The sequence below is a fragment of the Paroedura picta genome, chromosome 10, assembly GCF_049243985.1.
Source record: "Paroedura picta isolate Pp20150507F chromosome 10, Ppicta_v3.0, whole genome shotgun sequence".
Taxonomy (NCBI): domain Eukaryota; kingdom Metazoa; phylum Chordata; class Lepidosauria; order Squamata; family Gekkonidae; genus Paroedura; species Paroedura picta.
Window position 1 is genome coordinate 47,896,086 of NC_135378.1, and position 144,179 is coordinate 48,040,264.

The 144,179-nt window shown below is 42.2% G+C and overlaps 4 protein-coding genes across 7 annotated transcripts; 1 reads left to right on the plus strand and 3 right to left on the minus strand.

The window, feature by feature from the left end:
* Positions 1–3,251: 3,251 nt before the first annotated feature.
* FNIP2 (folliculin interacting protein 2) lies at positions 3,252–60,342 on the minus strand. 4 transcript variants are annotated; one of them, XM_077300000.1, is made up of 18 exons: positions 59,904–60,342; positions 34,382–34,508; positions 31,139–31,261; positions 28,439–28,539; positions 28,270–28,341; positions 27,571–27,671; positions 27,344–27,433; positions 24,539–24,610; positions 23,717–23,837; positions 22,422–22,623; positions 21,814–21,902; positions 14,904–15,050; positions 14,636–14,805; positions 11,602–12,811; positions 10,124–10,280; positions 8,493–8,693; positions 7,703–7,818; positions 3,252–6,076 (listed from the first exon to the last, which is right to left on the minus strand). In XM_077300000.1, exons 1-18 carry the CDS (start codon positions 60,002–60,004, stop codon positions 5,998–6,000), a joined length of 3,279 nt encoding a protein of 1,092 aa, XP_077156115.1. In that variant the 5' UTR covers positions 60,005–60,342; the 3' UTR covers positions 3,252–5,997. The 4 variants fall into 4 exon arrangements, with proteins under 4 accessions (XP_077156115.1, XP_077156112.1, XP_077156116.1 ...); XM_077299997.1 differs by lacking the exon at positions 59,904–60,342 and adding an exon at positions 38,839–39,498; XM_077300001.1 differs by lacking the exon at positions 27,344–27,433 and having other exon boundaries at positions 59,904–60,341.
* A 3,996-nt stretch (positions 60,343–64,338) lies between these two features.
* Positions 64,339–72,495, plus strand: PPID (peptidylprolyl isomerase D). Its single transcript, XM_077300004.1, has 10 exons — positions 64,339–64,521; positions 66,529–66,669; positions 68,173–68,279; positions 68,748–68,936; positions 69,216–69,338; positions 70,609–70,715; positions 71,037–71,175; positions 71,313–71,399; positions 71,496–71,538; positions 72,106–72,495. Exons 1-10 carry the CDS (start codon positions 64,437–64,439, stop codon positions 72,192–72,194), a joined length of 1,110 nt encoding a protein of 369 aa, XP_077156119.1. The 5' UTR covers positions 64,339–64,436; the 3' UTR covers positions 72,195–72,495.
* Positions 72,496–72,503: 8 nt separating this feature from the next.
* Positions 72,504–95,521, minus strand: ETFDH (electron transfer flavoprotein dehydrogenase). The gene is made up of 13 exons (XM_077300003.1): positions 95,289–95,521; positions 91,203–91,349; positions 89,937–90,166; positions 86,128–86,209; positions 84,457–84,575; positions 83,078–83,155; positions 80,336–80,482; positions 79,060–79,200; positions 77,436–77,579; positions 76,473–76,641; positions 75,156–75,338; positions 73,343–73,564; positions 72,504–73,142 (listed from the first exon to the last, which is right to left on the minus strand). The coding sequence occupies exons 1-13, from the start codon at positions 95,320–95,322 to the stop codon at positions 72,979–72,981; spliced, it is 1,860 nt and encodes a 619-aa protein (XP_077156118.1). The 5' UTR covers positions 95,323–95,521; the 3' UTR covers positions 72,504–72,978.
* Positions 95,522–98,294: 2,773 nt separating this feature from the next.
* Positions 98,295–136,749, minus strand: RXFP1 (relaxin family peptide receptor 1). The gene is given in 19 exon segments (XM_077300002.1): positions 98,295–99,514; positions 99,881–99,968; positions 99,970–100,100; positions 102,526–102,936; positions 104,292–104,521; positions 104,734–104,805; positions 105,846–105,917; positions 107,857–107,928; positions 108,038–108,109; positions 108,358–108,429; positions 108,769–108,843; positions 112,396–112,467; positions 122,330–122,401; positions 123,241–123,312; positions 124,221–124,292; positions 125,819–125,924; positions 127,223–127,321; positions 132,657–132,812; positions 136,422–136,749. Coding segments are annotated over 19 exon segments (2,301 nt in total). The 5' UTR covers positions 136,471–136,749; the 3' UTR covers positions 98,295–99,206.
* Between the last annotated feature and the right edge of the window lie 7,430 nt (positions 136,750–144,179).

Consider the following 144,179-nt stretch of genomic DNA (forward strand, 5'->3'; position numbering starts at 1 on the left):
TCTACCCCATTTAAAGTCAGGATTAATTCCATCTATTGAGAACCAGCCTGGTATACCAGGCTCTAATCTGGAGAAGTGGGGTTGGTTCCCCTCTCCTCCACATGAAGCTAGCTGCATGACTGAGCCAGTTACAGTTCTCTTTCAGCTCTCTCAGTCCACCCATCTCACAGAATGCCTGTTGGGAGAGGAAGGGTAGGGAATTGTAAACTGCTTTGAGACTCTTTTGGGTCAGCTCTTCTTCTGTTCAGCTTTAGCTTGTTCTCCCTTAGCCCACCTGACCACAGCATTCTGACACTTCTCCCTGGCAGCAGCAGCAGCAGCAGCACCAAGTGGCTTATCTAGAGTAATACATATGGATGCCATCATCTTATTGGTGACAGCCCACTTAAAAAGTCATATTATGGGGCTTTACAGAGTTATTGAACAACATGGGAGATAATGTCACCTTGAAGCACTCCTCCCCCAAAAGTCAATTCCCAGCATCTTCAATTGCAAACTTCTTTGACACCTTGAACTGATTTATAATAGCAAGCTGTCATGGACTGTAGCCCTGTTCATCAGACAAAATGAAACCTATCATGCACAATAAGTTTGTAATAGTTCTAGCAAAACTATTTTGTTTGATTCTTCTGCTTTACGGTGGCCCCCAGGCCATTTTTAAAATTTTGTCATTCATTTATACCCCATCTTTTATTTATTTATTTATTTATTTAGATTTATATATCGCCCTCCCCGAAGGCTCAGTCAGTTTCTCTCCAACAGGGACCCAAACTGCCTTGCATCATTCTCCTCTCCTCCATTTTATTCTCACAACAACCCTGTAAGGCAGGCTGAGAGTATGTGACTGGCCTAAGTGGGGGATTCAAACCTGGGTCTTCCAGATATGAATCCAACACTTTTAACCATTGCACAGCATTAATTCTCTATATGGCAATTTGTTGATGAGGTTCTCTTAAGCACATAAATAACTTCTATTGTGGCCAGATTTGCTTGGAGAGCTATCAAAACAAGGAAGAGCTGGGTGGATTTGGAGCAATTTAGGTAGAGATAGTCTCAATTTCTTGAGATAATGCTTGTGAGTTTTAAAATTAAATGATTCCTATAGCTGGAATGTTTTTAAATTTTATAATATTTTAGTTATCAATGATTGTTTTATGTACCTTGTTAAGGCCAGATGTTTTTATGTATTTTGTAATTTGACTACTGGTCTAGTTCTGTAATAATAAAGACTTGACTTGATGAGGTCCTCTTGACCCTCCCAGTATCACCTGTTCTGAGGTCACAGGGGCTGCTGATGGAAGAGAAAAGTCACATTAGTGTGCATTGCATTTAACTGAACATTGCTGCCCCTTTAGAGGTCTTCAGTTCAATGGCCACTTGGTCCCCAGGCACAGTATTTATCCTAAGTGATCTAGTAAAGATTGCATTAAAATGCAATCACAAAGCCAAACAAGAATTGATAAAATTGCTGTGGTGAGCATATACATCAAATTATGCAGCACATGATCACATAGGTATCCAAATATGAATAACATAAAGCCACCACAATTTATTTAGGCCATAATAGGAGCTTTGGATACATTCTGCCTTCAGGACCAGAACTGCTTGTGAATGTTGTTAAAGAATGAATACTTGCTGCTCTCACAAATAGTTTTCAGCAAATAAAAACAAGCATGACAGATAAGAGCCTAAACTGTATTCTGTCTTCCAGAAATGTTTCGGTTTTCCACAGACACAGAGTGCATTTCTGTGTGTGGGAAAATTCAGATATGCAATCCCTCCAGCTGCAGCTAAGAAGTACTGTACAGTTTAGGAAGGACTATACCAAATGTAGCTTGGCTCAGTCTCTGTTGGTCAGGGTAACACTCAGCACCAAATTGCCAAGAAATATTTTGGCTTCTGAATCTTCAGGAGATACCATGCATACGTAGGTGTACAATAACCCAGTCTCGATATTACAAAGGGGTGAATCAATACAGCTAGGTCAGCAGAGAACTGCATGTGAAGTTCCTTTTGCAGAACAGATCTTCCTGACACCCTGTCTTTTGCAGCCTCCTACATCAACTGGAAAGTTGTCCCTAAGGATTGGGGACCTTTGGTACAATGTGGGATGCCTTTGGAAGGAGAAAAATCTACAGAAACGGGACACATATTTTGCTTACTAGAAATTAAGCCCACTGTAGAATAAATACAGCAGGTGCTAGCGGATGGGGAGGCAGACTGAAGGAAAGGAGGAAGAGGAAAGGAGGTATGGGAGGGAGAAAAAAGGGCAAGGTGTGGTTGAAGGGATGAGTAGAAGGGAGAAAGAAAGGAAGAAAAGGAGAAAGACAGGAAGCAAGTGAGAGGGAGAGACAGGGAGACGGGAAGGAGATGGAGAAATAGAGGAAGTCAGGAAGAAAGAAGGAAGAAAGGAAGGCAGGCAGAGAGGTAGGTGAAAGGGCAGGGGACAGGGTGTGTCTGAAGGGTGGGGGGAATCAGGAGGGGGGCGAATCAGGAGGGGGAGGTGGCGAGGGAAGAGGGGGTAGAGAGGATTGGGTACATGGGTGTGTGGGGTGGGGGAAGGGGTAGGGGAGTGCAATGGGTGGCTGGCTGTGTGCATGTGTGTGTCTGTAGGGGCAGGGAAGCGGCAGCAGGGCGATCATGGGGGGGGGCAGCCAGAGGGGTTTGGCTAGTGAGTGTGTGTGTGTGTGTCTGTCTGTGGGGGCGGGGAAGCAGTGTCGGGGTGATGAGCTCGGGTGGGAAAGGAGCAGGGACACCGTGGCTGTGACGCGGCATCCCTGCTCCTTTCGTGAGGGTGAGGGGAAGCCATGGGGAGTACTCACCATTGGGGAAGGCTGCTTCTCCTTGTGTGCGGTGAGTCCCCAGCCGGGCAAGGCGAGGCTGGGCCAAGCAGCCAATGGGGAGCTGCGCGAATGGAGTGACACTCAGAGGGCTCAATCAGGAGCCCAATCAGGGCCCTCCGAGTTTTTATCCCAGACAGAGCCCGCCCTTTCTCCTCCCCCTTAGGGCTTACTCTTTTATTTATTCTGCTCCGCAGGAGCGGTTAAAGATGGAGGGGCTGCTTTGAGTTCAATTGATAGCATATGCAGAACTTCACATAATTTCATATCAGATCTATAATGTGAAACTACTTGAAACTAACTTGAAACTAACTTGGATGTCAAAATATTGAGAAATTTCTTCACTGTCAACTTTACCGTTCTATCAGCTAGAACCTCTGATGATAGTATTCTGATAGATGGAGAACCCCATTCAGTGATGAATCTGTAAAATTTATTGCACCAATGCCACAAAAGAAATTGACACAAATGATAGTAAGAGGTTTCCATGGGCACTCATTCAAACACACACTACTCACCATTCCTCTCTGAAAACATGCTGCAGTATAATACATACATCTTCCCTGGTCTAGTTCACATGTTAATACTTCTACTGATCCAGGTAATATGGTCCACTGACACAGCTTGTGAAACATATTACACTATAAAATACAGCTTCTGTCAAAAGGAGTGGACACCTCATTTCACAACACTAGCTATCGGTTGGGAAACTGAAAGATTTGGTGGAAAAGGGGGGCCTTCTAGAATGTTCAATATTTCTTATCCATCTTTATCAATGCTAGTCCGCAAGCTATTATCTTTTGAGTGCATTAAAAATCATACAGTATAAAAGTTCATTTACTTAATCAGCCACCAGTATCCTTTTTCCCCCTTTCTGCCTGTTTATGAGTATTAAAATAATTTTGGAAAGACCACACTCATGTTTTAAGCTGCAAACCATGGTCCATGGAAATCTGTCTCCACTTAAAAATAGTGTTAAAATACCAAGGAAACAAACAATAAAAGTCTTTGGAATCATGAACATTTAAGACAACTTTCATCTCATTGTCAATTCAGATGTTTCTTGTGTACATTCAACACCATTTTAAACAATTCAATAATATCAAAACCTAAACTAAAGATAGCCATGGCAGTCACTGGTACAGCTTTTGCTCTGTCAATGCTACACAATGATGCAGAAAATTCAGCACTCGCACAAACATGAAGTAGCCCCCTACTGGCAGGTTATCCTGTCAACTGAGGTAGTATTTTTGGTGGGAAGGAAAAGGTTTTATTTTTAATATAGGATAAAAGCCACTTGGTGATCCAATTCTAATTTAGGGTGATCTCTCAGTATGTTTAGAACAATCTGTATTATTAATTTATTCTGAGGTAAAGAAATATTTATGGGAAAGACATGCCCTCACAAAATGTGTACAAGGTAATTAAAGACTGCAAAGATATGTCATCCCTTTGCCTCAATATGAGAAAACGGGCATTTTAAAGCCAGCACAAACCCTTCCTGCAAAATTGGAGCTTTTTTTAGTTTAGAACAATAAGGTCCGAGTGAAATTGATTTCTGAAGGTAATTTATGACAAGAAGAATTGCAAGGCATGGAGGGGAAACAATGCTGCGATGGATCTGTAACAGTGATGCCTGAATTTGGGTCTGCATGATTTATTGTCACAAAAATAAGACGAGAATGAAAGAGGAAAAAGACAGAAAACTGTGACAAGCCTCAAACAACAACAAAAAAGGGTTCCATTAGCAAAATGGTATTGAGAAAACGTGGCATCAAACTGCGGACACCACCTCATAGTGGTTGCAGTATATGTCTTTTCTATTTCTATGTAACAGTTTCATTCTCAGACGAAGATTGTACTGGGACAATTGCACAACTTGAGCACAGTGCTGAATGGGGGCTTTTCCACACAAGGCTTTGCTCTTCCTTATTCTAGTAATTTGCATCCTTGATGTTAAAAGGCTAGCATAATGGAATCTCCTGAAAATAAAAAAAAAGCTATGCTTGATGCAGTTGCACAACAGTCCAGAAAATGAGGTGCATATGATTAATTTCTAATTTAATTCTGAAAGAGAAATTTCTGATTAAGACATATAAGACTGAAGGCACTGATAGGCTATAGTGCAAAACATTCTGTGGGGTCACTTTGAATATTTTGTCATAATCAGCTGTTGCTGCCATGTCCCTATGGCCACACTCAATGCCCTTGCTGGGGTTTTGTCTGCACATTCCATTTATTCACTTAGCAAGCCATTCCTGCTTCAAGTGCAGCTAAAGACTGCTCACCTTTCACAGGGCAATGAAGCAGTTATACTACAAAATAAATCTGCCAGGATTTATGCCAAACTTTGTCATATCAGTTCTTCTGTCTCAAACTCATTTTTCAGTTGCTTATACAAGATAAAAATTGGACACTCGACCTACGTTTTAACAACATCGGGAAACTGTAATTCAAGATGTTGCATTTGCATCAAAGAAGTTGGCCACAGAAATTTGCTCGGCTCCATAAGTATCCCCCTACTTTCAAAAGGCAATTTTTATCCAAAAGTGATTGAGGATTGTGTACATCCAGAATGTTGTTTTCCCAGCAATACCACCCAATGCAGCTTCTATCCACCTCTTTTTGTCTGTTTTATGAACTAGTCAACTGCATCAGTTACTCCAAATGCTGAATCTCTTGTCCCAAGGAAGGCCAGTAGTATAACACAAAAACACATGCATGCTTACATGCTCCAAATCATCATGTTCCATCCAAACAGCACAGGAATGCTTAGGCATACAATTGCTTACAGCTTCCCATTTGGAAAAAAATTCAAAAGAACAAGACACTGACAAGTGCAATAATGGAAAACCATACTTGGATAGTTCTGTTGATAGTTCGGTTTCAGTAGTGTTTAATCCTTTTGTCCATTAAAATACAAAGATGCATTCTTGATTAGCTTACTCCACAAAGAATATAAAAACCCTGAATGTCTTTTACATTATGTAAACTGAAATCCCACTGATAAGCATCCAGGCAAAATGCAGACATGGATAAGCGACAGAATGCAGTGCCGCCCTCCATTTGCCACCTCTTCATGCTTGGCATCTGTTCCATGCCCCAAATCCTTTTATTTTGTTGGGGGGGTGGAATACTTTTCCTTCAAGATAACAGCTTAGAGAAGTATTTGAGCAACATATGGAGAATGGGTACTTGCTATAGCTGCCAGCAGAGGCAAGTCGTTGGATTCTATCCTAGAAAGAAAAATTACAAAGAGAATTTTCAATATGCACATAACGGTGCAGCGTTGAAAGTATCAACCTGGGAGGGTTTCCACTAAAGCAAGGTACAGAACGTCTGTGATGAAATACAACTAGCCAAGAGGGCACAGAAACAGTATTGCTATGAGGACGTGTGAAGCCATCTATGACTTAATTACTCCTTGACAATTCTACTTCCTTTTCTTGCGTGCATGCATGATTAAACAGAAGGAAATGCATGGACCTGCTGTATGTTTCCACCACATTTTCCATGATCTCTTCCTGTTTAGAATGACCAGAATCAAGCCAAATAACTTAAAATACCATTGACTATTCAGCCTCAATTCTGTTGGGTTGTTTCCTACCCCTCACTTCATAACCAAGCCATCTTGCCAAATTCTGAAAGGTCTAGTCAATGTTTAACAATTGTTTGCAAAAAGAATTATGTGAGTCTTAGTTGGAGACTATGTGCAAGAAAACAGGATTAAGTCTGGTCAGATGAATAGGCAGGAACAGTCTACTTCACAACTTAATTTAAACCTTGAAATTCATGTACATGCGTAATTTCAGGCATGGTAAGAAAAAGTAGCCTGCTTCAAGAAAAGAACACTGCTCCACTTGCTTTACCACCAGCGCCCCTGACTTCCTGCCGCCCACTGGGGGTCACTGCCAGCAGCAGCTGTGCAGTGCCACACTGAGGGGGAGCCCAAGCCATGGCAGCCGCTGGAGAGCATCAAAGGTAAGCTGGCGGCAGAGGGCAGGGCAGCCCTCGAGGCAGCAGCCAGGGAGGAGGACGAGGAAGAGCCGCGGTCCGGGACTGACTGATCCACTGACCGATCCCGGTCCCCGGACCGGGGTTGGGGACCGCTGGATTAGACCATCTCATGAGAATATGCATAGATTCAACAATGAGGAAAAACACATAATAGTGACCTCGATATTCAGGACCAGGAATCTACAAGATGGACAGGAAACAACCATAAAACAGAAGAGTGCTGTAAGACACTATTTCTACAGAGAACATTTCAGACCCAGACACGGTGACAGATGGATGATCCACCACTTCGCTAATCTAGGCTCAAAAAATCTCAGCACAGACTTCCTGTACTGAGGACTGAGCTATTTTTGAATGTGTAGCGATGCTTTGAAAGAAACAGAAGTTACAATATATCCAATGGCAAACTGATAAAAGTTTCTACCTAAAATTATAAAAATCTTATACCTTGTGAAGTGTTGTGAAGGGCCAGTCAACCTATTATGGGACAGTCTAGCTGTCGGAGGCTAGGCCAAACAACTGGTCTTACCTGGGAAATGGCCAGGAACTAGCCATGAGAGGAACCTAGCTGGACCAGTGTCAAGAGAAACAGTGAGTATGCTGCCAGAGCTAATGAGGAGCTACAGGCAGGACAGCTGGGGGCATCAGGCAGTGCTGGAAGTTGGTACAATTGAGCTCTGGCCCCACACAGCTCCAGCTCTGATGTGGTGAAGGGAAAGGAAGGAAGGAATTATAGGGGAGGACTGGCAGACCTTTCTGTTGCTTAAAATGGTCTGAATTTCTGAGTGTTTGACAGAGTGCAAAATGTTCAAACTTTAAAAGTAGTTCCAACAACAATAACTCACCCCAACACCACTCCAAGCTCTTTCACATGAACTCGTGTGTGACCTCGCAAATATTTTGACAGCATTGTGCTTTTGAGGTACATTTCCTGTAGCCGATCCTCAAGATGCATTATGCACTACAGAGGAAAAACATCACAATGGTTCATATCCAGTAGACCACAACACATAAAAGATATGCCAATGAGGCTGGGTTCGGGAGCAGGGCCCTTTCAGTACTTTGCGCCCTACTCTCCATACACATAGGCAGCCTCGACATTTACTTCCTTTTGGATGCACAACAGGATGTTATTATTTGCCAGGGCTTCTAAAAACGAGCTTTTGGTTTGTCACAATTTAACTGGTTTGTCACAATTCCCAGACAGGGAATAAAGCCTGTCTGGCCGAAGGGAAAGACTACAGGCAAAAAAAAAAGGGGGGGGAGTGGTGCTCTGTATTCTTGTTGCTTCGGGGGCTAGTAGGAGGGCTTCTGGAGGTCTGGCCCTGCTGGTGGTCCTAATGGCACGTGGTTTTTGGTCACTGTGAGATACAGAGTGCTGGACTGGATGAACCATTGGCCTGATCCTACACAGCTTCTCTTATGTTCTTAACTCTCCATACAGTTGCCACATAAGACACACTTATGAAGATCAGTTCTGTCACCTGAACAGGAGTAGTATCTGGTACATTGATCTGTTGCTCCCAGGATAGAAAGTGAGTGAAGAGGTACACACAGTTTAAAACTTGTCACCCTTCACATTTCCCCTGCTAGTTAATAACAACTGCATGCACTTATTTATAAAAGAGAACTTACAAAGTCGGCAGGAAGGTTAAGTTTGTAAAGCTGTAAAATGGATTGCAACAAAGAGGACACTTGGCTGGAGACTAGGACATCCTTGCCTAATTTCATATTGTCCATCATTTTTCTCTGGCTTGTGGCCACCTGCACAGTCCATTTATCCGTATCAGCAATAATGCAAACAGCTTCTGAGATGGGCTCATCTAGTACTGGATGCTGTAACAAAACACACACCAAAAGGAGCTGAAGCGGGACATCTTCAAACCACTTTTGTGCTAAGTGTTATTTGTTAAGTCTATAAATGAAATGTAGAATAGAGACATTTTGCATATAAACACTATAAATCAAATACTTTACTTAAACCCAATGATTATTAAGTATGTACCTTCTACCTGATAAAGCTTATGATCAGTAGGATGTTCCCTTCACACAGAGTATGCAGAAGGTACGCTGACAGGGCCAGTTTCAGCGACATTTATCAAGACAGCTTACTTCTGTTAACAAATATTGAATTATGTATAGTGAATTGCCCTTTATGCACCTATCCAGCTTTAGAAGTTGTGCTACAAAAACTTCCATTCCTTACAATGCAAGGACTTGGCAAATACGTGGGACTATCAAAATAAATGCCCTGAATAGGCCAGGCTAGCCCAAACTTGTCAGATCTCAGAAGCTAAGCAAGGTCAGCCCTGGTCAGCATTTGGATATGGGACTGCCAAGGCAGTCCAGGGTTGCTGTGCAGAGGCAGGCTATGGCAAACCACCTCTATACCTCTCTTGCCTTGAAAACCCTACAATGACATCATATGTTTGCTGAGACTCAATGGCAAAAAAAAAATCAACATAAATAGTGTGCATGCATGCAACAAATGCACATTCAGGGCATTTGCACATTTTGGCAAATACAGATTTCTGATTCAGGGCAAACAAGCGGTTCTGCGGTACACAGCCATGGCAAGACCTACATGGAAATGCATCATATGAAGGACAGAAGGTTCCACTTTGCAGTTTGACCATCAAGTGTTTAAACATGAGGTTGTTTTTGAGATTAAGCAGACAACTTGGGCTGCCTCCACACAGTCCAGTTTCCTCTGTTCTCATTAGAGGATGGGAACAGACAGAGGAAAATGGGAGAAGCCACCTGGCAGTGGGAGAAACATAGCAAAATGAGCCTCTCATTAGAATATGCCTTTCCTTTGGATAAAAGGTGCAAACTAAGGCAACTATAATGTGCAAGAAATGAAGCTTCCAGAACAATTATGGTTTCCTCATCATGCAGAGAGGAAAAAAGAGTCTCAAAGCGCTTTACCTTCCTTTCCCCATAACAGGTACCCTGTTAGTGAGGTGGAGCTGAGAGTCTGGAAGAGAACAGCTCTAACAGAACTGTGACTAGCCCAAGGTCACCCAGATGGCTGCGTGTGAAGGAGGAGTGGGGAATCATAATCCACTTCTCTGGATTAGAGGACACTGCTCTTGACCACTACAACCAAGATGGCTCTCAACAAAAGCAATTTCAAGCAACATTAAAAGAGAACAACTTTGTTGCTAGTTGTGGCCAACAGATAATAATTCTCCACAACGCCTCCTTTTCTGGCCAATCCTGCATGTCGCAAGAGGCTTCTTGCTGAAAAAGGTGCGCAGACTTACATTTACTGAATGACACAAATCAGCTGGCAAACGAAGCTTGAGCTGCTCATCGTTGCTTATTCCATGTAATACAAGATCAGGCATATACGAAGCACAATAGCCCCCCAGCAGCGACCGTCCAAAATGTCTCACACTTTGATTGCTGATTGTGTTGGATCTGAAAGACAAGAACTGGTTGCTCCCAGCATACAAAAAACTGACTCTCTTTTCAGGCCTCTTGGTCAACAGGTTGTAAAACTTCAATCAATATAAATGCAAATTACGAATTTTAAATGTTGGAATTTTAATTTGAATCTATTATAAAACACAACTGATGTAAGCTGCCCTCAGCCCTTGGGGAAAGGGGGTGGTATAAATTTAACAAACAAATACATAATAAATAAGTTCAGTTAATTTTGGCATGAGTTTATCATCATCTGGCAGAAATACGTTGTTACCCACCCTCCTTGCCAGTCAAGATTATGGCCAAAACCCTAAGATGCTCATGAAAAATGTACCCTTGTTCTGAACATGCAGGTTACTTACAAGGCCTTTGCTTTCAGATTATTATAAGGACCAACATGTTTAATTGCAACTTCTGCCTATTTTGAACACACCTGAATTTATCAGATAGAGACTCTGTCAAAGCTACCTGGGAGGAGATTGTTTTTACGGGGTTCCCTCCACCACTGAGGAATATTTGGCTGCTGTCAACTCTTGACTTAGGGCATCATCTAAAATTAATATTTAGCATTAATGTAACTGTCCCTTTCTTTTTAGCCTTTTAAGAGATCTGTGTGTGCTCTCTAGTGAGAAATTTAGTCAGCTACTGGTCTTTGTATTTTTGATTGGCACATCCATTTTTCTTCTCTTCCCAGCTTACCAATGAAATAACCTGATTCCAGCTCTCCTAATTATCAGCCAGGGGAAGAGTTCTGGAGACATTAGAAGCTTGCATACAGTCTGCATTATTTTGATCACAATAAAAATTATTACATGGCTTTTGTTTTACATTTGCTCTAGACATTTCAAATGTCCACAATACATCTTCCCAACCAAAAGCTGGGGAAAGTTATTAAGATTGTCTTAAGTGTGTTTTCTCTCACCATCTGGTAGTCAGGATGCCAGGGTGGTTGTCAAAGTCCAAAACTAGGTAAACTTAAATGAGGGTATTTAGGAATTAATCATAAATCCCAATTCCCAGTCTGCTCTAAACCAGCTTTCCCAAAATATGCAAAGATTACCATAGAACAGGGGTAGTCAACCTGTGGTCCTCCAGATGTCTATGGACTACAATTCCCATGAGCAAACGCTGGCAGGGGCTCATGGGAATTGTAGTCCATGGACATCTGGAGGACCACAGGTTGACTACCCCTGTCATAGAATGAAAACAACTGGCTGAATTTGGTCTAACATGACCATTCTATTTACTGTCATACTCCAAAACAATGCTGATTTTTTGGGGGAATGACTTCTTAGGCTGGTACAAAGCATTTTACCTTGGCAAAACAAGTTCCACTTCTGAGAGCTCCTCAGGCCTATTGGTGATCAAGCTCTGAGGCTGTACATCTGGACTAAATGCACTGCCTTCGTCATCACTCTCTCCCAAGGCACTGTCCGAGCTCTCGTTTCTAGGAATGTTCTCTTCCGTTTTGAAAGGGTGTTTCCTTCCAGCATCCCCACAGAGGACGTCTTCGATAACCACTTGGTCAGAAACAGGCCCATCAGTAGAACCCTCTGCATCACAGTCAAGAGAACCACTTGCTAGGCTTGCACAGCGTGTACTTTTAGCTTCCTCCTGTTTCCCTGGACGTAGGGTTCTGATTCTGCTGTCGGGAGAGAGAGACAGCTGACCCAACACCCGAGATGCAGCTGGCACCGGTGCTTTACTCACTTTCTGCCTGCAGCGTGGCTTATAAGAGAAGTCAGTTTTTTCTCGTTGAGCGTGGGGTATCATACGCAATGTATTTGACGCCAGGCATGGAGATTTGCTTTTATTCCTGAGTTTCCCCAAAGACTCACTCATCTCCTTTCTTTGGATTTCTCCATCAGACTCTGGGGAGGTGGAGCTTCCAATCTGGAAGGTAACTTTTTCCGACTGAGGCCACCTCTGGTCAGCCTTCACAGGAAACCGTGTAGAAAACGACTTGCTAAGCTGTTGCCCCCTGTCTTTACAGTGGTGGCCATCATTTGCTTCTATGGTTACATTCTCCAATTTGGCTCGCTCTCCAAATACAGCTTCTGAACTGGCCGTCATTTTAACCTGGATGACCTCTTCCATGATTTCTTTAGGAGAGCCTTTGGACAAATGAGAAGACACCTCCGAACTCTGCTCCACATTCGCCCCTTCGTGCTTTTCGTTCAAGCCCACAGCTTCAGAGCAGTTCTCGTGTCTCACAGAGGAATGACTTGTCGTCTTCTGAGGCAGAAGGGGAGGCACAAGAGCAGGTTCCTTTCTTACAGTGACTACCACATAATCAGAGTCCTCAACGTCTCCCTTTTCCAATGCCGTTGTAAACTTACATCCATTCACAGCTTGTTCTTCTTCACTGATGTTCCTGTTCAAAATGAGTTGGTCATCTTGCAGCTCAGAGCATCGTAAGAAGTAGGTGAGAACGTAGAGTATGCGCTGAACCAAATCCTTACGTTTCCCAACCACTACAGTCCGTGTCATCCTGACAGGAGACCCTATAGCACCATACAAGTCACCTATATGAAGTACAAGAAAAGATGAGGAGACTCACACAACTGTATGGGTTATTAAGTCAAGTGGACAGAGATTATGTAAGGAAGGTTGGAATTCAGCTCCTGTCCCTGATGCTCTAGTTGTCAGGATTCATCACTTTCACCAACACGACTAGTGGGGAAGGGGCATGGCTCAGTGGTAGAGCACACATGGTTCTTATTTAAATCATGGCCTTTCCAAATACAGGATCTTAGACAAGAGGAAAGTCCTTACTATACAGTGCTGCTGCCAGCCAGAGTAGACAGTACTGAGCACTATATGCCAATATTATGGCTTGATTTAAGGCAGGTTCTTTGACACTAAATTCAACATTTGTCTTCTGTCAAAAAAGAAAGACTCCTGTATAAATAAAAGTTACTAAATTTGTTATTACAACCTTGCTTAAATGACAGAACACCCAGGGCATGACTTAGTCAAAATTAAGTCCTTTGAAGTCCCATTCAGTCCTTTGAAGTCCCACTGATTTTAAGAGAAATTAATGAGCTTGCTCAATTCTGCCACTGAAATCATTGGGACCTTGAAACGTACCATTTTGGCTACCACAGTGTCCCACAGCTATTCATGCAATCGACTTCCTTTAAATTCCAGGGTTTTTTTGGTCTTGGCTTAGCTGAATGCACACCCCTAGACTACCTCCCTGAAATCACTCTCACAGCTCCTAAATGTTCAAGGCCTTTTCTTTTAAAGGGAAGTTAAGTTCTGCACTGAGATGCTGATTTTATCTACCAAGCATAGCATATTTTTAAATGCATTATCTGGCTACAGGGCAGTCAACAGAGTTTGTGCTACTCACAACTGACAGATCCAACCCAGAGTTGTTCAGATACTGAACAAATTCTATCGCTCGCACCCATGGCTGTGCAAAGGAATAAAAGGTGATTACGTAGTTTGCAACCATACAGGTACCACTAGAGGGCACCATATGCTTCACAGAGTTATCACTAGATGGATAACAGGATAATACTACAAAATTTGAGGCCAATGGCACCTTTAAGAACAACAAAGATTTATTTAAGGCGTGAGGTTTCGGGTGCAGGCACACTTCCTCAGACATAATAAACACAGCAGTAGTGGGCACCTGGTTACAAGATGCTTCTGAGGAAGTAAAGAATGACTCACAAAAGCTCATGCTGGGAAAAAAAATGCTTGTCTTTAATATATCAATGAACTTCTGTTTTATTTTGCAAGTTCCAGGCCTCTGAGCTTTGAAGTGCTCTTCTTCAAGCTAGTATCTGGATAGTCATGATTAAATTTGAATAGATATTTGTGCAAGCTGGCGGGTGTACTTCTATGTAGCTCCTGAATTGGTTGGGATGTGGTATATTATTGTGCATTATAGGATTTTATATAGGTTTACCTTTCTGTACACTATTGTAAGACTCAGGTTTTGGAAAGTATTATAAAGACATCTACCCTACCCTATGAGTTGGATCCAGTGATGCACAAGTGGAAACATAAATGGACTTAGCACAGTTCTGCTTGCACAAGATGTAGTGCAATGCCTAGCACAGGGGCCACTACGTATCAGTGCTCAGAAACAGGTTGCACCTGATTTTCAGAAAGCAGCAATGCAAGCGCAGCCACTATTGGCTTCCCTTGGCAGTCCATGGTTTTTTGCTTTCCTTTCAGCTGCGTGATAGCTGGAGCACAAGTGGAAATTCTGCCCTGGGTCCAACCCAATATATTTAAACCTCTTTTATATGTACATGCACAAACACATTTTATGGATTAAAGCAATCGGAAGTTATCCAGATTTATTTTTCTTGGCCTAGAAATCTTTTACTGACCGAGTTGGGCCCAAAGTGGATTGTAAGGATGCGATTTCCCCAGCATGTTCACAGACTGAGAAGCACGTTTCTCAGAGAAAGCCTTGATGGGGGGATGGTCAACCGGCATCACGGTAGGGACCCAGGCCAGGTGATACGTCAGCACCGCGGTTAACAAAGCAGCTAAGAACCTATGGAGAAGAGAGTCACAAAGGAAGGAATGCTGTAGCAAATCTGCCATTTCCATGCAAAAGCAGCAGAATGAGGCGGGAGGAAAGAGAAGACTTACTGGTTTTTGCTGGTCTGTTCTATCAGAACAGTGAATTCCTTGAGGAAGTGCTGGCATAACTGGCTCTTTTCTGAAGCACCAGACATCATACTAAGCCATACAGGCTCTGTGATCCTTGGAATGGAATACAAGTTCCAGACTGTCACTCTGCCAAAAGAGGAACAAATCTGTCAACTCAGAAGTACCTATTATTCAAAATACAAGATTGCTTTGACCAGCTCTGCACCGAGCAAAAATCCCTCATCTCTCAAAGTATCAGCCATGTTGGATCCACAAATCACAGCATGAGATGACATGTGAGACAAGCAAGATGGACACTTCCATAAACAGGGAGGAGCATCACTGCAGCCCTCTGCAATTGTTACGTCGGATTGCACCTATGGGCCAAAATGCCACATGCACATCTTCCCGGATAAAACAGTTATTTTTCTCTGCGAAAGGTAACCAATTTATTCCTGCAGCAATTAAAAATTGTAATGCCAAAGTGATGTCCCAGCTCCTGTTTGGATGCCCCTTATGGGTTCCTGCTTTTAATAAATCTGTTGAGGGTGTTCAATCTGCTTTCTATAGGCAAATTGCACAGGTTCCCAATTGTGTCTCCTATTATGCCATCTGCACAGAATTTGGCCAAATTAAGGTAGAGACAAGGGCCTGGATTGCTACTTTTAAATTTTGGGTCAGACTATTTTAGAGTAGAAACTGGCAGCCTTTTAACTTGTCTAAATTTAACCTGTTAAATTTTGATAGTTCCAGACTACTGAACAAAAATTAGTCTCCATTGGCATCTATCTGAACTCCCTACTACCTCTGGAAGAAAAATGTATCTTCCGGATCAAAAAAGGGAGGAAGGATGACCCAGGAAACTACAGACCAGTGAGTCTGACCTCTGTTGTGGGGAAGATAATGGAGCAGATATTAAAGGGAGCGATCTGCAAACATCTGGAGGACAATTTGGTGATCCAAGGAAGTCAGCATGGATTTGTCTCCAACAGGTCCTGCCAGACCAACCTAGTTTCCTTTTTTGACCAAGTAACAGGTTTGCTGAATCGTGGAAATTCGGTTGATGTCATTTACTTGGATTATAGTAAAGCTTTTGACAAGGTTCCCCATGATGTTCTGATGGATAAATTGAAGGACTGCAATCTGGATTTTCAGATAGTTAGGTGGATAGGGAATTGGTTAGAGAACCGCACTCAAAGAGTTTTTGTCAATGGTGTTTCATCAGACTGGAGGGAGGTGAGTAGCGGGGTACCTCAGGGCTCGGTGCACGGCCAGGTACTTTTTAACATATTTATTAATGATCTAGATGAGGGGGTGGAGGGACTATTCATCAAGTTTGCAAATGACACCAAATTGGGAGGACTGGCAAATACTCTGGAAGATAGAGAGAGAGTTCAACGAGATCTGAACACAATGGAAAAATGGGCAAATGAGAACAAGATGCAATTTAATAAAGATAAGTGTAAAGTTCTGCATCTGGGTCAGAAAAATGAAAAGCATGCCTACTGGATGGGGGATATGCTTCTAGGTAGCACTGTGTGTGAACGAGACCTTGGGGTACTTGTGGATTGTAAACTAAACATGAGCAGGCAGTGTGATGCAGCGGTAAAAAAGGCAAATGCCATTTTGGGCTGTATCAACAGAGGCATCACATCAAAATCACAAGATGTCATAGTCCCATTGTATACGGCACTGGTCAGACCACACCTGGAGTACTGTGTGCAGTTCTGGAGGCCTCACTTCAAGAAGGACGTAGATAAAATTTAAAGGGTACAGAAGAGAGCGACGAGGATGATCTGGGGCCAAGGGACCAAGCCCTATGAAGATAGGTTGAGGGACTTGGGAATGTTCAGCCTGGAGAAAAGGAGGTTGAGAGGGGACATGATAGCCCTCTTTAAGTATTTGAAAGGTTGTCACTTGGAGGAGGGCAGGATGCTGTTTCTGCTGGCTGCAGAGGAGAGGACACGCAGTAATGGGTTTAAACTACAAGTACAACGATATAGGCTAGATATAAGGAAAAAGTTTTTCACAGTCAGAGTAGTTCAGCAGTGGAATAGGCTGCCTAAGGAGGTGGTGAGCTCCCCCTCACTGGAAGTCTTCAAGCAAAGGTTGGATACACACTTTTCTTGGATGCTTTAGGATGCTTAGGGCTAATCCTGCATTGAGCAGGGGGTTGGACTAGATGGCCTGTATGGCCCCTTCCAACTCTATGATTCTATGATTATTAAACAGAGAATATTAGACCATGAGCATCAGGAACTCATGCCTACCCATCCTCGTGTCTGCTCTCCAGCATTCTTTGGCATCACTATGCAGAGAAATCGTATGCCTACATATCTACATCTTCTTGATGTCCCACCCCTGAGAAGAGCTTTTCTCCTTGCATGAATGAATGCTTTCCCCTCAAAGGTCTTAGAGGGAAGGTTTAACCGTATTCCATACCATGTGAGACTCTGCCTATGTGGTTCTAGCTGTCCTGGCTCTACCTCACACATTTTGTTAGATGATATGAGCAATGTCGAGATGACAGTTTTGTTGCTTTGCTGGAAATCAAGCCTTTTGTAAGTAAGTCTATGACCTTGTAATTCCTGCTCTCTGACAAAGACCCAGAGGTAACCATTATAGTTGCCAGAGTCTTAATTAAGATGCTTTTATAATATGCTGCTTATTTTGTATTTTATTTTTATAGTTTATCTAATCATTTTAAGATCTGTTCGTTATGTAACCCCATGGCCTATTTTATTATTTCGTTGAAATTTTAAGCCCTATTTCTGTATGTTTTATACATATTTTATGCCAATAAAAGGTTACTGACTGAGACATGTACTCCCTCTTGATGTGCAGCAGCAGTTTCTTCTAAATGAGCCAACATGTACATGCTCAGCCTCTGCCCTTCCAAAGGAGAGTCACCAGGGCCCATTTCATTGGCCTTCTTGCAATTCTTTCTTTTCAAAAGGGCGAGATAGAAGTATCCCGGCACTCTGCTAAATTGCACAGCAGAAGCCTCGTCTGATAGAGGGTGACCTTCTGCCAGAGGAAGCTTCTATTCACAACAGACTGGAATGACAGGATACAACCTAATTAACCCACCAGCAATAGCTATTATGAGCACTTCTCTCACACACCTTTCCGTCAACTTGCTTCTTCAAGCAGGTTACATTAATACAAACTGCCAGCCAGGAGAAATTTCTTAAATATATGTAACACACAAACACACATATAGATGCCACCCCCCCCATTCATGATACTGCTATGTAAGAATATCAGAAAGTAAAAAAGCCTGCAGGAGTAGTTCATAGGAAAAAAAATTAAGCTAAGGTGCAAAGTGGAAAGAGAACCACACAACAATCTCAAGCACCATCTCCTGGCAACAGGCCTTGAGGAGACCCAGGGAGCACCAACTGCTTGGTCCTCCCTGCCTGCCTCCACAGTTCCACCCAAGACCTCATGGGCCAGGCTTCACCATATGTGTGAGGTCCAAAAGGGCCAGGGGAAAACCTGTATATAGAAAATGTAAACAACTTATCATCAGAGCTCAAAACATTTAAAAACCATAAATGAATAACTTATCTACTGGGGCACACATAAAGCATCTCAGTGTGCACACCACTAATACCAACAAGTTCAGACCAAACACATTTGAATCACACTGATCTTCCTCAGAGGTCAGCAGACAGATACACACAGTTGTACATGAAAAAAATTTCAGTTTTCAACAGGGGGGGGGGATAAATGCTTCCTCAATTTTAATTGGAAAATTGTGCTGTGTGTTTCTTTGTGAAAAGGTCCAAAGTGACCTCCCAACAGCTCGATTTTCCAATATCCAGGGGAGGAATCAGTAATATTTCCTGGCTGGGAATTCTGCCTGGCGTATAACAACCAATACGAATATATTGCAGGACCAGAACCAATCATAGTAGATTAAGGAAGTATACCCCACCCCCTGTTGAAAAAAAAATTATGTACAACTGTGTTTATATATTTGCCAAATAGATATGATATTCTTTTATAGTTTTTAAGCATTTTGAGCTCTAATAATAAATTATTTATATTTTTAATTTCCATAGTTCTCACCTGTTTTCCAGGTTGGTTTTTTTTGTTTCCCTTTATGCTATTTATTTTCATTATATGTGTGCCCGACTGCCTGCCCCTCCCCACCCCCACCGGTTCCTCACTGGCCCAGCCGCTGCTGGCAACTCCTCAAAGAGGCTGATTGGTGCTGTACATGAGTTATGCACTGCCAGCCATGCCAGCACCCTCATTGTCAGGGTGGCCGTAGCAGTTGTTGGCAGCCTGAAAGTTGGGCCAGGGTCACAGACTCATGCTGCGGCCTGGTTAAGCCCAGGAGAAGCCCCAGCCCCCGCTCTGCCCCTACACCCCTTCTCTCAAAGAGAAACGAAGCTCACGACAATTATCCACACACAGAGGATGGTTTTATAGAAGTTTCACCTGTTTAAACTCATTTGTTATACATTTTAAATTCCAATCTGCTAGAAGAAGACTCCCTATGGGTAGAAAGTGTGCTGAACATTTTTATTTTGCCCAGAGGAAAAACCCACTAAAAAAAAACTAATAGGGGGTCATTTCTACACACCAACTGAAGGAAACAAGCCATGAGAGCTTTAAGCAGCATGTTTAGGTTGTGTTTTCCATTTGGACTCACATGCTTGTTATGTAATCTCTACCCACCCTTTCCATCTTGGCTACGGCCCCAGTCAGGTGCTTTAATAATGAACTGAAATACGGCCAGCTGATCAAGCACCTGCCAAAGCATGAAATCCCTTCCCAAATAACCAATTATTTTTCAAAAGCTAGCAGTTTCACTTACATCATTACGGCAGATGCTTTACAGTCACTGCAAAGGTATCGTACATTTTGATATTACTAAATTAGTTAAGATAACTTGGTATGCTTTCATCATGGCCGATGCCGATGTTGGGATTCATTTCAGTGGGAAGCAAACCAATGTTCGCTTCTCCAAAACAGAATGAGGAAACCCCAAGCTTTCAGGAAATAAGTATTCAGAAGAAGCTGCAGAATGAACAAGGCCAAGAAGAGTCCTTGGTGCTGAGGGAAACCAATTGATAGCCATACTTAGCATTTGTACAACTATTTTGAGAGGTCAAAGCACTCTGCGGTCACCTTGAAGTAATCTTGGAGGAAGTGCTTTCTCAGTCCTACCTCTTCACTACTATGCTAAACAACCACTCTATGGTGAGGGAGAATATTTACATTTTTACATTTAAATCCAAATGCAAAAAAAGAATAAAAGAAGCCCCCATCAGCCCCCCAAGCCACCTCCCCCACAAAACAACAACAAGCAGTTCTGTTTTATCCCCTCATAAAATTCTGACCACTTTGCCCAAGTTAAGTCTAGTCTCAGGAATGTAGCTCCTCTTTTAGAAACCTGGGTGTATACTGCTGCAGATAACACAACTATTAGTGTTATCAGCTCTTCTGATAAAGCCATTCTGAAGAAAGATAGTGTAATTATGAAATCACGGATGAGGGCTAGATGGGGGTGAAGGAAGGATTAGCAACACTCTGCTCCCTGCTCCTTATGCATCAGCTCTGTCCTCCCAAAACAGAAGGAAGGAGAGTCACCAGGGCCCATTTCACTGGCCTTCTTTCAATTCTTTCTTCTCTAAAGGGTGAGATGGAAGCATCCCGGCACTCTGCTAAATTGCATGGCAGAAGCCTCGTCTGACACAGGGAGACTTCTCTTACTGGGGAATGGCTTCTTCTGCCACAGGAAGCTTCTATTCACAACAGACTGGAATGACAGGACACAGCCTAATTAACCCACCGGCAACAGCCTATTATGAGCACTTCTCTCACACACCTTTCCGTCATCTTGCTTCTTCAAGAAGGTCACATTAATACAAACTGCCAGCCAGGAGAAATTTCTTAAATATATTTAACACACGCATACACATAGGTGCCGCCTGTCCCCCCAATTCATGAAATCCCCATGTAAGAATCACAGAAAGTAAAAAAACCTACAGGAGTCGTTCATAGCAAACAAAATACTAGACTAAGGTACAAAATGGAAAGAGTACCACACAACAATCTCAAGCATTATCTCCTGATTTATCAGTGTAGGTGTGCTTACAGGTTTTTTTGGTCATTTTTATTTTCTGCATAGAATTAAGTGCAAATAAACTCTGCCCCCTCCCCCCAATAGCTAGTGTTCAGTCACACGCTGCCCAGCACCAAGGGAATGCCTTCTTCAAGCCACTCTGGAGGAACAAGCCACTGAGCTGCTGGCTTTGGTGAACACCCTTCATTAGCAGAGGTCTCAAGGGGCTCACCAACCTTTTCAAAAATTCTGCTTACTTTAAAACGTTTGCTTCTTTAAAAAAGAGTAATCATCCAGATTTAAGATTTGAAAATAAATAAAATAGAAATGCGTCCCTTTGCTTGATTCCAAGGAAGGGATTTAAGGTCAGGGGCCACTTTCCTCCCTCGGAGGCCAGTCTCAGACTCTCTGGTGCCTGTGGAGTAGTGAGGCTGCTGGACGGGGGCTCTGAGACTCAGACCCAGATATCCATCCTGACACAAAGCTTGCTGGATAACCGTCCTGTGGTATGTCATGCTCTCTCCCAAATGGAAGCACATTCCAGAAGCTTTGAGAAACAGGTCTGACCAGCAGAGTCTTGGCCCTCTTCCATCACCACTACTGTAAAAATGAGGGACCTCTACCTTGCTATTTGCATTCTCATCCTTTACCCAGAAGCTCTACAACAGCAGAGGTGCAATTGTGCAGATTTGGGGGGGGGGGGGAGAGAATCTACCCTCCAAGAAAAAGTAAGCAATATCTTGAAAGCAAGTCCAGACATATACAGATTTTGCTATGTGTTTGTGTGCGCGTGCGTGTGTCCCTGCACTCTTCCATGCAACAGGACCATACCTGAATTCACTCAGGGCGTCCATGACACGGCTGATGTAAACTTGAACTCTTTGGCTGGTTTCTGCTATTTTTCTACAGGAGATCATAGCCTTGGAAAGAAAGTAAACAAAAGTGGGTTAAAAACAATGAAAATGATCTGCTGAAGAACTTTTAAAATGTCAGTATTAGTAACAGAGACCAAAAGACTCCTTCTCTCCCCCACCCCTTACTCTAAGTACTTGGCAAAACTATTATTCTAAAGAGATGTTTCATGAAAACAATATAAAATAGGTCATGTTGGTGGTGCTGTGTATGTGTGGGAAAGCTGATGACACAGGAGAGGGTTGGTCCATAAACCTTTTTCCTCAGTCCCTGAACACATTTGCTCTCCCACCAAGCTCCAAGAAGACTCCTTTCTGAAGGCCGCACTACATGAAGGAGGTCTACCCTGTACTTTCACATCACATTCGGAGCCAGTGTGATACCTAGGAAAAAACTGTGCAACTTAATACAGGAGACACACAGTCACATTTCCATTTGGCTATGGAGCCCATGGTTGAGGTATCCTCCTTGACCTGTTACTCTCCCTGCTTCATAGAAGATAGCAACCAGAGCAATTTGCTCCTTACCATTTCAATTGCATTCTTCAGCTTGCTCATATGCGATTCAAATAAAGGAAAGTGAGAAAAGAAGAAATCCTGGAAATCCCTCTGTGCCACTTCCTTTTCTGGCAGAGAGATAATGATGCTGAGAGCAATCTTTTTCCTTCGAACCATTGCAGGGTTGAGACCGCAGCTTTCATCTGCCATGTTGAATGTCTCTTCAGTTGACCTGCAAGGTGTGGAGTAGAGGGACAGAAGAGAAGCACAGTAAGTTATTTGTGTAGGTTTTTATTTCTTAAATAATAATACCTCTGGTATTCAGAGCTCAGCAAGAGATTTAAACTAGATAATTTTTAAAAACCCTCAAATTTGATGTAATTTTGCCCTTCTCTAGTTGGTGCATTTAAAATCCATTATCTCATAACCATTACGGTATTTAGAATGACAAAACCTTTTCCTGAGCCAGTGGGACCCTCGGCCTCACAAGAACTAGTATTTTGACTGAAGTATACCTTTAAATAATTCACCTGCCTCAAGACAGGCTTTCAGTTCAGATGTGCTCCAGCAAGATGGCCTGGTTTGGTTTTCTCTCATTTTTATGATGCTCCAACCTGCCCCACTGAATTTATATTAACATATGCACTGGCATGTGATGAATTACAGGGTTATGGTCACAAGGCTTAGCATTAGACATGCCAGCATGGGAGCAGGAGAGATGAAGGGTATGATGCGAATGAGCCGAGAGCTTGAACTAATGCAACTTGTTCAAAGTGAATGTTACCCAACTGACTGCTTGATAATTCACCCTAATTAGGCTTTTAGCACAGATACCTTTGTAGGTGCCTTTTCCCATAGACATGCCACCACTCAGTGATAGGCATCTGCTGTGAATGCAGAAGGCAGTACAAGGCAGTTTCATGTGTGGTCATGCGATCCCCCACTTTATATAAAGATGACAAAATGCTTCTTGCCAGTCCCTAAGAAAATCATGTTTCCTTAGAAATAGCACATTCGAGTGGAAAAGTTTTCACTGAGAATCTCTTTCTATAGAAACTCAACAGGCCTGCACTATTACAACTCCGTCGTTAAAAGCTTGGTTTGACCGACCATCTTTTGGTGCTTTTTGATTTCATCTAATCCCTGCAACAGTAGCTTTGTTGTCTTCTAGTGTGGTTTAGCAATGATTTTTAATCTTTTCATTCCTTCATTTCAACCCTCTTGTAGGGGTTTCTGTTAGACAGGAGAGCATCGTAACCTTAAAATGTAAATTAATAAGATTCTGTGCCATTATGTTCTAGGAAGAATATTCCTTTGAAACCTACCACCTCGGAATAATGCCATTTTCCAAACTTGTTGTTTGACTTCGAAGCCAGCGGCGCTGGTAGCTGCTGGAGGAGGAACCTGGGGATGGCAGCGGAGTCATCAGGAGGCTGCTCAAAGATGCTGTCAAGAAAGTAAAAACATTACAACATTTCCTAGGGCCGTTAAGTTATGGAACACATTCCTCAGGCCTCAAGAGACTGAATATTACCATTGTTAAAGACACCCAAGGTTTCAATTTTAATGGAATTACAATATATATATATATATATATAATGTCTCCTGTATCCAAAGATTATACTTGATAAGAGTTTATCCAATTTAGTTGTCTAGCAGGGAAAGAAGGTGAACACCATCTTTGCCACAGGCATTATGCTTCTAGCTATATTTTGACCTGTCCTTCCTCTCAGAGGCACCAGGAGGCATGCATGGTTATCTCTTCTCTCCAGAATTTCCTTTGCAGTCACTTTGTGAGGTTGGTTGGCTGGGGAGGGGTTGACTACACCGCTGGCTGTTCCAGGATTAGTTTAAGGATTTGCGGGGCCCATAGCACCAGAGCCAGTTTAGAGATCTGCAAGGCCATAGCAGAGTACAATTGTGGTGGGAACAATCAAACTGGGGACAGAGCGCCCCCCCCCCCAGTGGAAAGGAATGTCAATCCAAGTGTCCTTAAAAAGGGAAAATGGGGAAGGAGAGATGCTATAGCCCTGATCCACGGGCAAAAGGCACCATGTGGGGCCCATATCACATGCTCCATGGATAAACCAGCCCTGGACTCTCTCCAGTATGACAGAAAGAAGGGAAAGGAACCAATGAATAGATACCTGATCGAGCAATGCCACTGTCTCTGTCTTCATTCTGACCCCTGCTGGGCATATCAACAGGGGTACTATGTGCTGAATCAGAGAGAGAAAGAGATAATCATTGAGGTGTGGCAAGTATCCTTGTTATCATCCGCATTCTAAATCAAGAGTCATACCAGCTGCATAGATTCAGTAGTGCTACTTTGTAAAGTTCTGGAGTAATGGGCCAAGAATTATTTTAAGAGCAAACTAAAGTCAATACAGTGAAAAGAAAGGTAGAAGAAGAGTTGGTTCTTATATGCCACTTTTCTCTACCTGAAGGAGGCTCAAAGCGGCTTACAGTCGCCTTCCCTTTCCACACACATATGCCACGGAGAACTCAGAACAACACAGAGAGTTTAATACTCCAAATAATTCTTAGCTAATTTTGCAAATGGCATGGGGAAGGGAGAGAAGCTGTGCTCCCTTCTCCAGTTCTGTTTATGCGCAATTGGCTGTTGCTGGTTTCAGAGCTACCTCTCTTCATTTTTGGTGTGCTATGAGGGTGGGGAAAGAAAGGGCTCAAGAGCACCCATCAAAGAATAAATAGCTCAATGAATGCAGCCATCATTGCACTCGGGAGCTCTCAGACTAGTACAGGAGACGCCTCCACTCCAGCTGCTTGCTCTGCATTATGAAATCTGTACATATCTATATGGTTAAGTAGAGACCAAAGAGTCAAGGTTTTTCCTCTTCACATTCTAAGGGCCTTTTCGCACGGGGATCTTTGTTGCAAATTGTTTGCGGAATGAAAAATCGCCATTTAAAATAGTGGAATTCGTCGTTATGCATACCTGCCTTTGTAGTGGAATCAGTTGCGTTTTTTAGCGTTTCCCACAGGCTTCCGGTCTCGGCAGAAATCGCTAGAAAGGAAGCGCTATTGCCAAGCTCGTCCCGCCCCTGGCCGTCAAGCAGCCAATGGGCAGCCGTTAGCATGCTCCCAAACAGCCCCTTTCCCTTTAAGAAAGGTTTAAAAAAAAAATACGACCCATAGCAACGAATCTAGGTAGATTCGTTGCTATGGAGAGACCCATCCAGCTGCCTAATGTTAGTTGTCGTTTGATTGTATGATTGTTTGCACGCTGCCTCGAGTGATAAACCCCCCCCCCTCTCACGGGCCCGATTTTCGGCTGAATTTATGTGTAAAAAATAAAGGGACTTTATTTCAGCAAACGGGCTTTTATGTGGTTTGTGCTTAGTGACTAAAGGTGAAGGACTGAAGCCAGGGAAGCCTCTAAACAGAAAGAGGCTCGCTGGTGCGTTTATCCCCGCTCGCTCGGAGAAAAAAAAATGGCGATCGCTTCGCCGGAAGTTTGGAGGAGAGAGCCAGGGGGAGGGACTTTGAAGAACCAGCAACAATGGTAACGCACAGGTCTTTAGCGCTACTGTTGCAGATTGGTTGCAGGAGTGTATCGCTATCCGGAGGGTGAATCCACTTTTCTGGATTCCCCTGAAAGCGCTACAACGAAGCGCTTTTTGCGGGTCGGTTTCAGGATTGTTGCAGATTGTCTACGACGTCGTGGGTTATGGCAAATTAGTAGCGTTTCCAATTAGCAACCATTGTGCTATTTTGAAGCCGTGCGAAATGGCCCTAATTTTCCACAAAGTTGTTCTTCAAGAGAGGAAAGCCAGTTTTTCCACTACTGGCCCCCTTTCCATCAGATCAAATGACCACAGTCTTTCAATGCATTGATTCTTGGAACTTTTTCCATACTTAAATCCAAAGCAAAGAGCACAGGATACACCTGTGTGTGTGTGTGTGTGCATACACACATGAACACTCAAGTTCTCTTTTTGGACAAGGCATTATTACATGGCAGAAGTGCAGGTCATGTCACACATTGGGTATTAAACACAAACTTTTCAGTATGTTAATTAGCAAGTTAAAGAGCCTAATTCTAGGCTCTGCATTTCAGAGAAGACTGTCTTTTTGCAGAGTGTGAGCAAGAAGACAATATATCTATTTTACAAGCATACAGTGGCAGGCTCAGTGTAGGTCAAGGCTACTTGACTGTACTTCGGATCCTAGAAGTATCCCCTTTATCAATCCATGTCTTTCAGCTGAGAGATCCTCTGTCAAAACTCCATTAAAATTTGTTAAGAGTCATTTACGCTTACATAATAGACCAATACCCCCAAACCACAGCGTTCCCTTCCTTTTCAGCTGGATTTATTACCGGCTACGCAGAGCAGCAATAATTTCATAAGATAAAATTGAGGTTACAAGAAGCCAACACTAAACCCAAAAGTTCACTTGATTTAAAAACATGCAACATTCGTGACTCGTGTGAAATTAACATGCATTCCCTTGATCAGATGGTAGTTTCCCCACCCCCAAGGATCGGCTCTAAAATGAGCATATCTTATAACATTTGAAACCAACTTGAGAACTAAGGGTTACCTAGAATGGAAGAGAAACCCCAGCACACCAGAATTATTTACATGTGGAGAAAGGAACATAAATTGTCACTGCACACCAGCAAAAGGAGCCTCCCAAAACTGGAAAGCGTCACCTCTCTGTGAATGAACACGAAGCGGTACAGCTAACAGGCTTACATGACTTAAACTGGTGCACGGAAGGAAGATGTAGGTGACACGACAGAGTGAATGCAGCCTGTTTTGAGTAGTCTCATAAGTTGCCCCCAAAAAACAACAATGCAAGAACCACCGCCATTGTAGCCCCTTCCATTTGTGGAGAGCAATTACTGATCACATGCCAAAAGATTTCAAAGAAAGCCAAATCCCGTAGTTGACACACTACACTATGCTCAGTAGTTCTGCACAAACCTGAAAAGAAAGAAGCACTCCGGATGAGCCGGAGGGGCCCCCCTTCAGACATACCGTGCAGCAGTTTGTTGCTACACAGCTGTAACACACCTAAAGATACAACATGGAAAGTATTTAAAAACAGATCAAATGGCAACGCAAGGAAAACAAACACAAACTAAAGATACAGGATCCAGTGGGGAAAGGGGGGGGGGGGAAGAGACTGTATAAAAGTTACATGGGTTTACCTAGATTATTTCCATTACGACAAAGGCCCAAGCCATTTGGATTAGAGTTCAGCCTGGTTACATTAGGATCTTGGTTGATATATTCAAAGCTGCCTTGCAAGCTGGAAAAGGAACGTCCAGGAAAGAGAGTCAGGAGGCAATCTGCATTTGTCACTAGCAGTTTGTAGAGGACAGAAGCCACATTTCACGTTTATAGAGGACATAAGCCAATTTTGGTTTTAGGATTTGAAACAGCTCTGTGCGTATTGGAATTCACTGGCTTTTTAGGTGTACTGATAACCACATGCACAGAATTTTCCTGCTGCTAATATATTTCACATTCGGAGAGTCTAAACACATGTTTATTTCTGACCTAAGTTGTTTACTGATGAATTCCATCGGAATGGCATATTTGAACGCATAACAGAGGTGCAGCCATCATGTGACAAAGGGAGAGCAGCCAATGTTGATATTGTTTTGAATGACCGGTCAAAGTTTAGAAACCCTGGTTTGTCGGCAAGAAAAAACATAATATGTCAAAGCTCAGAAATACATCAAAGCAGGTTCCTTTCACAGCAGAAAGTCTTCAGCCTTAAGCTCTGCATGTGAGAAGGGAGGGAGCTGAAGCCTGAAGTTTATTCCTAATGTTTGAATACGGTAACAAGAAACACCTTCCCCCCTTCATAGTCACACCAAAACAAGAAAGGAAATAGGTCTTACCTAGTTGTACTTCCACAAAAACTGCCCACTCTGGCAGAGAAGACTTTACTCATCATAAGCTGTGGTGGAGAACTGTCAAGATAAACAATTATACTGGTGGTTTAGTAGGGCCAGCAGAAACTTTACACTTTGATAGGATAAAAAATAGGAATTGTGACTCTGAGCTCACCGTATGTAGTGGATTTTCAGTGTGGAACCTTTGTAACTCATCGCCACCGAACCAAACATCATCTCTCCCAACATGTTGACATCAGAAGCTGGCCGAGTATACTGTATGGCAGGAAAGAAAATACTTAGTGTAAAAGAGTTGAATTTCAAAAAATGTGCCAGGTTCTCTTTGTAAATCAACTGAACTTGGTTTACAGATCTGCAGTAACATAAATGCCTTACAAGTAAAGGGAAAATTATTATCTCTATATGTAGTCTCATTAAACCACTACTCTGTTCGGTAGAGGCTGCTTAAATATCAAAACTAATAAATAAACAGAAAGTAATTTCCAAGGTTGTGATGGCAAAAAGCTTTATTCAGAACGAGTTCCTAGGTATAAAACTAGGCAAGTACAGTGAAAGTGGAGTACATGCTTGCACTAGAGCTCCTGGACAATTAGAAGCATAAGGGAAAGGCCATAGTAGCCACTTGCACTGTGATAAATGTAAGGTATTCCCCAACTGCGTTTCTGCTTGTGTAAGATTTTATGCAACCACCTCCTTGGCATTACCATACATAGGAAAGAAAGCACCAGGCATAAACAGAACTGTGCTAAGCTCATTTATGTTTCCACTTGTGTACCACTGGATCCATGCCTGGACAGCAGTCAAAGAAGAAGAAGAAGAGTTGGTTCTTATATGCCGCTTTTCCCTACCCGAAGGAGGCTCAAAGCGGCTTACATTCGCCTTCCCATTCCTCTCCCCACAACAGACACCCTGTGGGGTGGGTGAGGCTGAGAGAGCGCTGATATCACTGCTCGGTCAGAACAGTTTTATCATTGCCTTGGCGAGCCCAAGGTCACCCAGCTGGATGCATGTGGGGGAGTGCAGAATCGAACCCGGCATGCCAGATTAGAAGTCCACACTCCTAACCACTACACTAAACTGGCTCTCTCAAAGCACTCAGGAAGACCTTGGTTCCAATCTTGCTTTTTAAAGTTGGGTCAGTTCCTCCAGCCACTGCCGCCCTGCCTCCTGTCTTAAATATTAGCTTTCTAACAACCAGGCTGCCATGAAGTGAACTTGTGTGCAGGTGTTCTCACTGTTCTGTCTGACTGGATCGCATGGCAAAACATGATTTTGCTTCCCTCTCACCTTAGTATCATGATTTACATGCTGTGACAATTCCCTTCCTATATGGAATATTTCCAATGCTTTTTACCATTTTAAAATCGTTATGTTTCATAAAGCTTGGAGGGACCATGTTCAGCCTTTGCTGAAGCAGCTGCACTGGTTACCAGTTTGTTTCCGGATCAGGTTCAAGGTTCTGGTTTTAACCTTCAAGGCTATACACAGCTTGGGTCCTACATACTTGAGGAACTGCTTACTTCCTTATACCCCCCACAGAGCTCTTCGCTTTGCGGGTGAGAATCTGCTGACGATCCCAGGACACCGAGAGGCATGCCTGGCCTCAACAAGGGCCAGGGCATTTTCAGTCCTGACCCCTACCTGGTAGAATGAGCTCCCTGAAGAGTTGCGGGCCCTGTCGGAGCTCTCCGAGTTCCGCAGGGCCTGCAAAACGGAGCTCTTCCACCAGGCTTTTGTCTGAGGCCGGGTAGCAGTCCCGGGGATTAAGATCAGGTTCCCCTCTCCCCTTAGGGTCTGGGCCAGTATTAGATTGGCTTGACTAGACAAGTCCCCAGTGACAACATCCCAAACTCCATCAGCCATCTTTGGTCCACCCACTGGGCTTGTGTGAGTACAATTAAATTGTACTTTGCTATTGCTTGGGATTGAGTTTTAGAATGTTTTTAATGGGTTTAATGGAGCTTTTATTTTATTATATGGATTGTATACTAAAAATTGTAAACCGCCGCGAGCCAGTTGTGGGAGCAGCTGTCATACCAATCCAATTATAAATAAACAAACACATACTTTTTCTTGATTCTTATACATCAGTGGTCCCCAAACTTTTTATCACTGGGGACCGGTCAATGCTTGACAGTTTTACTGAGGCCCGGGGAGGGGGTAGTCTTTTGCTGAAGGACATCGCTGCCTCCTGAGCTCCTGCTCCACTTGCTTTCCAGCTGGCGCAGTGCCACACTGAGGGGGAGCCCCAGCCATGGCAGCCACTGGAGAGGACCAAAGGTGAGCCGGCGGCAGAGTGGTAGGGCAGCAGTTGGGGAGGAGGACGAGAAGGAGCCGCAGACCGGTACCGACTGATTTGCGGACCGGTGCCGGTCTCCAGACCGGGGGTTGAGGACCACTGTTATACATCACTTCTACTCTTTAATGTATGTTACTGTTGATTCTTTTACAGTTGTGGGGTAGTTGGCCTCGGAGCAGCAGCATAGAAGTTAATAAATAAAATAAAAACAAATAAAAATCCATGACTTGCATTTTTTTTCAAAATTGTTCATGCCATCATGATAAAACCCAGGATGCACTGGGGTACTTCTGTTCTTTTTAAAAAGAACCTGATAATAAGGTATTTCTAAGAAGCTGAACACCCAGAATGGTATGAGAAGAGCTTACTAAGAACTGAATACTCAGGCAGCACCAAAAGTGATGGTTTAGCTATTCACTTTCCAGCACAGTGTAACCTATAAAAGTATTTCCTGTAGGTTATTGAGACTGAGGCAGATTCTTTATGCATTGGGTGGTTTCTGATTTCATGCCATCCATGTACACATACAGGTCCTGATTGACAAGTATAAATTACCTGGTACTTTGGAAGGTCCCCCTTTGCATGCTGTCTGCTATCCACCGTAGGGCTGCAGGGAGAGAGTGTGCTCGTCCCATTGCTTGTTTGACCACATTTACCAAATGTCTTTCCAGAGGCATCCTAGAGGAGAAATAAAATGAACGATAATACGGATCTCCCTCCGATACACCTTCAAACAAATCTTGATGTCTATGCTGTATGCAAACTGCTTCCTTTAAATCATTGTGTGTGTCTGGTGTTTGCCTACCTCTTCAATGCATGCGCCCCAACTTCTCTGCATCAACTAGCAGAGCTACGTAGGAGACAAAAAAGAGCAAGCCTTTTCAGTTTCATGAAACAAATTGATAAACTAGGCCTTGGAAAGAGCTGCATGGCCCACTCCCCTTTTCAACTAGCATAGGCTGTCGGCCTCAAAGGTAAGTAAGACTCGGCATATAAAAATCATGAGTTTGAAAAGGTCTTTTTTTTTTAAGTGCGTAACAGCAATACAAATGCCACTCTGAGCCAAACATGCCTCTGTAAGCAAGCCTGATGCAGTGGATCTTTTATTTAAGGGAAGCCTGAAAACAAATCTCGGCTCTGAAAATCATTCCACTAAATGAGACAAATCTGTTTCGGAAACTAGATTAAGGGTTTGCTGTGGTGCCAAAGCTAAGTGCAAGCAGCCAAAAGGCACAGTATTCAGGATAAGAAATATAATCATAGACAGAAGAGGTGTTTATTTAGAGGCCTATATAAAATTGGCTCAATGCAGCATTTGGGAGAGCAGAAGGGAAAGGGGCGGGGGGAGGGGGGAGGACCTGTGGCCTGGCCTATCCTGCATTTCTTGCAAGGAGCTCTGGGCAGCATACATCAGAAGAATTGGTTCTTATATGCCGCTTTTCTCTACCTGAAGGAGGCTCAAAGCGGCTTACAATCGCCTTCCCTTTCCTTTCCCCACAACAGACACTGTGTGAGTTGGGTGAGGCTGAGAGAGCCCCGATATCACTGCTCAGTCAGAACAGTTTTATCAGTGCCGTGGCGAGCCCAAGGTCACCCAGCTGGCTGCATGTGGGGGAGGCGCAGAATCGAAGCTGGCATGCCAGATTAGAAGTCCAGACTCCTAACCACTACACCAAACTGGCCCTCTAGAATAACCATGCCTCGATGAGTAAGACAAGAGTAATACTTGGAGAATGAACAAGGGATTGAGAACACCCTTTCTCTACTTTTTTACTGCTGAGAAACCCCTGAAACATTCTTCAGGCATTGAGAAGTCCTAGAAATGCTGCCATTGTGCAGAATATGGTTGGGAAGCATAGCTGTGTACACACCCACCTGGGTCCCCTCCCTTTCCCACTCCCTCCAGGCCCTTCATTGGCTATTTTTGTGAGGGGAGAGGCAGATGGACATGACCGTATAAGATCATATTGCCTAATGTTTAACAAATTTAAAAAATACATAAAATGTTAATTAACTCCCACCCATTCGGGAAACCCTTCCACGGCCATCAAGAAAACCCTGACTTAGAAGGAAAGGAGAAAGCCTGACTTAGAAGGAACGGTGAAAGGAATTACAAGCCAATATAGAGTCAATTTCTTCTTTCAGAATTAAAGACCTTCGTATTTGGTGAAATAATGATAAACTACAGTGGGATTCTCTCTCTAGCCCAGGGTTTCCCAAAAGGGGGACTGTGGACCCCTGGGGTTTCACGAGAGCTCTCCGGAGGTTCTGCAGGTTCTCCAAAAAGTTTGGGTGGCCACCTGCCACGGCATGGCTCCGCAGGAGCACTGAACAGGGGCTCGCAGGCTGCCAGCTCTGGGTTGAGAAACATCTAGAGATTCAGGGGGTGGAGCCTGAGGAGGGCAAGGGTTGGGGAAAGGATGCATTTCTGTGGAATAATGCCAGAGCCACCACCCAAAGCAGCCCTTTTCTTCAATTGAACTGATCTCTGTCACCAGGAGATCATTTGTAATAGAGGGAGATCTCTAACCACCACCTGGAGGTTAGCAACCCTAGCCATATAGGCAAATTGTGGTTTTTAGAGATCTGCAGGCCTCACCTGGAGGTTGGTAATTCTAGAAATAGTTATTATATTCATACATGACAATCAAATGCAGGTGAAGATGAGGCCAGGTTAGACACATCAATTCTAACAACACAGGAGGCGAGGGGGAGACCTGCCAACATAACTTCCTGTGATATGGCAGTGGGAGTGGCCTGGTCACATCCAGTGAGACTGTCTGGGTGACATCACTTCCGGGGTATGTGACAGAGAGGCGGAGCTAGCTGGCAGTACTTTCAGGAGTTCCTCCAGTGTCAAAAAGTTGAAAAAGGTCTCTCTAGCTCTATGAAAGTGACTGGACTTTTCACATTTCACAAAATTTTAATATTCCTTTTGTGGAGATTTTGCTTGGTACTACATTAGTGTATGGACTGCTTATTTAATCCTCAATGTGACTGTCTTTAGGAGATGAGCAACACACGTTAGCAGTCATGTGCTTGACCCATAATGCTGACAAGGAGAAAGGTGTGTGTGAGAAAGCCTGTTATGAACTGTTCACGCTGGGGCAACCGATAAGAAGAACTTGAATGCATTGCATTAGCTGGACCCTATGATTGATCATGCTCATACCTACAAGGACTACATAAGCAAGCCTAGTGGGAAATTGGCTGTACTTGTACAATTTCTTGAGGCTTTTAAATAGCATGAAATTACTCCAGAGGAAAGCGCCCAGCAATGTGGGAAGTAAAACAGGAACCAAAACCTGGCCTGTGTAAAATCACACGTAGCAACTGAAGCTGAGCTTTGAGTTGAAACTGTGGTCAGCGTTACTAAAGATCCAACTAGCCAGGAAATAATGTCTTTGGAACAGGCGTGTGTTGGGCTTCTCCTTTAAGGTCTATGGTCTGCAGGATGAAAAAGGCCTGGAGAGGCAGAGGAAGATGGTATCTACTCAGGTGCAAATGAGTAGATTACGCCATCGCTGTTGCCATTACTGTAAATTATCGGTTTTTATTGTCATTTTATGGTTTTAGCGGACGGGGTTATGTAAGCCGCCTCGAGCCTTCGGGGGGAGGCGGGGTATAAATATAAATATAATAAATATAATAATAATAATAAAGAATGGAAAACCACCAGTTGACTCTTTTTTATAATTGGTAAGAACATTCTGTTCCCCCAACATAGGCAAAGATATTTCAGGAATGGTGACCTACAGCTGAAGAGAAGTTTAGTTTATTAATGTGAACATTTCATACCTGAAGAGTCGTCTCATCAATCTTGTGGACTGCTGTGGAGTCAAACAAGACCTGTCTGCCTCTCCTCTCACAGTCTTGATAGACTATCAAGCGGATTTCATTCAGGTCCAACCCTGAACAGGTCCAGCTGTGAAGTGAAAATACAATGATGGACTTGTGCAAGCTTAACTGTGCAGGCAGCAGTACATCAATCCGTGAGGCTTACAGGAATGGTCTAATTCAACAAAACCCAGAGAGGCTGAATACAGGAGTGACTTTCTGTGGTGCACTCCTAAGGGTCACTTTGGTGGCAGCTTTTCTCTTTCCCTGGTTACTCTCCTGCACACTGGCTGGTCTTGGTCCTAAAAGCAAATTTACTCAATACAAGCACGAGAGGCATTGGAATACATGACTTAGCTGTGTGCAAAAAGCAATGTGCTGAACAATAACCTTATAGTCATTCAAACATTTTTTTAAAATGCATACATATGCTTAATGCTTAACAAAATGCTAAGAAGTTGTTGATTTAGCTAAGCAAAAGGACCTGTTGTTTCTTTTTAACCCGTTCACATCATTTCAAATTGTACATGCCTATACGACTTGCACTGTTCCTTGTAATGTGAGAACACTCCCACATGCACAGTGTGAAGCCACAATTAGCCCTGGGTCCCAAAGGCTTGTCTGAGCAGTTACAAAAACCTGACCAGAGTGGCTCTCTCACATTACTGGAACCACTGCAGGTATGCCCTCACCATTCCTGTAAGTTGTACCAATGATCTTGAAGAAACATAAAATAAACAAAATACTGTTCAGTCTTCCAAAGGTAGTTTTAACAGTGTGCCACCTTGACAGCCAAGAAGGCAATTATGATGTCAAACACTCTTGGAAAGCTCAGTTTTTAAAAAATTCTGGACAGAATTGGGAATGTTGTCTTGAATGGCACCCCGGAGTTAGCACCTTGATCCGTTTGCCCAACAGCTGATTGTCAAATTCCACCTGAACAAGAAAAGAATTCTTTCCCAGTCCATCAGGCAATCACTCTGCAAACAACATGAAGCATGCACTTGTCTTCGAGTCACATGACTGTACCGCTCTCTGCTCATTGAAGTCTGTATTGACTTTAGAACACGTGCTCCACTGTGACTCCTTCACAGGGCTCTCACATGATTCTGTAACCCAAAACAATACATTTCCAACTGCCCAACAATGATATCTCGAACAAATACTCCCAAGATACATTTATAGACGTAGAACCAGATATTTCCAGTTTATACTAAGGGGTAAACAAGCTTTTGGCAGCTATACTCTGACAAAAAAAACTTGCTTTATGGGAGTAGCAGAGTTTTTTTCCATGCACACGATTCCTCTAATTAAAAATGAAACCCACTGCGGTGCTGAAGAAAAAGTGTGATTATGTTTTCCAGCCCTCAGTTTTTTGTTTGTTTGCAATGAGAGATTTTCCTCCATATCTGTTATTGCTTTGGAGGAGTCCAGGATATATAGTAACAGATATACCAGCACATGCACTCCTGAGAAGCCAAGAAATCCTATAGCAGTCAAACTCTGTGATTCATCCAATAGACCACATGATGAAAAAGAAAGCTAAGTCCTTTGAAAATGGGACAGATACCAACATTTATCTCCTTCTCATGTCAGAATACAAATCTAAACATTATTGGACTCTGCCCAGTAGCTGATCTCATAGATTTTACGTCACGTTTATCACACGGTATTTTCCAATATCAAACATCCACATGTTCAAAAGAAATTTACAGTGCACAGTTACTAGGGTTACACCAGGTCTCCCCTGGCCTTCAGCAGGGGATGGAGGGGTAGGGTTGCCAGACCCAGGCTGAGAAACATCTGGATATTTGGGGATGAAGCCTGGGGAGGGCAGGGACTTCAGTGGATTACAATGCCATAATGTGCAACCTCCAAATCATCCATTTTCTGCAAGGGAACTGATCTCTGAAAATGAACTATAAGTCTTGGCAAGTCCTAGGTCCCTCCTGGAGGCTGGCATCCCTAGCTGTTATACAAACAGGAGTACACTTCTTTCCTAAACTAAACTATGCTTCGTATTTTGAAAAAGTCTGTCTATTGCAAACAATTAACTAGAAGCACACTACAAATTGATTTTATCTGTTGAGTGTACATTTGCCTGTTATCCCCTATTTTCTCAGCTAGATAATATATTTGACTCTCATACGACAGTTTAAGGCTTTGAAAAATGAATGTTAAGTCACATTATAAAGTGTTTTGGCATTTTGTGAGTTCCACAAGGCAGCGATGTATGTTTATCATTTATTTGGTAATTTTTTTTATCCTGCTCTCCCTCTAAGGAGGTCATAGATTGTTCATTTTATCCTCACAACAATCCTGTGAGGTAGGTTAGACTGATAGTGAATGGCCCAGAATTACCCAACAAGTTTCCTAGTATGACAGAGATTTGAATCTTTGTCTCTCTAGTTCATCCGCCAGTTGTTTTTCTACACCACTGAGGGAGAGGTATTTGGCATAAGCTAACCGTCTCAAAAGAAGCTACCATGATGAATCACATTTCAACATGCTGTGCCCTTCCAGAACTACAAAGCCCCCTTTAAGCCTCATTCATTGCATTTTGTGGCTTAGCGAGGATATAAACCAGAACCTTTTGCAACCATTTGTACGTCACGACATCCATACTTCCAAACATCATTTATGCTATTGCATCACTGTTACCATTCTCATTTGACTTTCCTGATCCAGGTCTGTAGCACCCAAAGAATGACTAGTCTGATCTTTAGTTATAAAATGCTGATTGCAGAAAACATACAATTCTTTTGGGGTACTAGCTGTACTATCTTATTGTCATTATTTATTAGATTTCTGGACTGCCATTCCAAGACTGGCTCAGGATGGTGTACGTAAACAATTTACAAATACAGCAATTATACCAATAAAACATTAACATGACACAATTTAAAACCTATTAAAAATTATCAGCAACAATTAACGGCATGAGTAGTTGTCTTACTACCCAGAAGTTTGTCATTGTTAGTTGATCTTTCCCAGGTTAAGCATCTCTGTGTGGGTGTTTTGTCGGGGGGGGGGGCACAGATGTTATAGATCATTTGCCCCAACCAAAGGCTTGGTGGAACCACGCCAGCTCCGACAGGGCCCTGATCTCCTCTGGGAGCTCATTACACCAAGCAGGGCCCAGGACTGAGAACGTTCTGGCCCTGGTTGAGGCCAAACATACCTTCTTGGGGCCAGGGATCACCAACTGGCTGTAATTTGAAGAGCGGAGTGCTGAAATGAAAAACTCCAACCTCAGTGGTTTCTGGGTCAGGCAGATTCATATTCAACTTGATTTATTAAAACAGATTTTATAAAATCTCATCTAAATCAATAAAAATAATCTTGTTAACAAAAACTCACTAAATGTCTTATATACCCTCCTGAATCCACAATATAACTCTGGTCATTTGAGTCTCGTATCTAACCATAGCCAATATAAAATATTTCAGTACATTATTTTTTATTAGGAGCCACAGCCTTTAGTTCTTTCATTCTACAGGTTTCTCTTGCACCGCACAGTATTCTTTTGCATATAAATAGTGTGTCTGTTGGAAACCCTGCAAAAATAAATGATCCTTTAAAATTGCCAAAAATATAGCAACCCCCCCCCCGGGTCATCAAGGGGGAAAAAGACAGTTGTCTTAGCTATATGCAGAAGTTACAGGTTTATACAGTAGAAAAATGTAAGCCTATGGAGGGGCTGTGTTATGTTCAGGGTTATCTGATTTCTGGATAAACACAGTAAATCTGACGCCTTTCTTCACAGCAGCTACGTTGCATAGAAATAATATTTGTATTCATTTTTAAAAATGTTAAATAAGTGAACATTGCGGGTAATGCATAGAAACAAACATGGACGACAACTTCTCACAATTTGCAAGCAATAAAAATTGTCTGTGCATGTTTTAAAAGGGGAAAGAAACAAGATATTCTAAACCATTTTCCAAGTAGCCACTTTTAAAACTAGAATGCTCAAACATCCAACTCTACTTATGAAGACTATGGAACACTTTTTACATTAAGAAGGAAAAGAAGCTTACACAGCAGTAGCAACAAGACAACGGCAACTATATTCCTTATATTATTGATATTATACTGCTGGCTGATTTGACAGATTCAAGATCAACATGTGGAGAGCAGCACTGAGAGGCAAGGACTGCATCGGATGCAAGTTTATACCTGTATTTGAAACAATACATCATCCCCTTAGCCTGCTCTCACCAATAATTGAGTAACACCCAAGAAACAATACATTCAGAAGCTGAGAGTAGCGATCCTGAAATGCCATCTGTTTGGAGAAGAACAGCCTACCAAGGCTCTTTTCATAACTCTAGCATTATGTGAGGTAGAACATCAAGCCTCCCCATACACCCAAAGTATATCCTGTACGAAACGTTTTGGAAATGAATCTTTCATACCTGTTTGATTGTTCTTCAGTAGCTCGGCTTAAGCATTTGGTGCTGTTTTCTACCCCACGTCGCTTCTTAGACTTTTTCAACCTTGGCTTTGAAAAACTATTGACCAGCACTCTAGGGGAACCAGGAATTTTCCTTGTGTTCTCTGTCTGGCTTCCCGTGCTGTTTGAAGTCTTTGCTGTACCTCCACACATGTTGCGTTCTGATGTGCTCTCAGTCGGACACATTCATCGTTTCTTCAAAATATCCAGCATGCCTTTCTGAGATATCCACATACAATTTTCTCCATTATGGCTTAGCCATATTTACTAGCAATTACCACCCTTCTGACAATGAGAAATGCTAATCGAAATATTGTTAACAGTCAACTGGTTTCCTCATTTATAAAAGAAGCAGGCTGTGCCACATGTTAAAAACCAAGATTTCAGAAGTTACCTATTACTGCATTTATTATGTATCACAAAACGTTCCACAGAAAGTATGCTCTAAAAATCACAGCATCAAACCCCAGCCAGCTCGAAATGTTAAAGTTGCTCAGTGGAGACGCTATTAAAAGCTATGACTACCTTGCTTCCTGGTATGCTTATGAAGCTAGCAATTATTTGATCACAAGACCTAACCAGATGGCCTTGGATAGTGAGGTTGCTTTCCCACAGACTACTTAGTTGCAAAGTTGTTTTAAAACTGGCTGCAACACCCTCTTTATGGTATCATGTGAGCAAGTGTCATCTGACAACTCTTAGCAACCTTGTGTCCCAGCACCATCATTTCCAAGGCAAACAGGAACCTGTCAACAATGCCACAGGTTATCAGTAGGGAATGATTAACACACAATGGAAGGGAACCCCTTTAGAAATTTTGTGCACTATAATGCTTTTCCCATTGTAAGTAACCCAACAAACAGGCTCTGATAGTTGGGAACTGGCACATGGAAAGGCAAGAAACATTTTCAAGAACTCAAGAACTATATAACTGATTGAGATTGAGGGTGATTGAAACTTGAAACATCAGACAATCAGGAATTTAAATATGACAAGCTATTAAAGCGGAAAGACTTGTTGTCCTAATTAGGGTTGTTAGAGCCCCTGGTGGAGATGGGGGTCCCCAGCCATGTTTCCCCAAACCACCAATTAGCTGGCTAGTGGGTGAATATTTACCATTAGAAGGAAGAAGGCAGTGATGCCAACACAGGAAGTGACATCACACTAGTGATTTTCGGGTAATGCTTTAGTATTTGGGCAAAAACCCAATGGAAGAAGCTGTTTTTTTCCCCACTGAGTTTTGCTCAAATGCCAGAGCTTCACCTGGAAAGCTATGGCACAATGATGTCACTTCCTGTCCAGTAACAGCAACATGGGCTACAACATTCTCTTTCTCCTAGCAAGTCCCGCACATCCCCTTTCTGGCTCAGATTTTTAGCTTGACTAAAAATTAAAGAAATGTAACACAAAAAGATGCTCTTTTGCAGTCTAGTTGGGGCATGCCAAAATAACAGAATTGCACCTCAGCAAACTATATTAGCCCCACAGTACATAAACAGTCTTATGCACATACACAAAGCAATTTCACTTTGTTTTCAAATTTAATTTGTATCCATCTTTCCTTAGGAACACAGGATCCCCTCTTCCATCCCAGATTTCAATAGCACAGTCAAGTAGGTTAGGCTGAAAGTTGGTGACTGATTCAAGAGAACCCAATGGGCTGCATGAATGAAGAGAGATTTGAACCCAGGTCCCCCCAGTTAAATCCAACACTATAAACATTGCCTATTTCTTTATGGAACTCTTGCTCTGCATTCCTCCTCAAACCACAGCCAGTTCATACCCCCTATTAGCCTATTCTTGATTAAGATTTTTTGGGTCCAATGTATATCACCTTACACTTGCCAACACTGAACTTAATTTGCCTCATTATCACCCATTCATCCAGTTTGTGGAGGTCCTCCTGGTTTTCACCATTCTCAATAATTTTGTGTCATCTGCAAACTTGGCCCCACCACTAGTTCCAGATAATTTATGAATAAATTAAATTGATTGAATCAAACCAGCCCCAACTCAGAATCTTCTGGGACTCCACAGCTTACTACTGTCCATTGAATCCTATTATTTTCTTCCTGCCACTTACAGCAGGGGTAAGTCAAACGCTGGCAGGGGCTCAAGGGAATTGTAGTCCATGGACATCTGGAGGACCACAGGTTGACTACCCCTCATTTACAGTTTTTAACACCTAAGAAAACCTGTTGTCTTATCCCATTGAGTGCTAAGTTTACTTAGGAGTCTTTTCCAAAGAACTCCAACAAAGGCTGTTGAGGTAGGACTTCCCTTTGCAGCAGTCTCCAATGGTTCCCTGTAGGCCCTCTCACATCACTCAGATCCAACCCAATCATCATATGAAAACCAATCATGTGGCCAGCCCAACTCCATGGACCCCTCAGATGTCCCCCTCCCCAAATTCTGCACTCCTAGTTCACTCCTTCTCAGTAACTCTAAACAGAATAATCTTAGTGTAGACCTGGACTAGTCATCAAAAGATGCTGAAACAAAGGTAAGATCTTCCTAAATTACAAGGCACAGGAGAAACCACCCCATAAATAAAGCCCTTTTTCAAAGGCATCTGAATCATTCAATCAACAAAATAAAGAAGACCAAGACATTTAGTTTTTCCAAATTATGAGGCAATTCTAGTGTTGGCATATTTGCCCAGGTTAACACAGACCCCTTGAACAGTCAAAGCTTTGCATGACAAGGATTTAGAATCACAGATGTCCCAAAATACTTTGAGCAAACCATGTATTCGAGATATAAAGTAGTTCATAAACTCATTGGCCACACCAGGATTTTCAAGTAAGTCTGGCAACATCTAACATTAGATAGTTCCTGTCTTTGCAATTTGTGAAATGTTTTCCAGTATACCCTGAAAAACCCAAAACTAGGTAATACTGCCCTCCTATGTAGAGCTACACTCTTCAAAGATAAATGGATTTGTGGACTTAGATTTGTGGACTTAAATGGATTTGTGGACTTAGGACTTAGGTATGAAAGTTTACTCAGGCTTACATTGTAAGATATTTGTGATGAGCAGCAATTCCTTCTCTGCCAAGACAACAGCCATTTTAAATGTCTCTCAAAGGAGAAAAAGCTTATGTAGACCAAAAAATGGAGCTGTGGCAACAATAACGGCTTGCTTAATTAGTCTACCTAGTACAACTTTCTATTTGGAGGCCAACCAGATGCTTCTCTGAAAATTACTAGCAGAATCTGCAGGCAACAGCCTCCACCCATGGCTTCATGAAGCACCCAATGTTCATAAACTGAATCTAACTGAACCTGGAGATTCCACTTACCTATCACAACCAATCATCACTGATAGTTTATAAACATGACAAACTGATCCAGTATAAATCTATCTAAGCCTTCTACACATATTGCATTTACAACTCCACATTTACACATATTACATTTACAACTTCTGTAAAATGCAAACCTTTTAAATATATGAAGTAAAAAACCCCAAGTCCTTTCCTAAAACACTTGTGTAAATAAAGACTTTGTACTCTTTTGAAATCCAAAGAACTGGGCAGAAGCAATACCCGAAATATTTTACACAATAAGTTCTATGTTGTACATATATCAGATACCGCACGAACCCAGATCAATACCATGCACAATTCCACAATAAAAACCGTCAGTTATTTTAACATTATTCTATTAAACTTCGATGCTTTTAAGAAGATCTTCCTGATGCAAAGTTCACATTGAACAAACAGCAGCCAGATCAGAATGTGTTTGCATACCACCCCCCTTGAAATATGATGCAACATTAAAAGTTTCTCATGAAGTCTACTTGATACATCAAAAGTAATGAGCACATGTAAATTACACATCTAACGTTTTGTTATTTTCATGGGATTGTATTGTAAAATACAAGTAACAACAGAATGTACTGCTAAACAAAGTAAAAATTGTACCTCAGAACACACATTCTAAATACCCCCATACACACACATCCTTACAATTCGTGGCTCATGAAACTGTATGAATTCCCCAAGTAAAAGTTCAGGTAATATGGTAGTAAGTGTAATTTTCTACAAAAAAATATTTTGAATATGAATCCATATTGCCGGATGGTTAGAAAACACAGCAACACTTGTTTGGGTCTTTATTATGCTTCTGTTGCTATAAATCAAGCCACAATGTTAAGGCATTCTTACAGGTCACCTTTATAGAAAAACCAACAAATAAACAAAAAAACACCTTCCCTGAATTCTCCCAAATAGAAAAAAAATAGTGACAATCCAATTTTCACAGGTTATGTGGAAACACATACCTGCTCCGGGGCTCCCTTTCCTTACCTCTGCCCCAGCCAGACTCCCCCATCCTGGCCTGAAGGCCAGAGAGGGAGAGAGGGGCGTTCAGCCTCGGGTGGAGGCCAGACACAGGATGAGCATGAACGGGTGCAGCTGGGGATGGCAGAGGCAGCAGTAGTGGGGTTCAGTGCTGGCCATAGCCAGCCACCACCACCTCCACTGCCTGTCTTCCACCCTGTTCAGTCTTCCATTGCTGCCACCTCAGCTGGCTCCTTTCACATCTACTGGTGTGCTCCCTCTTTCCCCTGCCTGTTTGTCATGGGCAGGGGTGGGACAAACAGATGTCATGTCCGTTATCATTTCCATTACAGGAAGCACAACAGTCAATGTGTTTCCACATCAAAAATTAATCTGAGCTGTCTTTAACTCCATGCTTATGGATCATAGTAGAAGTACATTATAAACTGATTCAGATAATTCCAGGAAAAAAATGAGTTGGAAAATGGTGAGGAAGTTTCAAAGGCAGGGGTTTTACAGTGGCAAAATCATTAAACCAACTGAGTCGGTTCAAATATCAGTCAGTGCTTTGACTCCTACTGAGCAGATCCCACTCCTAATGAGTCATCACAGATTCAAGTTTTGTGGAACCAGATTAATGAGAATCTATAGCATTTTTCATTGGTAATTAGGTATAACAAAGCAGTGGATAATGGTTGTGATCCTTTACACAGTTATTTTTAGTAAACCCCAGTAATCTCAATGCAATTTACTCATGGACCCATTCTGAAGTGCAGCATCTATAGACTATCTGCCCCCATCCCTCTACTACAGATTTCCCATGCCTTTAAATGGTTGAGCAACAAACTACAACTGAAAGATATAACCTGTCCTGACAGAGAGCCACAGTGATTACAAATGCTTCACATACTGAATTTCCACTGTTCCCAAGCATGCCTTTTCGCGACCCTACAACTAGAACACAGCCAATGGATTTTATACTTAAAACCCTAAGATTTTTTTTAAGTTGCCTTAAAAAAAAGAGGTACTTTCTGATCCAATTAAAAGATTAATTAATTGGGAAATGTAAGGGACCCTCACAGCTTCTCTCCTCTTGTATCAACAACATCTAGCTTTCAATTTTCCACAGCTACATCATATTTGTCTACAATATTGATGGAATGTGGTTTCAGGGGGGGGCATAGCATCCACCAATGTTTTTTCTTGGCACTCACCTGCATCTTCCTCAAAGCAAAGAGCCAGTGCTGGCTTTCCTTCACTTCACTGGGGAACAGGTGCTTAAAAAGCAGCAAGGAGGGTATCTCTCTATGTGTGAAACATCCACTTGAAAATAACTTATTCATCTTGGTTTCCTTAGCACCTGCTGACAGTGTGAAACCTCCCAGTATTATATGATTGAACTTAGTCCCCAGCAGTAACTCTATTTACCTGCCCAGGTGAGGGAATGACCAAATTGTGGCTCAGGAATTGAGAAGGGGAAGACAAAATGGTCTCCACATACTGACATGCCAGCAATTTCTTCAGGGTCTCTATGGCAAAGCCATATGACTCTGAAAGAGGCAGCCTAGAACATCACCCAGAAACAATGACACTTCTTCCCCACTTTCCCCAGGCAATACCCCCAAAACCTTATCTATCATCTGCCGGGCAGCATTGGCCTGCAGATATTTCATGATGGGTTCCCCATAAGTTCAGTAATCATTCTGCTGGTGTGGTCACCACCCAAGCTTGCCTATCTGGAATCCTCCCTAAATTTACAACTGATTTCCAGACTGGGCTAGAATGAAGTATCAGAACATATTCTGTTTTCTGAGGAAGAAAGCTGGGTTCTGCTCACACCAATTGTGCTTTAAAGACATCTTATCACTTCTCAGATGCTGCCTCATTTCATGTGGTGCTTGTTCTAGAGCAGGGGTAGTCAAACTGTGGCCCTCCAGATGTCCATGGACTACAATTCCCAGGAGCCCCCTGCCAGCAAATGCTGGCAGGGGGCTCCTGGGAATTGTAGTCCATGGACATCTGGAGGGCCGCAGTTTGACTACCCCTGTTCTAGAGAACCATGTCATCTTACTGACTTCCAAGAACGCAGCATCAAACAGAGATGCTGCCTGGGCACATCTGACTTCCAAGCTCTTCATATGTCGATGAAATCTGGCCCTCTCTCCCACTGCTCCTCTTTCCATCCCGCCCACCGTTTGTTCCCAAGCTTCTTTGACAATATGAAATAGCCCATGTGTTGTAGCCATGAGAATGCTGGAGTAGGCCACTCTGTCACCGGGGAAACACTGGGCCCCTCACTCCTCCTTCACCCTACCTACCTATCTCAGAGATGTTATGAGGCAAACGCAGAGGAAGGAACAATCACCTATGCATCCCTGAGCTGATTGAAAAGATAAACACACGGGGAGACCATGTTTAAAACTAAAGCTTACAAAAAGTGCAGAGGTGGATTAAAGTGACATCTAGCATCTCAAGCTGCAGATTGCGCCAGCTTCATTTTTGTCCCTAATTACCAGCTGATGTCAATACTTAAAGAAGTCGTACAGCTTGGGTACGTCAATTCAGTCTTCTGGACCACACCTTAGGTTTGGCATCCTGATACATGGGCTTGCCTACCCTTTCCGGTTTGCTCTTCTTAGTTTGTGCAGTGCTCCTCCGTAAGGCTCACATTCCTGTTGTTCATGGGAAGTTATTTGGGGTCCTTCCTCCCCACCAATGCCTCTGGGTTAACAGTTGTTCCTACTATCTATTCCTTTAGCTGTACTTTTCATACACACCACTCAGGAAGCACTGGCTGGATGAAAAGTGCTGCCCCAGAGCTGTTTTGGTGACACAACCCAAAGGCTTTTTCAGTTCTGTCATCACGCGCAAACCCCAATACAATAGTACAGGAAACAGGCCTGGCCTTCCGACAATGCTGAACTCAGAGCGCATGCAGCTGCTCTTCCAGAATCAGACTTTCAGGTCACTATCACCTAACAATAGGTGAACAAAAAGATAATCGGAAAACTGGCATGTATTGACTATTATTATGGCCTTCACAAACATATCCCTGTTAAAAAAGAAATAAAACCATGATTAGGGAGTGGCAAAGAAGTAGCTTCAGAAGTTTAGCTACGAATCAGACATTTAATTCCTTTTCAATACCAGCATTTCCAAGTGTTGCCTTACTCAGGATTCTTACAGATCACTTCTCCTTTAAAAGAGGATCTAAAGCTGCTTTCAGTAAGAGTTTAAAATGCAGCATTTATAATAAAATGAAAGGGGGGAACCTAGTCAGAATGCTCTGTTAACATTGATAATATCCCTCTGTTACACGGAACTAATTGAAGTGAACACATGGCTGCTGGACTCAGGAAGGTGATTTCACAAAACAGGGGCAACTACTCTAAAAGTCTAGGGACTGCATACCTGTGATATTTGCTGTTGCCCAGAAATTGACAGAAAAACAGAACTTGAAACAGTTGAGTTTCTTAGCCTGAACGCCAGTCACCTTGCACTTCAACAACACTGTCTAGTCAACCTCACTGAATGCTGCCAAAAGACTGAGCAAGACTTATAGAGACTCATTCTCTCTAGCCATTTGCAAACAGAAATCACCTCCCAGAGCAAATAAAACTCTATGCTCCATAACTGGGCCCAAAGGCCAACTGAAAGGGACCCAAGCTGCACAAGCCATCCAGAAACCCCCACCACTGCTCTGCCATCATGTATTTAAAGGCTTTTTCTGAAAAAAATGTCAGTTGGAAACCAAGATAAAGGTGGACACAATGTGTTTCTCATGGTTTCTTCAGCAAAAAAACAGCGCGTTTAGAGGTTTACCAATTCCCCCTCAAACAAGGGGCCATTAAGAATTTTCATTAACAGAACTGTAGCTTTTCCCCTACATGATTTTAACAGCCGTGGAAGGCAGTGTTCCAAATTACATGTTTTGGTCTTTACAACTCCCAGGACTCTCAAGCTATTTCTGACAGCCTGCCATAGAGTGCATTGGAGAACTAGGGGACTGCAATGAACTGGGTGCAATAGCAATAGAGAAAGACAACTTCATCACCACTACCATCTTAGTCCCATAGTCTCCCATACACTCTATGGCAGGCAGTCAGAAATAGCCTGAGGTGTCCATCAATGTTTCCAAACTCTTTAGTCACTCCAACTCTGGAGCAATCCATGAGGTCAAGTTCCTACTCAAGGAAGGAAAATGATATCAAGAGGCAACGTTTTCTACTACCTTAAGAAGCTTTGCATTTCAAGACCCTACAAAGGCTTTTGCAAAGTTGCTGTTTAGATTCTCAGAGCCCCCTGAGCATTCTGGAATCCCCACAGGATCCATCAAACTCTATAAGTGGAAACCCTAATGGATATAATTGGCCATTTCCACAGACAGCAGGCAGCATAACAATTTGTACCTTCAACAGAAAGTATTCTGCCTGTGACATAAGTTGTATATTTAACCCCCTTAACACAATATTAATGTTTTGCACAAAGTAGGTATTTAAACATGTGCCTTCACATGTGTCAAAACCAAAGTTGATATTCTGCTGTCATGATATAAATAAATTCACAAGCACCATAAATCTGAAGAAAAAGAAAATGGCAAACACCCTTTTCCCACTTAGTTTGGTGCTGATGAAGAACTATGTACCCAACTGAGGTCACAAGACAGAATGACATTATCTGATCTCCACCCAGAGTTCAGTCACGTACACTAAATCAATCTTGATCTTCACCGCTACATTATACAGTGAGGAAATATTATGTTTGTAGACCTGACATTACACAACACCAAAGGTGAAGTAAATGGTTCACTGAGTCTTCCTGCCCACATTTCCAACTGTGGGATAGGGACTGGTTGGGCAGGAAGCCTGAATGTCTTACTGTTCACCTCCCACAATCTAAGGAACTCATGCCTTCCCTCCATCATGTATACAGGATCCAGTTATTAAGCAGCCATAGTGAATATCCACTCTCCTTTGCAACAGAGCACAGAAGAAAAAGAGTTAGAATCATAGAGTTGGAAGGGGCCATACAGGCCATCTAGTCCAACCCCCTGCTCAACGCAGGATCAGCCCAAAGCATCCTAAAGCATCCAAGAAAAGTGTGTATCCAACCTTTGCTTGAAGACTGCCAGTGAGGGGGAGCTCACCACCTTCTTAGGCAACCTATTCCACTGCTGAACTACTCTGACTGTGAAAAAATTCTTCCTAGCCTATATCGTTGTACTTGTAGTTTAAACCCATTACTGCGCGTCCTTTCCTCTGCGGCCAACAGAAACAGCATCCTGCCCTCCTCCAAGTGACAACCTTTCAAATACTTAAAGAGGGCTATCATGTCCCCTCTCAACCTCCTTTTCTCCAGGCTGAACATTCCCAAGTCCCTCAACCTATCTTCATAGGGCATGGTTCCTTGGCCCCAGATCATCTTTGTCGCTCTCCTCATTACCCTTTCAATTTTATCTACGTCCTTCTTGAAGTGAGGTCTCCAGAACTGCACACAGTACTCCAGGTGTGGTCTGACCAGTGCCGTATAAAATGGGACTATGACATCTTGTGATTTTGATGTGATGCCCCTGTTGATACAGCCCAAAATGTAATTCGCCTTTTTTACCACTGCATCACACTGCCTGCTCATGTTTAGTTTACAATCCACAAGTACCCCAAGGTCTCGTTCACACACAGTGCTACCTAGAAGCGTATCCCCCATCCAGTAGGCATGCTTTTCATTTTTCTGACCCAGATGCCGAACTTTACACTTATCTTTATTAAATTGCATCTTGTTCTCATTTTCCCATTTTCCCATTGTGTTCAGATCTCATTGAACTCTGTCTCTAGCTTCTGGAGTATTTGCCAGTCGTCCCAATTTCGTGTCATCTGCAAACTTAATGAGTAGTCCCACCACCCCCTCATCTAGAACATTAATAAATGTGTTAAAAAGTACCGGGCCGAGCCCTAAGGTACCCCGCTACTCACCTCTCTCCAGTCTGATGAAACACCATTGACAACAACTCTTTGAGTGCAGTTCTCTAACCAATTCCCTATCCACTTAACTATCTGAAAATCCAGATTGCAGTCCTTCAATTTATCCATCAGAACATCATGGGGAACCTTATCAAAAGCTTTACTAAAATCCAAGTTGGTTCTTATATGCTGCTTTTTTCTACCAGGAGGAATCTCAAATTGGCTTACAATGCCTTCCCTTTCCTTTCCCCACAACAGACACCCTGTCGTGTAGGTGAGGCTGAAAGAGCTCCTGACAGAATTGCTTGGTCAGAACAGCTCTATCAATGTTGTGGCAAGCCCAAGGTCACCAAGCTGGCTACATATGGGGGAACGGGGAATCAAACCCCGTTCGCCAGTTTAGAAATTGACACTATTAAACTGGCTCTCTTGAGCGAGAACCTCCCAGCAAAGTACCTATCATACCAGGCAACAATACGAAGTGTGTGTGTGTGTGTGAGCAATTTTGTCACTTACTGCTTTGTTAGGCAGTGGTTGGGCTTGACATTACAAGTTAGGTAATTTACCCCTGCTAGGTAATTAATTCTAATCATAAAAACATAAGCTTTATTATACAAGTTATAATGGAGAAATATTGTTTCAGAGAGTGAACTATCATAAATAGTGTTACCAAGTCCCTCTTATTAGTAGAAGAAGATATAACCACCCCATAATACGTAACTTCTGATATTAACATGCTGACATGTGTCTGCACAGGTGTACAAACTGTAGTATATAATGAAAAAGAACTGAAGAGTAGCTTGAAATCTTTGTGTAAGGAGCTAATGGGGAGGAGAAAAGGAAAATTGAGATAAGGCAACTGCCATCATCCTTTATGCCCTGCACTGTAACACTAAAAACAGTTTTGGAGCCCTGTTTATGTACCCAATTGATGATGAATACCAGGAAATCCTGCCTCAGAAAGGCCTAATTTTAACTACAGCCTGGAAATGGCTTGTCCAAATATTTTCTACAAATATAAAACCAGGTATATTGGATCTGTTAAAAATACATAAATCAACTTAAGGCATTATTTTGCTATGTCAAAGTTAAAAATGTTGGCTTTTTAGTAAGAATGGAATGCTCACTTTATAACAAATAGGATAATTAATGTTTTATCAAGACATGAGATGCTTTAATCTACTAAGGTAGCCCTGAGAATTCTTAAGAGAGCTGGGTGAAGAAGCATCAACATGTTATTCATTTGAAAATTAATTTAAAAGACCAATATAAATATAATTATTCCCTATTTTAGGAACAATTTCAAATGGCTATGTCCTTAGCCATTTTCTTTAGTGAAAGTGTTGACGGATTCTAACATTACTGCCTTTTGCAAACTAAGAGCGGTTTGTAGGCTTCCTGAGCCATCAATGCAAACCCAAGCCTCATGCAAGGTCATTGAGTAATCAGGAAGAGTTTACGCCGGAGTTTTATCTTATGCCTCTGCAATCAAACGTGCAAGTGCGCATTTTGGAGAACATGTGTGCACTTCTTTTTAAGCACTACACCCACGAAACATTTTTGAAAAAAACCCATTAAGAACAGGTAAGCAGTACAATAGGTGTCTCCAAGCTTTTAAAGTCTGTGGTTCCTTTGGAATTCTGACTCAGTGTGGTGGGCCTGGCCACAAAATGGCTGCATCATATTACCTTCAGGCACACAGTGACTCTTGCGCTATGGTGGCAGTTGCTGATAAAGCAACATTTTTAAAAAGTCAATCAAGTCTCCAATAGCCAGTCTTGCTTGGCAGAAGACCTATGCAAAGGGACTGCAGAAGACAAAACCTCAAACTACAACTTCAGTACACACACACAAATATGGACCTGAGGTTGTAGCACCATCTTACAACACAAAATTCAAAAATAGCAGCTCAAAGACTGTTCATGGGATTTTAAAATCCAATAGAAAAGACACAGGCACCATATCAGTTATTAAGGGGGGCACACGTATTTAAGTGCCGGTTTTACAATATGTAGAACTTTTGGGTGGGAACCACAGAGCTCATGTGGATTTAAAATACTAGGGTCACATTTCAGACCTATATATGCCATTCATCAGTGGCCCCCAATGTTTTTTGGGATGGGGACTGGTGGGGTAGAGGGAGGCCTGGGGACCGGGGGGGGGGAGAAGGAGACACAAACCAGCAGGTGCGCCTGCCTCCCCCCCTTGTGGCATGCGCTCACTGCACTGAGAGCGATCGCTGCAGCCCTCAAACATGCAGGCACGGCAGGTCCACGCCTGCACTTTTGCAGGTGCCTGCGCCTGCCCCCCATAGCGCAGTGCTCACTGCTTGGGGAGGCGGCCGATCGCTCCAGCACAGTGAGCGCATGCCACAGGGGGGAGGCGCGCCTATTGGCGCACCAGCACCAGCACCTCCCTCCCCCCTGCTGCGGCCCAGTACCAAGGCCTCCACGGCCCAGTACCGGGCCATGGCCCGGTAGTTGCGGAACACCGCTATTCATAAATGAAGCAGGTGTGATTAGTTTTTCAGAATTGTAACCCCATATCATCACACTTCTGATATAATTCTGTTTTTTCCTAATGATGAAACATGTGGTGTACATTCATGGCAATTTCTTCTGCAAACATACATTGGGAGATTACAGTTTGCCGACAAAGAGGGTTCAGTATACATTTAGACATGGAATGCATGAAGGAAAGCTGTTCTGTTTTAGCCTCTGTACAACTAATAAACCACAGCTACAAAATGCAAGGAAGCCGTCATAGAAAGGTGACAGATTAAGTGCTTGCAACACTGCAAATGTATTTAGGGCTCCTATAGTTCCCAGGAAAGCATTCTCCATTACCTGATGATCACTCCATTTCCATGGCTTCATAAGAGGCACATTCTCCCTATGCATAGGGAGGATTAGTAAATCCTTAAAACCCATTTACTTCCAAAGCAGCATCAACTAATAAAGAGAAAAAAATAAGTTGCAAAAGATACTTTTCATTGAGAGCTTCACAAAGCAGGGTGTTCAGTAATTGGACAATTACATAATAATTCTTCTCGCCCCATCCAATCACATGTCAGTAAACAAGCAAAATTGACATGGGGTCCAGATTTCAGTTGCTGGAGTAAAGGATGACAAGAAAGTGTTAGATGCAATAGTGAATTGGCTACATGAACTATTGGACTGTCTTTTCAACATAACCACCTGCCATATAAGTTAAAGGTTTCATTAAGAAAAGGTACCAGAAGTTCTAACTTTTCAAATGCTGCATATTTTCCATGCATTCTATGATGATTAGAACTTGTCTCAAACTGCACCTTTTCACCCATGGCAAATATTTTTTGAAAATTCAGACTGATCTGCTATATGGGACAAATACTCATAGTTCAAGAAAGTGCACATGCCCCTGCCCCACAAAATGATAACCCTGGATGCACTCATGCCACTTGATAGTTTAATATGGATCCTGTTTGGACACTGTAGTTCATTAATTCTAAATCCTACCATATGAAGGCAATATAGAAAACTTTCTCACACATAAGCAAGATTTAGCCAGGTACAAGCAGATCCTGTCCAAGACAAGTGGCACATGGAAAGAAGGTGGCAAGCAAGCCTCTTCGGGTCCTCATGGCTTCTCTGAAGAGGGCTGAAGCATAGTGAAGATATAATTTTTTCACACCAGTAAGGAGACATAAGGACACCCTCACTGTAATTTATCATCATAATGGATCAGAAGGGTCTTTATATTTAAATGAAAGCTATATTTAAATGAAAGCAAATATAAGGAACCCCAAGTTCTCTTGCTAATTTAGTCATCATGATTTGGCCATAGATAACCTCCTTCATGGAGTCACTGAAGCACTGGCTGGATGGAGTCACTGAAGCAGTCGGTGCAAACTTAAATGGACTCCGGGGAATGGTAGAGGACAGGAAGGCCTGGAGGATCATTGTCCATGGGGTTGCGATGGGTCGGACACGACTTCGCACCTAACAACAACAACAACCTCCTTCAGCTGAAAAGCCTACCAAGATTGGCCAGGCAGAGACAAAGACTCAGTACGTTTTATCCAACAAATGGACTGGGGGGTGGGGATTTCTCCACACATTCCATTTCATCATCCCTTCTGAGACCCAGATAGATTGTAGAACTAGTTTGGATGAATAGCTGTGTGGGTTGGGGAACAGCATTTAAGAAAAGAAAGTCTGAAAGACCATTTTCTTCCATCAGCTGAACCATTCTAATAGAAGAGGTAGGTGAGGTGATTTCATCACCCCTCATCACTGTAATACACCCACCCCCGCGGCTTTTTGTCAGAGGGAAAACCTCAGGCTTACACTGCAAAGTTCACCGGATCCAATGATCGTATTCAGTGATGCAGCTACTGAGTATAATTGCTGAGCAGAAGAATCCAAACCTGTATGTTCTCATTGTATGTCTAACATGCTGCTCTAAGATTTATGTGTGTGGGGTGGGGAATGGGAGAGGGTTATCCCATTTTATTGGTTCAAGAACACTGAAGTAGTGACATTCATAACCATACGTTATATGAGAACAATACCTCTCATTCAACAAACTAACGTATTTACTGCAATGCATAGCACCAAGAAAGTGCAGAGACGATAGAAGTCATGATTCAGAAATAGCAATACATTCAAGAAGGATGGGGGGGGGGTTTGTTTGGAAATTTAGTGGAATGTTCTGAAGTGAGTTTCTATGGTTACCATGAACAGCTCTCTTTGGAGGAATAAAATAATAGTATTTTTGAAATACCCTTCATTTTGAGTGAAGAATTAAAATCCCTACCAATCTTCTCATATGCCCCAAAGCATGGAAATGGCTAGAAAATGTTAATATACATCCCATGTGAGTAACAAAGATGTTGCATAATCTCATATGCTTTTTGCATGTTGAATAACCTCAAGTACTTCATGCAACCACATTTCCCACTGTTTTTTAAACCCCAGCTCTCTAAATGGAGGATCCCAAAACAGCAGTGGACATCCAGATACACGCATGCCAAGCCTAGAGGTGAGAAATGTGGAAGTAGACAAGACTAGGACAGTCAGACAATGAAGCACGTTTTTCACCTCACAATGATACAAATAAGCAACAGAAAGGAAGTTAGTCCCACGTTTCTGAGGACAGAACGCAAGGCTTTACAGGGGTCACACTTCGCATGTAATCTAAGACAAGCACCCTAATCTAAAAGGTCCAGCTTTCTGGTGTATTAGTGAACTGACACATAATAGTTTTCTTAATCCAAGAAGTTTTAGTGTGGGTGTATGTGTGGGTGTGTGTTTCTTTAAGCAACTACAAATCCCCTCTCTGTGTTAGAAGAATTTATCTTCACTATCTAATAGTATTTATATGTTACTTCATATATCATCTCAGTAATGCTAACAGCAACTCTGACAGGCAATTCATTTTATTACCATCCTCACAGTTTTAATAAAGCATGGAGTCCATTATTATCCCTACAGTGCTCCAGTAAAAAGGGTCTGTAGCAGTGGTTTACTGAGTACCGTATGAAGGACCCCAAATATTCCAAGAGGATGGAAGGTGTGCAGATTGAAGCAGAGCAATATGACAATTCTGCTCTGACTGCTTGAAAACACCCGCCCTTTTATTTCTCTGCAACGCTAAGGCCAATACTTCTAAATTCACTAGCACTGTAAGAGAGATTCCCTCAAGCCCTCAAACAGTAGGAATTGGAACAGACCCTGTTTCTCTTTGACACAATTTTTAACTGGTTTAACTCAGCCAAGTTACTCAATGATAGGGTGAATTGTACCACTTTATAAAAAGTTAACATGGAAGAACACTACCTTGATTTAAAATTCACAGTTGTATAATATTACTGATGTAACAGTACAACAAAAATTCAACAAAACAGACTACTGGTTATTTTCAATTTAACTGGCAATAGGAAGATAACAAGCACTTCATAAAATGTTGCAGTCTAAGATCTCTAAGCACTGCAGCCGCATAGGCAAAGTAATGGCTTGCTGTCTCCTGCCAACTGAATGATCTCATTCACCAAAGCTAACATACTGTTACTGGCTGCAGACCCTGCACTGTTCCAATAAAGCATCTATTCAGTTACAAATGGCTGAAAAGACACAGCTGAAGTTATTTCAAGCTGAAGTCACAACTACCGTTTTCAAAGCTGGCTAACATATTAAGAGAGAGTCCTTCTATGTCAGCAATCCTTTGCATCCATTCTTGCATCTGGCTGTGACATTTTTGCTGTTTTTCATCATCCACAACCAGGAGCAAGAGTCCTCCTAATAAGGTACCCGAGGGCAGCATTCTGTATGCAGATTCATGTTTTTAAACGAGGTTTGAGAACACCTACTCTTGGAAAAGTTAAATGGTAAATTTTAAACCGATGCACAGCATTCTGAACAGAAATACCAGAGACAATTTCATCTATGAAAGTTTTCAACATCTCCATATGGAAATATTTCAAACAAACCTAGGAGTACAAGTATGTTAACAGAATCATGCCCCCCATCCCAATATTGTGATATATTCCAACATGTTATTTTCATAATATTTTTCAATTCTTGTTCCGAAACTTGTAGTATTCGAGAGGCAAAAGCTGCTTGATACACTTAAGTGGAAATAACAGATACTTTTCTGAAGCTCGAAACCCTAACAGATTGCGGTATAATTTTTTGGGGTCCAGAGTCCACATCACCTGAGGATGCTGAGGAACTGCTCTGTGGTGTTGCAAGACTGTTTTTGTTGTAAGAGACAAATATGGCTACCCATTGGCAATACACACTCAGTGGGTAGAAGCCTGGATAAGAGAAAGCTTGCCACAGTTTCCCTATCAGGAGGTTGACTGAGGATGTAACAAAAACACCCTCCTCAGCTCAAAGGACGTGTAGGCCCATGAGCAAGAGTAAAGACTTGCCCCAGTGATACTGCATGCCTGCTTTTTAAAATGTTATATTTAAGCAAATTCAAAGAGTTATGTGGATTTTTAAAAAGTATACTTGAGCACTTCCGATGTAGGTCTCCAAGCCACCCCAGTTTCACTATTGCACTCCATACTTAATTCCATGGCAGACTAGGGGTTATGATAACCCTTCAATTATTCATCAGAGAAATACAGAGAATTTTATATCTTAATTTGTCATGCACAGCCAATTTGAATAGATTATTATAGGCATTTGTGGGTTTATTATTTCCTTCCTCCCCTGGTTTACAAATTTATAAAGCACCAATAAAGTCTCTTCAGATGTACTTTAACTTAGTAGGATTACTGTAAGGATGCTTTCAAGCAATCTTTTGCTTTCACTCCTTATCACTCCAAGTACCTCAGAAAGCAAAACAAATCTCATGCCCACAAGACAGTAGCACAATGTAACACAAGATTGCTCTTGCAGTCACGCAAACTTGTGAAGCGCAGATGTGCAAGCACACATTTCAGGTGGCAACTGAGATTCCCTCCAGGTGAATCAACAAAATCTTTCTTAGTGCCAAGATTAAGCCCTGGGCTTGACCTGTCCTGGGATGGATTTTCCTTAGTAATACAAACCACATTCAACTGAACTTAGGGCTAAGAGTTTCAATGCTGGCTTGAGTTACAGCACTTACTTTAGAAACAAAGCACTGAAACACACGGTGAGGGTTGGCAAGCTGTATGTGGGATGTTCACAGCCTGCACAAAATATGCTGAAGAATTGTTTCCCAACCTGAAGGAAAGGATCCAAAAGTGCAAGTTGCTGGCCAGCCTTACCTGAAGGACTCTACTGCCCTTTCCATTGCTCTCATTTGTGTTTTGGAAACTGACATTCTTAGCTGGTATTTCTTCTTCACTGTTTGCATACATTGACCAAGTAAAATGTGTCCTGATGGTTACTAGAGCAAGAATCATAGGGGGGATTGGAGTAATGGCAAGGGTGGAATGAGACCTACAAATGTAAAGGTTGTGTATGTCGGTATACCACTTGCTGAAGGTTCAGAGTTGGGGTAGCCGCACCCTCTGAGCAATGTTTGCTGGTTTCTTAGAAACATCTGATTGGCCCCTGTAGAAAGTGGCATGCAGAACAAGATGGGTGCCAAGGTGAGAGTTTGCTTGAGGCACCAACCCCGCCCCCCCAAAAAGCCCCCCACACACCTAAGGGCACCACACCAAGGTAACTTTACACTTGTGGATCACCATATTGAGAAGGTTGGAAACCACCATAATAGAAAGGGCAGTTTATAGATACTGCCTGCAATCTATCTGTGTGACTGATGTGGAAAAGCACAGGCTTTTAAAAACAAACTACTTGTTGCAGGGGCCTAAGGCAAAATGAAACAAAGAAGTCCTCTCCTTTTTTCTCTTGCTTTCCACAGCACATTTTGCATTTCAAAAGAAAGGAATCTGACAAAAGATCCAGACATTACCCAATTACAAGACCCACCTCCATCACAATGAATGGAATGGGAAGTCATGTGAAAGTGTGCTATCTACACATGTGATGTCACCACGCTGGCCTTGACCAGCTTCCCTGACAATGCAAGTGAACAGTTTTATGAAAATGACAAGACTTCTGAGCTATTTGATTAGCCAGCTAAAGCTCAAAGCTGATGACACTCTGACATAACACTCCATTTTGTTCAACAAAACAGCAGCTGGACCAATCACTGCAGAAGAAGCTAATCCTTGATATTGCTATGAACAGCAGAAGAGAAGAGGCACTACATCTTGAAAAGTCATTTTCTTAGGCATAGTTGGATTTTGATTAATAACTCTTAATGTTTTGTTTTTATTATGTAAGCTGACTCCAATGGGTTCTTAGGAGGAGCTGCATATTAAAAAAAATACAGTAATGAGTAATTCTCCCCAGCCTCACAAAAGCAAGAAAAAGTTGAGGTGATCACATTATATTATAGCTAAGGAATGAATTGTGAAAGTGTACAAAGAAAGTTAATTTTTGTTCATTCAAAGATATTCAAAAGAGATGCAGTGTGACTGAGAAAGTCAGCACTGGATTAGGACTTCTGCACTACTCAATTCCGGAGTCACTCTGTGAATTATAGTGTTGCCTTCAATCTATCTATTCATAAACATATAGTCACCATACAAAAGCCTTAGTAGCCAAATCCTGTTGTTTCAATAAAGACAGACAGCAGTGCATTCCTGCCATCATACTGCTTGGTGCCTGCTCTCTGACTTGTGTAGTTACTAATGCTGTTCTGTTTGTCTGCACAGAAGCCCTGACTTTAGTGCTAGGCTAGCTTTCTGTTTGTTTGTCCTTGTCCTCTGTGCTTCTTCTTGAGATGTGTTGCTTCTGTCTGGGGGACTTGCCCATGAAACCTTTAAGCCCTTGTCTCCTATTCTTGGAGTACAGTCTTGAAAGGGTGCTAAGTGTGATCCCGATGCCCAATACCATCTAGCATCACCACTTCTAGTACTGCATCCATCCCAGACCATATTCAGTCTCCATACATCTAACATCCAAGACATACCTTGCACACTGCAGTTGTACACATTCAAATGCACAGCCTAGTTTTCATGTGTCCAGAAAGTACATGGCAGACTCAGGAATATGAGTAGCACAGGAACACTTAACTCCTACTGTATTGAGATATCCAAGAATTGTTGGTGGAACTGCCGCAAACAACAATTTTCAGCAGCTCAAAACAATAATAAACATTGAAGTTTTTAATGTTTTATATAATATTGTAATAATAATATCACTTTAATTATTGCCCCATCAGTGATTGTGACCATTTTAAAGGGTGACCCCCAAGAGAAAGACCTTATTCACAAAAGTAAGCCAATAGAAACGCAAAGTGTGGTACAGCAAAATCAGCCTCATTTTTGCCTAATGCCTTGGAAAAAAAATGTGCACACCGAAAATATATTGGCACAAAATAAAAGTTAGCCTGACATGCAGGCTGTTCTATTGTCCAACCTGCCTGCAACATTTTATTATACGATGGAAAATTAGGATGAGGATGTACTGGCTGGTAAAGAGACTTTTTTTCATATATCCTGTCAAAGGTATGCATGGATCTGCTTTAAAAAGTGGCAAAACATTTTATGTTAATATTACCAGGGTGAAATGCACCTGCAGTATGCAGGAGAGCGAGGACACATTGATCCTTAATTATTTTGCCAGGAACATCAGGAATAAACTCAGTCAAGCAGCCAGTGCCCTATGACAACAGGTGTAAACTTGCTCTCCCCCACAGATCTGTCTGCACTACAATGGCCATTTATCTCAGGCAGCTCCAGGCTCCTCTTTGGGAATGTTGTCTGATAGGCTATTTCACTTTTACCACACATATAAGATGATGCTGGACCCAAATTGATCAACTGAGTTCTATGAGGGAGCAGGGATTTAAACCCAGCCCCGGGTCAAGTCTCCTCGTTGGGGAGATTGCTCATGTGTTGAGGCCACTCCAAAACACCATGAACAGCAACGAGAGATACCCTAAGCCAAGAGGTGTCCTGGAGTCTAGAAAGAGCCAGAGACGTCAGCCCCTGCCTACAGCAAAGGCTGTTACGAAACAGATGCTGAACATGTGCAACACGCCTTAACCATTTCAGGGCCAGCCCAGCCCAGCCCCACCGCGAGCGCTCCGAAGGCTGCCCGCAGGACCCTGGGCGGGATCCCCCTTCCCCTCCTCCTCCCCGTACCCCACAGAGAGAGTGATGGGCCGCGGCACAGACCCGAGCGGGCGGCTGCACCAGCCACACAGGCAAGTGTCTCTCTTCCAGAAGAGCTCTCGGCTCGGACCGGAACGCCAAAGGCACGGATGACTCAGACAGAAGGCACGCATTTCCTCACCTGATGGCCGGCGCCTCCTTGGAAGCTCTACCAGGGGGAGAGCCCGAGTTGCCGCCGCCGCCCCTTTTGTTGAACAGCTTCTGAAGCAGCGTCGGAGCCATGCTGCGGGTGGTGGTGGTGGTGGTGGTGGCGGCGGAGCCTAGCGCCCGTAGGGAGGCATGGGGGTGTAGTCCGGACACACGCCAACCCGCTCGGGCCGGAGCGGCAGAAGAGCTTGGAGCAGCATCCCCAGCAGCTGCAGCCCAGCCGCCCGAAGGGGCGAGACGGCAGCGCGAATGCCCCGCTCAGAGCCGGCGCCTCCCCGGACAGCCCAGCAAGCAGCAGCAGCAGCAATGGAGGCAACACCAGCCAGTCATATGACTGGACGAGCCCGGCGCCTTTGCCCAGCCGCAGGCACAGCGCCCCCCAGCGGCACGAGCTCCGCAACCCGGAATCCTGGGGACGGCCCGAACGCGCGGCGCCCGTTCCGTCCTTTGTCATTGGATATTCGGGGATTCCGAGCTTCCCCCAGGCACGTGGCAAGACGCCAGCAAGGCGCTTAAAGGGAGACCAGCTGGGTTTGCTGCAAGGAATAATGACCCCCCCCCCAAGAAATCCCAGTTGTCTATAAGGGATTGATGGGTATGGCTGGAACTTGATGAAAAGCTATAGGAAGGGGAAACAGGATTTTCAGGCACACTCTGTAAAAATTGAAACAAGGAATGACGATTCGCAATTCTTTATTGGGACTTCTTTATGGAGTCAATATTCATCTGCCTGGAATTTCCTGTAGTCACATCAGAACTGGGACGGTCTCCTCTTCCCACTTTCGTATCTTTTATATAGCATCTAGTTGTTGTTTTATTTCAGTCTGTTGCATTAGATTCTGCTCCTGCATCCTTGGAGATTAGTAGGACTTACACCCACCAGTGAACAGAGGCTGGAGCCCTGCAGCTAGTAGGTATATTCAAATGGAACTCTGTTCCACTGAGTTCAACAGGTCTTAGAATTGCTGCATCTTAAAGGGCCATAACCGTAAAAGGTAAGTGTTACAAGCTAAACATCCAAGCCCTCCGGTGGGAAGTCTGCCTAGGATGTTTGAACTACACCCAGTTGCAACATGGCCTGAACTTGGAAGTGAAGCAGGGTCAGTTCTTAGAAGGGAGACCAGGGAAGAGGAAAGCAATGGCAAACCACAAAGATGGAGCCATGTGGTGTTCTGGAGACATGGCAGTTAGAGATGACACTTGGCAGACTTGCATGCATCTGCCCTCAATTAGGGCTCGCATACATTTGGCCATTGTAAAAGTATGGAAGAAATGGAAACATGGAACATCAAATTCAAATGAACAATCTTTTAAGCTTTTGTTGGCCAAAGATCCTTCTCGCTCCGGATTTTTAAACAACATTCTGTCATGTTATTCCATCCCAGACAACCTGTTAAACTCTTCAGGTAATAAGAGATAATAACCAACTCAGAGACTGGGTATTTATCTCAGATGCCTTGATTGACAGATCATTAATCCTGCAATCTAAAAGTTTACCCTGGTACAAACTATTTAAAACAAATCATTTGAGATCTTCCTATTTAGTCTATCTTTCATCTCCTAGTCTCAGAGTAGCTTTTACCTCCATGCAATTTCAAACAATGCCAACAGCTGTACTGAGTGGGCGATACCATAAAACACCAAAAGATCAATGCTTCTGTATCTGTGGAGCTTTAGTTCTGGAAGATCTCCCACATTACATTCTCACTTGCCCACTGTATACAGATCCTAGGGCCAAATTTCTTGCTGGCCTACTAGATGGGCTAAATGATAAATCTGACCAGAAAAAACGTGTGTTTTTGTTAGCAGATACTAATTCATTTGTTTCTAACAAAATGTCATTTGCCCTTGCAGCAAAGAAAATAAGGGACAGTGGTGCTGCAGAGAGCAAAAACCTAGAAGAGCTATAGGATAGGTGGACATATGTAATCTGGAAATGTTTTTATGATGTTAAGTAATTATTCTCTGAGATTGCACATTCTTATTTACTTTTTTATTACTGAGTAGAAATATTTAAATCCTTTTATATTTTCCTTTTGTATTGTATGGCTACATGCAAGAAAATCTGACTTGACTTGCATGCTGAAATAAATTTTTGGTTCTGAAAGTATTTTAGTTCATGTTTGGTGCATTCCTAAGAAATGTACTCAATATTTCCTGCACAGACTCTTTTTTTTCCTGAGTGGGTATAACATTTGGGCAAGCCACTCCAGGAGGGTTTAAGTAAGAATATTTTATCCTCCAGGGACAAACATATACAGCTATGAAAGAGAAGAAATTCCTGAGAGAAAGGCCTGGTGAGAATCAGAAACACCAGGACTCACAGTGAGTTTAAACGCCTGCAAATGGAGGGAGAAGTCCTTTTATACCACCTTCAAGACAAGATGAACAGTAGTGACATTCTAGGCCAGATCGCAATAAGACTGCAACTAAGAGCTATTTTGCCTTGCCGAAGCATGTCTTCCAATATGTGAAAGGAGCAGATATGCGTGAATTAGAGAATGAGGGACTATCTGCGTTACTGAAAGTGAACAGTTAAATTGAAGGGCCCAGGATTCCAACCAAGGAGGCAGAACTCCTTCAGAAAGAACATAGTAAGAAAGTAGAACAAACCTAAGAGTCCAACGAAGTTTTGGCCTTTAAGGCCAACAAAGTTTTATTCAAGATATTAAGAAAGTAAAACTACCTGAGGTCAGTTTCAGGGGGAAAAAATAAAAGAAATAGATAGTAAAATGCTAGTGTAGAGGAAGTTACCAATGGCAGTGAAATCTTTCTTCAGCCTTATGAAATAAAACCAAACATAAGAAACCTGAATTGAAAGCAACAAATAAGACACCAATACCTTATAAAGGTAGATGGGATGAGGAGTTTTTGACTGTTTGGTGTAGTGTTAGGAGTGCGGACTTCTAATCTGGTGAGCTAGGTTTGATTCTGCACTCCCCCACATGCAGCCAGCTGGGTGACCTTGGGCTTGCAAGGGCACTGATAAAACTGTTCTAACAAAATTGTTCTGACCGGGCAGTGATATCAGGGCTCTCTCAGCCTCACCCAGCTCACAGGGTGTCTGTTGTGGGGAAAGGGAAGATGACTGTAAGCTGCTTTGAGACTCCTTCGGGGAGAGAAAAGCGGCATATAAGAACCAACTCCTTGTTAGCACACAAAAACTGAAAATGTGATAACAGGCTACAATATAATTGAGGAAATAGCCAAACACCATTGTAGTGGTTCAGTCAGTGAATCATCTGAACCTGACTTTAGGAACAGAATATTATGACTCAAAGACAGTAGAGGCCCTTATGAATATCATGGTTATGTCTCGGAATGAAAAGGGGGGTACACTGTCCTGGCTGTCCCATCCCTGCTTGGTCATCCAACCAATGAATGGCCAATCAGGAAGGCTGTCCCACCCCTGGTTACATCCCCCTCCAACTTCTTCCATATGAAAGAAGTGTCTGCCAGCCCAATAAGGAGGAGCTGGGAAGGAAGGCCTGGTGGGGGTGGGGTAAGGAAAGAGGAAGCCCCAGCCTCATCAGGTGTTGGTGGCAGTGTTGGGGGTGGAAAGGGTGAGCCAGTCCCTGCCAGTGCTCACCACCCCCACCCCAAGAAAGGCCTGCTGAGGCCACTCCAGACCTCAGTGGGCCTGCCTGGAGTGGGATGCCTAGCACCTGTTGCATTTTTTAGCTACAATGTGCTTCTGGCCTAGTTTATTATACTTTTGGATCTCACAGGGTTTCTGTTCTTTCTTTCAAACTGCTTCTTTTTCACACCTATATATCCCTTAGCTCAGTGGGGTCAGATCCCCATAGGCTTCCCTACCCATAAGTCCAAAACAGAATAAATCCAGAATACTCTCCTCGGTCATGCAGAGGACAACCCCGGTTTATGGTTTGAGCTCCTGCCAGTCCAACCCGAGCAAACAACATCACCTCCCGTACCACTGCCAGCCAACATTTTTTGCTGGCAAGTGTCCCAGTGTGAAGGCGACACGCAGCCTCCGTGCGAAAGGAGGCGTTCTGCTGAAAGCTCAAGAAACCAGGCTCTCTTCAGCCCAAACGTTGGCAACCCCCCTTCTAAGACCCCTGTTGCTAAACACGTCGCTGCTCAAATTCGTTGGGTATCTTCATGATGCTGTTTACGAATTTACTACTAATTTACTACCAATAACACTCCTTACATCTGAGGATTCCCATTTGTTTGCCTGGGGAAGTGCGCGTGCCCACGAAAGCTCACGCCTTGCACGAAACTCCGCCACAAGTGCGCCTGGGAGGGGCTCCCGGGCTCCCCCTGCAGCGCGGGCCGAGGCTGAAGGCCAAAGGGCCGGCGCCTCCTGCAAAGCGGCCCCGGCTTTCCCCGCAGGGAGATCCCCGTTCCTATTCACCCCGCCGCACGCGCGCTCCTGCGCGCGCAGCGACCTTTCGAGGCCGGGCGGAGTCCGGGAGGCGGGGCCGCAGAGCGGAAGGCCGAGCGAGGCGAGGCTGAGTGTGGGGCGCGCCGGGCGGCCGGCAGCATGTCTCCCGCGGCTGCGCTGGCCAAGCCCTCCAACGCGAGCAACCCCCGCGTCTTCCTCGACGTGGACATTGGGGCCGAGCGAGGTGGGGGCTGAGGGGGTTCCGGGCAGCAGGGCCACGGGCGCCGCGGGAGCCGAGGCGGAGCGCTGCCGCAAGAGCCCTGCGGTGCGGCACCCTGCAGGCGCCCGGCTGGCCCGAACAATGGGATGGGAGGAGAGGGGGGTCGGGACACAGCGGCCCTGCGACCGATATATTCCCCCGCGGAGCGCTCCACACGTCGTCCGTGCTCGTGTCATCCTTTTGCAGTCTACGCGATTTCCTCCCCCCCCCCTTTTGTTTTACACGCATGGAGGCGTTGTTAGGTCGTGTTTAACACGTGTCCAGCGGAATGTGCCATTGGGATTTGCCCACGCTGATCCCGGTTCCGGCCCCCCGCCAAGTGGTCAAGTGCATGCGTGTTGGCTCGTTTCCACGGCGCATCCCTGCAGGAAATGGGCACGTGCTTCCGCTTGGTCCGATAATCGGAGTTTTGACGTGGGGTGTCGTCGTTAATACACCGCTTCGGGCTGCGGCTGTTGGGATTGCGGAAAGGAATGCTTTCCCCCGTTGAAAACAAGGCCGCCTCGGTCGCGGTGCACGTTCCGAAGAAACTTTCTGCCTTGCCTTTTGCCCCCCAGATTCTTTCTGTTTGCAACTTTTTTTTAAAGGGGGGGGGTTGATTCTGCCGGTGGCGGTCTAAAGTGGTACATTGGGGGGGCGGAGGGGGGTTGATTTTGTTGGAAGTGTAAGCCACCTCTCAGGCATGAGACAGACTGAAGCCTGTTGAGATTTGTGGGCATGCTGTGAGGAGGAACTGTTAAACCTAGTCTTCCCTCAACCACCATCACACACTACTGTCATTGATACAAAGCAGTGTAAAAATATTCCTAGTGCATCACATAATTTCCTTTTGTCCTGTTAGGTCAGATTCTGAGGGTTGCATGGGTTGTTACAGGATACAAATAAAGACATTATCTCTTTGTTCCTCATTCCCTGCCCCTATTGCTGTTGGGAATAAAGTACAATGTGGTACCTAGTGTGAACATATGGAGGCCAGTTCTGTTGCCCTTTAAAACTTGCATGATTCTGAGGTACCCAATTCTGCAGGGTGTAATTACCAACAGCTTATTTTGGAGAGGTGCAAGTGACAGCCATCAATGAACAATCAGTACTTTGGTTCTGGTCTGAATGAGCTGAGAAGCATTGCTGGGGATTTGAATGGTATAACCTCAGTACATCTGCTGAAAGAAAAAAGCATTCACTTGTCCCCTGTCTTTCTCCCCAATGGCTTGCATCATTGGACTCCATTTTAGCCTCACATCATGCTGTGAGGTAGGTTAGGCTGAAAGACTGTGATTCGCCCAGAGTCACCCAGTAAGCTTCATTGGCACAAGTGAGGATTCAGACCTGGGTCTCCCAAGTATTAGTCTGACACTCTTAACCTCTGCATCACACTGGCTGTTCAGAATAAGGGATGCCTCCTCCAAAACGAGGGTATAATTTAGGGATACTATATTTTATTTATTGCAGGATAGGAATTTTCCTGCAAAATATGTACCAAGTGTAGCAGCAATTGCACCAGAACATGGAATTGTTCCCGGGAACTGTGTTGTTAAGGACTGATATGGCATTAGTGATGTGAGCTCCTATTAGATTATTCCTGCCTCTCTAGAATTGTTGGGATTTCATTGGTTCTTGCATTCATACAGGAAAGCTGCATAGGTCAAATTGGTGTAGAGGCCACACTAGAGCATAGGTTGGTAGGTGGAAATTCCATAGTGAAGCAACTCATACATTCATTCGTCTTTTCCTTGCAGTGAGGATTCAGTGAAAAAAAATTCAGTGGCATGTACCCTGCTATAGGAAGTTCCTCCAGCTCAAGGGACCTTCCTGTAGCTTAAATGGCTCTTCTGTTGGAGGAAAAGCTACTTAAGATGGAGGAAGCTTCCAAACTTTACTCACTGCAGTGCTAGAATACATGACTATGACTACCCTGAGGTCATTGAACAAATGACAAAGTACAGATATAGCTTTAAGCTTCTTTTGTTTCAGTTGGCCGAATTGTATTCGAATTGTTTGCTGACATTGTACCTAAAACTGCTGAGAACTTCCGTGCGTTATGTACTGGAGAGAAAGGTATTGGACCCACAACTGGAAAGCCTCTTCATTTTAAAGGATGCCCCTTCCATAGGAGTAAGTTCATACTGGTTTTGTTTTCTTCAGTTTGCTGATGCCTTTCATAATCAAGTCTTTTAAAGGAAGGAGAACTTTTCCACTGTAGTCCTGCAGAGGTTTTTTTCCTGAACTGCATATGAATATGAAATGCATAATTTTCTTCCTATAACCTGTTGTATAAGATTAAAAGAAGGGGATTCAGACTATCAATTTAAGACACAATCTCAGTGGGTCCTAGAGCCATGTGTCTCCCTCCCCTGCTTTTGTCAGAATACAGACAGCGTATTAAATAATTCCAGAGAAGTGCAAATCTATAGTTACATGTTATATTTCCATAGGCTATTTAAAAAGCTGCTTCTAAATTTCCTACGCATGTATACCAAGGGGAGGAGAGAAGCAGAACTGCCTTGATTTTTTATGGAGTTTACAAAGCAGTGTTTTCATAGTTTAAACAGGCTACAATATTGCTTAGTAGAAAAGCTGATGTGTTTCAATCTGCATAGATCAGGCATTCTCAACCAGGGTTTCGTGATGACCCTGGAAGTGTTTCTCAAATGGGTCGGAGTTAATTAATGTTTTATATATTTTAAAGACTTGTTATTTAACAGGTGATATGACCATATCTGGTCATATTGGCCTGCCTCCCCCTCCCAAAATGGCCCATGATGGGCTGGGAATAGGGAGGGAAAGGGCCAGGGGTGGGCATGTACAAAGCTATGCTTCCCAACTATATTCTGCATGATCACACCACTCCTGGGGTTTCTCGAAGCCTGAAGTCTGTTTCAGAGGTTTCTCAATGGTAAAAATGTTGAGAAAGGCTGGCATAACTCTCGGGAACAGAGATTTGGGACACAAGAATTACCTTTTTTTTCTTTCAAAAGTCCCCCCCCATTTTTTCAAAATTGATTGTTTCATAAAATCAATAGCAGTGAATGGATCCTGTTGTCAACATAGTAGCAAGCTGTAGCTAATGCTTTGTGAGTTAACATTCCTAAGAACATGTTTATTGATTAGTGAATGGATAGCAGAATGTAACCATAATAAAAATATAATTACAAAATCATAACATTCTGCCTCACGCAATGGAAAAGTTAATTGTCATCAGTAATCTGATATGGAATTGTCAGGTAATGCAAGTGCACCTGGAGTTTCCCAGTGTCCTCATAATTACACCCTAGTGGGCTCAGACTGTTTAGGATGATACTGTTAAATTCTGGGGAAATAGATGTATATGACCATGGTGCATCATGGACATGTTTTGGGCTGTTGACAATTTTCCTTGGAAGTTTACTGAATATGCCGAAGTAGGCATGCTATATTAGATCGCAATGTGTTCAAGAGACTAGATTTTTTTTTCCTGGAGAAAATTCCTGGTTTTTATTGAAAAATCACTGTTAAGAAATTAGCTTTAAGTGTCTTGTTTAATAAAAGATTTATAATTCCTTTTACAAAGTGTTGTGAGACACTCTGAATGCTGCCTGACTTACAGCCATCTGTTTTCTGTGTGCCTTCACTGGGTAGTCATCAAGAAATTTATGATCCAGGGTGGAGACTTCTCAAATCAAAATGGAACAGGAGGAGAATGTATATATGGCGGAAAATTTGAAGATGAAAACTTCCATTACAAGGTAATAAAATTAATAATTTGAAACTACAATTCAAGATACTAACTTTAATCATAACAAAATTGTATCTTATAAAGTAAAGCTGTGAGGGCTATGATAGCTGAAGAATGATTGTATAGATGTGGTATCTGATTGGTTTCACTATCAGCTTAACTGGGAAATGTTTCGAACCCCTCCTTCATTTTAACTTTGTTTTTATATGAAAAAAATGGCAATAAGGAACATGTTTTATAGCCTCTGGAACTGATATCTCATGATTATTTCTTTAATACAGAATGTGTTGAGTGTAAATACTTGTACTTTTAAATAATCCCATTGAGCAAAAGGAAATCTACTTATTTTAATGAGGGCAAGCCATTGTAAAGCTTAGAGTATAATGTATGTCATCGACAAATTCACTTGTTGTCTCATGTCTTAGAAAATTGTAGTTCTCATAGAACTATTCTCTCCAAATAATGTTATTTTAAACAGCATGACCAGCCAGGCTTGCTCAGCATGGCAAATGCAGGACAGAACACAAATGGTTCCCAGTTCTTCATCACAACTGTACCAACCCCTCACCTTGATGGGAAACATGTAGTCTTTGGACAGGTGATCAAAGGCATGGGTGTTGTAAAGCTTCTAGAAAATGTTGATGTAAAAGGAGAAGAACCTGTTAAGGTAAGGTAGACCCAACCAGAAAAATCTCTTTTCCCTTTCTGTCAAAGCATATAAAAGAAGAATGGCATTGTAAACTGTAGGAACCTTTACCAAGGAATAAATAAGTACAGTATGGTGCATGCAGATGTATGCTTTTTGTCGGTTGATTCATACTGGATGCAGTTCCATGGTAGCATTTGCTAAACTGAAATCCATAGGAAGAGATTAGTTAAATGTTGTAAGGAAACAGTATGTTTTAGTGAATAAAAGTGCATGTTAGGTTTTGCTTTTTTTAAACAGAGCTGCGTTATTGCAGAATGTGGAGAGCTAAAGGAAGGAGATGATTGGAGAGCTTCACCAATGGATGGTTCTGGAGATACTCATCCTGACTTTCCTGAAGATTCTGATATGGACTTCATGGAGGCAAGTATCAGAGATCTTTCCCATATGTTATCCTTTGACATCTCAAAACTGCATGCCCTGCCCCCCAGATATATATGTGTGTGTGTGTGTGTGTGTAGTATTAGTGATATGCTCACTGGTTATATTGTAAGACTTGTAAGAACTATGAACAGATGATAGATTGACCTTATTTCTGCCTTTTGACAACAGGTTCAGGGAAAACAGAGTATATTTCATACTGCTCATTACTTTTTGGAACTTATTTCAACTCACAAAGGATAGCTCTACATATGTCTCTTAACCGTGATAAGTAAATGTGGAATATCTGGGGCATGGTCATTTCCATCATTTACTACTTCCTTAGCTATCTTAACTGGTGCCTGCTGTCGACAGAATATTAGACTAGTTGAAGCTTTGCTCTGATTCAGCAAAACAACATGAATGTTGATATCCATATCTATCATTCGTCAGTAAAACTGCAATAGCTATAATAGGTTGGCCTATAACAAACTCTAGCCACTTTAAAGTGTAGGTTATATCTACAAACTTCAGATCCGCATACCCCACCTAGCAAATATTTTTTCTTGAATGAACTGATGTGAGTAGAGTGTGTTTGTGCATTGCTTCTACTGTGAAAAACCAAAACTGGGTGTATGGGGTATACATAGGGTTGCCAGATTCAGGTTGGGAAATCCCTGGTAGGGTTGTGCATGGCGGCATCTATATTGGCTGTTCCAGGCTGATGCAGTCAGCACCGTGCTGCGTGGGGGGGGGGGGGGGACACACGTGCCTGTATCTGTGCGCCGAGTTACACACCGGCGCGCATGCCTCCCCTCCCCACCCCTGGCGCTGTCAGGCTGGAAAATCTGATTCAGACGCCGCCATGCACAGTGCCTCTAAAGCATCCATTTTCTCCAGGGGACCTGAGCTCTATAGAGATGACCTGCAATTCTGATACCCTGGTCCCTCCTGGTGGTTGTCATATCTATGTACATGCACAGGCCTTGGGTCCTCCCCATGGCAGATACGAGTTACACTCCACTTTAAAAAGAATACATTCAACTGGCCATGAGAAAGAAAAAAAAGCACAGAAAAGCAATTGTATGTTCAGTTTATTAACTTGCTCATTCTGATTAAAAAGCAATGTAACTGGAGCTATGCACATAGATTGCACCCAGCAGTTTGTGTAGGATTATAGCCTATTTCTCTTATTAAACTTTCTCAGATTCTCTAATTGCAAAGTATACATTTCTGAGTGCTAATATATATATATATATATATATATTTGCAGACTGACAAGATTTTATCTGTAGCAGAAGATATAAAAAATATAGGCAACATATTCTTCAAATCCCAGAACTGGGCAGTGGCACTAAAGAAGTATAGCAAGTCTTTAAGGTAAGTGTTAATGTTTGAAATAACCCTTTTGTCTCTACTACTTTTATCTTAGCAGTTAAATTTAGGGGTTTAAGAGCTCTTTGTGAAGAATACCATTCTTTTCTAACCTGGATATCTGTGCCTGCAAAGTTGTTCTGATGAAGAGTCAAACTGCAAGAAGCATGGAAAGACTTCATGCAGTCCCTTTTTCCTGCTAGGTATATCTACTGCATAGTAGAAAACTCCTCTCTTTCTTGGCCAGGCAGTATAGTCCTCAATAGTGCAAGTTAGATCACACGTAGTAATACTGAAACACTAATTCAGCAATTTTACTTTGTACAGATATATAGAAGCTTCTCTTGCTGTAGGGAAGGAAGATTCAGCAAAGCTGAATGCTGCAGCTTTGACTTGCTATCTAAATATTGCTGCATGCAAACTGAAACTAGCAGAGTGGCAAGACGCAATTGAAAACTGTGCTAAGGTAAATGGTTCATTTTTTAAATGGGAACAAACGAGAAGCAATCAGACTTCTTGGAATTTGTTTGATAACATCATTCTTATAGTATGGATTTGTGCTTTGGCTAGTTATCCTGTTCTTCCTACCTCTTCATTGTACAGGTTCTGGACCTTGATCCTACAAACACTAAAGCACTTTACAGAAGGGCTCAGGCTTTGGAAGCTACACGAGATTATGATCAGGCATTGGTAATTAATTAATTATTGTTTTTGTGTAAACATTACAGTAAGACATGTGCAAACTTTGCCTAAGTTTGTTTTTATTTTATTTTTTTAACTTTAAAGGCTACGCTCCAGCAGGCTCAAGGCATAGCTCCTCAAGATAAAGGTAAAGTATCCATCTGACTTCTCCCTAGTAGTACAGACTAGGTAGCTTTGCTGATAAGCTAGTCCACATCCACTGGAGACCGCAGATATTTACTGGCATTTAAACCAGGATATGTATTCAGATGAGGATTTTTCGTTTGACAGAAGTGGGCTAAATTCACTGCACCCTCAGCTTCTGGATCAGCATTTCTAATGAACACTGGATCTAGGGGAAATGACAATGCATATATGTTTAAAGGAAGGAAAGCCAGCGTGGTGTAGTGGTTAAAAGCTGCATTTAATTCCCTGCTTCTCCAGATGCATCCAGCTTGGTGACCTTGGGCTAGTCAGTCTTGTTAAGAGCTATTCTCACAAAGCAGTTTTGTCAGAGCTCTCTCACAGGTAGTCTGTTGTGGGTGAGGAAAGAAAGGTGATTGTAACCTACTTTGAGATTCCATCTGGTAGTGAAAACCCAACTCTTCATCCTCTTCTTCCATTTGTTACTCTTGGAGGTGGTGTGGAAGCTGTTTACCCAGGCATAAACAAAACCAATGAAATTTAACCATGTGGTTTTTTGTTTAAATTACAGCTATCCAAATGGAAGTACAGAAGATAAAACAGAAGATAAAGAACCAGAAGGAAAAAGAGAAGGCAGCTTATGCAAAGATGTTTGCTTAAATTGAGCTTTGTGTCCCTTCTTCACAAATCCTGCCATTCAGTGTACAAACATCTAGCAGTATTAGTGACAATGATGTTGCTACTGATCACAGTATATGATTAAGCTTTTTCTCATGTTTGTTGGATTGTTTAAAATCTGAATATGAGTTCACACATCTTCAGTAACAAGGCAGTAATTGTAGTAATAGAAAAATATTTTACAGTGACCTAGTATAAGGATTCTTGGGGGGAAATTCGATAATGTAAGTTTTAGTTTCTAATGCTGTTTTGTGGTATTTAAGAAATAAAACCATTAAGCATACTGTAGAGTATAGTGAAATATTTTTTTTTATTATTAAATAAAATCATGTTACACTCACCTACCTTTAATTAACATTGCCGTTAATTAACCTTGCTGTTAATTAAATGCAGTCTGTTCTAGAAGTATTCCATTTAGATCAAGGTCATCACTGCAGTTATGACATCAATTGTCACAGAGCATTTGGAGGCATGCTTCCACATCCTTGAATATGGCCAAGTCCATTATTAGGACCAAAGTCCCAAATGACTGAATACACATTCATCTGATTTACCCAAGCTATTTCTACCCATCTGCCCCACTCCTTTTGTAATATAGTAAAGTGTACTCAAATAAGGCAAGAATTACCCGATAACGCTGATTCTGTATTTATTACAGAAGTGCAGCCTTCAATAAGATACTAGCCTCACAGAATATTCAGACCGCTGACGGCATCTCCTGTGAGGGTAGCAAAGAGTCTTCAAGAAGTTTCAGTCTTGATCAGTTCTACATTCCATTATAAGCAGGTCCTCCTCCTCCTTCAGGTACAACCCAGTTAATATTTTGGCTTGGATCTTTGATGTCACATGTCTTGCAATGGACACAGTTCTGAGCATTTATCTGTAGCCGCAGACCTTCTCCGGATTCCACAGGAACATATTCATAGACTCCTGCAAAAGCAGAAACGTGATTTCACTACAAAAATAGCAGACATTTTAGAATACAGCAAAACTGCTGTAAAAAAATCTGTGGTTTACACCAAAAGTATTTGTGCAATACTGAAGTCATTCTTTGTAGGAGCCACCTTCAGCTACCACAGGTTCATACTCCAAACTGGGGGGCAGGGAGACAGACGAAGATTCCTAGATACCTGCAGGGCAGAAGCGTTGCTCTGGGCCATCATATACAGCTAGATTTTTGCCAACAGGAACACTGTCGTCCTTCAGAGTCAAGTGTGGCGGTTGGTCATGTTCATGATTAGTACCACTAAGAGCCACTGATGATAGCAAGTCAAAACTGATTTTTCCATCTGGTTTAGGATATTCAATAGGTGTGCAGTCTTTGGCTGGCTTTAGCTGCGCTGCGTCTGCCCCTAAAAGATTTAAAAAATCTTTATGAACAAATATTATTTATTTTGCATGAGGCACTGCAATATAAAAGGAACACAAAACTCAACCCTTTTCTAAAAGGAGGTTTCTCTGGGACATCTCCATTGCAGGAACAGTCTAGCCCACACGCCACTAAGGAAGGGGGGGAGGATCTTCAAATTCTCTAAATGTAGTTCTTCATGCAATCCCCAGGGGCAAAAGACAGTCTTTTAGTAGCTATCTCGCACTTGCAGAGAAGAATTTGCCTTCTGCAAGTAGCATGTAATAACCCTTTATACAATGAATAAAAGCCTCACTTTGTCTTGCCTGTGGCTCAGTTTCTTGTGGAAATATTGATGGAATCTCCAATGGACCTTGTGACACGCCACAAGCCATTGTATGGGAATAGCGGGATATAAATCAAATAAATAAATGGTTTTGACTACACAGGAAAGACCTCAGAATTGTGAAAGCTCACAGAAAATGCTGGCTGCTACAAAAGCAGAGGGCAAGCGCAATCAATATTATGCATTAACAAAGAGGTGATAGAAAACTCAAAGGCAGTGCTATTTTGCTAGTACAGTCACCACTCCTGTTGCTTTGTCTAAAATCATACTGCAAGTCTGAAAAAAAGGTACAGAAAAGGGCTATCAAAATATATCAAAAGACTGCACTTTCCTTATGACCAAATTTTAAGCATCTGTGCCTTATGTTTTAAAAGAAAACTAAAGGTGGAATATGATAAGAGCTTTATAGAATTATCAGTTTGGAACAGACAGTGAGACAAACTTTTCTCCATTGTAATAATACACTTCAGTTCACTTAATTGGTAACAGAATGGATCCTTCCTACCCTTCTATGAATGAAATGAGTTTACAGAAAGGATATCTGACACCTTTACAATAGCATCTGTGCTCCTGAAAAACAACTGAAGGTCAGGAATTGGCAGTCAAGCAGCAGTAAAATGTCAGATACTATCTACTCTTGCACAAACCCTGACATTCTGGAAAACACGCTTTTCCATAGGAGCAACTCTTTAGAAAATGAAAGACGGGAAGAAGGCAAAGATTCATTCAGAAAATTCACTGAATGCAAAAGGGTTCATTCCAAATAGAACAGGTAACTACTTCATACAACGAAAAACTAATTGTGGAATTTACTGTAAAGCAGGGAATTTGGCAATTGGTTTGCGTGACTTTTTAAAGATTAGAACAGGCTTTCATGAAGCGCTAGGGTTTCTCGATGGCCCTGGAGGGGGTTTCCCAAATGGGTGGAGAAAATGTATGGACAATTATCAATTATTGTTAGCCAAGTTAGCTAAATGAACTTGTGGAGGTGGTATGAACACTAGATCCTAGGGAGAAGCTACAGACGAGGCTTCACGTGCTCTTGATATCCCTTCTCTAGCAGGCTGCTGGAAGCTGTAATCAGCATTGCCTAATTCAATGTTATCAGAAGGTCAGATCTTTGTTCTTCCTTATTTCCCTCCTCCAACTAAAACATTTCTGACACTGCACCAGCCAAAAGAGCAAGTATAGATGGCATCAACAAATATTAAGCTATGATGATGAGTATGTTGCTAGTTGAGAAACACACCTGGGTGTTTAAGTGTCCAAGGCTCCATTCCTCTTAGTATCCAATAAAATATGCCAGTGTAAATCATTCCTCCATACACTCCCAGGACTCCGTGACATGAAGGACGGATGTTCCTAACCGCATAGAGTTCTTTCCATACCCATGACTTTTTCAAACTGTCTTCGTATTCAGGCACATAAAGCCCTTGGGAATAAGAGGGTGTTAAATGTCAAAATAAAATCAGCAAGTTACAATCTCTCTACTCCCATGAAGATGGATAGCTAAATATTTAAGCTATATCCCATGCCAAGGCCACTCCAAAATTACTCATTTAGAAAATAAAACACTAGCAAACAATTGTTGCAAAATATCAAATCAGCAGTACATTACAGTGAGTAGTGCTTAATCCTATACCTGTATGCCAGGATTGAAAAGTCAGGATGGAATCCAAGGACTCTCTTCTGCACTTAATGGAAGAGGGCCCTTTAAAGAGTCAATAAAATTCCTGGGAAAGTTAAAATATTTCCTACTGATGCCTAAAGCCATGGAGAAGAAATACTATGACAGAGGCGCCTCTAATGTGCACCCACTAATTCAAAAGAATTAGAACTGATCTTATCTGCCAAGTTTATATGACAGCAATCATACAGATACCCTGATCTCAGACCATTTAACAATGGCCAGGCAGTCTACACCATACAATATTTGTACTATTAATTCAACTGTTCCAAGTGGGGGGTTAAAGGGGAAACTAGTGCTGCATTAGAATGGATACGGGAAAAGTTGAATGAAACCCAAAACATAAAAATATAAACAGTGCTATAAACACTTTTGTGAAGTGCTGTCTGTGTACTGAGCAAATCATAAGTTTTAAAATTATGCTTTAAGCTATTATCAATTCCTGGACCACCAGTCTCACTTTACCCAAGATAAATGCTTGCAACTAGCTATGTGAAATGGTTGATCATTTAACGTTAGACTAATTTGTCACTTCATTATATATATTTATAACTTTTCCTTTCAATAAGAATTGTTCCTTTCAATAAAAATAAGTGTATGATCCCAAAAATCCTGTGCAGAAAAACGAATTTGCAAATAAAATAATTTTCAACCTACATACAAATCTTAGGATACCCCCAAATTTGATACTAAAAACATTCTGAGCTATAGCACCACATATTCACAGAAACGAGCATTTTGAATTCTCCAACTCTCACATACTTCAAGTACATATTAGCCTGCAATGCAATAGTAGGGTTTATGGCTTTAAATGGATCAGTAACATTGTGGTTGAAACTGATAAATACCATCACCAATTTTCAGATTAAGTGATCTTACCTATTGTTTTTGATTGGAGATTTTCATTAGTTAGTTGGCTAAAAATGGCTTCAGAGGCTAGCATGCCGCTCTTCATGGCAGTGTGTGTACCTTTAATCTTAGGAACATTCATGAAACCTGGGCTGCATCCAGTAAGGACTCCACCAGGGAAGGTGAGTTTGGGTATGGACTGAAGAGACAAGTTAACTGAAGCTGAAGTTAGGCTTGTTGCAAAGACATGCTGTGTAATAACATTTATTTTATTGCATGGAGTGACATTGTCTAATGCTGACATTTCAACAAAAATACGTTTTAAGCGGATAAGTATTTGGAAATATTAAGCAGCAAATAGCAATGCTAATACATCAGCCTTCATCTGCTTTGTACATTCCAAGCCATTATGCTTATACTGGTATGCTAAGCAGAAATTGATTCTAGAGAATGGTACCAGCAACAACAGAACAATATGGTTCTATTTACCCAAGCTTTTGACTAAGGAGTTTATTTTTTCAACAATACTTCTGACCTGGGAAATGTTTCAGATCCATTTCAAGTTGCTTCATGATTGATGATCTGTTAGAATTTCTGAATGCTGGGTTTTAATTACTCTTATGATCTTTATATGTTTTATTTTGTAAGCTGTTATTTCAGAACATAGCAATTTTCTATGAAGTTATTTCTCATAAGTTCAACAAGCCATTTTTTAAAGCCAACAGATACACATTAGAGGTATTTATTCCATTGAAACCTGAATATAATTAGTGCAATACATACATATAATCCCTGCAGACTTTATCTTACAAAATCCCACTAGATATATATATTTGTGTAATTGCTGTACTCCTAAAATTACAACCAATCTATCTTTTTCTCTTTATAAAAACATGCAGTTTTGCTGCAAAATATAGGCCCAAGACAAATCTTTTAACCCTACTTCCTATATTATCTTGCAATGTGATTTTGCTCAAGAATTGTTTTTTTTACCTGGAAACCACCTTCATTAAGTGCTCGGGCACCATAAGCAATCCTATTTCCACCTTCAAGAGTTGGCTGCACAGTGGGATGATGTTTCCACCTTTGGAATTCCTTAAATGGGCTCAAGAAAGGATTTTGATAATCTAAGCCAACCTGTACAAATATAAACAAACAGCATATTACAAAAACAAAAACCCTTTCAACTCCAGAACAAGACAGTATAAAGAAAACTCATCTTCAGATTAACTTCTTTAAAAGTCTAGTATGTTATGACCGTCTTGAGCAGCAGCTGCCCATGAACTCAGCCCTGGTGGTTCACATATCAGGTTTTCTTCTCATATGCCCCAAAATGTCATGCATACGCTGCTACTGATTCTGGATCCAAGTGAGACTTCATGAACCTTTAACACACTTTTCCTTTATTTTTAGAGTAGATCAGCCTATCCACTGATTTGCCACTCAGGAGCAACCTGGAAGTGTCCAGTATTCTGTGGAAATAAAGAGCTTAATGCAGCACCAGCAGTTCATAGGTATGCCAGCTATAGCATCAGGATGGGACGAATCAAAGACTCCACAAGATTGATGTCACTCTATTGAGAAAAATGGATTAAAGGATCTAGTTACCATTAACTGAAGCTATAAAGCATCTCGACATTATGGCCTTAATTATCCAATAAAATATTTCTTTTAACTCCCTGCAGCTATCTTGAGGACTGCAGCCAACATTTTGGCCAAGAATTCCAGTGCACATAACCCATTCCTCACTGTGCTAACCATAAATATAAATCTCTCCCCTACCCCCTTTTTCATCTATCTGCTCTTGTACATCTCTCCCTACACTCATTCTGTCTTCCCCTCTCTGCCGCATGTACCTTCCGCAACAAGTCTTCACTGCCACAACCACAATAAAATCACATAAAAGGGTCTGATCATAGCCACCAAGTGCAGAAGAGAAAATGAATGTTACCGAAGATGGTTTTTTTTTCTGGGAAATGTATAGGATCACAGTTGTGAATTAAGAGGTTTCCAGCATAAGAACAACCAGAAGGGCTATCCCTATAGTAACAGAAAGGGAAGGGGAGCTGCAAATCTCATCCACGCTTTGGAAGAAGGCACATTTTTGGCTGGAAATCCAACAGAGCATCTCCCCTAACAATACTAATTCAGAATATTTTAAGCAGCTCTTTGATAAATGCACACATCATTGTAATGGATTAAATGATGACAGGGAAAGCAACCTGGGACTAGTTTCCATCAGCGCTTAGGCCTAAAGCTTGCTTTGACTACCAATGCCCAGCTCTCAGGAACGCAAAGCATGCTTCACAGGTTTCTGGTGATACAGAATTAGCACAAATGTCAGCAATTTTGTGACAGTAACTGCCCTAAACCTTACAAAAGGAAGGTGTCAGATACTACAAGACGGTTTTTCCAAAAAGCAGTAATATTACCAAGTTCTATGCCCAGAACAAAGGCTGAACAATCAGAAGCTGATTTCTGCCTTATTAATATTTCTACACTTATACTTAGGCATGCAATATTTACTTTAGCAGGCAAACACAGATTTCATATTCATGTTTGCAATGAGGAGAAAACAGTCCAAAGTAAAGTTTCATGGCGAAGACACAATACTTACCACAAAACCTAGAGCCACCAGAGGTTCCCCCTCATTTAAATGATAAAGAAATGATCCTCCATATGTATGTCTGTCCAAAGGCCAGCCAACTGTATGCTCCACTCTTCCTGGTTTCCATTTCTTTTCATCAATAAGCCACAGCTAGAAGATATAAACCCACAGTTCAGCGTAGGCTTCCCCCAGATTTAAACCAAAATCACAATCCACATGTAATTTTCGATTCTGCAGAGTAAGATTCAATGCTGACACCCAAGGCAGTTTGCGCTATGTTAGGATATAACTAAAAGGTTTTTCATGTCTGAATATTTCATAGCAACAGAGTGATACATGTATTACTTACTAGTATGAGTGACTGGCTAGACTACCAAATACAACTACAGTATTTGCACATCGATTATTTGGAGGCAGAAGCAGCAAGTTCTTTTTGTACAACTTTAGAACTCACTGTTAATTAGCCACAATGCAGTATATTATTAATTGGTTAACCTGAACTGGAGAAAATATCTGTTACTTAAATCCTGAATCACACACAGGCAGATATTTTGAAACAATGACAAAAAACCTGCCATCTTTAACTAGAATTTTCAGAATTGATTCTCTAGTATAATATACACGTTCTACCAACATGAGAGCTTAAGCTGATTCATAAGTATGCTATTCCAAAAACTATCAATGACATTCCAGAATTCTAAGGACCTTTATCAACAATGCACCTGTTCTGAAAGGGATCAAAAGATGTATAACCACCCTGAAAAAGAAGAACCAATATATGTAGGCTAGCACAACTTTAAGACTAGATTTTGCTATCATTCCAATACAGAGGACAAACCTAACCTACTTAGTGAAAAAAAAGCCATAATATAGAGATGGGGCCTACTATCAGCCCTGTCATATACCTGGAAAATCTTTCCAACTAGGTTGTGTCTCCCTTTACACAGGGATACAGTCAATTATTCTTAAGGCTAAAAGTTGACCTTAAAAAAGAAACATTGGGATATTTCAATTGGACAGTTATTTACAAGTCAAAACCATCTGACATTTTTTTTTTAATCTGCATGGATTTAAAAAAAAAAACGGAATAAAGAATGCTACCATTGGTTGGGATTTGGTAACCTCAGCTGAAGAATACTACAAATAGTCTTGTTTAAAAACGACTGACAACAGAAATTTAAAAATCATTTAGTTCTACAAGTGACAACAGAGCTTTAAAGAGTTTTTTTTAATACAACTAACACACCTATAAGATTCGTACAGTAAATCAGTAATATAGCAATACCTCCTTAAGTCCAATGCCGTAAGTCTGGGGCTGGCAGCTCTCCCTCAGGTTGTATGTGTTGTACAATTGCTTTGCAAGATGCCCATGACAACCTTCTGCGAATACTGTGATTTTGGCATGCAGTTCCAAACCCCTTTCAAAAGTAGCCTACAACAGAAGAACAGCATTGTTGCCATTACACAGGCAATAGGAAGTTTACTGTGAAGTTTCATAGACTACCATGGTTTGGCATAGAAAGATGAGTCCTCAGAGGAGGAGAACCTGTCCTAAGTGGATGTGATTGCGTTATATATAATATCCCACCGGAGGAAGCATGGGAAGTTGCTAAGAAGATGTACCTGGAACTTAGATCAACAGACGTACCCAAATCCTTGTTTTTATTAGATTTGATTGACATTATTTTTTGGGGGGGGATTTGTTCAATATGACCAATTATTATATTTACAAATTCATGGTTTATCCATGGAGAGTGCATTATCCCCAAATTTGGCAACATTATTTATGTATGATTTTGAAAATATGCAAGGGAGAAAACAATCCATTCCTTAAGGACATTTTATTTTTTACCAGATTCCTGGATGATATTTTTTGATTTTTGGGAATCCAGAAAACTTAGTATCTTTTATGGACTGGGCTAATTCTATCCATGAAATGATTACATTTGATTTTAAAAGCAAGGAAAATAAATTAGCACATTTGGACATGTGGGTAAAACCGGAGGGATCATTGATGGTTACTACATACAAAAGCAGAATAGACAGGAACACTTTACTGCACTGCACTTCTTACCATCCTAAACATTTGAAGGAAAACCTACCATATTGCCAATTTTTATGCTACAGAAGAATCAGTACTGAGGAGGATTTTAATAGGCAGCTGATATTCTGGAGGCTTCATTAAAAGAACAAAATTACCTGGTCCAAATAATCAAACAAGCAAGATTCAGGGTAAATAAATTGACTAAGGAATCACTCTTAAAGTACAAACTGGTTCCCCACCCAATAGAATAGTGTGCAATTTGGATTACTCACGTATAATACTTACGTATAATATTATAATAATAATCTTTAAACACTGGCATCTAATATCCCACATTAAAGATGAGAACAAACCTTTATTAGCTTGGAAGCAGGGTAGGAACATATAGCAGTTGGCAACCCCACCCATATCTCAGAAGTTACAAATCACTTTACCAATGGGAACATATAAATGTAGTTCTTATATAGATTGCAAGTACATGATTGAACATAAGGAATTTTTAATATCCTACTAAGGAATTGACATTATCTGTAAAAGGATTTATTATTTGTAACACATCCAATGTAGCATACTGTATAAGATGTTCATGTAATCTACAATTTACTGGAATTTCAAGCCATCCTTTAAAAGTTAAAATCCTGGAACATATATCCCAATTAAAGCATCAGGTACAGAATGCCCCTCTGGTAACACATTTCATAGGAAAAAAATAATTCTATAGACTTTACTTTTTGTGAGCCGGAACACCTGACAAACACTGAGCTGGAGAAAACAGACATTTCTTCGCGGCTATTATGCCACGAAGCACAGTTGATTTTTTAAAATGAAAACCATGATTCCAAAGGGACTTAATTACAGTCTGGATTGCTCTTGTTTTTTTATAAATGGACTAATAGGATAGATTGGTACACTCTCTCTTTAACGGGTGGAATTGGGAAAAATGTTGAATCATGCTGGGGTATTTTAAATTACAGAACAATCTGAAGGCCTTTTGGGACCTGCATAGACTATAGTCACGGTCTCTCCAATGTCTGTTTGAAAATACAAAGAGACCTTTTAGATGTGGTTGACATAAAGATAAGTATTATTAAAAATTAGGAGAAGAAATGAAACATAAGAGAGGTCTGATATTTAAAATACATCTTTATATTCACAGACATAAAATATAGAAAGCTTGATTTATACTGAGAATTTCTTTATTTCAAACTAAGCTAAGGTTGCATTCATAATGAATGATTATGTTTACATGAAGTTGTAATAATGATGACGTGTCAATGTATTATATACAAGATGGTAACTTTAATTTTTGTTAACACAGAAAACACTTATGTTGGGTCACTGAGGAAGAAAATACAAAAACAACCCTAGAAACCTGTTTTGACTAAACTGGTCTGAATAAATTGGTTAATCACACAGCCATAGTCAAGTTCTTCTCCACTGAATTTTGGACTGGCAGGTCATTCTTCTTGGCAGATACTCCATTAGACAGACTTTCCAGCACCTCTCCAAAGGGACTTTGATCCAGCAGGGCCCTGAGGCCTAAAAGTCCTGGCATGGACCCATCTATGACCGGAATTGCTGTGATCTCCCTCAGCACCCCCAAACAGAAGAGGTGAAGGGCTAGAGCTGAGGCATGGACCAGGCACAGGAATAGATAACTGGCAGCCTGAAGCCTCTTTGCTAAGAAAATACTGGGAGAGATCTCCTTATATAGTAAATATGCTTTGACGGGCACATACTGGTATTTTCAAGTGCTGAAGTAAAAAGTATTGTGAAGTATTGTGCATATGATCTATTGTAGTTGTTGGTCAATAGGCCACCTTGACATTTACCTGAATGATGGAGTCGAAATCTTCTCAATAAATACACTCTCCCAGCCCTTGGAGATAAATGCAGTAGAACAGCATTGGTTGTTGGCTCCATTGGCAATATACTTTTTGTTAAGAGCTATCAGATTGGAGAGGAAAGAAAACAGTTAGTTACCTTAGGTGCCCCATCCTTTTGGATGCCAACGTCATTTGTGGCGATCCCTTTCACACTGCCATCTTCATGGAAAAGGACCTACAGAAATATTTTTTAAAAAGCTATTATTTCAATGTATTGATTCAGGTGCGCCTCTGTAATTTTATCTTTGGTACAACTCCTAGATGTCTAATTGTTGCTATCACTATTTCTACTTTGATATTTTCCTGAAATAGCATGGACTATATGAAGAAAAATAATAATGGTGTAATTATACTAACAGTATCAAGAATGATTTTAAGTCATCCCCCCCCCAATAGAAAACCAGTTATAGATTTTTTCCAAAAGATTTATCACCATTTCAGGTATCATATGGATTTTAGAGTGTGGTAGGCAAATCTTATACATACACCTAAGGACACTTTCTCCTTAACTGTCCTAGCCCCATTAAAATTCTCTTAACAAGCCCTGGTCTCCATGCTCTTGTCTGCAATGGTATGGAAGGAGACAACCAAAGACAGAGCTTTACCAGTAGCAGTACCTCACTTCTGCAGTGCTCTCACATTGAAGACAGCTTAGGTGTCAAGACGAAAAAGTTTCTCTTTACCCAGGCTTTTAACTATCTTTTTATCAGGTGTTTTTTTTATTTGTTACACTATTTACTTAATTTACAGAGCACTCCCTGCCCCCCAAGTCTCAAGGCAGATTGCAATACTTTAAAAATAATTCATTTAGACAGAAAAATATCCACTCCAATAAATATGGCAAGGCTACTATTCCAGAACTCGAAAACAAACAAACAAACAAAACTCTGTATAAGGCACGAGAATGCCATAATACAGAAAATAGGTTGCAAAGAAGAAGAGTGGGGTTTTTTTTGCCCGGCTTTTCTCTACCCAAAGGAATCTCAACATGGCTCACAATCGCCTATCCTTCCTCTCCCCATAACAAACACCCTGTAAAGTAGGTGGGTTGGAGACAGCTTTGAGAGAACTGTGACTGGCCCAATATTACCCAGCTGGCTTCATGTGGAAGAGTGGGGAATCAAACCCTGTCCCGCAAGATTAGTCACCACTCCTAACCTCTATACCATGCTGGCTCTCCAGAAAATACAACAGTAGAATACGGAGGTATAATACAATGATTAAAAGAAGTAGTGTTGGTTCTTATATGCCGTTTTTCTCTACCTGAAGGAGTCTCAAACAGGCTTAGAATTACCTTCCCTTTGTCTGGCCACAATATTAATAATTTAATGATATTATTACTTCATTTTTGTATTGCTGGTACATTGTGAGCAACCTTGAGTAGGACTATGGAGAGGTCGCATGAACATTTTAAAATAACTACGTAAAGGAAATATACATGCACACAAAATTGAACAGCAATATTTGTATCATTACCTCTGCTGCTGCATAGCCTGGATAAATTTCAACACCGAGTGCTTCTGCTTGCTCTCCAAGCCAACTCACAAAGTGTCCTAGGCGAACTATGTAATTCCCATGATTAGTCATGGGAAGGCCTAGTTAAAAGGAAGGAGCACAACACAGCAGATTTCATTAAGCACTCCACAAAATTTAATTCAGTGTTCAGATTCTACCATACTCTTTAATTACACAACCTCTCACCAGTCTTAGAAATGAGTTCACAAATTTTACTAACATAGAATATATTTCAGTTACTTGTCTGATCTATGTTAGAACCATTTAAGCAAAAACATACAGGAATTCCTGAAGAGGTTCTATCTGGCCTCCAATATGAAGATAACAATCAGCTATAACTTGTGCTTCCACATATCCCAGGTAACCTTTAGAAACCATGAACAGATACCTGGAACTAGTTTAGGGGTGGCTGATGGCTAATTAACTGAAACGTAATCCTGAGGAAACGGATATGCTGGGTGGGGGAGAGAGAACAGCTGCACGGCTCCTGGAAAGTATGGCGTCGCAGCCAGTGAGCTCGGCCGTTCTGCTCTGCAGGGGCCCTCCACAGGCTTTTCTACTAATAATAAAAGTTTGTGCAACACTGCTTAGTTATTATCATTCATTTTCTTGAGGGGAAGAAATGGTAACTAGCATTCTTAATGTGGTCATCATTGCAGTCACAGTATGGACTGAGCACCATTTCACTGAGAGATTATTTCAGACATCAGGTTTGCTCATCACAAGGGGAGAGTGCAGCAGAATCACACCTCCCCCTTCAGTTTTTTTTTTATAGAACACATAATTTGTGTGGTTGCACTGAAATCCAAACAAAAAATATCAGTTACAGATAAGCAACCTATTCGTCATCTTTTGTGGTCTCTCTGCAGGCATGTAATGGCTATTAGAAAGGTGTTCTGGTTTGGAGGAAAGAACATGTAAGACGATGAGAAGACAGTAATCAAGCATGCTATACTGAAGGCTGTCTCCACTTGGTCCTCACATATGAGGCATAATGCCTGACTGCATGGATAGCTGACACCAAATAGCTGGTCTATACTGTTCTAGAAAAGGTATGCACCTGCTGAAGCTACTGCCCCGGTCAAACTGGCTGTAACTGTAACAGGAAATGGTCTACATGCAAATGTATAACACAGTGGCTCATTTATTTATTTGACTTATAATTTGGTCCTTATTCATGCCATATTATCAAGCAAATAGGTTTTAAGGCTTTCTGATAGCACAAGCCTGTTCACATAAAATGCCGGAATCTGGCCAATGTAATTAGTTTTCTGCTCTTTCTGTATGCAATAAAGCAGTGGTCCCCAACCTGCCGGGCAGCGAAGGCCATGGCGCCGGGCCGCGGCTCCCTCTCCCAGCCCCCCAACGCAGTAAAAAACTTCCCAGGCTGCAAGCTTGCAGCCTGGGAAGCTTCTTAATGCGGGAGGGCGGAGAGAGGGAATCAGGGCCGCACATCGTGCATGCTGCGCAGAATGCGCCATGCGCAGCCGAAATCGCGCACGCGTGGCACTTTTGCGCATGCGTGAAAGTGCCGCGCATGCGCAATTTCGGCCGCGCATGACGCATTTGCTATGATTCTAAGAACACCATGCATAAAGTCATTTATTTTTCCTTCTTGATCACAAACTGTACCTGGTAGAATGGGAACTGGTATTCTAGAGCTTTTTGTCAATATTCCAAATTTGTCTTCTGTAACTGGAGTAGTAAGTGGAGCCTAGTTAAAAAAAGAAGAGTTTAATTAAAGTTCATTTACTTTTTCAATACACTGAAATATTCTGCCCATTATTGTTATTTAGGTGCAGTATTTTTGTGAGAAGATAGACTCTGAAGAAATGAACAAAAATAAACATACACCTCCCAAAAAAGTGAAAAATAACTCCAAAAAACGCACTTAGACTCCTCGCATTTTCCCTCCTAAATTCAACGATGGTTTTAAAAGGTCTATAAAAACACATATGGCTGACTTCTGGAGGAAATGGTGACTTGAACAGGTGGTTTTATTAAATTCTCCAGACCAATCTCATTTCTGGGCATACTTTGCCAGGACACAAGAACAATTTCTTTCTCTATCCTCATATCTCCCGCATGGAGACCCAATGGACAGGTGAACCCATGGAGGGGCCTTATTTATCAAGCTCCACCGGGTTCTGATAACAAGAATAGTGGAGAATAAGTAGGCTTCTGCTGGCAAAGTTGGCCTTCTGTTTTTTTCTTCCTCTCTTTTTATATTAATCTGCAACCGCTTCCCTCATTTCTAAAAATCATCCCTCTGGCTTAATTTTATTAATAGTGATAAAATTAGTTTTATTTTTGCCATCTGTTATAGGATGTATTTCAGAGTAAATCTGGTTTACTTAAATGATAATACTTTAACAGTCAACCGGTCACAAACAGCATCACACTGAAACAACCCTAAACTATTGCCTTTTACATTTAATTACTACCAATAAAAACTTTGCTACTAATAACATGATCCTATCATCTGTATCTAATACAATCATCTGAATTAGACTCTGTGATGAAAGATAAAATCGATAAGATAAAACCTGTCCTTCAACAAAAACTGGTTATTTAAAACAGGTTGGCAGGTTGGTAGTTTCAATGAGGCCCATCACTTGTCCTCTAGACCAGCGGTCCCCAACCCCCAGGCCGGGGACCGGATCAGTCAGTACCGGGCTGCGGCTCCTCCTTGTCCTCCTCCCTGGCTGCTGCCTCGGAGGCTGCCCTACCACTCTGCCGCCAGCTCACCTTTGGTGTTCTCCAGTGGCTGCCATGGCTGGGGCTCCCCCTTGGCGTGGCAGCTGTTGCTGGCAGTGCCCCCCCAGTGGGTGGCGGGAAGGCAGGGGTGCTGGCAGGAAAGTAAGTGGAGCAGGGGCTCAGGCAGTGGCGACATCCCTCGGCAAAAGACTACCCCCCCCCCCGGCCTCAGTAAAATTGTCAAGCGTTGACCGGTCCCTGGTGATAAAAAGGTTGGGAACCACTGCTCTAGATGGTTTCAGCTGGTGGCTGTGTCAATCTTCAGTAAAACAACTATAATTGAGCCCAGGAGCACCTTAGAGGTCAACAAGGTTTTTAGGGAATGGGAGCCGAAGCTCCTCCCTGATGAAGGGAACTTTTGACTCTTGAAAATGTACACCTTCAAATTCTTGGTGCCTAAGGTGTTACTGGGCTAGAATCTTACTATCAGTTTGGTGTAGTGGTTAGGAGTACGGACTTCTAATCTGGCATGCCAGGTTCGATTTTGCACTCCCCCACATGCAGCCAGCTGGGTGACCTTGGGCTCACCACAGCACTGATAAAGCTCCCCCTCAGGGTGGCAGCGCCCCCCCAGTGGGCGGCAGGAAGTCAGGGGCGCTGACAGGAAAGCAAGTGAAGCAGGGGCTCAGGCAGCGGCAACGTCCCTCGGCAAAAGACTACCCCCCCCCAAACCTCAGTAAAATTGTCAAGCATTGACCAGTCCCTGGTGATAAAAAGGTTGGGGACCACTAATTTAAAAGACTTAATGCTTTGGTTCCAGTATGACACAATATAAAAGAAACACCACAAAGGCCTCTTAATGCACGGTGGCAGCTACTGTGTGCTGCTGCCGTCCCGTTGCACTGGGCCAGGATGCCCCGTCGTTCCCCGGGTATGCCCCAGTGTAGCACATGTGCGCTGAACACCAGGGGCAGAACGTAAGCCGGTACGGCAGGGGGAGATTTGGACGGCCCAGGAAGGGAGTGGGGGGGGCCCAGCCCCCTCCGCAAGCCCAGGTGGGGGCAGGGGGTTGCCCCCACCAGCTCTGGGGCTTCGCAGAGCCCGCAGGGGTGCACAGTGTCCCTACAGGGACACTGTAGGGTTGGGGCTGGGCGGGCTGACAAGCCTGCCACAGGCGATTACACACAGCGCCAGCCCGCCGCAAATTCTGCTCAAATTTCAACAAGAAGATATAATAATTATCAGAGTCATGAACTTGCTACATCCAAAAAAGGACAAATCAAGAAATATTAAAACTCGAAAATTACCTAAAAACATATACCAATATTTGGAAATGCTGAAATTAGAAGATGAATGGAGGATCAAAGCACCTTATTTTCAGATAGATATCAAACATATTCAAGGATAGATATGGGTTAGAAATCAAAAAGCTTGACTATAAATCTAGACAAAGCAGAAATTCAACCGAAGATATTTGCAGATCTTAATGCCATAAAATTTGTCTGGTAATGGAACAGAAACAAATGGGATTAAATTAATTCAAAAGAAATTCTGTCTAAACATCAGGAAGTTCTCAGTGGAACAGGCTTTCTCAGGAGGTGGTGGGTTCTCCATCCTTGGAAATGTTTAAACAGAGGCTAGATAGCCATCTGACCGAGCGGCTGATTCTGTGAAGGCTCAAGGAGATGGCAGGTTACAGCGATAGGGTTGTGAGTGTCCTGCATAGTGCAGGGGGTAGGACTATATGACCTAGGAGGTTCCTTCCAACTCTATTATTCTATGAGTCTATAGGAAGATGGAGACTAAATGATGCCCCTTTGGTACAGGAAGATATAGTAACAAGTGCTAAAAAGACCTGGAGGATTTTTTAAAATAAATAAGAAATATCATTGGCTACAATTTAAGAAGCAAGCAAAGGTTTTAACGGATACATTTTACTAGCAGTTGCCACCAAAAAGAAACAAGAAAAATTAGAACAAAGTAAGATAATGGTAGGAACAATCCAGATTGGAACAGGAGCATAAAAAACAGTCTTAATAAAGACTTCTGTTCAAGTCAGACCATTAGAAAGTAAATTAGATATGTTAGAAGTAGAAAAGTTACAAAAAATTAAAATGTCTCTTAAAAAGGCATTTTGAACATGTGAACAAACCTAGCAGATTCTTGGCATATTGTCTTAGGAAGGAAAAAGAAAAGAATAATTTCAGAAAAAAATATGCCACTAGGCATACTGCCTAACAAAGTACCAAAATTTTTGTAAGAGATATTCAAATATATGGTGATAGCAGCTAGAATTATCTATGCAGCAAAATGGGAAAAAAAAACATTTGTCTGTGCTCAAAACAATGGGAAAAAATCTGCCGATTATGCAGTTATGCCAAAATTATCAACTTATTTGAGAAACAGATCAATTATAAAATTTGAGATTATATATACATATACATACACACACACACTCAAGGCAGCATGAATTTGCAGAATGGCCTTTAGTACGCTACAAGGGCATTACCAGTGTAAGTTTTTTAAAAATGTATGTATATACCATTCTCCCAGTGGACCAAGAAGTTAGTCAAGACATTATATTTTCTATTATTTGTAATTACTGCAGGAAATAAATACAGAAGTAACCCAGTAATTAATTGTCAAATCATTAGCAGTCTCGCTAGTTGCAAAAGCTACACTGGTTAGACTACAGACTAATAAAACTGAGTTAGAGAGGAAGCTTAACAATTGAGTAATCTCACCCCTCGCTCTTTCCAGTCTGGGAATAGTTCCTCCAAGGCACGTGGTTCTAGGCAAGCTCCAGAAAGTGTATGTCCACCAAGTTGAGCTGCTTTCTCTACCAGGCACACACGAATTTCTTTGCCATGTTCGCTAGCTAATTGTTTGAGTCTGATAGCTGCGGAGAGTCCTGCAGGGCCTGCTCCAACTATAACAACATCTGCTTCTTCAGCAAATCTTTCCATACTTACACCTTTAGCAGAACAGTAAGAGGAAATAATGTGTGGGATGAACAGCTGCTTTCAAAACCAATAATCTTTCCCTCCCTGAAGTCTGATCTGAAGGCCTAAGGGGGCAAATAATATTGTAATGATCCAAGACAAGGCGAGCGAGGAACAAAATGCTATCCTTAAGGGATCAGTTACTATTATTTCTTCACTTCAGTTAGTGAAGTGACATGGTAGTTTAGACACAGAGCAAAACTGCATCCTTTTAAGACCACTGACATTTAGAAGACCTGGTTAGGACCACGCTGCAGGGCACAAAATAGACATAAAAAGCCCATCCAGCATCTTGGGAGAGAAAGGAGAAAGGGCAAGTGTACCAGTTAATCAAAGCAATCTCCAAATTTTGTCTTCATTTCTCCAGAGTATTTCTTCAGGGAGAAGTATAATAACTCATGAAGCACAACTTTCTTGCCTCTTGCAACTGCCTCATTCCCCCCAACACACACAAATTTTGTCCTAGGGGATTTCTAAGAACAAAATAGGCAGGGGGGGGGGGCTTCAGGCTGCAACAGGAAGATGGAGGTGAGGAAGCTGTGCTCTGTAAGCTCATATCCTGCTCATGGAAATGCTTTATGGGATCTAAATTCACATTTTTTGTTCTGATATGAAAATTAGCCCAATATGTATTATTAAAAACTGTATTTGGGATCAAGGTTATAGGTTAAGGTACAACTCTTAAAGCTATTGACATTCATTAACAAGATGTCCAATAATGTACAGTCAATGCAGAAACATTTTCTTTCTCACAAATTTATCTTTGCATTAAGAACCACATCGGCACTGTCTGTAACAGATGCATATCTGCAGACATACCCTCTCCAAAATGTATAGCTAGTCTACCTCCTCATATATAACTATTTTAGCAGCCTTCAAAACAAAAATACAGCTTTATTGCCTAGTTACCTGTATCTGATTTTCCGTCACCTACTGTGAATAGGCAAGTAACTGTTCACAAGACTGGTTATTCTACCAATGCTCTTTATTTATATATTTGTTCATTACCTTCCCAGCGTTTGTCTTTGTCCCGTGGGTGAATGGTATAGTGGGTGGTGATGCGAGGCACAGTGGAAGAAGAAGCCCATCTTGTTGCACATAAAGGCAGGAAACAATCTTTTTTTGCTGCTTTCAAAATATTTAGACAATGGCGCGCTGTTGAATTAAAATATTGTGTTACGAACAATTCTTTATTTTAAGTCAGTGGCATTGGTGACAGCAAGAGAATTCTGTTGCCATTTTAGAAAATCTATATGCACAATGCAAAGTTTGCATGAATGACACAGTTAATATCTGTGGTCTTAGAAAAATATAACACTAACATTTGCAGCTTGACACTCAATGTGCCAGACGAGCATACACCTCAACTATATGTGCAACATTGCCGTTGGCCATCTTCTAAGGTAAATATTTTAAAATCCCATATTCACAGAGGCTTGTCTCTGCCCAACAGGAGAGGTGTTTTTTTCACTGTCCCTTCTACAAAATGCACACAGATAAGATTATCTCCCCGCTCCTAATAAAGCTACCAGGTTGTCTGGACAAGATCTGTTTAGATCAGTGGTCCCCAACCCCCAGGCTGCAGCCCATTGATGGGCCGCGAAGGCCTCAGCACCAGGCCGCAGCTCCCTCTCCCCGCCCCCCCCGGCAGCGAGAAGCTCGCCAGGCCGCAAGCAAATCGGCCACACATGTGCAGACCTGCCGCACCTGTGAGTTTGTAGCCCTGCCGGGAGCACAAACACATGCGGCAGGTGCGCGCATGTGTGAAACTGCTGCACGGGCGCAAACACGCATGCACAGCAGGTCCGCACATACACGTTTGCGCGAGGGCTGCCGCGCATGCGTGGGGGGCAGGTCACTCTCTCCCCCCACCCCTTGGCAGTGGTCCGCAACACGAAAAAGGTTGCGGACCGCTGGTTTAGATAAATTATTATGCATATCATTTTTGTTGTAAATATCATTCTGTTGTTCTAAATGAGAGGAGATGGAGGGTTGGGGGCAATTTTTAAAACCATATTTTTGTGTTGTATAGCCATTTTATACCATTTAATCTGTCTTATTCAGTCTAGAATTACTTTTTGATGACTGTTTCAGACTCTGTAAATTTTATGTATGATTGACTTGTCTACTCTATGACCATAACAATGAAATCTGAATCTAACACTGACTCTATATCAGTCCCAAGTATATAGATCAAGTGAAAGCTGATCTAAAAAGCTAACAGCATATCAGCAAAGCCCACCCTTGGTCAACTGACTACCCTTGACCCGTGGCCAATTGACTAGTCAAGTATTTAAAGCATTCATTTTTAACAAAAAGGAACAAAAGTACTGTCGTGATTGCAGGACATTCCAGATCAGAGATCTTTACAATAGTCCGTACCACAGTTCAATTTCAGTCCAGTAGCACCTTAAATACAACAAGAGTTTCAGGGTGTAATCTTTCAAGAATCAAAGCTCCCTTTAAAGGTAAAGGTATCCCCTGTGCAAGCACCGAGTCAAGTCTGACCCTTGGGGTGACGCCCTCTAGTGTTTTCATGGCAGACTCAATACGGGGTGGTTTGCCAGTGCCTTCCCCAGTCATTACCTTTTACCCCCCAGCAAGCTGGGTACTCATTTTACTGACCTCGGAAGGATGGAAGGCTGAGTCAACCTTGAGCCGGCTGCTGGGATTGAACTCCCAGCCTCATGGGCAAAGCTTTCAGACGGCTGCCTTACCACTCTGCGCCACAAAAGGCTCTCACAAGAAGCTCCCTTTGTGGAGAGTCAAAGCTGACTCTTGAAAACTTACACCTGAAACTCTTGATCTCTAAGACGCAACTGGACTCAAATATAACTGTTCACTTGTCCTAAGACTCTGAAATCCAAAGGTATCTGTGCCACTCAAGTTGCATACCTAGTACTGAAACAGCCTACGGATCCTCTGCTGCAAGGTGATCCTTTCATTACAGTCCGTACCAGACTGTCATTCCACTGAGAGAAATCACTCTTTACTCCTGTCTTGTTTATCTTCATAGAATTTGGGAGAACAACCAAGCTTTAGGGCAATTCCGCACCCTTTAAATGTAGTGAAATGCTTACCTTAGTCGTTATTTTCGGGCTCCTCCATATGACGTCACCAACATGCAGTGTCTGTGCAGTAACCAGCCGGCTACATGCTCCATTTTAAAGTACTAGTTGGTGAATCCCAAAAAGTGGATTCACCAACTTATGTAGCGCTAGCTAATGGAGAGCAACTAGCAGGCAACCAGCGGAGGGACGTTATAGAGGCTAAAATGCGCTAAAGGTGCCTGCCTCGTCCCGCCCTCACACCCATCTACCTCTCTCTTGTTTTCAGGGACAGGAACGTCTTTATAAAAAAATGCCCAGCATCTTGGAGCAATGAATAGGCGGACAAGCTTGCAGGCAATGCCAGAAATTTTTTCCCAACATTGTAGCACAAAACATGCCTCTCTAAAGCTCCCCCCCAAAAAAAATCGGGAACGAGATTCTTTAAATTATCGTGATTCCCTAGGGGGCAGCGTTCAAAAAGTGCTATGCATCTATGATTAGATGCATAGGCATAGCAACGGCAAAGTATGCATTTAAAAAAAATATTCCGGGCACTGCGGGACTTTTAAAGCATGAAGAAAGGGGATTGGCTGCCTGGTTTGATTGCCAGGCAGAAGAGAGTCGTGTATAAACTACGTTGCTCTCTTCCACCATTTCCAGCAGTACTTGTGGAGGGTGAGAAATCAAAAAGGTGAGGCGGGGCTGGGAGGCGTGATTCAGCTGGTATAATGCTATTTTTACCGATGTGCAGAAATGCTCATAGAGCGGGAATCTGAATGTGGGTCTACCAAATCTTAGTTTGATGATCTATCTGCTACACTATGTTGGCTCAGGAGCCAGAATGGTGTATTAAGTATTACATCAGTACAAGAGTCCAGCCACTATTACTGCATAACAACTGGTCCTGGAGATTGGATTACTGAAAATAGGTTTATTTTTCCTTTCATATTTCATCCAGAACATCTAAAGGGCTAGGAAGAAAATCTAACATTTACCACTAATACCACCACATCCTGAAATGCAAGGGCTGACAACCACACATGATTATAAATTAATGACTGTTGTAATTTAATTTTGTCATATATAAGTTATGGTTGACATGCAGTGTGTATAGTGACATGCAGTGTGTATAGTAAGTAACTACACCATGCAATGTTTTGACATTTGCTGGTTATATCCTGATCACTGTCTGTAACCACTCACTTAAAGTCAGTCTCTGTGACTTGTGGAGAGCCATAATTATCATCAATCCAAAAAGCCATATTTACTTCCATTCCTCCCATGATGTCTGCACTTAGAGTGAGGCTTTCAGCTAACCTGTGGTGCCAGCTACTGTTTCAAGAGTTCCCTTCTATCTGGCATATTTGACTCCCTTTCTCTTAATTTTTATTATATATTAAAGGATAATTCTTTGTTGACACAGGTATGCTATTCTTCCACAAGTATTACTGTCACAGGCACGCTATTATTATAGCCTATATTGAGGATGCAGGCCCCTTGTCTCCGTGCCGCAAATATACTGATGGCTGTCCAAACAAATCTGTTTTGTAAGAGATCTTACAACCACCTTTGCCCTACTTTTACTTCTCACCAGCAGAGGGGGAAGAGACTGGAAGAGGAAACCTGCAGCGTGAAGGAAACCAATGCCCAGGGCTGGGACTCAGCCCACTCTCCAGTCTAGCCTCTGTTTGTGGAAGAATTCCCAAATCCGTTTCCTCCACGGACATTTCCCACCACTTAATCTTTGTTGGCATGCCCGCAGGCCAGACCCACTCATGACCAGGTGTTTGACACTCCCCGTTGTACACGGAGGAGCCCGACATCGCCCAGAGCTCTACTACTTGTGCGTAACCCGGCACACCCCCGGCAGAAAGCCCATCCCGTTCAGCGAGGCTTGCTTCTGCGCAAGAAGGGCCAGGCGCAAGCTGAGGGGCCGGCCTCCGGGGGTCCAAGAGCGCGAGCCAGATAGTAAAGAGGACCCGCTCTCCGTCCTTCTTCCACGCGGAGCTTGGCTCCCAGAGTTTGCTCGGGACGCAGGATTTACCTTGCCGGGGCACTTGGCAGGCAGGGAACGGCATCGTTCTCGGGCACCGAGCGCGGAGAGTCCCCCTTACTGGTGGTCTTGCTCACTCACGCGCCTGCGCAGCTCCTTTTCTTTCGCCGCCCCTCCCCACCCTCGGTGGTTCACACGGAGGACTCCATGTTGCTCCACTTCCCAACCAGCAGGCGGTTCACTCACACCCACAACCCCCGCGTTGGAGTAATGACGGTTCTTCAGTCCCGCCGGGAAATGGGGCGTGCCTATGAGAAAACGAAACCTCCTAAAAACTACGATCCCCATCATGCTCTCGGCCACCGGGGGTTTCGCCGCGCGCATCTTTGCTGACTAGATACTGCAGCGCAAAGGGCGAGGAGCATCCTGGGAGGAGTAGTTCTTGCCGCCCCGCGTCGAAGAAAGGACGAGTAATGCACCACAGCAATCCTGATAAGCGCTTCCAACTAAAATTGAACCCGATTTCCACTCTACTCGCCCATGCCAGAGGACATATTTTTCACCAAGGTGACCGAAAGGATGTAATGCGAAGAATCCACACGCGCCAAAGGAGCGCCCGTGGGGGGAAAGTATAGTTTTCCCCACATGAGTTTCTCGGGGTTCATTCATGTCGGCTTCCAATTTGTGAGGCGAGTTGAGGTTGGGTGTTACTTTTTCCTAGCTATGACCAGAGCTGAACTTGTCCAGCTGGAAGAAAGACAGGCACTAAATGCACAACCGCGCGGGTCAGTTCGCGGGGACCGAGGCTGCCTCCCGCTTGGAAGTCGATCCACACTCCACCTTTAACAGCAGCCGCCAAGAGCCAAAGTCCCGTATCGGGAGAAATGAGCGACCAATCAGGAACGGCCTGGCCATCTACCTTCACGGCTATTTGGAGGCTTCGACGCGCGATTGGTTGAACGGGAAGAGGGCAGGTTCACGCTCTATTAATGTCGTACAGCCAGATAGCCAATAGCAGGGGCGCCGTTGGACGGGCGGCCGTTATAGGTGAGCGAATTGTTGCGAATTTTAAAAAACCCACAAATATACGAGGGGGAACGGTGACGTCATAATTAATGAAAAACGAAGCTGATCAGTAGTCTGCGTGCGCACAGGCAAATAGCTAAGCCGTAGATGAAATCGTTCTGCAAACTCCTCCAACAATGCTTAACATTGGAAAACTGCTTAAAAATGATGTTTCATTTTGCTCTTTGTGGGAGGTTTAGTGTGACTGGCATTATGCCGTATTTAATAAACTAACTAGCTCTCTGTGGAAGTATATGCTCTGCAATTGAAGAAGATTTGTTTCTGGAGGATTTCAAGGAATACTTAAAAACACAAGGGAAGCCTAATGACCAGATTTAATTAGTAACAAGTTTCATTTGACAGCATGTGATGAACAAACTTTGAGACTTTACTGGTTTTACATAACTGACATCTGCCGATTTTATGATACAGTCAGTCTAAAGAAACATCCAGTGTTCAGGAGAAAAGCCATGCTTCTATTTTTTGAACTAATATTGTAATGCTCTGTAGACCCCTTAAGGTCTATTGGAATCAATGTACAATGTTTTAGGATTGCACTGTATAACTTACACTTTTTCCAGTATAAATGTGCAAACATACAAGTCATGATTGGTTGCTAGAGTGACCATTCTGGAATATTTCAGTTTAAGTGTTCAGTGTTGCTGGCTGATTTTCAGGCAGTTTTCTGAAGTTTCACTATAGATGCCAAGGCTTGGCTGAAAATAATTGAGCTCTGGATTCAGAGTTCTGTTGGAATACTAAGCTACTGGATACATTCCAAATGGGTAAGCAGTATCAATGAGTTTGATTTGTTGGGGTTTAGCAATTCACATAATATATATTTTTATGTTTTTCAAATTTGGTGAACATTTATCAGGTGATATATGGTAATATATGGACATGTGGACCCCCCCCCCAATGGGCCCCAGTGATGGGCCTTGAGGCAGTGGGAAGGGGAGAGGTTCCAGGTAGGCTGCAAACAGCTATGCTTCCCAACCATATTTTGCACAATTGCACCAGTTTTGGGGTTTCTCAAAGGGTGAAGAATGTTTCAGGGGTTTCCTAATGGTAAAAATGTTGAGAAAGGCTGTATTCGATATACAAAAACATTTGTAATATTAAAAATGACTGTGCTAAGAGGGTTACACAAGCTATGACTATTTAATTAAAATACTGTTTTTAAGTCCATGTCTTCTGGGGCATCAGTAATTGAGCCTGTTATCTGTGTGTACTTTTTTGCATTTATTCTGCTGTGAGGATCAGAGGATCTCCTTTCTAATGAGGGTGCATTTCAGAGGGTTATGTCATTATCAGATACTAAATTATGTATTTGATAATTATTAACATTACATTAGTCAACTCTATCTCATCATCTTACCAGACTTTTAGGAAACATTTACAATTTTTTACAGTATATAATGTCAACAGTTGGAAGTCAAGGCATTACACAATCATCTTTTTGTTCTTGGATATTCTAATCGGAAGCCATATCATGTACTTCCAGTTCAGGAGAGTTCAAAAGGAGTTCATATATGAGCAATTAAATGCACTTATGTTGACCATGAATCAGATATGATGAAAAGAAAATAGACCTTGAAAAACAAGGTGAATGAAAGCAGCAAAACAAAGTCACACCATTTTCCATTAAGTCAAGTTCAAGCGTTTATAAAACCGTTCTCCAAATTAAAAAACAAAACACTGACCATCAGGTTGCTCTATTGATATGGTTCTTCATGTTGCAAATGTAAAATCAAATAGAATGTTACTATTTTCTCATATAAAAACACCAAGTTGGATACAAAGAAGCATGAGTTGTGCTTATTGTATTTCCTAGGTTCTCCTCTCTTCTGTAGCCCCCATAGGTAACGGTATCTCCTGTGCAAGCACCAGGTCATGGCTGACCCTTGGGGTGACGCCGTCTAGCGTTTTCATGGCAGACTCAATACAGGGTGGTTTGCCAGTGTCTTCCCCAGTCATTATCATTTACCCCCCCCCCCAGCAAGCTGGGTACTCATTTTACCAACCTCGGAAGGATGGAAGGCTGAGTCAACCTTGAGCCAGCTGCTGGGATTGAACTCCCAGCCTCATGGACAGACAGCTTCAGACAGCATTTCTGCCAGTTACCACTGTGCACCACAATAGGCTCTTTCTGTAGCCTCTACTCTACCCAAAATGCTGCTATGGAGAGTTGGGAGACTCTCTTGTGCACTGTAGTGCTACCGATAGAGGTGGGAGCCAGAAACCACAATGCCTTTTCCCCAGTCCTTTAGGTTCCATTCACAGTGTTGCAGGACTGGGTATTTTATTTGCAGTCCATTGAAACAGCTTCTGTTTGTAAACATTCAGTAATCTGTCCTTTCATCTTGGCTGTATTTCAGTCACAGAGGCAAACATTTCAGAAGAATACTGCTGAAGTATTTAGGGATACCCAGCTGGGGGGTAAATGGTAATGACTGGGGAAGGCCCTGGCAAACTACCCTGTATTGAGTCTGCCATGAAAACGCTAGACAGCATCATCCCAAGGGTCAGACATGACCCGGTGCTTGCACAGGGGATACCTTTACCTTTTACCTATTTAGGGATAACACTGTTTCATATAATCCCATCTTCTGTTACCATAAACTTAACAAATTTATCAAAAACTTGTGAAAACAGGTGTGAATGCTTTGATTACCCACCAACCTGAAATCATCATAAACAATTATCTTTAATTCCCCCTCCCCAGTTTTTATGGCTAATTCTCCCATTTTTCGATATTGTATTTTGTTCTGCTTAAGAGATCATTCCACACTTTGAATTGGGGGTGGGGGGTGGGGAGGTTGTTGCTTTATTATGTAACTGGCAATAGGAAAATTAGGAAAATGATGCTGAATGTATAAATAGCTTAAGACAAAACACATGCATTCATTTCATGTATATGGATTCACTGTTGATGTATGTGTGAGTTATTGATCCTTCTGAAAAGTCAGTATAAAGAGCAGGCTTTGTCAACTGAGGTGAAGTCTCTCGCAGAGGCCACATTTCTACCCAAATAAATGATGCTCCATACATTTTTTGACTGCTCTGGCTTCCCAAGGATCTCCTTTGCTTGTAGTTGTGCCAAACTTGATGGATCGTTTCCTTGAAAGGCCTAGTGGTTAGTGTGTAGAGAAGAGGGTTCAAAGCGCTGTTGATTGGTAGTATAAAAATCACTACCCAGGAAGTTATAGAACCTGCAGGGAGAACAAAAAACAATGGTTTACTCAACAGTAACCCCGTAACACAAGGCATGGTCTATAAATGTGGGATCTTATTGGCCCAGCTTTAAGTAGGGCTGAAATATTTGAGCATTCATGTCCTATCCCACTTCTAATCAGAATAGAAAACAGCAGAACTTTACTTAAGATGGTGATCATATACTTAATTATATCTTGACATACACTAGAGACAAGAAACATTATTTTTTTTCTCTGATTCCATCTCTAGAATAAAATATAGTAGCCATATTTGTATTGGTGATTATGAAAATCCTAGCCTTAGAGTTGCCAGGCAAAAACTGGAAAATGTGACAGAATAATTAAAACAAATTTAGGCAATACCTGGAATTTCTACATGAAGTAAGGAAAGCAATTTTAGTATAAATATAGGAATCCAACACAGTGCATCAGTAAATACGATGAAAAAAAAAACGTTTTGCAAGAGTCATCTCTTTCTTCACGTGATTTCGGATTTCAGTGGCAGTAATGGCTGTTTGATGAACACTGTAAAACATGCTTCCATAGGAGAACACAATGATGATGAACGCTACCAAATTAACACCTGTTGCAAGAGACAAGGTATATTGATATTTCATTTAGTTGCCTGCTATCTCAGACCACAATATAAACCTGCACTAGTATTATAAGGTTATGGGAATTTATTTTACTTGCTTATTTAATGTTATTTGTAGTCTGCTGTCTCACTGAGACTCAGATTATGCAGTGTAAGTCAATACATTCAACAGGATGGTATATCCAGTAAATAATGAAAAGATTTTGGTTTGCAGAAATCTGAACCCAAGCAGACAGCTGAAACAAAACTTAACCATTAATATGATATGTTAAATGATGCAGAAATTACATAGAAGGACCCTACTCATAGCAACACACATCTGGATACAAGCTCTGCACTGGCTTAGGCACTGTTTCTGGGAAATTACTTCACCTCCATGCCCATAGCTTTCCATCACTCGTCCTACTTTGCCCATATCACTCTCCTGGATCATTGCTTTTAGGGCTCTTCCCCACATCTGGACCTTGCCACTTGGCTGAATACCACTCTTTTCTATCCCATCCTACACCCTCCACAGCTGTAAGGGAAAGACCTCTCCCCCAGTAGTAGGAGCTATAGTCAACCAGCTTCTCCTGACACTGTGAGTCCCCAGTAATATATGGCTCAAGGCTGTGCTGGCTGTTCCACCTGGTCTTTCTGGGTAGTCCTTGGCCCCTTCCCCAATCGGGTCCTACCATTCTTCCACCCTTTCCTTGCTGCTCCCTAATCTGAAAGAAGCAGGCCAAAACCTCTTCTGGGTACAATAAAATACAAGTAAAACAATGTTATCCCTTTGTGGAGGAAAGGGTGCTCAAATTATACTGAATGGGATATAATCTGTAAGGCATTTGTGACCAGATTAGGTCTCACAGCTCCACCACAACTTTCCCCCAACTATAAGAGAGCTTGGGGCTCCTTAGCCACCTTCGGAGGGGACTTGATCATTTCAGGCATCTTACCCGGACCAAGGTAGGCAGGTTGGTAGTTTCAATGAGGCCCATTAGTTGTCCTCTAGACCAGTGGTCCCCAACTCCCAGGCTAGGGACCGGTCCATGGATCAGTCAGTACGGGCCATGGCTCCTCGTCCTCCTTCCCAGCTGCTGCCTCGGGGGCTGCCCTGCCACTCTGCTGCCGGCTCACCTTTGGTGCTCTCCAGCAGCTGCCAAGGCTGGGTCTCCCCCTCGGCGTGGCGCTTCACACCTGCTGCTGGCAGCGCCCCCCAGTGGGGGGTGGGAAGTCAGGGGCACCAGCAGGAAAGCAAGTGGAGCTGGGGCTCAGGCGGTGGTGGTGACGGCAAAAGACTACCCCCCAGGCCTCAGTAAAATTGTTAAGCATTGACTGGTCCCCGGTGATAAAAAGGCTTGGGACCCCTGTCCCTTGTGGCTCATTAAAATGAGCGACAAGAGAGTAGGAGGACCACTCCAGGAAATTATCAATCTGTCCCTAATGACAGGAATGTTTCTGGAGGGTTTGAAGGAGGCAGTGGCTCATCCTCTATTGAAAAAACCCACGTGACCCTATTTGGTCCCTGAACACCTGGAAATAGTGATCCATGTGATGGTCAACTTGCTGTATGTAAGCCTGCTATTGACCCTAATCTGGAAATTACAACTGGTCCAAAATGGTGCTGCATGGGATGTAACTAAGACACCATGGAGGGCCCACATTACACCAGTCTTGCGGAAGCTACATTGGCTCCCAGTAGAGTTTAGAGGTCGCTTCAAGATTTTAGTTTTAACCATCAAGGCCATAGGCGGTCCAGGCCCAGTGTATCTGAGGGACTGCCTGTCTGAATATGTCCCCCGGAGGGTGCTCCGTTCAGCATTCACAAATCACTTGACAGACCCTGGTCCCAGAGATGTCCAACTTGTTTCAATCAGGGCCCAGCCCTTGACCTTGGTGGAATCAGCTCCCTGAGAATATCAGGGCCCTAATGGAACTACTACAGTTCCATAGGGCTAGCACATTGGAGCTCTTCCACTGGGCCGATGCTTGAGGCCAGTTTGGATAAGCAAATACACCAATCTAAGGACATCTCTCAGTGGTAAGTCAGTTTCTATCTATTCCAAAGTGTAAACTGAACTGATATGTCACCAACTATTTGGCTGTTTTAACTGTTTTAATATTTTAATTGTTATTGTATTTAATTGTATTCATTGATTGTTGTGAACTGCCCTGAGACAGCAGGGCCAATATAGGTGGGCTGTAAATTTAATAATAAATACATAATATAATTATGCAAGAGAGTTTCATGAATATCCAAAGTACCCAAACTTAGAAGTATGGTACCAAACATAATATTCAGACTTGTTATCTGGGAAACAGGTCCTTCATATAGATACTTCTTAGTGCTGGTACACCTCAGTCCATATTCATATAGAGATAAGCAGTTTATTTTCAGTTATCAACTAGGATGCCTATGGAATGTACTTACCCAGAAAAATTACAACAGAATAGATTTGACCTCCAATGCTTTCTGATTGTTCAGAGTGAAGAGGGAAACAGACACCATTAGCACCATAGTAGTTTTGGAAAAAGTCCTTATTGCTCAGTGGAATGAAAGCAACTGTGAATCCTATAATCCAGATTAGAAACAAAATGGCAAGTGTCCTGTACCTTCCTCGCTTCAAGCATCTAAAGGGATAAACTATGCGGATATATTTTTCCAAAGTCAGATAGGTTAATAATAAGACTGACACTTCTGTGGACAAAATTGCCAACGATCCCACCAGCTGGCACTGAATACTGTCCATCCATAACTGAGCATGCCTATTGTATTCCCCACGATATTTCAGGTCGAAGGCTCCGATTACAAATAAGTATATACCCATAAGGCAGTCAGCACCTATTAAAAAAGTGACATCATAATTCATAGGACTACTAGATATATATACACACACAGCTGTAAGTCAAAAAGTATTGCTACTAGGGTTCCAATTCATACATGCATGGGTTAATTCCAAATAAAAGGTGTTTAAATATGCCTCTGTATCAGTGGATGGCTGCAGACAAGTTCTCTCTGTAATATCCTTTTCTTAGGCCCGTTATGCACGGCCCATAATGCCCGCGCTGGCAGCAGCAGCACTTCGGTTAAATTCACCGATAACGCTCGCTGCCACCACAAGCGCAGGTGCCTCCCGGCCCAGGGCTACGGAAGGCCCGCGTTAAGCGACTGCGGGATCTTCCGTAGCTTCCTGGGTAAGCCGGGGCTGCGGCGGGCCAGCACCCGGCTTGTCGGCCTGCCCAACCTTGATCCTACGGTGTCCCTGTTGGGACACCACACGCCCCTGCGGGCTCCACGAAGCCCTGGAGCTGGCAGGGGCAACCCCCTGCCCCCACCTGGGCTTGTGGAGGAGGCCTGTGCCCCCCCACTCCCCCGGCCGTCCAAGCCTCCCCTCTGGCACGCTGGCTTACCTTCTGGCCCCGGCGTTCAGCGTGTGCTCTACGCCAGGACAGCCCAGCATGCCCTGCCCCCATGCATACATGGGAACGGCGGGGCATCCTGCCCCACCGCAACAGCACAGCAGCAGCGCGCAGTAGCTGCCGCCGTGCATAAGAGGCATTAGTCTTGTTAGGAAAGTTGTGCAATGGTTTTTTTTCCCCCATCATGACAATGCATCTGTTCATTCTTTGGTGGTAGCAGGGGCTGTACTATGGGAATTTTGTTAGGAAGTCTTACCCCATCCACTCTATACCCCTGATCTTGCCCCTTCAGGCTTCATTTTGTGATCATAACTCAAAGGACATTTACAAGGAACACACAATTAAGTGGTATGTAAATCATCAGGAAAGGGTTAGAGAGATGGAAACACCTCCATTAGAGGTATATGAATCTAGATGGATATGTTGAGAAACAATAGCTTCTCATTTTGATATTTTTGTTTATTCAAGGTTTTTACAATTTTGTAGTAGTACCTTTGGATATATATATATATTTAAATAACATGACTTCAACTTTGTAGTATAATTTCTCAGAATTGCTTCTACTTGGGAACAAAAATATGCCTCCCCTATTTTAGCTAATTTGGAACCCTTCACATAGTTTCCTGTTTAATTAATATTAATACGACTGATTCAAAACCTGATTCTATCTTTCATAGAAATATTTTCATATTCCATATGTGGGGACCCTCCTCTGAACCTCAAGTCGGAACTATCTTTCATGTAAGGGGACTATTTTAATGTAAGGGGAGTACTCACAGCAGAGAGATACTATTGACATGGCATGGAGTTTGTTCTCTGATCGAATGTAAGGCCTCATGAAGATGACAAAGATGTTCCCAAAGCAAGTGACAGCAGACACAATCCAGACAAATACTCTCTGTATAACGCTAGCCAACAAATTCTCAAAGGAAGAGATTCCATCAGTATTTGGTTTACAACTGCGTACATGAGGAGCATAGCCACAGTACTGGAATTTTTTGAAATATCTGAGAAGGAAAGAAAAAAAGGGGTTTTGAACATCAAACCAATGTGCATAAAGTTCTATTTTTTTTTAACTTTTAATTAAAGATTTCACATTTTCAGTGGCTTTTCTCAGGTTTCTAGAAGCATCTGTCTTATCTGGTTGTGACTCCACTCTGGATTTGACTATACTGAGAATTTTATATATATAAAATAGCTTTTTATATACAATACTTACATATGGGACAGATTTCTAAGTGGACTGAACATTCTTCTCTGGATAGTTGTTATTTCAATACCTTCTAGGCTGCTAGAAACATTGAAAAAAGGTTTAAGTATCATCAATATATGAAGTGACTAAAAAAAAGGAAAAGTGATATATAAAGTAGATTATTTGATCAGCATATTTTATGTATCTTTCACATTTATTTTATGGACACACTAAAAATGGTCACATTTTAAAATGCTTTGTATTGCTAATGACTTCATGAAATTTCAGATAGAATAGTTTAGCAGGCATGGCTAGTGAAGTTCTTTGCTTGTTGGATCTAATACTGCAAGACCATAGAGGGAAAAGGAACTTCCACCTATTTCCGATAAACGTTAGATACATGCCTATCACATAAAAATAGTGAATATCTAGCATGCATCTGGAACTATGGTGGAAAATTCCGTCAGAATCATATTTAAGAGGCTTTGGTTTGATCTACACAAGTATTCTATATATTTTAGAAATCTGTACTGTTAATTGACTGATCTGATAAATGTTTCAAATATATCAAAATACCTTTGTATCAATTCTATAATTTTAATTTGCAGGTACTGAAAAGAAATTAACTCCATTAGTAATTTTAAAAATATATTTATTGTGTTGAATACCAATCTGCTCAGTGAGGAGTCTTCCTTCAGTAGAATTTCCTCCTACCAAGGAAGACTTTCGCTTAATGGCACAGAGTCATTGAATCTTATATTAGCAGAACATTTCATAACAAAATATTATCTCAAAAACAAAGAGGAAGGGAATAGGCCCTCATAGATGATTGGGACCAAACATACACATTTTTTCCGACTGCTGCATCTACTCTGTTTGACCACAACAAGTATATATTTATATTTTTATAACAATCCTACCACCTTTAATAAAGCTTATACACTTAGACACACATTAATATATTCACATCAAAATTTCTTAGCTTAGCTTCATTACTTCATTACTAAAACCAATAAATTTGTAAAATATTGAAATGCATTCAAATGTTTTGGGAAATGTTCAGTGAGCATTTTACAAAGCTACAATTCTTTGTGTATAATACTGACAAAAGACTTATCAAAAGGACTACATGCACTTACAGAGAGTTGAGTTTTACAAGATAATCAAACTGATCTGCTTGTATTTTCTGTACAGGATTGCATGAAATATTCCTGTCAAAAAAACAATAAATAGTGGCTTAAGTTACATTATTATCAGAGGGGCTACTTCATGTTTATTGGATATTTTCCAAACTTGGTCAACTGATTGAAAGCTGTGTGAGAGATTAATATTAATATTTGTCAGGAGTTTGAGAACATCTTGGATAGATTTGACAGAAAATGACAAAGATAATGTATGTTGAACTAAAATCCTGAAATAAAGCTGTATTTCCTTGAATAAAAAGGATGTGCTCATCCCACTCATATATGCAGGCAACAAATACTTTCCAAATGAACAGATAAAAAGATTGAACTGATTTCCAAGGGTGCCCATAGCAGTGAGTACCACCACCCTAACAACAACAACCACCTTCGGTATATAACTGAATGTATCAAGTAGTCTTTATCCTACCTTCTGCTTTGGCTAGTTTCAGACATGACTGAGCCAGAAAGATTTGTGGAATTATGTGTTCTATTCCACACAACTTCAAATGAAGGACTTCTGCCTTCATGAGGAACCAGTCTGTTGGTCCATCTGAACCTCAAATTATGGCTGTATTCAGGTATTGTGACAAACCTCGTTATGACGAACACAAAAACAGCTTGTTGCTGAACTCATGCACTGGCCAAAATAATGAATTGGGAGGGGTGGGTCCCAGTGAAGAAAGAAATTGGAAAAATATAGACGCACTGGGAAACCAATATGGCAATAAAATATCCAAATTGGACTTATATAGAGTCTTCTCTCTTCTGTGATTCTTTATTCTTAATATTTCACACAAGTCCCAACGCATTTCGCCTTACAGCTTTTTCAAGGGACAATGATTTTTATATTTAAGGACCAACTTTGACTTATTAAGGAATCTCATTGTCATGCTAACAATAGCTAAACTTAGCTTGTGGTGCTCCAGAAATCATGCACAAAGCTTGATACAAAGCTTCCTGACTGTAGAAGCCTTCAATCAAACTCCAGTTTTCTATCATGTTAGATAGCATCTCCTAGTCGAATTCTGCTTCTTCCTCACAAACTAGTGTTTTAAATCAGGATTTGGAACCCTGATTTGCAGGAAGGAAACAAACTACAATTTGACTAGCCATTTGCGACAAATTGCCAACTAATTCAAAAGTTTCCCAAACTAGTAAGCTTTCATGTGCTTTGCTTGTAACAGTGGGGCCCATTATGCACGGCCGCCGAAACGGCGTTTTCGGGTCACATGGAAAACGCGGAGGGGGAAGATGCAAAACACGCGTTATGCACGGGATGGGGCACAACGGCGGCAAAACCCAGAGTAACCGATTATGCACGCGGCAATCCCGGTGCCGCTTCTGGTTGTGCCCCGGTCACCTGGAAGCTGCGCTTTCTTTCGTGTTTCACTAACGCGGCTTTTTCGGCAGCATGCACCGAAGCTGCGGCCAGTTGCAGCTGGCACCGTGCGTTATCGGTGATTTTAGTCGCCGCCATTCCATCCCGAATGTGCGTTATTCCCCCCGTGCATAATGGGTCTGGGAATGTACTGGGAGGAATGTACATAGCAACAAGCCGTACATGTGTCTGTCTGTCACCAAAAGCAAACAAGCAAACAAAAATGATTTGTCATGATGTGGCTCAGGCAAACTATGGTTTGTTATAAATCCAAAAATGCTTCATTTGTCACTTGTGATGGAATATATAATCTTGAGGATCTCCCAGGCTAGTTGCTGCAATAGTAAGACATTGAATGAAGCATTTGTGTGTCTTGAAGTAACTGGCTCTGATTATGGATATTACTAACCATAGGTGATACAAAAATATTTCTGGAAATCAATCTTAAACTCAATAAATAAGGAAACATTTTTGTTGCCATTTTAAAAAGAAACCTTTCACAGAACAGCATGTATAGTTGCACCTATAATTCTATAATTCAATTTTTTAGACATTATCTTATATACTAGCATTATTATAAGTACTTACAGTTGTGAGAGTTCCTTCAGGTCCCTAAATAGGTATGAAGGAAATGATTTGATCTGGTTGTTAGCCAAGTCTCTGTGGAAAAATCCCCAGAATTTAGATCTTAAGAGTTTATTTTACAATCAAAGTTGCTAACTTTACAAATCACAGTAAAGTAGTTAATGTGCAGTATTTATCTTCTTACAATTCAGCTAATCTGTGAAGATGAGAAAAACTATTTTCATTGAGAGAGCTGATTTCATTTCTTCTCAGAACACTGAAATAATAAGATCCATATGTTAGTATATTTTACTATTTGTACCCTCCTTCTCTTACTGCTGAATAAAGCCCTATTCATGTGACACCAGGGAGGGAAGCTGATTTAAGGGGGGGGGGGTTACTGTGTGGTTGTGCCTGTTCTGTGGAATTTCCTCCCCAGGAAGATGCTATCAGTGAAGTACGATAAAAACAGAGGCCAAGAAACTCGTGTGCCAAGTTGATTGAACTAGAATGCTCCTTACTTACAGGACCGTTAAGCTTCTGCAGGAGATGAAAGTGGCATTTTTTAAATAATGGATTTTGTTGCCTTCAAAGTCCCTAGAGAATGGGGGAAAATGTTCATATAAAGTCATTAATTTTAACAGGACTAAAAAGTACTTGCATAAAATGGAAATCCTATTTAATAGAACATTCCTTCTTTGATCTCTCAGAACTTATATAGTAGAAAGACACCACAGTTCATTGCAATCAGATATTGTTGAAATCAATGGAAATTCTTAGATAATTTCTTGTGGTCAAAGTAGTAGCTTTTGCTATGTGTAATTTCTAAACCTCATTTTCTTGTCCTTTAGGAGGAAAATGTGCAAATGTGAAATGAGATTATCTTGGTTCAAACTGAATTGACAGTTTAACTGTTGTAGGAAAAGATGGACTCACAGCCAGTGAAGCCTTGGCATATGCTGACAAAGATGTTCATCTGGCAACTGTGTAACAGCATTATTCATCAGAACTCTGGAAAAAAGGGGGGAACCCCAAAACAAAGCACCAGAATGTTAGTTTGATGGCAGTAAATGTGTGATTTCATATTTATAACTTCATCACTAGAACTTAGGCTTCATTACCGTAGCTTATTTATTTAAATTGTCTTATTTTAAGTTTCTTGAAACCCTTTAAACTCTATCATCTCACATGGAAATATAGATTGTATAATCCCTCCACGAGGCCTGTCATTTCACTATACCACATGAGAGAGATATAAAATTCCTTTTAACACTTTTTGAACCAAATAAACATAAAGGAAAGCATGGCATGGCTGTTACCCAAATTGGATGTCTCCTGCATTTATTTGTCAAAATTAACTGTTTAATTGGAGACTTAGCAAAAGGTGGGTGACTATGGGATCTCCACCTATGTGTACCAGGATATTCCCTTAAGAAACTCTAAATAAACCAGTCAGATGTAAACCGGATGTTTTATTAAAGAGAACCAAAGTGGTACAAACTCACATCAATAGCACATGAATCACACATGCACACGATTATCTAAGGAAGGTGAGGTGAAGGAGAATAGCGTTTGGGAAGAGTGGGGATAGTTACCATCATGATGTCAAGAGGGAAGCTCACAGATTCAATGTATAATGGAAAGAAGAAAGTCTACACACAAATAGGTGGTATATGCAAGGTGTCTAGAGAACACACACACACAATTGGTGCTGGGTGCTCTATTTTTATAGGGAAAATGTAACCTTGGATTATGCTGACACGCTAGCCTCTAAAACAACATGTTTATGAAATTGTCTATACTTGACGAAGAATCTAGGAGATGTAATGAGCATGTCGGGAGTGAAGACAATACTCTGGGTGAAGCCATGATGAGGTCTCAGGTGATAAACAATAACTCTGATTGCTCTTCCAGAGTAGAATGAAGTATGTTAATGTTTCTTGATGATCTCTTGATTGCTGTATGGGAAACTGTCTAGGTGGGGCAGCTGTTAGGAATTGCTGATTGATTTACATGGGTGTGAGGAAGGAAACAGTTGGGAAACTGATAAGATTAATACCAGTTTCTTGGAGAGAAAGGTATGCATCTCTTTTGAGTGAGGAGTCAAAGGCATTAGTGAAACAGCCCCTAAGATGTCACAGAAACTAATTAAAGTGCCCAGGTATGTCTTGGAGAGTGACAACTGGCTGGTGTCCATATTTCTGTACTTGCTTGGGAGTAGACAGTGCATTTTGGCATTTGAGATGCAACTGACATCTATTCTACTGTTCATTTTAGCCAGGTGATAAGCATCATGTTATTTGATGCAGGGCTAGAAAGTGGTGTTTCTGTGTATCTGCCTATAAATTACCCCTCAATGTGAGGAGGTGTCTGGCTGCTAATATTTCGTGAGGCTGAGTTGTGAAGGCAGTGGTCAGTACACATCTGTATCTAATGGTTGGGGCATAGAATTTCTTGGGAATTCTCAAGCAATTCCAACAATCAAAATATATGTGTGCACCATAACATCTCTCTTACATTTATTTCCATTGCATTATGGGTAGATACCTTCATTTCTCTCATGGTAGCAAAATTACTGTGTGTTTATAAAGGATTTAGTAAAGGATAATGACAATGAAAGATTAATCAACGTTATGCCCTTCTGAAGTAAATTTACTTAAGTCATTGAGTAGCTGTACAGCCTTTAAGTCTCAAAGAGTGTGGCACATTGCCAAACCTTCTCTTGAGCAAATTCACTCAGTTTAAGCCCTTATTGTTGCATCAAATCAAATCTTGTAATAATCAGTGGGGTTTGCAATCTATACATTCCAAAGACAGTTGGACAACATTTCAATAATTGGTGGTGGAAAGTGCCATCAAAGCTGATTTATGTTGACTCCATAGGGTTTTCCAGTCAAGAAATGAACAGAGATGGTTTGCCGTTGTCTACCTCTGTATAGCAGCCCTGGATTTCCTTAGTGGTCTCCCATCCATATACTAACTAGAGCCAATCCTGCTTAGCTTCTGAGACCTGATGAGATCAGGATAGCTTGAGAATTCAGGTCAATAACTTATTCAACAAGAAATACAGAAAAGGAGTCTAATCAGGGCCAAGTTCTTGGACTTGATCATTATTGGTTATTTGCAACAAATTTAAAGTGCCTGACATACACTGAGTCTTTGTTGTAAAACCCAACTTAATCAAAAACTTGCAGAGGATCTTTAGAATTGGTTTTACACTCTGCTTCTAGCCTGAGGATAGTTATGACTATCCTTTTGGCTTTCAAATATTTTATGCTCTCGGTTTTTATACATTTCTATATCTCTAGAATGAGCCTCTTGTGGCGCAGAGTGGTAAGGCAGCGACATGATGTTTGAAGCTGTCTGCCCATGAGGTTGGGAGTTCGATCCTGGCAGCCGGCTCAAGGTTGACTCAGCCTTCCATCCTTCCGAGGTCGGTAAAATGAGTACCCAGCTTGCTGGGGGGTAAACAGTAACGACTGGGGAAGGCACTGGCAAACTACCTCGTATTGAGTCTGCCATGAAAATGCTAGAGGGCGTCACACCAAGTGTCAGACATGACCCAGTCCTTGCACAGGGGATACCTTTACCTTTATATCTCTAGAGTTTTATCAGTTGTTGTTAATCAGAATGATTTTATGCTGTTTTCTTTTGTCAGCTGCTTTGATCAGGTCTCTGAAGAGATAGCTTACAAATGAGTTAAATTATGAAAATAAATAACAGAAGTATAAGAAATTCATACTAGTAACGGGGATACAGTATATCAGAAAGTGTAAAGTATTATTTAAATAGCAAAACTATTTAAACCACATGGAATACAACTATTTTGTAGAGTGAGAGCCATCATTTTATTTAGAGCTGCTGTGCTACCATGTCCCATAAATTATTTTAGCTATAGTGACAGTACATTAAGAGAGACAAAAGGCCTCCAACAAATGAGTTCAAGTACTATTAGAATACTTTAATAGTTCTTGAACTCATTCTATTCAATTTGGTATCCAAACTAGCTAAAATACTAATATGTCCCCTTCAAATAGGTCAATGTTCGTAAGAATTCATGTTCTAAGCCAGCCATTCTCAAACTTTTTTTGGACCACAGACCTTTTATATCTTTGCAGTTTCTGGGGCCCCCTTTAGCAGGCTGACCACTTGCATAATGAGCTAGGCTTTAAAAGGCCTAAGCTAAGAGTGAGATAATGATACTCAACATACCTTGTCTTATAGATATTTGAGACAGAGTTCTAGAACATTCAACCAAGAGAAGCATGTGCAATAATTGTTTTCTTGAATGCATTAATTCAAGCACAAACAAAGGAATGGATTGCATTGTTTTGTTTTCATCCCTTTGATGAAACTTCCTAGCAATTAATGACAGCATATGTGACAAAAAGAATATTTTATTAGTTCAGTTACCAGGTCCCCCATAAACCCTTTGGACTCCCCATCTCACATTTTTCATTCTGTGGTCTCCTTCAAATGTGTCAGCAGCCTCCAGGGGGTATATGGCGCCCTATGAGAATGGCTGATCTAAACAATATTTTAAAATAACAGCGTAATACTTACAAGAGAATAAGTGAGTTGAGCCCATAAAAGGTTAGTGGAGAGATGCACTTGATATTATTATTTTCAATTACTCTGTAAATGAGGGGAAAATATACTTCTCAATATGGAAAATAGTGGCAGTGGAAAACAACATGTTGTATACCATCTTTTAAACTATGTGTTATAAATGATTATGCTTAATGTTATGAAATAGATATAGGAGTTCCTTGATTCCAATTGGGGCCACATGGAGAAGAAGAAATTGTTTCACACCTGCATAATTTTTCCAACTGAAACTAATCTCTTACCTTCCCCAAAAAGACAGAATCATAGAGTTGGAAGTGGTATAGAGGCCATCTAGTCTAGCCCCCTGCTCAAAGCAGATTACTGTAAAGTATTCATAAGTATTTGTACAGCTGCTGCAACTGGTTCCACTGCTGAACTACTCTGACTGAATCCCCCCCTTGATATCTACTGCTACCATTCTCCATGTAGTTTGAAGCCATTAGTGCGGGCCCTATCCTCTAGTGCCAACAGAAACTACTCCCTGCTGTCCTCCGTTATAACCTTTCAAATACTTAAAGAGAGCAATCATGTCACCTCTTGACCTTTTCTTCTCCAGGCTGAACATTCCCAAGAAGGAATTGGTTTTTATATGCCACATTTCTCTACAGGAGTCTCAAAGTGGCTTACAATCACCTTCCCTGTCCTCTCCCCACAACAGGCACTACGTGAGGTCCTGATATTACTGCTCAGTCACAACAGCTTTATCAATGCTGTGGTGAGCTCAAGGTCACCCAGCTGGCTGGTTGTGGAGGAGAGGGGGAATCAAATCTTGCTTGCCAGATTAGAAGCCACAACTCTTAACTACTACATCACAGGGTTCATTCCCTGGCCCCAGATCATCCTTGTTGCTCTCCTCTGTATCCTCTCAATTTTGACCATGTCCTTTTTGCGTGAGGCCACCAGCAGATTGCACACAGTACTTTGACTAATGCAGTATACAACAAGACTATGACATCTTGCGATTTTGATTTGATGTCTTTGTTTATACAGACAAAGACTGCCGGTCCTTTTCCTTTCGAATAACAACAGAATTGGGTACAGTGTTGTTTATAGGGCAAGAAGAGTTAAACCCTCCTCCTATGCAGCTTTGGTTTGTACCTGGACTTCACACAGCTGTTATTCCTACTTTAATAATACTAGGAACATTCAAGCACAATCTTCAAATACCTAATTTAGTCACTAGTGCGCATATTGAACAGTAATCAAGTTGGATACAGGAGTTAGTTCTAAGAGATTTTGTTTAAAAAATCAGTAAAATGCAAGAGTATACTACTATCTAGCTGAATTAAACTTTCTGTCCCTGTATATTTGTTCTTATTTTTTGTTTCAAGGTGAGGAACTGGACAACTGATCAACTGAGCCCATTATTTCCAAAGAAGTTTGATATACTACATTTTTGAAACTAAAAAAATGTAAGCATGTGAACAATTTTCATGTCATTTGCTGCAATGATTTAATAACCATCTCACAGAGCCATTACTTCGGAAAATATCACAGTTTCTATGACAATACTTCACGCAAAGAAACATACCGAATATGTCAAGCATTTGTTCTTTAGAATAATGACAGCTGTGCCATTCATTCAATGCTGTTTGCTCCTAAATTGTCATGATTAATAAAAGGGATCTTTAAAAATACCAAAGTTGTAACCATGTTAAAATTTCTAGTTACTGGTGTTGATTTTGGAGGACTGAATGGTGAAGACAGAAACATCTGTCAAAAATGTCTTACACTTAAACTTTGACTTTTTACTTTTTAAGGAAACAAAAATCTGAGTGAGCCTCCTTCTCCCCAAAATACTTCCAGAAAAATCACAATGGATTATTTGCTATGGACTTTATTATTTAGGGCAGTGTTGGCAGTGTTGAATATTTATCGAGAAGAGCACCTGAAAATTAGTGAAGGGGCCTTTGCTGCCGCGGGGCCGAAGCACCAGGAAGACGCCGCTGGGAGGCTGGGACTACACGTCCCAGCATCCTTTGCGGCCGGCGCAGGTGCGACGGCGGGGAAGGGAGGGGCAGAGGCCGGGGCTCCTTTATAAGGAGCTGCGCTGACGGGCCCGGCCTCTTCTCCCGCTCCGTGCCTGTTTGAAAGGCCGGAGCGCCGGGCGGCTAAAAACGACTGCGTGATTGCGGCCTGCCGCAATTCGAGTCGTTGGGGGCCCTTGAGTTCAAGCAGGAGCGGCTGGGGGAGCGATTGTTCTCGGCGCTTCTAACGCATTGGGCCAGGGGCGGAGAAGACGGGAAGATTTAAAAAAAAAAAAAAAAAAAAAGAGAATTTTTTACCTCAGAAGCGGGCGGGGATGGCGCCAAAGAAGCAGTCCTGTGGGAAGGGGGGAAGCCAGCGGCGGAGTCGTCAGGCCTCGGCAGCGCAGGCTGCCGGACCGGCGGGAACGGTTCCCGGGGGTTTTATCCCGGTTAGAGCACAGCCCGGGTCAGGGCCTAGGGGGCGAGGGAATGAGGCAGGCCCCCCTAGTGGGGTTACAGTGGGCCCATACGGGACGCGATCGGCCCGCAGGAGGGCTGCCCAGGCCGCGGCAGTTGGGCGAAGGGCACAGGCGGAGCAGGCCCAACAGGGGCAATCGGGTGGCGCGGATGGGGAAAGGGCGTTGCCCCCATCGACGCTAGTCACGGTTCCCATGCAAGGGGCTTCTGATGGCGGGTATGGTGGAGCTCAACCGTCTGGGGCATGGGGCACGGCCTGCGGTGGGCAGGGCATGGGTTGGCACTGCCCGCAGATGAGTGGGCAGATGTCAGTCCCGCTATCGCAAGCCAGCGCTGGAGTACAAGGAGCGCTTGGCTGGACGGCAGGTTCTAGTGCCCAGCAGGGGGCAGTGTCTACAGCTCCACAGGGGGCTCTGGGCTACTGGCCGTCAGCTGGTCAAAGTGCAAGGGGGGTAGCTCAGTGGCAGGCGGTAGCTGCTGGGTCCGCATCGAATGTGGATCTGATGGCGGCGGGCCCGTCCTGGCAAGGGGTTGATGGTACAGTTGCACAGCCTATAGGGGGCATGGAGCAACAACAACGGGGGGGGCAGAATCTGGTAGGGATTCAGCAGTGGCCAGCTCCAGCTTCAGTGGCTATGGGGGCTGGAGTTATGGGGGCCTCCTGGCAAGGGTCCAGTGGACAGTTGCCGATCCCGGTTAGTGGCCAGAGTGGGCAGCAGGCAAGTGCTCAGCCTTGGCAGGCTTCCAACAGTACAGTACAATGGCAGGGCCAAAGTCAGCAAGGAAACGTTTCCCAGTTGGGGATCCCAGTCTCTTGGCAGCACAGTGGGGATGCCCTTGCGCAACGGGCTGGGATATATAGGCAGTTCTGGCCCATTCCAGTGAACACCCAGGCTTCATCGACAGGGTCTCAAGGGGTTAATGATGCCGGATTTGTAACACAGGGGGCATCGGGAACCATGGGGGCAACGGGATCGGTGCCGCCAGAGGCAGTAGGGGGGGTGCCGCCAGTGGCACAAGGTGCAGAGGGTATTCTACAAGATTCTCAGAAGAAAAAGAGAACAAGGAGAGGAGGCTCTAAGAGGGCACGGGCGAGACGGGAGTCCACCTCATCTGGTGAGTCTTCCTCTACGGAGGAGGAGACAGCGGAGACTAAGCGAGACGGCAACTATTGGTTGCAGGGGGCGTTAGTCCCGGGTATTCCGGCATGGTGGGCATCTCGCAGGGAGTCTACTAAGGAATTTTACAAGGCAAAAGGGGATGGTTTTACGGGTACCCCACCTGTAGGTTATGCGAGGGGGGAGAATCCTCCGGGGACACATCTCACTACAAAGGTTAGAGAAAGGGCATTGGACGGATGCTATGTGGATGTTTTCCGCCTAGTGCGGCCTGATGATGAGGCCCCTTTTACTGGGTCCAGAAAGGATAAGAAAGGGAGGGACTCTGGCAGGTCGGAGCAATCCTTCCACAACTGGATGCTGGGTTACGGCCAGTACATGGGTATGGTGGTAGGTGCCTACCCAGAGAGGGGATGGCATCTGGTACAACACCTCAATAATGTGTTGGAGGCGAGGTCCCTTTCGGGTGATACAGCGGCGATTGCATACGACAAGCTGATGAGGGAGCGGGCCTCTAATAATCACCAGGCTAGGTGGGATGTAAAGGATCACGACGCATGGATCGTGAAAGTGGGGCCTTATGTTAAAAAATATGAACAAGAAAGGAGGAGAGTTGGTGGTAAGAGGGAATGGAGAGGGGCCTGCTGGGATTATAATAGGGGCACGTGCAGGCGGCGGCGTTGCCGCTTTGAACATTATTGTGAGGAATGTGGGGGCAGTCACTCTAAACAAGACTGCGAGAAGTCATCTGGCAACCAGCAGCCCTTTCGAGGGGGCCGGCCTTCTTTCAAGAAAGGAGGAGGGTCGGGAAATGACAATGGAAAGAAGAGCGCATGAGGTGCCTCTGGAACTGAGGTCATTGGCCTGCTCGCCAATCCGTGTGGAGGTACTGCTGAGGTGGTTAAGTAGATATCCGGATAAGAAAGCAGCAGATTACCTTGCGGCAGGATTTACTGAAGGTTTCAGAATCCCATTTACGGGCTTGAGGGTCGCAACGATGAGCGGCAATTTAAAATCGGCAAGCCAACTACCTGAGATCCTGGCGACCAAGATCGGTAAGGAATGCGCCGCTGGGCGGATGGCGGGTCCTTACAGCACTCCTCCTCTTCATAATTTACGGGTATCACCGTTAGGGGTCGTGCCAAAAAAGACCCCCGGCCAGTTTCGAATGATACATCACCTATCGTACCCCAAAGGTGCGTCGGTCAATGATGCAATAGCGCCAGAACTGTGTTCGGTTAAGTATGCATCATTGGATCATGCGGTGGCAATCATTCGAGCGTGTGGTCGGGGGTCTCTTATGGCAAAATGTGATATTCAGTCGGCTTTTCGTTTGCTGCCAGTTCACCCAGATGATTTCTGCTTGCTGGGATGTCAATTTGAGGGTTTCTGGTATGTGGATAAGGCTTTGCCCATGGGATGTTCAATTTCATGTGCAGCTTTTGAAACATTCAGTACCTTCTTGGAATGGGAACTGAAAGAGAGGACGGGATGTCCTTATACAACCCACTACCTTGATGACTTTTTGATAGTGGGCCCAGCTGATTCTGATCTATGTGGTGATCGTTTGGCAGTGTTCAAAACGTTGACTGATGAACTGGGTGTTCCTTTGGCCCATGAAAAAACAGAGGGTCCAGTTTCCAGTTTAACTTACTTGGGGATTCGGCTGGACTCGGTGGCAGGGGTATCACAGTTACCACAGGATAAGCTGAGCGCTTTGAAGGAATTAATCGGTAATATGTTGAGGAGGAAAAAATGCACCTTAAAAGAGATGCAGGTTATTCTTGGGCATCTGAATTTTGCCTGTAAAGCCGTGTCGCCTGGAAGGGCTTTTTGTGCGCGGATGGCGAGGTCTACGGCTGGTGTGTCTTCTCCTCATCATCATATACGATTGACAAAATCACTTAAGGAAGATTTTAGGGTGTGGTTAGAGTTTTTGGAGGGTTTTAATGGGGTTGCTATTTGGCAATCATCATTAACCCCTGAGAACTCCTTACAAGTTCACTCTGACGCTGCCGGCAGTTTGGGTTTTGGTGTGATTTATCAAAACAGTTGGTGTTCTGAACGCTGGCCGGCAGGTTGGGGGGAGACGGGCATTCTGAGGGATTTGACTTTTCTCGAGCTCTTTCCGGTGGTGGTGGCTGTCACCTTGTGGAAAAATTTATTTAAAAATCACAAGGTCCTATTCTGGTGTGACAACCAAGCGGTTGTAAGGGTTGTTAACAGGCAGTCTAGCCGATCGGAAAGGGTTATGAGATTAGTCAGGCATTTGGTTCTAACATGTTTTGGTCTATAACATTACATTTCATGCAAGATACATTCCTGGAGTGGCAAATGACGTGGCGGATGCTTTGTCTCGATTCCAGGAGGACCGGTTTCGGGTTTTAGCTCCATCAGCGAACCGGAGTCCAGATCCGTTCCCGGAGGAGCTGTGGAATCTTGGCAGCGAACCATCCAACGAGCAGTGATGGGTTCTATGGCTCCGTCCACGTTGAGGGCATACTCCAGTGCGGTTTCGGGTTATATGCAGTTTGCAACGTTACAGGGTTATGACAGCCCGTTTCCGCCATGGGAGGATATAATTTTGCATTATTTGGCACACTTACATGGACAGGGGGCGGCACCTAAGACATTGGCAGTCCGTTTGGCTGGTTTGTCATTCTTCTGCAAGTCTCAGCGTTGGTGGGACCCAGCAACGTCTTTTCTAGCCAGGAGAGCGCTACTCGGGTGGAAGCGTTCTTCTCCCGCAAGGCGGGATTTTAGACGCCCAATTTCAATACACACGCTCCAAAAGTTACTATTGGAATTACCGAGAGTTTGTAACTCGGTGTATGAGACCACCTTGTTCACGGCGACCTTTACGGTCTTGTACTTTGGTGCGTTTAGGTGTAGTGAAATTGTGTCGGCTAGTAAGACCGTGGCTGGGAATCAGGCACTATGTGTTCAGGATATTGAAATAGGTGAATCAGAATTGAAAATTCACCTCAGAAGGAGTAAAACGGATCAGCTGGGGAGGGGGAATCACATAGTGCTCAATGAATCAGGTGGAGGTTTGCCTTGCCCTGTTAGAAGTGTCAGGGCATACCTCTTGATTCGCCCACCATTCGAAGGACCATTGTTTGTCCATACGGACGGATATTTGCTATCCCGGTTTCAGGTTATAGCGGTAATGCGTTCAGCCATATCTAGGTTGGGGCTGCCTGCGGGTCAGTACGGGACTCATTCGTTCCGCATTGGAGCGGCGACTCAGGCGGCAGTGGGGGGCGCTGGTCTGGATGGTATAAAAGCAGTGGGTCGATGGAAATCAAGTGCATGCAGGAGTTATATAAGACCAGACCTCCTTCTTTGATTCTTTTGCTTTTCCAGAACTGGCGATGGCTGTTCCCAAGCTATGGATTGTAGGACACAGCATTGTGTTTTGGGCAGCACGTTACGCGGCTGATTCTGGCTGGGAAAGATGCCTTGGATTGTCAGGACAAGTTCAGATCCAATGGAGAGGGAGGCGAGGAATGCGGTGGCCATCCTTTTTGGAGATGCTGGCGGAGATGCTGCGCAAGGAAGGATACCCGGACGGGTTGATCATACAATTGGGAGAGAATGACTTACCTGTGCAGTCTGGTCGACGCTTAGCCAGGATGGTGATGAATGATCTGACGACACTGAGATCTTGGCTGCCTACGGTTGCTATCATTTGGTCTTCGCTCCTGGAACGGCGAATCTGGAGGGGGGCCGTCTCGCCTAGCCGAGTAGATCTGGCCAGGAGACGGGCTAATAAGGCGGTATCGAAATTTGTGGAATCGCATGGGGGATTGGTCATTCAGCACCCTGAGATTGGTTACAGGCAATGGGCACTGTATAGGGCTGACGGGGTCCATCTCTCAGAGTGGGGGATGGATACCTGGCTTTTCGATGTACGGCATGCGATTTTACAATGGCTGCAGTGGTGAGAGGTGGCGGGAGCGCAGGGAGGAAGCTCCCTGAGCTCGGTGGCGGTTGGTTAGCTGGAAGCGAAGGTTATGGTGGGTGCCAAGCTTGCGCGCTGGCATCCCTAGGAGTTGGGGGCCCCCTTAAGGGGCTGAGTGGATGCGGAGCCGGTTTGGTGGGCTCGCATTTCCGGGTGGCAGGCGAAACCCAGCAGAGGCAAAAACGCCCGGCGGGTTCGCGTATAGTTGCTACCTCCCACGTTTGCAGGTCATGGCCGGGAATATGCATGCGCATGTGCCAGCAATTCCCGTTGAGGAAGACCTGCCGGGTAAATTTGGGGCTGCCTCGTAGGTCGGCTGACCACGAGAAGGCAAGTTCGCTTCCAGGCTGGGGGGTGCCACTCTCAATAAAACGGCTGTGGCCATTTTCATGCCAAGAACAGGTGTGGCGTCGTTAATGGGGCGACGAATGGGGACCCTGCAAAGCAAGAGCACCTGAAAATTAGTGAAGGGGCCTTTGCTGCCGCGGGGCCGAAGCACCAGGAAGACGCCGCTGGGAGGCTGGGACTACACGTCCCAGCATCCTTTGCGGCCGGCGCAGGTGCGACGGCGGGGAAGGGAGGGGCAGAGGCCGGGGCTCCTTTATAAGGAGCTGCGCTGACGGGCCCGGCCTCTTCTCCCGCTCCGTGCCTGTTTGAAAGCCCACCCACCCTCCCTTTATGTTATGGGTTAAGGGATGAAGGTTCATCTATTGTTAAATATAAAAAGGAGGAAAGGGGAGGAGTTTATGGTAAAATGTTATATTGAATGAAATATTTGAAAGTTGTTAACTTTTGTCACAGCCGGCGGTTGGTTAGCTGGAAGCGAAGGTTATGGTGGGTGCCAAGCTTGCGCGCTGGCATCCCTAGGAGTTGGGGGCCCCCTTAAGGGGCTGAGTGGATGCGGAGCCGGTTTGGTGGGCTCGCATTTCCGGGTGGCAGGCGAAACCCAGCAGAGGCAAAAACGCCCGGCGGGTTCGCGTATAGTTGCTACCTCCCACGTTTGCAGGTCATGGCCGGGAATATGCATGCGCATGTGCCAGCAATTCCCGTTGAGGAAGACCTGCCGGGTAAATTTGGGGCTGCCTCGTAGGTCGGCTGACCACGAGAAGGCAAGTTCGCTTCCAGGCTGGGGGGTGCCACTCTCAATAAAACGGCTGTGGCCATTTTCATGCCAAGAACAGGTGTGGCGTCGTTAATGGGGCGACGAATGGGGACCCTGCAAAGCAAAAAAAATGAACCCTGTGAAAGTTATGGTGCGTAAAATTCTCTCCAAACAGAACTCCCTTAACAAGGGGAGCCTTTTGATGAAAAATGGCAGTCCCTGACATACGGCAGTCCCTGAGAGCCAGTTTGGTGTAGTGGTTAGGTGTGTGGACTTCTAATCTGGCATGCCGGGTTCGATTCTTCACTCCCCCACATGCAACCAGCTGGGTGACCTGGGGCTCGCCATGGCACTGATAAAACTGTTCTGATCGAGCAGTTATATCAGGGCTCTCTCAGCCTCACCCACCCCACAGGGTGTCTGTTGTGGGGAGAGGAATGGGAAGGCGACTTTGTTCTTATTTTTTTACTGATTTTTTAAACAATGGGAAGGCAACTGAAGGCGACTTTGAGCCTCCTTCGGGTAAGGAAAAGCAGCATATAAGAACCAAGTCTTCTTCTTCTTCATACTCTTGACCTACCAAGACAAAGAGGAAGACATTCTGCAAAGCATTTTACTGAAGGGACAACAATTGCCATCTTAGGGAAGCCATCTGAGATAGAATCAAAATTTCTTCCCGCCCTTGGAAAAGCATGTATTTAAGGGGGACATCTGGCATGATTCATCCCTCTCTTGGCAGTCAGATAATCAAGATAATAGACAAGATCAAACTGTGGACTGCTTCTTTTAAAGTGTAAAGGAAGCAAACAATTTCACCCCTGTTTGAATATCCTTTGCAAATGGAGGTCTCTTCAGGGAAGATGAAAGGTTCCATGAAAACATTCCATTTCAGGTCATTCTATTTCTTTTAAAAATATGCTTTGTATATCAATTCTTTGATGTGAACATTACTGCTTTTTCTATTTTTGCTTCTTTTGAAACCTTTCATGGAAAATCCATGCTCCCCTGCTATAATTATCTGCCCCAGATTCCTACCGGTGTTAAATTTACTCTAATGTAATACGTATGTTGGATTTGAATCAGAATTTAATTGACTCCTGTACTGTGAAAATAAAAATTTGTCATGCTCTCTTAATGAAAAAAGGATTGTATAGATTATGTTTGTATGGTAGAGATGGCAAAACTATCTTGTATGGCTGATTATCTGTGGAACTGAGGGTTCCATATTGTGCACTTAAAGCAATAAAAAAGCAGTACATACAGCCATTCAAGTTTATGTAGATCTTCAAAGACACAGGGTTTCAGATAGGTTATGTTGTTGTGACTTAGGTATCTAAAACAAAAACAACACATCACAATAGGCAATTGTGTTAGAAGCTTATTGACTGGTTTGTTTGTGACTCATTCTTCCTTTATTTTTTTTTTAGAATGTGTTAGATACACAACTCTGTGATACAGAAAGTAAGGTGCAAAACAGAGACTTATCTAAAGCTATGCCTAGTATTCAAAAGTGACTTCCTAAGACATTCTTTCTCAACATTTTTACAGTTGAGAAACCCCTGACACATTCTTCTGGCTTCGAGAAACTCCAGGAGTGGTGCAACTGTGCAGAATATGGTTGGGAAGCATAAATGTGTACATGCCCACCTGGGGCCCCTCCCCTTCCAATCCCTTACGGGCCCATCATTGGCCATTTTGGCATGGGAGGTGGGCAGACATAACCATATATGATGACATCACCCAACAAATGTTTAATAAACAAATTAATTAATTCCCAAACATTTGGGAAACCCTTGCAGGGCTGTCAAGAAACGTCAAGTTTTTGCAAAACCCTGGTTGAGAAAGCCTGTCCTAAGCAGAGTTACACCTTCCTAATCCCATTTTCCTCAATGTAATTAAAAGAGTGTAATTCTGCTTCAAACAGCACTGCAAGTCACTATTCCACATTTAAAGGTGCTTTATAGCCACCCTTCATCTTTGGCAGTACCCAACGGGCTTCAATTTAGATCTTGTTGGGGTAAGGTAATTGTCTGACTACTTCCATTGACAATGGACCAACAAGACTTTCTGCTTGTGTATGGATGCTAGCTCCTGCACTGAAGGCACTGTTAAAATTATTTCAGTGTAGAAGTATTGATAGATCTAGTGTATAACTACAGAGGAGATACCTACAGCTTTGTCAAATTGTAGAGTCCTCTGAAAGCATGTCCTGACACAAAACTTATTTTGTTGTCTTGAAGATACCTGTGGATAAAAAAAATATACGAATAAAAATATTGACTGTAGCCATGAATGACAGGGCAATTCTAAGCAAAATTACAGTCTTCTACATTTTCAGTAGTTTTAGGGGTTGTAGCTCAGTTTCATGTTGCAAAGCTTATGTCTCTAATTTTAAAATTTAAAAAATGCACCTTAATACACCATTTAAGGAATGCTATCCTGTTTATAGAATATTAGAGGCTGGTTAAGGGCTGAATTGAAAACCAAGACAAATGAAATTGCTGTATTCTGCAATTCAAAATTTCAAATTTACAAAATGATGACCTTGTCCTGTGATATTCACTATGTATAAAATTGTGGCCAGAAGAGGGTGCTACAAAATATAGAAACACTTGTACTAGATGGCAGTAATAAGAATTCAGGGAATGCATGCTGTTTATACACACTTAAGGAGTATGCAAACAAAGTGAAAATCAGATTTGGGTAATATGACATCTTAAGAGCTTTTGTTGGATTCTGTAGTGTCAAATTAAAACTAGCTGCAACGAGACAGCAATCAAATATTTGTTTTCATTAGTTGCAATGGGAAATACATTTCATGGTGTAATTTCTCCCCACATCTAGGATGAAGATTTTCAGGCAAGATAAATAATCCTTGGTCTATAATGACAATTTCAGCTATGATTGCATATAGAGGGAATGTTAGCTTGTACTATCAGTTCAAGAGACAAAAAATGCCTACTAAACATCTCTGAGCTTAGGCAATTTCCCAGCAGAAAACAGAGCAATATTTGGCTGTAGAATAGATGCTTAATTAATCGAGCCATGTTTCCAAGAATGCAAAAACCATGTTATATGAACTCCCCCCTCCTTAATAACTATGTAACAAACCGATGATGTTTCAGTAGTTTGACATTAAAACAGTGTCTTACAATTTTTTAAGATCCTGATATTTTTTGAAACTGTTGTCAGCAAGCCTTCCTAGAAGATTCCTTTTCAGGGACCTGGAATAAACATTAAGTTTACTGGGCAAACTTATTCACCAAGCCACTCCCCAATATAGGAGACTTCTTTCATTGCAATGGTAACAAATACAGATGATACAAACTTCTAAACATTAATGGACCAGGCTAGTCCAGGAGAAAAGGGGTGGGGATCATCCTGGAAGGGACTTCCCTCCCACCTTCCTCCCAGTTGCAGCTCACTAGCAGCGATTTAACCCTCTAGTTTTCACAAAACCTCGACTGAGAAAGCCTGCCCCATCCCTTGTGGATTTTGTCTCATGACCCCCAGCATAGCCTTTTTGGTGGTTAGCTGGCCTCCTGGAAAAGCAGATTGGAACCAGCCCTCTACGCCAGTTTGGTGTAGTGATTAGGACTGCGGACTTCTAATCTGGCATGCCAGGTTCAATTCTGCACTCCCCCACATGCAGCCAGCTGGGTGACCTTGGGCTTGTGGGGAGAGGAAAGGGAAGGCGACTGTAAGCCGCTTTGAGCCTCCTTTGGGTAGAGAAAAGCCGTATATAAGAACCAACTCTTCTTCTTCTTCTTCATGCCCATTTTTGGGTTGGTTCCAAGAATGCTAACAGGAGCTACTTAAAGAGAAAGGAGCATTTAAACACCATGCTGGGAATTGTATCTCATCCAGTCTAGACAGAATAATTATCATATGGTATGAAGATCAAAAGGGCCTCCAGCAAATGACTGGAGGCTGCATACCTACTGGCTTATAACTAGGCATATACATTCATTTTTAGTAAACATGGGGGGGGGGGAATCCTGAGAAATACCCTTTCTGGTATTTTCCAGTATTTTCTATACCAAATACAGATTAGATAATCTTTATTTGGTACTAATATAGTCAGTGCCAAAAAAGCTGACAATATAGTCAATGGCAAAACCTGAAACCACCCCGAACCTTACAGTAGGGTGGTATAGAAATATAATAAATATAAGTAAGTAAATAAGTAAATATTCAGGTGTAATGAATATTTTTGTCTCCACTATTTCCTGTGGGAGGAGTGACCAAACTGTGGCTCTCCAGATGTCCATGGACTACATGAGAAGGGGCTCATTGGATTTGTAGTTCACAGACATCTGGAGAGCCACAGTTTGGGCGCCCCTGCCCTATGGGGCCATTCAAGCTAATGGCAAATCTACCCTGAGTCTATAAAGTGGTCTGGTGAGCACTTTGAGGTAGAGGCACCATATTTACATTTTCACTGCAGAGATTCTTTCGGACATTTTGCTGGGCTTGTACTGCTGCCTAGCTATTTTCCCTCATTGGAAACAATGGAGAATGGGGCTTACTGTCTTTGGGTTCCCATAGAATTGGACCCTCTCCTTCAGTCTTTTTGAAATTGGGGGATTCTTTTGAGGAGAGGCTCCAGCTGCAAATTTGATGTCTCTACCTCAAACCCTTCCCTTACCAGACCACTTTATAGACTCAGACTTTAAAGGTCTCATTATGGAGTCAAAATTATTTGGTATTCCCAAATATTGGCAAATTGAATACCAATACTAGTACTTACATCATAGTGACATTTGAAGAGACTGAAGGGATTGTGCTTAAATTGGCATCATCACAGTCCAGCTCTAGTCCTTGGCACAAACATTGTGTTGGCACAGAATCAATCACTGGATAAAGAGAATATTACAGATGTAGTAGATATTGGAATGATAATGCAGAGAGAAAAGAACAATATCTAAAACAAAATCATCAATTAGAATTAAGTCATAATTCATAATAAATGCATACTTCATTACACAGTAAGGTATCCGTCATAATGGACACTTATCTGTACTTTGTTCTTCATCAGGCAGAATTGTAACCAAAGCAAACATGGTTTATGTGACTTTTTCTAATACTTGCCCATCTTTTCTGTGCAATTTATGTCATATTTTCTATCCTGCCCCTCTTTCAAGAAACTGGGGGCAGCATAAGTGTTCCCCTCTTTTATCCAGACAACATTCTTGTGTTTTAAGAAAAAATGCTGTCTAAATACTGTTGAGAATTATGTATGTAAGGAATGTTTAGCTTATATATGTAAGGAATGTTTAGCTTATATATGTAAGGAATGTTTAGCTATCAGCTTATGCAAGGGATGCCTTGTTCAGCCTTTCATAAAGGAGATGGTTAGGCTTAAGAAGCAGCTTAAAGAGATATTCAAGACTATGAAATGAGACAGAAACTGGAATTTGTGTTCTATAAATGAAGTCCATTATTTTTATTTAGTTACTTCAGTTATACCTTATCTTTTTCCCCATTGGAGATTTAAAACAGCTCCATTGTATCCTCACAAAAACTCTGAGGTTGGCAAGGCAGGGACTGTGTGACTGGCCTAGCAAATGTATCTGTCAGATTGGGGATTCAAACCTCAGTCCCATAAATTCTACTAATACATCTGAGGAATATTTACCATGGACTTATTCTAAGGCAATATTTGAAGTGCTATGTGTGAGACCATCAAGGAATGTGAATATGAACATTGTTGGATGTTCTCAGATTCCATATTAGAGTGATCGTTTGCCACTGTGTTCTGTTGTGTGAACAACCATGTAGTTGCAAATGTAGTGGCAAATGAGCACTAGATGTAACAATAGCTACATATCCAGAGTTATTAGGGTACAACTTTTCTGTCATGCTGGAAAAAATCTGTGTCTTGTGGAAGGGTGACTAATCAGGTTTCAAATGTACTGCCCATATTCCCTTAAAGAGAACCATGGTTCACTTGAACAGTGTGGCTTAAATGTATTTTTAGCTGTAGACTCCTTCTAAAATGGAATTGCACAGCTGTACTAAAATTACATTTCATTCTTTGTCACTCTGCATTGAAATGTGAAAAACCTGGACTGGCTCCTTGAGGTAAATTTGTATGCATCTTTTGTATTTTAAACATTCTGTAGTTAGGCAAATTATTGTTTATGCTACTTACAGCATTCATAGGCCTTCACTTCAAAGGCATATTGCAACCTCCTTTCATTGTAAACGGCAAAATATTTATCTAGCTGCTGAGACCATCCATTGTTATCACCTAATAATAATTGTACAAAAGAAATGTTAAAATCGTTTTTCTTTGTATTTGTAAAAGCATCTAAAGTGTACTAGACATTACCAAAAAAAAAAAACAAACAAACCCCAAACCCCCTGCCTTCCAAGTGCAGGTTACGTATTAAAAGGCTATTCCAAAACAATAGGGCACAAAGAGAAAATTAAATGGATGAAGAATCCTCATGAACAGCACCAGTATGTGCATGTCCGATTGTACAAAGGAACTGGTGCACTGGCTGCAAACACAGAAATATCTTTACTTTAAAAGCAACCTTGTGTGTGTGTGGGGGGGGGGGAGGTTAACCACTTCCTTACAGATCAGCCTCAGTCCCTGTGGCTATTAGCCAATAGAACCTCCAGCTATGATCCAGATAGTGGAAAGCGACAGGAAGGGTCCCATTCATGTGTGAAGGAAGTGGGAGTAGAGAAAGTCTGGGTTTAAACAAAATCACCATCTGTGGTTAAAGGAAGCTAAAATCTATTTCTCCCATGTCTCAGGGCCACAAACATGAAACCATCTTCTAGAGAGTCAGGCAACTGTTCTGTCCAAGTCAGTACCCTGAATGGAGGCAGTTCTCCAGTGTCCCAGTCTTTGCCATCATTTAACTACCTAATCCTCTTGTAATGGGAGATGCTGGAGACCTGGATGCATTGCAGATGAGCTTCTCAGCTACATTTCCTCTTTTAACTAATTTGTGAGCAATTAATCACACATCACATTGATGGGGACTGATTTCTGAAGAGTGTAAGGCCTTCATTCTGATTGGGACCATGAGTAGGAGGAAGTGAGGCTTCAGCATCTTCCCAACATCATTTTCCCAAGTGGAAATTGTCCCCGAAGTGCTCCTGTTAGGGAGCTGCACATGTAGTGATAGACTACACACAAAGCCTCCCAATGGGACACATATTGTCCCCAATTCAGTTTCAGACAGTGGGGGGCACGAGCGGTGCAGAGAGAGAGAGAGAAAGAGAGAGAGGGGTGCACTTAGGCAGGAGAGGAAAGGAGCTGTGGGTAACCTGTTTAACTGGACTTCAAGGTATTTGTGCCTAACAGCAGCATGAGAAACTGAAGTTCTCCATCTTAGCATGTTAGCTGTGAAAAGCTGCTGCTGTATTAGTTACAGAAATAAATCAAGCTACAAGTGAGATGAATTTTTTTTTGCCTGTCCAACACCTCTCAGCGTAAACCCTTATGAAGCACCTTGAGCAGGTGTATCCATTCTCAACACTTCAAAGATGTTAAAAAGAGGGAAGGTCTAAACCAGGGGTCCATAAACATCCTGTACCTGTGGGCTCCTTTGGAATTCTGACACAGGGTGGTGGGTGCAATCACAAAATGGCTGGAGCATAAGGCAGAGCCAGTTTCAAAATGTCACGGAATGAGATTATGCATATCAGTAACATTAATTCTTAAACATCTCATGCAGAACCAGTCCTCGACAGGATTCCTTTAAAATAAAAAAAAATTCTTACTTAAACACAACTCACCATAAGCCCTGCAGTGCTGTGGTGGCAATTGATGTCAAAGCAATGAGGTTTTTATTTTATTTAAAACATGTATTTGCTGCCTTTCTTCCTTACAGAGGTCAGCAGATTGTTGAGAACTTTACAGAGTGGCAACCAACTGCGCGAACCCCAGTGCTGTCATGGCTGACACTAGGTCCAAACCAAGAGACCTAACCGTCTGTGGATGACTTCCCTCACTGAAATAGAACCCCAGTGCTGCCATGGCTGACACTGGCTCAAACCAAGTCCAGAGAACAGTGAATCTGTGTGGACATTGAAATCCCTAAGAATCAAGAGTCTAGGGGACTATAATACCTAAGCAGACACCACAGGTCTGGGGGGAGACTTGCTACCATAGTCCTGCTCTTCCTTGCATTTTTTGTGAACACTTTGGAATGTATGAAGGAGCCCAGATAGGTATAAATGTAAAGCCTGTAATGCAATGCAAGACCTATAAATAAATAAGAGTGAGGCTGAAATTATTGTTCAATTTATTGGATGTCAACTTGCTAAACTGGTCCTTTAGCTCTCTAAAGACACCCAATGTTTTTTTTTCTGGCTAGTGAAAATGCATGCATTCCAAAAAAAAACTGCAGCTCCTTAAAATGCATTACAGCTGATACTACATTTCCTTTAGAAGAAGAATAGTTGGTTCTTATATGCCACTTTTCTCTACTAGAAGGAGTCTCAAAGCAACTTATATTTGCCTTCCCTTTCCTTTCCCCACAACAGACACCCTGTGAGGTAGGTGAGGCTGAGATAGCCCTGATATTACTGCTCAGTCAGAACAGCTTTATCAGTGCTGTGGCGAGCCCAAGGTCACCCAGCTGGCTGCATGTGGGGGAGTGCAGAATTGAGCCTGGCATGCCAGATTAGAAGTCCACATTCCTAAGCACTACACCAAACTGTCTCTCAGTGAGAACAGCTTTATCAGTGCTGTGGCAAGCCCAAGGTCACCCAGCTGGCTGCATGTGGGTGAGCGTGGAATCAAACCCGTCTCACCAGATTAGAAGTCCGCACTCCTAACCACTACACCAAGCTGGACATTATCTTCTCTATAATTTTTTAAAATTTTGTTTGGATTGATATATTACCTTTTTTTAGATGTGTTCATGTAACTCTATGATTAATCATGGATATCATTGCACTAAGTTATTTGGACACCATGTACTTCTGGAAAGAGTTTTTCAACATGTGGCAACTGTAAGGATCAATGTCCATAGTTCTACACTGACTTATTCATGAGAGAATACCAGAGAATGCAATGCAACTTAATATATATTTTATTAGCAAATATCATGTCCCCTGTTTCCAACATCACCTTCTGTTTTATTTATTTAAAATGTTTATATGCTGCCTTAGCTCCATAAACTCAAGGCTGCTAACAGAATAGCAAAAGGTGCAAGGACATGAATATTTTAAGAATTCAGCAACAAGTTAAAAATCAGGTAAAGCCCAATATACATAGTTAAAAACACAGCCCAAAGCAATTTACCCTTCATCAAATGCCCTCTTGGACAAAATAATCTTCCACCCCCTTCCTGAAGTTGGCAAATAAGGATGGGCATGAACTCGTTTACAAGCTAAAATTCATCATGAATCTCACCTTGATCATAGCCACCAAAATTATTTTTGGGGAAGGCGCTTTCCCCAAACATTTCCCAGACTTTTGTCTGGTTCCACTGTTTGAGCTATTTTAACTTGTCAGTTGTGATCCATTTAAGTCCTATGTTTTGCTGGGATGTGTTTGTGTGTGGGGGAGAGTGGAGTGAAACAGGGCTAAAATGGCTCAAGCATGGGTACTAGTGCCTTACGTCAGTGGTCCTCAACCAGGGACCACTCGATGCCAGGGACCACTCACCGGGGACCACTCAACGCCTTTTACTGAGGCCCGGTGGGGGGGTAGTTTACTCCTCTACTCTCAACCACTTCCCCTAGCGCTCTCTGATCGCTATGGTAATGTTTAAACATCCCTTCAAAATAAGATACAGACATGCCACAACAATGAAGTGTGTTGTAAAGGGCCTGGGGGGGATGAAGTAAAGGGCCGGGGGGGGGGGGAAGGCGTCCTTTGGGGCCCACCTCCAATTAGTTGAAGGACCACATGTGCTCCACGGCCCACAGGTTGGGGATCGCTACCTTACGTGTCCTCGGAACACTTGGCCACAGTGATCCATGCAACGGTCACTTCCAGGTTAGACTACTGTAACTCGTTCTACATGGGCCTTCCCTTGGCTTTGATCCAGAAATTGCAGCTGGTACAAAATGTGGCTTAAAGGGTCTTTATTAAAACTTCTTGTAGGACCCATATTCAGCCAGTGCTACAACACATGCACTGGTTATCAGTCTGCTTCAGGGTCAAGTTCAAAGTTCTGTTTTAACTTTCAAGGCTATATGTGGCCTACCTGCGGGACTGTTTGCCTGGCTATGCCCCCCACAGAGTACTTTGTTCTGTGGGTATGAATCTGCTAGTTGTCTGGGCTCCTGGGGCATTCACTTAGCCTCAACCAGGGGCAGGGCCTTTTCAGCCCTTGCCCCAGTCTGGTGGAATGAGTTTCCATGAGAGCTACGGGCCCTGATGGAGCTATCAACATTCCGCAGGGCCTGTAAGATAGAGCTCTTCTGCCAGGCTTTTGGTTGAGACTGGGGAGGATGAGCTGTCCTGGGGAATAAATAATCTATGAACTGGAGGTCCCACCTAGCAAAAGATCTAGTTGGTTGTACCAGAGCACAGATACAGTTAGGGTAGGCTGACTGATGTAGAGGAGTTACTGTTAGGATAGGGATCCACTGACTGGTGTAGATGGCTCCGCCATCTGATGGAAATTTTAGATTGTTTTAGTATTTTACTGGGGATGAATTGAAGGGTTTTTAATGGCAATTATTGTATTTTATTCTTTTATCTTGATGTAAATCGCCCTGGGCCGACTACATTGGGAGGGGCAGGGTATAAATTAAATTAAAATAAATAAATAAATGGAAATCATAGCCTAACAGTGTGGTGGGTTCACCCATCTACTGTTAAGCTGAATTGGTTGCAAACCATTTCAGTGGTTTCTTTCACTTCCCCTGTTTAGAAGTGGTGGGAGCAAACTGGAGGGCTGAAATGGGGGTGAATGAAATGCAGGGCTGAAATGGCTAGAGACCATGAGAGCCTAATAGCAGGATCTTAACAGCCTAACATATAGGCCACAACCATTTACACCACCCTGCTGTTAGACTGCAATGACTGCAAGTTATTTCAGCCTTCCATTTTGGAGTTATTTCAGCCAAGTAGCGGGAACAAAATGGGAGGCTTAAATGGATCACAGTAATTTAAACCTAATAGTGGATGGATGTGTTAGGCTATAAATTTATATGGCTTTGAGACATTTAAAATTGTCCCCACATGATCACACATATACACAGAGATATGTATATCCACGAGTAGGCTTATAGTTTCAATTAGTGTCCTGGCTCCTATTCCATTATGGTGAATAGTTTTGTTACTGTCTTTACGGAACAATCCTAAGCAGGTCTACTAGGAATTAAGTCCCACTTTAATCAGTAAGGATAATTCCCAGGCAAATAAGGCTACAGTTCTAAGGAGACTTACAATGGCGTAACTCAGCTCAGAATGGCATTATAAGTTGCCTACACAATATATGATATTACTGAATAAAGACAGAAGGTATAAAATAAGTAAAAACAGTTTACTGTTCTTCTAAGGAAGAAGAAGATGAACTGGTTTTATAGTAATATCAAACACCATCTTAAAATGGCTCTTCTAATACATGAATTATGATGTTGTGCCAAGGGCTTTGTTAACATACCGCAGTTTTCTTCATCTGCTTTATTCCCACAATCATCTTGTCCATTGCAGTGGAGAAACTGAGGCAAACACTTTGTGCTGTTCCCACAAGGGAAATAGCCAAGGGGACATGTTATACCATATCCAAAATCAGGGCTTCTAGAAGTAGCATGAATAACTAAGGAAAGAGATAGAGAGGAAGGGAAGGAAAAGAGATACTATGCATTATTTAAACAGGGACTTTCAACATTTATGTTTGTTTATTGAATAGTTTAAATAATTGAATTAGTGTCATCCTAACACCAGCATATTTTAAGTCAATCTCCCTGTACAGAATTTGCAATTATTTGCCTGCCTTAGCCATTCCAAGCAAAAGTCTCCGAACTAACTAAAGTCTCCGAAATTAACATTTAAATATCCCTTACAAGACTTGCTATCTGGTGGTGTACGCTGGTGTAGACCATATGGACCCTAGTGGGTAAATTGTGCAGCAAACGGCTGTCCACAATCTAGTTCATTGATTTGCAGCTGTGACTGTTACCTGGCAAACAGAATTCACCCAAACTTACCTCTTTCACATCTATACTATGTTGCTGGAGCAGGTTTTTGTTCCAGATAAAATTCATTTGAATTTTAACTCCAGGAGCAAATCCAGACAGCTCTCAGGTTTGTTGGCCACTGGAAGGAATACTGTGCCTTGAATGTAACCTTGAAATGATGTAGACATGCCGGGAACATTATGAGGAGTGCTCTGAGTTTTGGATAAAACTCTATGGTAGAAGAGCATTATACCACCGATCACCCTGATGTGGCTATGTCACTTCTGGGCCACATAGGCACATCATGTTAATTTCCAGCATTTCTCCCCATTCCCGATAAGTGTATCTCCCCCATCCTCTGTCAGCTGCTCCAAGAGACCTGGGAATTGTTTCTCATGCCTCCCAGCCTGTCGCCTTTCTGATTTTGTGTTTGACCACTCGTTTACTTCTTTTTTTTTTTTTATAAGATTTTTATTTTTATTTTCCAGGATTAAAGATAATGAAATACATGCAATCTACATTGTTAGTACAGAAAAAAGAAAGGTTATGCTCTTCATTTAATACATTTAGTTCCCCGTTTCAATCCCCTTTTGTATTATTTTCTTAAATAGTTCAGGTAAGGGCCCCATTGTTCTTGAAAGGCCTCTTCTGTTCTTCCGTTGACTATTAGTGTCAGTTTAGCCATCTTGGCAAAGTCAGCTAATTTATTCAGCCCGTTTACTTCTTATCTGGTCCTGGGCAAATAGTGAATGAAAATGAATCCAAATTGTTTATTTAATATGTCTGTGCTAAACAGTAATAGCTTCAAAAGTGGAATTTCTGATTTGTTATCTATATAAGTATGGCATGCTCTAGCTAGCTGTGGGATCTTGGATATTTTCACAGGGCCAACAAAATAGAGCTGTTTCACTAGGCCTACAGGAAAGGCTGGAAATAACACTGGAATTCTTGCCTCCCTGCTCAAAACATCAATTAAATTACTACAATTTGATTACCAAACTTATGTTTATTAGACCGTTTATGCACTGGAAGTTTCATGTTGTGCTGCAGGCTGGAATTTTAGTCATGGCAGGTTGCTCCACCTCTTCCTGCACCCACACGGGGGAGCATTTGGCCCGGTGCACCTCATCCACCCTCATCCACCTCCTGCACGGGAGCTGGGGCAGTGAAGTTCCCAATGTGTAAATGGTCTCAGAGAGAAGTAGCTTTAAGAATGATTGGTTTTAAAACTGGTATAGAAATTAATTTATGATTTTAATATTAATTATTATGTTGTATTATTTTAGTGTTTAAATTACAGTTGTGCCCTGAGTCTTTGAGAAGGGCAGGTTATATTATTACTATTGTTGTTGTTACTTCTGTTACTGATTTGGCCATGCTGAGAATTAAACATGTTGATATCTGGGAACATACCATTAAAATAAATGGGGGCGGGGGGTGGGGAGTGAGCCATTTAAGAAGGAAGATAATATGAACATTTTACTTACAGCTGCTATAGTACTTCAGCCCCAAATAAGTCATGGATCTACACAACTTTCCTCATCTCTATCTGAATGCCATTAAAGTGAGTTCTGTTCATTATTGGCAAGGTATAGATATAGATTAGATATAGATACATAAATCTAGTTCCCTGGTTATTTTTGACTTCCAGCAGCCTTCCCCATTCTGACTTTTAGAGCATGTACACACCAAACCAAGAGGCCAAGTTTTTACAAAGAGCCAGTGGTGATACTACACTGTATGAGGAAGGTGGAAGGAGAAGGAACTAGCTTCTCCTGCAGCATCAGCACCAAACTGTGGGGTAGTTTTTTTTTCTCTCTTGTAGTTCACACGGGGTAGTTTGGAGCAGCCTGTGACATCAATAAACCCTTCACAAACAAAGTATAGGCTTGGATCCTGATAATATTGCCGCTAATGGAAGAAGGGCTGATCTTCTCCAATTTCACCCTCCCATTGCAGACCTCTGATTTGCAGCATTTGGGATAAATAAGCAGGCTGTGGTAGGATAGGGGAGAAAGCGATTATTTTTGAGGTCCAATCCATGATCTCCAGAGTCTTCTTTGTTGTCCCCACATCACAGTACCAATTGATTAAGATTCTAAAGGGTTGAAATTCCCACCATTGATTTTATTCTTAGCTCCTTTACTTCTTTTCCTACCATAATCACTTTGCTGTTCTGCATAAAACAATGCTATAGATAAACTGCTTGACTAAAACAGCATTTCTGTCATTCAATTTTGCAATGTTTATGCTAAAAATATTAGAAATAATAGTCCATTTAGTTGAAGAGAGATTAATAACTCAAGTGTTTGGAGTATCATGACAGGACAAGTTTCAAACAAAGAATATACTTAAAGGTAAAAGCTAACAGGTAACTTGCCATTGATCATTTGTTTCTTTCTGACTTTCTATACGAAAGGAGTTCATAAAACCTAGAAAAATTAACTGGTCATTTGTTCTCTCCACCCAAGGTTTACAGCCTCCAAACACAATGTATGTGAGAATAAGAAAGAGAGGTAAAATATGCTATTTCCATCCATCTAACCCCTTTTAAGGATTTTGAATGACAGTAACCCCCTGGATCTTGAATGAGATATTTCATGTTGGATTTCTCTGTTTCCAGTTACAATTCTTCTATGAGCAATATAATAACAATGGCAAAAAATCATTTACAGTATGCAAATGATTATGAATTCAAAAATAGAAAAGGACAGGTGGAGAAAGCTGCCATACATAAAAAGCATCCTGATTAATACAATCAGTTAAAGCTCCATGGTTTACAGTTCAGAATATCAGCTTCAAATGTATTCATGTAGGACACTGTAAACACCAGCCAAGCCAATTTGCTTTAGGTTGCCAAGGCTGAGAAGATGGAATTATCAAGCTTGTGACCATTGCAGCATCTTCCTGGAAGTTCAAACAGCACGTGAGGGAATTTTGCCAGAGTATCTCTAAAGACTGAAGGTATCCTCAGCATATCCAATGTGGATTGACAAATATTTTAAACATTTCAGGTTGCACATCATTAAAACCATGCTATATGTTGACACCCCAGAGAATAACAATTACCAAACAAAGATACCTAATGTTTGCATTTCTAAAACACCTGAAATGCCAGTGTATCAAAATATCAGGAATTTGGTAGCAAATAGCCACAATATATATATTTTATCACAAAGATCAATGGAAAAACAACCATTTAGTAAACTTTGCCATGCGCCTCTTTCCATCACAATAAGCATACTTACAATTTACTCCAGCAACTAAGAACAGGTGGAATAAGAAGCTAGATGGCATCTCTCACAGTAGTGAATTTCACACAGATCCTTGGCAGTTCCTATTTCTGGTCAAACACTGTTTAGAGGTATCTTCTGTGACGTTTCTTCTCTCTTCTCTCTTTTTGCTTTGCGGTCTCTCTCTCTCTCTCTCTGTCTCTCATACTGTGAGCAGAGGCATAGGCATACACTATCGAATCCTGACAAGGCAGAGAGTAAGAGGAGGGGAGGCTCTGACGGAAAGCTTCAAAGAATGGACAGCCTCCGATTGCTTACTCAGTGCTCTTCTTTTTGTGTCCTACGCCAGACTAACATTGGGATGGAAGTCCTGGAAAACATACATTTTAATCAAAGCATCCATTATCAGAATTATCTGTAACGTTTTATCAACACAGTGACATTTATTTCAAATTAGTAACTGGGGGTGGGGTGGGGGGAAGAGTGATTAGGGCAGTGTGATCTCACTTCAGCAGACCTATTCCAAACAAAACAATATTTTAACATCAGGAGAAAGGAGATGTCATGCTTTTCTTACAGAGGGAAGTTTAAATTGCAATGGAAATGTATGTTGTAGGGAAAAATCCACTTGAATATAGAATATGAAATGCCAAATTTGTTTCATAGAGCAGATATGGACAAGATTCTAGACATCCTGTTTCTTCCTTACTGGAATACGTCATCATATAGACAGAGAAAGAGTTGCAGAAGATTTAGGAAGAGAAATTCAGAATTGAAGTTTCCTCCACAATAAATGTGCCCTTCTCTTACTTGCCTAAGGTTATTATGTACAATATTATTGATGATTACAGTCTCTCAACTGTCAGATTTTCTGCAAGTTCTAAGGAATCAGGAATCCCTGTCAATATTATTGATTTAAAGCCCATCTTAATCCTCGTTCTAAAGCTACTGTAGTGCAAAGTAATTTTGATGTTGGCTACAAAGATTGAAACATTCCTTCTTCACTGATGTGAAAGCTGCTTTCTGTGATGCTGTTCTACGAATATGGCAATCAGTGCAATCCTAATATGCTCCTGGGAGGAAGTCTCATTTAATTGGCCTGAGTAGATTCTGAGTTTCAGACTGCTCTCTAAATATCTCAACAATCATAATTACATCTATTGTAAAATGAATACCTTGCAGTTTTGAGCAGTATCACAAAAGAAATGCCATGCCCCTGGGAAGCGCTTTCTGATTGGGAGTGTTAAATGAGATTGGAAAATGTGTCTTCACTTCTCAGTTCTCTTGGCACCCAAATCTGTCTGCAGAGTTCACTCTGATATGCAGCTTAACACATTTTGTACAGTGTCAATTTTTTTTGTCTGTTATTAAATAATTTTTTGTACTGTTGGGCACATGGGACTTAAAGCATTAGGTTGTTTCTCAGCAAGAATTAGATGAGAAAAAAAGTTTAAAGGTATAGAAAATTAAACTATCACTTTTCTTTCAATCATCATTCCTTTATACCAATCATATATGACGGGTCTGATTTTTAAAGGAAAAACAAGTGCATGTAGATGGAGATTAAATGAAATTTTATTACAAAAAGAACTAATTATGGAAGATTGTTTAAAAAGTAGAAGAATGTTTTTGAAATCAACTTTAATAAAGGAAGTGACATGAGCATGATCTGGAATGCCAGTAAAGCTTTCATCATCACCTGTAAATTCTAAAATATTGTCTCAAATAAAAATGTTATAGCAGAGTGGTCAATGTTGACAGTAAGGCAAATTGAAAAGAAATTGAATTTTATCACACAAAAACATTTTGAATATGCAAATAAACGGGCAAGGTGGCTTATAAATTAAGAAAGCAGAAGAAAAAATACAATAGTAAGTATACAAGAAGGTGATAAAACTTTTACTGACAATTAATCTATTTAAAAAGCCTTGTATAGATATTATGCACATTTATATAAAGGGCATTGAAAACCAAAATTTATTACAGCTTTCAGAAGAACAAAGACAAATTATGATTCTATAACAGTAGGAGAGGTGGTAGAAATCATAAAATCAAATCAGGAGACTGGATGGTCTATCAGAATCATATTCAAAATGTTTTGAGTATCAGCTTTTATTATCACTACAGAATACAATGAACTGCATTTTATGGAATGGGAAAATACTAACTTCATGGAAAGTAATTAATATTACTTTGATTCATAAAGCAGGACAAGATTACAAACTATTTACAATGGTTTTATTGGAATGATTGAAAATTGTTTAAAAGATTTAATTCATGTTGACCGAGTGTTTTTTTTACCCGAAAGACAAATAAATGATAATGTAAGAAAAGTGCTGAATATTTATTTATTCATACACACAAACATACATACATGCATGCATGCATGCATACATACCACCCTCCCCTGTGGCTCAGAACGGTTTACATAGAATGTGAGAAAGCATGGAACAAGTACAGCATAACATAATAAAATCGAATAAACAACCATGGTAACAGTACGATTTTTATTTTTTTGTTAATATAGAAAACGCATCTGACAACCTGAATTGGTCTTTTACCATTATGAATTTCAATGTAAGAAGCCATTTTTAAGGTGAAAACTTGTAATGAAGGGCAAATGGTTAACCTATCAAGACATATTAGATTTCTCCCAAGAGGAGAATGAAATGAAATCAAGAGAAGATTTAATAAATGAAAGTTTTGTTTTTCAATGATTATCTTATGCACAACTTCTAAAAAGATTCCAAACTGATAAGAAAGGACGTGATTTTGAAAATTTGGAAATGGCCAAAGTTACAGCACTGATCAGAGAGAAGATAATAACTTCCTTTATGGTATATAGGAAACATTTAATGACTTCTTGCAGGAAAGAGAAAACAAGTGATTGGATGACTTGTGTGAATCACTGAGATTTTGTGAATCACTGCTCACTTCTTCAGATAGTTGAAGAATTTCTACTGCTACAGAGAGACTAATATGGCTACCCATCTTGAACCAACAGATTTATAGTGGGATAGGCTTTCATGGACCAGAACCCTCTTTATCAAATGCATGTTAAATCTATGGAACATGAAGGCACTGGAATCTTTCAGCTTTTTATTAGTGATCTCAGCTCATTGTACACTGAACTGAAAACCCCCGAACAACTCCCCCTCCCATATATACAATCCAGAACAAAAGTACTTCCCGTGGTTGCAAGCAACTGGATACCAGATTGTTTTAAAGTGATTGGATCCCTAATGGATCTGGCCATGTGCTGTCCAATCAGGGCTGTAGTGATTGCTTTTGAATCTACTGGCAGAGGGACAAGCCAGGCATAAGCCAATCAGCAGCACAGGACCTCAAGCTTTGGTCCTCAGCAGATCCACATACACAACAAATGATGTCCTTAGCTTATATATGTACTCTTACACATACACTGGAGAGGTGGGGGAAGCACATGCATGCATGAGAGGGAGAAAGAAAGAGTAAACCATGGGCTTTTTTAAAAGGAATAAAACTGACATTTCTAAGCAGATGTCAGGTATTTAAAATAAGCTCAGTGAGTATTCAAATAATAGGTGATACCACAATTTTTCTTGACTTGTTACACTGGCTAATTTATCACCTGCAGTGTGAGAGGAACTGACAATGCCTGTTGAGTCCTAATTAGATGGTTCTGAGCTTCCTGGTAAACTCTGGTTCAACATTTTTCATGCTGAATTTTCACTATACAGGTTTTATTCTGGCTGATGAATTATGGCGACAAGTTAGAGATAATTCTGTTTTTGTAAATAAAATGTTAGAATTCAAATGTACTTGACGACATTTTTTAGGGCTTTCATTTCATTTCAAGTTGAACATCTCATGCCACTAGACTGACAACAGGTGCATGGTTTGCAACAAGGAGAGGAGCATTTGCCTATCATGGCTTATAAGTGAGCAACAGCCTTCAATGCTTTCTGAATTTTCTGGGAGAGTGGCTGTGCTAGTCTGCTGAAGCAAATGTAAACTGGAATCTTCTGGTACCTGATGGCCAGCAAGGTTTTATTCCAATACAAGCTTTCATGCATGATGTGTTGCTGTCCAACAGAAGAGGCTTGACTCGAGAGGTTGGTACACAGGCCTTTTAGCTAAGCAAGTTTTATTTCATAAGGTAGAAGGTTTTCAACCCATCCTTGGGTCGTCACCGGAGGCCACTCTTTCACACTCCTGATAGAGCTATTGGAGGAGGGCCTGGAGTCACTGGCATCTTGAGTTGCTGTGTACTCCTGGCCTGGCTCGGGCCCTCCAGCAGTTGTGAGGAGAGTAGCTGCTGCCTTCTGGTTGCTCCTTTCAGTGGCGGAGTCATCCAGGACCCTGTTTGGAAGGCCCAGGAGAGCGGGAGAAAATAGAGAATGCTGGACACATGAGAACCCATTTCATCAGATGCACATTAGATTTGCGTTCAACTCTATCTCCTTGTCTATTAAGTCACTACTATTAAAAGACTATTAGCTTCATTTACTTGCTCATCCACCAAATAACCAATAATTCCCCCCTGCTGTTTGTGTCAGACAATAACTCTCTGGGTATAAGAATACATGGATACTTTCCCACCTCCTAAGACATTAGATATGGAAATATATAGGGCAGAGTGGGAAAAGAGGGGGAAGTGAAATCTTTTTTGAACATGTATTTTATTGAAACTAACTCTTTACATGCCGTCCTGTGTTGGTGTTATGGTGCAAATTTCCCTATAACATGAAATCTCCCAGTGTCAGAAGTTTAGTGTTGGAGATCAAGCAGTACACTCCTGGGAGCCTCCACACTGGGAATGCATTTAAAACTGTATTCAACCTCAAACCCATCCACTGGCACAACCTAAACAAATCAGCTGTTAGCTGAAAGAGCCTATGAAATGCCTACATTTTATGTCATAAACTCAGCAGAGACCAGAATGGCATTTCCCAACATGGGCAATCCCCTAGAACCACAGAGACAGCTTAAGAAGAATCAGATCACTTTCCCACCCTATTCGAGGTGTCCTCTTGGACTCCAGAGAATATCCTACAGACCAAGCTACCAGCCCATTATCTGTTTCAGATGGAAATGAAAGAAGCAATCATTAATTTCTCTCCACATCAGAATGGGCTGTGGAGATGGAAAATAAGAGCCATCTGACCCCGCTCCTTGCAACTCAAGATAAACAGCATGGGAGGATTATCTGCTTTCTCCCTTCAGTTGGGCTGCAAAGAATGGAAGTAAATTGTTTCCATGCTCTGCAGTCCGTTTTTCAGTTTTCAGTGGAGAGGAAGAATACTTCTTTAATCTCCATCCAAATCTGATTGTATTGCAACATGATTTCTTATTTCTTAGTTTTTCTATCCTAAAATAACAGAACCTTTATTCTGTTCTGTTATTTTAGGATATCATGGATGTGTCCTTTTGAGTCACACTGTTCAAAACATTTTCTTTTAAAATTTACTCTGAAACAAACATACAAACAAAAAATCATGACGTGAAAATTTCTCTTTTTTTTAAAAGAAATTTATTTCAGACTTATGGGGAAATAACAGTATTTTTTTGTCTTTTAATCTTTAATGCATAAGTATATGGTTCCTAGAATGATAAGCTTTGATTCGATCAAAGCAATATTGTACCTAATTATGCTTCATGCTTACTTTCATCATCTGTATTTAAGACACAATTTAGTGGAGAATCTGATGAAGAGAATGGAGAACTTTGGCTGAGATAAAAGGCAAGCACACAGAAATTGGTAGCTAATGAATATTTTTCATTTTTATTTACATGCATGCTATTTCTTAGGCAGTTTGGAGTTGTATTAGGAATTGAGGTCTGAGGCAGAGTTGATGCCCTGAAAAAACAAACATGTTTCCACGCCTGTTCAGTATCAGAATCACTCAGAGCTAGAAGAGACCACAAAGGGCTGTGGTGTGTGTATGTTTTTGTGTGAAGGACCGACACTTCCTGATTCCCCATGGGAAGAGAAGGTTGGCACACCCTGGGAAGCTTTGCGAAGGGTGCCCCAAATCTTTGGGATGTACTTGCAAAGGACTTTTGTATTCTATATTAGAATTTGGTTAGGATTCTATGGAAAGAAATTGCTGGCACCTGTATTTTACTCAGCATGGCTGTCACAGTCCAACACATACAATGAAATTCTGTGCAGAGTTACTCAGGTCTAAATTCACTGAGTCCAGTGTTCTTAGATTGGAGTCACTCTGTGCAGGATTCCGTCAAGGCTTTATATTTAAGCCCATTGATTAATTCATTCTAATAAGCTTAATTCTGTATTGCAGGGGTAGTCAACCTGTGGTCCTCCAGATGTCCATGGACTACAATTCTCATGAGCCCCTGCCAGCAAACGCTGGCAGGGGTTCATGGGAATTGTAGTCCATGGACATCTGGAGGACCACAGGTTGACTACCCCTGCTGTATTGGATGAGAACATAAGGGAAGCTATGTTGGATCTGGCAAGTGACCTGTCCATTCCAACACTCTGTCATATATAACCTGGGTGCAATCAGGAGTTCTACCAACAGTAGGTCCAGAACTCCAGAAGCCCTCCCACTGTTGTTCCCCCAAGCAACAAGAATATACTGCCCTAGGCATAGTGTTGCATTTATATCTGGAGGCTAATAGCCACTGGTGGACCTCTGTTCCACATGCTCCCCTATTTCCCTCTTGAAACCATCTATGCTTGTATCTGCCACTACCTGTGGCAGTGAATTCCAAATGTTAATTACCCTTTCAGTAAAGAAGTATTTCTTTTTATATATTCTAAGCTTAAAGGTAAAGGTAAAGGTATCCCCTGTGCAAGCACTGGGTCATGTCTGAACCTTGGGGTGACGCCCTCTAGCGTTTTCATTCTAAGCTTACTGCTAATTGAGTTCATTGTCTGCCCATGAGTCTTTGTATTGTGAGAGAGAAAAATACTTTTTTTCTCTTCCTTCTCTATTCCATGCAGAACTTTGTAAACCTCTATCATGTCATCCTGATCATTATTTTCAATTCCCTTCCTAATAATCCCCAGTATAGCATTTTAGTTTTTAAATTGCAGTCACGTGCTGAGTTGATATTTTCAGTGAATTATCTACTACAATTCCAAGATCTCTGTCCTGGTCAGTCACCACCAGTTTAGATCCCATCAGTGTATATTGATGTTGTTGGGGGGGTTTTTGCTCCATTGTGCATTACTTTGCACTTACCCACATATGAACCGCATTTGCCATATGCACCCACTTGTACAGCCTCAATAGATCCATCTGGAGTGCCTTACAGTCCTCCCTGGTTTTCACCAATCTGAACAGCTTAGCGTCATCCACAGATTTAGCCACTTCACTTCTTTTTCCCCGCTCCAAATCTTTAATGAGCAGTTAAAAAGCCCCAGACCTGGTACTGAGTCCTGTGATACCCCACTTTTTACCACCTTCCACTATGAAAGCTGCCCGCTTATACTCACTCTCTGTTTCCTGTTAATTAAACAGTTTTTAATCCACACAAGACGTTTCCTCTTATCCCATAACTGCTGTGTTTACTTAGAAATCTTTGATAAGGATCTTTAACAAAAGTTTTCTGACCACAACATCTACTGGGTCACCCTCTCAAAGAACTCTAAACGGTCAGTGATATAAGATCTTCCCTTTCTTCCCTTACAGAATCCCCACTGATTTTCCTCATTAGCTTTTGTTCACCAATGTGCCTCCTAATTCTATCATTAATAATGGATCCCACCAAATTACCCAGTGTTGACATTAGACTGACTGGCCTGTAGTCTTTGGATCTCCT

Excerpts from the sequence above, each read along its gene's own strand:
- FNIP2 (XM_077299997.1), bottom strand. The coding sequence starts at position 39,062 with ATGTGTCCGACTGAGAGCACATCAGAACGCAACATGTGTGGAGGTACA. Across the intron at positions 27,434-27,570 it reads TCGTAATGGAAATAATCTAG|GTGTGTTACAGCTGTGTAGC; the intron begins GTAAACCCATGT and ends TTGTATCTTTAG. Across the intron at positions 8,694-10,123 it reads ATTTGTGTCATTCAGTAAAT|CATCCAGTACTAGATGAGCC; the intron begins GTAAGTCTGCGC and ends GTTTTGTTACAG.
- PPID (XM_077300004.1), top strand. The coding sequence starts at position 64,437 with ATGTCTCCCGCGGCTGCGCTGGCCAAGCCCTCCAACGCGAGCAACCCC. Across the intron at positions 66,670-68,172 it reads AGGATGCCCCTTCCATAGGA|TCATCAAGAAATTTATGATC; the intron begins GTAAGTTCATAC and ends TTCACTGGGTAG. Across the intron at positions 68,280-68,747 it reads ATGAAAACTTCCATTACAAG|CATGACCAGCCAGGCTTGCT; the intron begins GTAATAAAATTA and ends TATTTTAAACAG.
- ETFDH (XM_077300003.1), bottom strand. The coding sequence starts at position 95,322 with ATGCCGTTCCCTGCCTGCCAAGTGCCCCGGCAAG. Across the intron at positions 83,156-84,456 it reads CAGGCTATGCAGCAGCAGAG|GTCCTTTTCCATGAAGATGG; the intron begins GTAATGATACAA and ends ATATTTCTGTAG. Across the intron at positions 76,642-77,435 it reads TTAATGAAGGTGGTTTCCAG|TCCATACCCAAACTCACCTT; the intron begins GTAAAAAAAACA and ends TTGTCTCTTCAG.